The sequence below is a fragment of the Triticum urartu genome, chromosome 2A (assembly GCF_056163025.1).
Source record: "Triticum urartu cultivar PI428250 chromosome 2A, HENAU_Tu73, whole genome shotgun sequence".
In the NCBI taxonomy this organism is placed as follows: Eukaryota; Viridiplantae; Streptophyta; class Magnoliopsida; order Poales; family Poaceae; genus Triticum; species Triticum urartu.
In genome coordinates this window covers 457,044,285-457,188,463 of record NC_141874.1, presented here as the reverse complement: position 1 = coordinate 457,188,463, position 144,179 = coordinate 457,044,285, and the positions used below count along the sequence as shown (strand labels likewise).

Here is a 144,179-nt window from a genome sequence, read left to right as displayed (position 1 = left end):
ACATATCATACAAGACACTCCAAGCAAAACACATATAATGTGACGAATAAAAATATAGTCTCAATTAAAATACCGATAGTTGTTGGAAGAAAGCGGGGATGCCACTCGGGGGCATCCCCAAGCTTAGTTGGTTGCTCATTCTTGGATAATAGCTTGGGATGCTGGGGCATCTCCAAGCTTAGGCTCTTACATCCTTCCTTCATCCATCATAAGATAACCCAAAACTTGAAGACTTCAATCACACAAAACTCAGCAAAAACCTTCGTGAGATCCGTTAGTATAAGAATAATAAACTACTACTGTAAGTGTTGTATCAAACCAATTAATATTTTGTTTTTGTATTATATATACTATATTCCAACTTTTCTATGGCAAAAACTCATCAAAGAAAACCATAGAGCCATCAAAATAAGCACACAACACAAAGAAAACAAAATCTGTCAAAACCGAATAGTGTGTAGCAATCTAACTATTTTGAATACTTCTGTAACTCCAAAAACTCTAAAAATTAGGAAGACCTGAGAAATTTTTATATTGATCTACTGCAATTGGAATGCATACTTTATCGCTCTCTGGTAAAGAATGATAATTATTTTTGTGAGCGCAAACTTTCTGTTTTTTACAGCAAGATCAAACAACTATTGCCCAAGAAGATCCTAAAGGCTTTACTTGGAACAAACACTAATTAAAACATAAAATACACAATCATAACAGTAGCATAATTGTGTAAACACACAAGAACAGGAAGCAAAAAGCAAAAATAAATTTTATTCATTGGGTTGCCTCCCAACAAGCGCTATAGTTTTATGCCCTTAGCTAGGCATAGGATTTCAATGATGCTCACACAAAAGATAATAATTGAAACGAAGAGAGCATCATCAAGCATATGACAAACACATTTAAGTCTAACATACTTCCTATGCATGGGAATTTTATGAGCAAACAAATCATCAAGACAAGAAACATCTAACATATGTAAAGAAGAGGAATAAAGTATTGACGATCTCACCATAACGAGAGGTAATTTAGTAACATGAAAATTTCTATAACCATATTTTACCCTCTCATAATAATTATATATAGGATCATAATCAAAATCAAGAATATAACTATCACATAAAATATTCTCTTCTTGATCCACATGCATGCAAAGTTGACACTCTTCCAAAATAGTGGGATTATCATCAAATAAAGTCATGACCACTCCGAGCCCACTTTTATCAAAAAATTCATAAGATTCAACACTCTCCAAATATGTGGGATTATTTTTAGCTAAAGTTGACACTCTTCCAAACCCACTTTCAATATTATTGCAAACATATTCATCATGATGCTTAAATAAATTTTCAAGATCATAAGAAGAATCACCCCAATCATGATCATTGCAAAAAGTAGTAGACATAGCAAAATTAGCATCCCCAAGCTTGGGGTTTTGCATATTATTAGCACAATTGACATTAATAGAATTTATAGTAAAATCATTGCAATCATACTTTTCATTCAAGGATCTATCATGAATCACTTCATAAATTTCTTCATGACAATTTTCAGATTCACGAATATCAAGCAAAGCTTCATAAAGATAATCTAGTGCACTCAACTCACTAGCAATTGGTACAATATGATTGGATCTTTTAAAAAGATTAGCGATTTGATGGGGATCTATATCAATAGTTTTTTAGCAAGCGAAGATGCAAGCATATAGAAGGCACATGGCAACACAAGCAAACAAAAGATCTGCCGAGAAAAAGGCGAACGAAAAAGAGGGAAAATAAAACAGCAATTTTTTGTGAAGTGGGGGAGAGGAAAACGAGAGGCAAAAGGCAAATAATGTAAATTGCGAGGAGATGAGATTTGTGATTAGGAACCTGGTTATGTTGAAGATCCTCCCCGACAACGGCACCAGAAGGCACGTTGACGGGAGATTATCTTGACTTGGTGCTCCCCGGCAACGGCGCCAGAAATTCTCCTTGATGGTAGCTGGAACTACATCGGTATTTCCCCGGAGAGGGAGGGATGATGTAGCACAGCGACGGTAGAGTATTTCCCTCAGTTATGAAACCAAGGTATCGAGCCAGTAGGAGAACCAAGCAACACAATCTAAACAACACCTGCACACAAATAACAACACCTCGCAACCCGACGTGTTAAAGGGGTTGTCAATCCCTTTCGGGTAACGGCGCCAGAAATTGGCAAGCGGACGCGAGGTAAATTGTAGTAGATTGATAGATCAAACGCCAAATAAAATAAATAGAGATAAAACGCAGCAAGGTATTTTTGTATTTTTGGTTTAATAGATCTGAATAAAATGCAAAGGAAAAGTATATCGCAAGGCAAATATATGATAAAGAAGACCCGGGGGCCATAGGTTTCACTAGTGGCTTCTCTCTAGAAAAATAGCAAACGGTGGGTAAACAAATTACTGATGGGCAATTGATAGAACTTCAAATACTCATGACGATATCCAGGCAATGATCATTACATAGGCATCATGTCCAAGATTAGTAGACCGACTCCTGCCTGCATCTACTACTATTACTCCACACATTGACCGCTATCCAGCATGCATCTAGTGTATTATGTTCATGGAAAAATGGAGTAATGCAATAAGAACGATGACATGATGTAGACAAGATCCGTTTATCTATATGGCGGTAGATATAGATCTCGTCTTTTTATCCTTAGTAGCAACGATACATACGTGTCGGTTCCCCTTCTGTCACTTGGACCAAGCACCGTAAGATCGAACCCACTACCAGGCACCTCTTCCCATTGCAAGATAAATAGATCAAGTTGGCCAAATAAAACCCAAATATCGGAGAAGAAATACGAGGCTATAAGAGATCATGCATATAAGAGATCAAAGAACTAATAACTTTCATGGATATAAAAAGATATGACTGATCATAAACTCAAAGTTCATCAGATCCCAACAAACACACCGCAAAAGAGTTACATCATATGGATCTCCAAGAGACCATTGTATTGAGATTTAGCAAGAGAGAGAGAGAGAGAGAGAGAGAAAGCCATCTAGCTACTAACTACGGACCCGAAGGTCTATAAAGAACTACTCACGCATCATCGAAGAGGCACCAATGGAGGTGGTGAACCCCACCCGAGATGGTTTCTAGATTGGATCTGGTGGTTCTAGAGTCTGTGGCGGCTGGATGAATATTTCGATGACTCCCCTAGGGTTCTGGGATTTTTGGGGTATTTATAGAGTAAAGAGGCGGTCCAGGGGGCACCCGAGGTGGGCACAACCCACCAGGGCGCGCTAGGGCCTCCTGGCGCGCCCTGGTGGGTTGTTCCCTCCTTGGGACTCCCCCAGGTGCAACCAGGGCCCAACTTCTTCCTTTTGGCCCATAAAAAATCATCGTAAAGTTTCGTGGCATTTGGACTCCGTTTGATATTGATTTCCTGCAATGTAAAAAATATGGAAAAAACAGCAAGTTGCACTTGGCACTATGTCAATACGTTAGTACCAAAAAATGATATAAAATGACTATAAAATGATTATAAAACATCCAAGATTGATAATAAAACAGCATGGAACAATCGAAAATTATAGATACGTTGGTGATGTATCGAAGGTCTAAAGCCACTCAGGATGGCAACAGTCAGGCATTCACTCCGTAGTGTTAAAGATCATTTATAGCTCTTTATAGCTAGCGTTACGAGTAATGCCCTATCTTAACGTACATTGAACCCTGTGTAACTGAGGGCTGGAGGGGTACGACGCACTCTATATAAGCCACCCCCTCCTCAGGCACAAGGGTTCGCACCCCCTGAACTTTCACACATATCTAGTCGACCAAGCCTCCGGGTACCGATACGTAGGGCTATTACTTCCTCTGAGAAGGGCCTTGTCGGTGTCAAAACCGGTGGATCTCGGGTAGGGGGTCCCGAACTGTGCGTCTAAGGCGGATGGTAACAGGAGGCAGGAGACACGATGTTTACCCAGGTTCGGGCCCTCTTGATGGAGGTAATACCCTACGTCCTGCTTGATTGATCTTGATGATATGAGTATTACAAGAGTTGATCTACCATGAGATCATAGAGGCTAAACCCTAGAAGCTAGCCTATGGTATGATTGTTCTGTCTTACGGACTAAACCCTCCGGTTTATATAGACACGGAGGGGGCTAGGGTTACACAGAGTTGGTTACAAGGGAGGAGATCTACATATCCATATTGCCAAGCTTGCCTTCCACGCCAAGGAAAGTCCCATCCGGACACGGGACGAAGTCTTCAATCTTGTATCTTCATAGTCCAACAGTCCGGCCAAAGGATATAGTCCGGCTGTCTGGAGACCCCCTAATCCAGGACTCCCTCAATAGCCCATGAACCAAGCTTCAATGACGATGAGTCCGGCGTGCAGATTTATCTTCAGCATTGCAAGGCAGGTTCTTCTTCCGAATACTCCATAGAAGATTTTGAACAGAAGAATAGTGTCCGGCTCTGCAAAATAAGTTCCACATACCACCGTAGAGAGAATAATATTTCCACAAATCTAATCTGCTGGCACGTTTAACAACATGACATTATGCCATGGCTCGGTCTTTATTCGAACCGTTTTCCTCAACCAGCACTGCACATATCGCGAGGCGATCTTCTTGACATGTCTTGTCAAAGAAGAGATCGTGTCCCCCTTATTACGGGATTCTCATCAATACGGACGTGGGTAACCCAATCGTGCCCGTTGGTATGACTCCTTGATTTTAGGCAAGTCCCAAACGGCCACGAGGAGGACGCTTGATATTCACCCTCTTTATAAAGAGGCCATCAATACGGACGTGGGTAACCCAATCGTGCCCGTTGGTATGACTCCTTGATTTTAGGCAAGTCCCAAACGGCCACGAGGAGGACGCTTGATATTCACCCTCTTTATAAAGAGGCCAAGGCTTGTCCTTTTTCCCTCTCGTGCTCAATCGAATCCTTCCCCCACCTCGAGTTCCAACACCCAAGGCTCAAGTCAGGCGCTTCGGACCTTCAACCATGTCTGGATCCAACCTCCAAGGTCGGTGGATGCCTTCCTCTGTCACAGAGGAAGACATCAAGAAGCTAAGAGAGGCCAGGTATTTGACCCTCGAAATCTCACACAGGCTGCCTGCTCGAGGGTAGGTCATTCCCACTCCCGAACCCGGCGAGAGCGTTGTATTCATCTCTCACTTCCTCCGAGGGCTAGGCCTCGCTATGGATCCCTTTGTTAGGGGGCTCATGTTCTATTATGGGCTGGATTTCCATGACCTGGCCCCGGATTCCCTCCTTCACATCTCGTCGTTCATCGTCGTGTGTGAGGCCTTCCTCCGCATTACCCCACACTTCGGCCTGTGGCTCAAGAATTTCAATGTGAAGCCGAAGATGATCGAGGGGCGACACGCAGAGTGCGGAGGTGCCGTGATAAGCAAAAGTGCTGATGTTTCGTGGCCAGAGGGTTCCTTCCCGGAGGTGTCCAGTTTATGGCAACGTGAGTGGTTTTATATCACAGCTCCCCGAAGTGCCAAGAGGGTAGCCACCCCTGCCTTTCGCTCAGGCCCCCCACCACAACTGACGTCATGGATCAACAAGGGGCTGAAATGGGGGCCAGTAAATGATGTGCCGATATTGCAGAGTCGCATCCAAGATCTCCTCGAGAGAGATGTCGGCCTAGTCACGGTAATGCAAATCATGCTAGTTCGTCGAGTCCCGCCTTGCAAACGTCGACCCCTTCTCATGTGGGAATTCAACCCAGAAGGACAGCGAACTATTCAACACTTCCTCGGCATGACGCTCGAAGAGATGTACAAATTGTTCTTCGGACCACAAATAAAGTGTCTGGACACCACTGAGGATGCAGGTCTGAGCTGTAATCGCCCAGATACCCAGGTAAGTAATCCCGTGGCCGAACATGCTGTCTTTTTATTTATCATAAAATTATTCTGAAAAACTCGCTCCTTGACCAGGACTGGGTAACAAAGGCAAAAATGATCAGGTGTTCGGCCCCCCTTCCCGAAGGCTCAGCAAATCCAGTACTAGCCAGAATGCTCGAGCCGGCGCCTTATCAGGCACCCTCAGGGGAAGTTAAAGGGGGGGGAGTAAAGAGGCTGAGAGCCGGCCTCACTCATTATTCATCCAAACCGGGGGAATTAGCACCTCCGTGAAGGAGGATAACCAGGGCGAAGAATCTGAAATTCCCTCTCCCCAAGGAAGGAAGAGGACCACCTCTGAAGACCCGAAAACAAAGGTTTCCAAACGGGGGAAGAAATCTTTGCCAGAGGGTCCTGCCTCAGAGGGTACTCTTTCCGCATAGTGCCCGCAAGGGGATCAGCCCTCTACCGAGCTGTAAGTAAACAAAAAGTACTTAATAGTAAAAATATCCTACATTACTTCTGAAGACAATAACCGAAGCATATGTCTTGTAGTTCGGGTCGTAGCCCTTCTCGACAGAGTTCGTCTTCGGGGGATCTTCTTCCAGAGATGATGGAGAGCGAAACACCTCCCCTGCCACCCCGCCTCATGAGGCGGGCGACCCTGAAGTGTCGTTGCAGAGGGTTTCTCCTGATCCGCCAAGGCCAGGGGGTAATCCTTTGGCCACCCGAAGTCCTCAGTATTCGGCTCCTAAAGAGAGCAACATAAATAGTCCGGAACCGTCCGGTGTGGACGCACTTAAAGAATCTTCTGGAGCAAGCGGCCATCTCAGAAGCGCATCGTACACTAATGGGTACGGTGATTGAGAGGATTTCATCCGCCGAACGCGGGTTGCATGAAGCTTTTATGAGTCTGCTGAAAGGCTTTGAGGTACGTGGAATAGTGTATGTTTTTTACAATACCGCACACGTTAGGTGTTCCCTATGCAGATAGTATCCCCTGAGACTCTGGTTGCCGTCGAGAATGGCGGAAAACAGAGGATCATAGTCCTAGGTAATAACCAAGCCGCCTTTATGTGCAGGTGGTTGAAGGTCCGGTGGCTAGCCGGACTGATGAGTTTGCCGAGATGAAGCAGCAATTTGATGCAGCAGATGCCAACATCGTGCTTGTCAACAAGCGGCTCGACAAGGCACAGGGTATGTGATTTCTCCGGTGATACGTAGTAAGAGGAGCATGATGCCAGTATCTTAATATGTTGTGACTGCAGATGGAGCTGCCGCCGTGGAGACCCTTCGGGCGGAACTTGCTGAAGCCAAGGAACAAGCCAGGAATAGTGATGCGGCCGCTCTAAAGGCGGTCGAAGAGCTAAGAGCCGAACAGGCTGCGCATTGCCAAAGCAAGGAAAAATAGCCAAAATGGCTGTTGAGTTGAAAGATGCCGCCGACCGTTACCACCTTCTTGAAAAAGAAGTCGGGCAAAGGCAACGGACATGGAGAAGGCCATGGTAGCAGCCAAGGAAGCCCGCTCCAAAATCAGAGTGGCGAAGGAGGAGCTGCGTCAAGCTGGGGATATCGCGGCTGGGAAGCCCTTTTTGTTGCGGACTAAGTTCGAAGATCCGAAGTATGCCCCTTTTGATCAACTATGGAGTTCTGCAGATGCATACGTAGATTTGGCAGCAAGTGTTGCTGATGCGGCCGAGTACTTCAAGGATCAAAAAGATCGTGAAGTGGAAAAGCTGTTCTGGTCACAGTTCCATGCTCCATGCGTCCGCTGCTGTTGAATGAGCGAATGGCCGAGTGGGACGAGCTCCATAGGTTGTCCGGACTTGCCATGAGGTCTGTTGTGGATCATCTATGGCCGGAAGGGCCAAGGCCGAATAGTTACTTTAGTTTAGTGCAACAATTCCTTGGTGTTGTGCCGCACATCGACGCTATGAAGAGGTCGGCGTGCATAGAGGGTGCGCGGATGGCACTTGCCCATGTCAAGACATACTGGGCAGAGATGGAGGCCACCACTGTTGCAACACAGGGTTCGGCCGTGGGCCGAGTAGCTGCCGAGCACTACTTTGAAGAAGTCCTTGAAGGCACTCGTTCGATAGAGGCTCAGTGCTCGAAGAATATAATGTTCTAGTGACATCTATTCCCATTGTAAACAATGTTTTATTGAATTATGAAGGATGTGTTTATACTTTTGCCTGAAAGTATTATGATGCCTCCTGTGCGGCCGTTTATGTATATAACCTGAAAGTTTGCAGTCGTCGGCTTCATCCCCCACGCATATAATGTGGGGGTGTTCGCAAAAAATGCGTATTCACACTTAATCCAACGTCTTGGTCCATGAAGGAGGTGGTAGCGCAGCGAACGAGGCAAACGGACTATATTGCTTTAACACTTTCACTTAGCCATAGGAGTTTGACGGCGGGACTACTATATAGCCCCTGGTACTTCCGCGCTCGTCCGAATACGGGGCGCGTACGTACATGACTGGGAAACGGCCCTTCGTTAATGCAGAGGAATCCTGAAGATTCCGCTAAGTCATCGAGTGGTTGACCAGTCTTGCGCTTTATCATGACAGTCAGTTTTCGGCTTTCTCTACTGAGGTGCTCATCCAGATGAACCAGGGCACAATCGCAGTAGTTCTCCCGGTGCCGCCTTAGCCGATAGAGCGGAACGTATGGTAGCAAAACGCGGGAGCCGGGCAAACCCAACATTTGACCAAAGACATGATTTGGAGCTGATCCATATAAGGCCAAACTCGCGACGCCGAAAACTCCCTAAGGTATTCGGTCTTTATAACATATGCCGGGCTGAACAATGCCCTTAATAATAAACCCCGAGTGTCCAGGTACATGCAATATCCTGACGTGGCCACATGCCAATAATGCCAGCATCCTTCTCGGTTGTATTGAGTATCCGGAGGATGTGAATCAACAAGAGACAGTAAAAAAGGTTTACGCAGGGTCTTAATCTGAAAAGAAACCTTTGAGGGGGTCCCTGCTGCACGCCTGCGCCTGTATCTCCGTTGTGCCGTGTCTTGGACGGGTGTAGCACGATTGTTATCTGTAAAAGAGAAGAACTTAGGTGAAAGTTGTCGTGCCAAAAAAAAGTTGGTTATTCTAGATAAACCATTAAAATTCAAGATAAGTCAAGTTGAGCCCCTTGTACTGTCTATGAGGATTTAACTGTCAAACCAGTCTCAGGTATATCTAGTGACGCGCCGGACTCGTCTAACCGTGTCCGCGGTCTTGACGACGTGTCACTTATTCTGGTTGGTGAGGCCGTCTATGTAACGCCCCGGACACACCCGCCGGTGGTCGTTACTCCTGGCGGGATCTAGACTGGCCCCACAGATCAATACTAGTCTTTTCTGCGCACTTTGTCCTCACTCGTGCGCACCCGGGAGCAACTTCCCGGTCGGTCACCCATCCTGAAATTACTCCAAGCTGAGCACGCTTAACTTTGGAGTTTTGTCCGAATGGGCTTCCGAAAAAGAAGGAATTCCTTATTGATATGAGTAGTCTATCATCCCTATTAAGCCAGGCTATCACATACACCCCCACTCAGAGGAACCGACGTCCTCGTCGGGCCACATGAACGTTCCCTCTTGGCACATACGTCTATGCATCCAGACCGGTACATGTGCCATGTCGGGTGCCACGACGGGTCACAAACATCATGAACAACATAACCGCGCACCTGTCCGCAAACATCCGTGTAACCGCGAGGGTCGGCTCTGATACCAACTTGTAACGCTCCGGACACACCCGCCGGTGGTCATTACTCCTGGCGGGATCTAGACTGGCCCCACAGATCAATACTAGTCTTTTCTGCGCACTTTGTCCTCACTCGTGCGCACCCCACCCGCCGGTGGTCGTTACTCCTGGCAGGATCTAGACTGGCCCCACAGATCAATACTAGTCTTTTCTGCACACTTCGTCCTCACTCGTGCGCACCCGGGAGCAACTTCCCGGTCGGTCACCCATCCTGAAATTACTCCAAGCTGAGCACGCTTAACTTTGGAGTTTTGTCCGAATGGGCTTCCGGAAAAGAAGGAATTCCTTATTGATATGAGTAGTCTATCATCCATATTAAGCCAGGCTATCACATACACCCCCACTCAGAGGAACCGACGTCCTCGTCGGGCCACATGAACGTTCCCTCTTGGCACATACGTCTATGCATCCAGTCCGGTACATGTGCCATGTCGGGTGCCACGACGGGTCACAAACATCATGAACAACATAACCGCGCACCTGTCCGCAAACATCCGTGTAACCGCGAGGGTCGGCTCTGATACCAACTTGTAACGCTCCGGACACACCCGCCGGTGGTCATTACTCCTGGCGGGATCTAGACTGGCCCCACAGATCAATACTAGTCTTTTCTGCACACTTTGTCCTCACTCGTGCGCACCCCACCCGCCGGTGGTCGTTACTCCTGGCGGGATCTAGACTGGCCCCACAGATCAATACTAGTCTTTTCTGCGCACTTTGTCCTCACTCGTGCGCACCCGGGAGCAACTTCCCGGTCGGTCACCCATCCTGAAATTACTCCAAGCTGAGCACGCTTAACTTTGGAGTTTTGTCCGAATGGGCTTCCGGAAAAGAAGGAATTCCTTATTGATATGAGTAGTCTATCATCCCTATTAAGCCAGGCTATCACATACACCCCCACTCAGAGGAACCGATGTCCTCGTCGGGCCACATGAACGTTCCCTCTTGGCACATACGTCTATGCATCCAGTCCGGTACATGTGCCATGTCGGGTGCCACGACGGGTCACAAACATCATGAACAACATAACCGCGCACCTGTCCGCAAACATCCGTGTAACCGCGAGGGTTGGCTCTGATACCAACTTGTAACGCTCCGGACACACCCGCCGGTGGTCATTACTCCTGGCGGGATCTAGACTGGCCCCACAGATCAATACTAGTCTTTTCTGCGCACTTTGTCCTCACTCGTGCGCACCCGGGAGCAACTTCCCAGTCGGTCACCCATCCTGAAATTACTCCAAGCTAAGCACGCTTAACTTTGGAGTTCTGTCCGAATGGGCTTCCGGAAAAGAAGGAATTCCTTATTGATATGAGTAGTCTATCATCCCTATTAAGCCAAGCTATCACAGTCTAGTGCTCGGCTGTTAAAGCTGCCGCTGATACGTCTCTGTCGTATCTAGTTTTCCAAACACTTTTGCCCTTGTTTTGGACTCTAACTTGCATGATTTGAATGGAACTAACCAGGACTGACGATGTTTTTAACAGAATTACCATGGTGTTATTTATGTGCAGAAACAAAAGTTCTCGGAATAACCTGAAACTTCACGAAGCAACTTTTTGGAAAATATAAAAAATACCTGCAAAAGATGAAGGCCAGGGGGCCCACCACCTGTCCACGAGGGTGGGGGCACGCCTGCCCCCCTAGGGCGTGCCCCCTACCTTGTGGGCCCCCTGGAGCTCCTCCGACTCCAACTCCAACTCTATATATTGTGTTTCGGGGAGAAAAAAATCAGAGAGAAGAATTCATCGCGTTTTACGATATGGAGCCGCTGCCAAGCCCTAAAACCTCTCGGGAGGGCTGATCTGGAGTCCGTTCGGGGCTCTGGAGAGGGGAATCCGTCGCCATCGTCTTCATCAACCATCCTCCATCACCAATTTCATGATGCTCACTGCCGTGCGTGAGTAATTCCATCGTAGGCTTGCTAGATGGTGATGGGTTGGATGGGATCTATCATGTAATCGAGTTAGTTTTGTTAGGGTTTGATCCCTAGTACCCACTATGTTCTGAGATTGATGTTGCTATGACTTTGCTATGACTTCGTATGTGTATCGATTTCAAACACATCAATCGGGCATGCCCGAAAGATCACTTCCCTCTCTCCCACATCGACCAGATTGTCAACTCAACTGTGGGGTGTGAGTGTTTATCCTTTTTGGATGCGTATTCCGGGTACCATCAGATCCGACTATTTGGACCCGATGAAATAAAAACAGTTTTCATCACTCCATTCGGGTGTTTCTGCTATGTTACCATGCCCTTTGGCCTCAAGAATGTTGGCACCACGTTTATGCGTATGATTCAGAAGTGCCTGCTCACTCAAATCAATCGGAACGTGGAGGCATACATGGATGATATTGTGGTCAAGTCACGCAAAGGTTCTGACCTATTGACTGACCTTGCTGAAACCTTTGCCAATTTAAGAAGGTATGATATCAAGTTCAATCCGTCAAAGTGCACATTCGGAGTCCCAGGTGGAAAGTTACTCGGTTTTCTCATTTCCGAATGAGGGATCGACGCAAACCCAGAAAAGGTTGGAGCAATCCTCCGAATGAAACGCCTTGTGCGTGTGCATGATGTTCAGAAGCTTACTGGTTGTTTGGCTGCATTAAGTCGATTCATCTCACAACTCGGTGAAAAGACACTACCTCTTTACCGACTGATGAAGAAGTCTGACAAGTTCAAGTGGACCCCTGAAGCAGAAGCAGCATTTGTAGAGCTCAAAGCCCTGCTTTCCACCCAGCCGGTGCTTGCTGCCCCAGTCAGCAAAGAGCCTCTACTACTGTATATCGCGGCCACTGGACAAGTTGCCAGCATGGTGCTTACAGTCGAGCAGGAAGAAGAAGGCAAAGCCTACAAGGTTCAACACCCAGTGTACTATATTTCTGAAGTCTTGACTCCATCGAAGCAAAGATATCCGCATTATCAGAAGCTTGTCTATGGAATTTACTTGACCACGAAGAAAGCTGCACACTATTTCTCAAACCACTCAGTTTCAGTCGTCAGTGATGCTCGATTATCAGAAATTCTGAACAATCGGGATGCAACTAGTCGAGTGGCCAAATGGGCGATTGAACTCCTTCCTTTGGATATCAAGTTCGAGGCAAAGAAGGCAATCAAGTCTCAAGCAATAGCATATTTCCTCGCCGAGTGGATTGAACAGCAGCAACCGACTCAGATTCACTCGGAGCATTGGACTATGTTCTCTGATGGGTCCAAGATGTTGAATGGTTCTGGTGCTGGTGTGGTCCTGGTATCCCCAAGAGGTGATAAGCTCAGCTATGTCCTCCAGATTCACTTTGATTCTTCAAACAATGAAGCCGAGTAGAGGCACTTTTGTATGGGTTGCGTATGGCCATCTCACTCAGCGTCTGTCGCCTGATGGTCTACGGCGACCCAGACTTGGTGGTCAATCAAGTGATGAAGGAATGGGATATTAGGATGTGACGCCCCAAGACCGGAGCTTCAGATGCCTTCTAGGGTTTCCGAGATTCGTTGTGTGATTTGTTTTTGCTTGTTGCATTCATCATGGCATCATGTGCATTGCATCATGTTATCATGTCTTTAATCTTTCCAACTCAACTAAATAAACCGTATGGATCTTCGATCCATTTAAATTGAGGGAACTCACATGGTGGTTTCTATTTAAAACATACCCTCCCGAGATTTAGGGAGATATTATAAAATATTCCATTGTTTTGGAATCACCCATGAACCCACTTGCATATTAAATCCCTTGGCCTTTTCTTCTTCAAGTTTTGACTCTCTAGCCTTGCCAATAATTCTTTTACCATTTTCCGGAGCTCTACCAAAATTCTCAACATTTTTGGATACTCCTAAAACCTCGTCCTAGTTCAAACCGATTTGAATTAAATTCAAATGAGTTTGAATTCTTATCGTTCGATCTTGACCATTTCTATTTTCTTGGAACCAGCGCATTTTCGCGAGTCCTGGAAAATTATCCCCGTGCCCAAACTCTTTCTCTAACCTTTCTTTTCTTCCCTTTTTCTTTCTCTTTATTTTTTCTGTTTTGAAAAGAGTAAGAGAGAGAGAAGGAGCCCAACAGCTAGTAGGCCTCCTGGCCTTTTTCCTCTCCCCACCAAATTGGCCTAAGGCCTAGCCGCCGGCCTCCCTAGGCGCATCTCTCCCTCTCTACTGGGCCTCCCGCGCCGGCCCACCTTAACCCCACTAACCCTAGCGATCTCCCCTTCTCCCTTTGTCCTCCTTGTGCGCCACACCTACAGGGAGGGAGCTCCTCGCACCCGATCCCATCTCCCTCTCCCTTGTTCTCCCAGTGCCACCACACACATGCACACATGCGTCGCGCCTCGCCTAATCCCCATATCCCTCCGACGAGCACCGTCCCTTCGCCACTCCACCTCTAAGACCGCTGCCATCGAGCTCTGCCCTGACCCTGCCGCGGCCACCTCTCCTTCCCCTGCTCCGACCACCATGGCGCGTCTTGCTGCTTCCCCCAGCGCCCAAGCCTTCCCCTCTGCTCCCACAGCCATGGCGCTCCGCCGCCCCTTGTCTCGCCCGCGCCGGTGACCAGTAGCAGGTTGCTGCTCCACGCCGCCCGTCCTTCGTGCCGTTCCTTCCGTCTCCAGCATCGCCGCCGTTTGCGACCACCAGGAGGCCGCAACTCGCCTCGCACCTCTGCTGCCGGCGCCCGAGGCCGCTGAAGCATGACCACCGTCGAATTCCTCGACCAACCGGGTCGTGCCGTCCCTTCGTCGCGCCCTCCTCCTCTCCTGTCGTTCAGCCATGGCCCAAGCTCCTGCTATAGCCGCTGCTTCCCAGCTCCTCCCCTGCTCCTTTGCTTTGGGTCCCGATGTCCCCAGATCGCCAGCAGCGTCGGCCTGCAGCCCCGCACCACGCCTAGAACTGCCATGGGTGTTGACCACCCGCTGCGACTTCGTCTCCCTCCATTCCGCTGTTGTTCTGGAACCTGCCAAGACCCCGACGACCATGACGGAGTTCGACTACATGGCTATGACCTCGGAGTTGGACCGCAAGCGCCAAGTACCCCTCCGGCAAGACCACGGACGCTCGAACGACTACTGACCGAAGACGCAAGTACCACTCCAAACCATGTACGACTACCGAACAAGGAGTATCGCCAAGTTCCATTGTTGAAGATTTCATCAAGTTCCCCTGGTTTCGGCAAGCACCACCCCGCAAGCGCCAAGTACCACGACGTCCCTCGAAGAGTTCGGATTTGACAAGTCCGATGGCGCGCTTGTACAACTACATTGTCGAGACCGAGACCGGCAAGACCGACTACACAAAACTGCCAAGTGCCTCGACGCCGCATAAATTTCTTCTTGAATGTGTACGACTACGTGGATTTGTCAAGACCCTCATGAACGACTACCGATGACCCTCCAAACTCGTCCAAGATAAACATGTACCACTACCGTCGCCGAGATCGCGAGAACCTCTACCGTCGACCCTGGAGCATGCGAGTACAACTACCGTCGAGGACCGATAGTACCACTACTTCTACTACCATCGTGGAACGACTACTTCCTCTACTTCCCTCGACAAACCCGAACCACCCCGATTGCACGCTTCGAAGGTATAACCACCGAGACGACGCCCGTGAACGAATGTTGAGTGATGTATGAGATGCTCGTGGTTGCACCATGTCTGAGTTGTTCTTTGCGAGTTCCTCGTTGCCTTGTCATCGACATGTGGGAACCCGGTATCCGGGAGCACCCCATCATCTTGCATGTCACACTCACACCAACTTCCTTTTGCATCGGTATCCCCGAGAGGTACTGGATCATCGGAATGTTGCCGCGGCATCATTTTCCGTTTCGCCGCCGTTGCACCATTCCCGTCGTTGTTGCCGTGGCACCCTTTCGTTCCACCATGGTGACCAATTGCTTCATATCATGCTCTTATCAACATTTTCATAAAAATTGCATAACTTGCACATGTCATCCGCATCATGATAATAACTTCTAAAATGTTTAAAATTGTTGTTTGCTGTAGATTGCTAAATGCATCTGGGGATTTACCGGATTTGTTGTTTGTTATATCCGGCCCCATTTAAATTGTTTAGATAGTATAGTTTTGTTATGCTTCACCTCTTGCCATGTTAACCAACATTTAATATTGTTGAGTACCTAGCCGGGAGTGAACTAAATAATTGATGTGGTGTTCCATCAATATGCAACTCGTTACATATTGGGCTCCACTTAACTTGCAGTTTTGTTTATGCACTTTGCCATGCCATGCATATTTAAACCGGACATGCATCATACTTGATTTTGCATCATGCCATGTTTATGTCATGGTTGTTTACTATGTTGTTTGCTCCTTTCCGGTGTTGCTTCTTCTTGTTAGTTCTGGTAACGTCGCGTTTGTGAGGATCCGTTCGACTACGTCCGTTTGTCTTCTTCATGGACTCGTTCTTCTTCCTTGCGTGATCTCAGGCAAGATGACCATACCCTCGAAATCACTTCTATCTTTGCTTCCTAGTTGTTCGCTCTTTTGCTATGCCGCGATACCTACCACTTGCTATATCATGCCTCCCATATTGCCATGTCAAGCCTCTAACCCACCTTCCTAGCAAACCGTTGTTTGGCTATGTTACCGCTTTTGCTCAGCCCTTCTTATAGCGTTGCTAGTTGCATGTGAAGATGAAGTTTGTTCCATGTTGGAACATGATATGTTGGGATATCACAATTTCTATTATTTTAATTAATGCATCTATATACTTGGCAAAGGGTAGAAGGCTCGTCCTTATGCCTAGTATTTTGTTCCACTCTTGCCGCCCTAGTTTCCGTCATACCGGTTTTATGTTCCTTGATTTTGCGTTCCTTACGCGGTTGGGTGTTATGGGAACCCCTTGACAATTCGCTTTGAATAAAACTCCTCCAGCAAGGCCCAACCTTGGTTTTACATTTGCCTAACAACCTATCACCTTCCCTTGGGTTCTGCAGACTCAAGGGTCATCTTTATTTTAACCCCCTCGGGCCAGTGCTTCTCTAAGTGTTGGTCCGAACCAGAGCCACTTGCGGCGCCACCTCGGGGAAACTTGAGGGCTGGTTTTAGCTGTACGTAGTGTTCATCCGATGTTTCCCTGAGAACGAGATATGTGCAGCTCCTATCGGGATGTCGGCGCATCGGGCGGTCTTACTGGTCTTGTTTTACCATTGTCGAAATGTCTTGTAACTGGGATTCCGAGACTGATCCGGTCTTCCCGGGAGAAGGAATATCCTTCGTTGACCGTGAGAGCTTGTGATGGGCTAAGTTTGGACACCCCTGCAGGGTTTGAACTTTCGAAAGCCGTGCCCGCGATTATGGGCAGATGGGAATTTGTCAATATCTGGTTGTAGAGAACTTGACACTTAACTTAATTAAAATGCATCAACCGCGTGTGTAGCCGTGATGGTCTCTTCTCGGTGGAGTCTGGGAAGTGAACACGGTTCTTGTGTTATGCTTGAACGTAAGTAGTTTCAGGATCACTTCTTGATCACTTCTAGCTTCTCGACCGTTGTGTTGCTTCTCTTCTCACTCTCATTTGCGTAGTTTAGCCACCATATATGTTAGTGCTTGCTGCAGCTCCACCTCACTACCCCTTTCCTACCCATAAGCTTAAATAGTCTTGATCTCGCGGGTGTGAGATTGCTGAGTCCTCGTGACTCACAGATACTTCCAAACAGTTGCAGGTGCCGATGATACCAGTGCAGGTGGCGCAACCGAGCTCAAGTGGGAGCTCGATGAAGATCTTGTTCGTTGATTGTGTATTTTCCGGTTGATCAGTAGTGGAGCCCAATTGGGACGACCGGGGATATAGCATTTGGGGCCGTCTTTCTTTATTTTGGTTCCGTAGTCGGACCTTGATTGTATTCTGGTTGATGTATGCTTAACTTGTATTTGTGTGAAGTGGCGATTGTAAGCCAACTCTTTATCCCTTTCTTATTCAGTACATGGAATTATGTGAAGATTACCCCTCTTACGACAAACCTACCATGCGGCTATGCCTCTAAGTCGTGCCCCGACACATGGGAGATATAACCGCATTGTGGGTGTTACAAGTTGGTATCAGAGCCTTCCCCGACTTAGGAGCCCCCTGCTTGATCGAATCGCTGACATTGTTGAGTCTAGAACAAAATGTTTTGAGTCTTAGGATTATATATATCAGAGAGTAGGATTCTTTTTACTCCTCATTCCCTTCGTCGCTCTGTTGAGGCCTCCTGACATACAGTTTTGACTCTTCTCTCCTAAAATTTCACGAAAAAAATTAGGATCACGCGGGTATCTTGGAATCGTTCCGATGGTTTTGTGACGAGAACATTGTTCTTGGTGCTTCCTGACATTTAGGGGTTGTGGCAGTGTCCCAGGGAGTTGAGCTCCAAGGTGTTGTCGTCACAATTTTATTGTTGCAGTTCTGGAATACCTGAGTTCGCCGACATCGAGAATCTCTTTTATGCAGTTGTTGGTGAGATAACCTCGACGCCACCCAATACTGGGGCAGGAGTTCAGGAGTATTGTCATAACTCGTATAACGGATGCTTTTCGAAGGTTGAGGTAAATGATTTCCGAAGGTTTCTTGGTTATGTGTTGAAGGATGGATACAGCTGGATGTAGGATTTGCTAGTTTTGGGTGAGATATTATGCTTCCCCTGTATCCCCAACACCTGATTGCATAACCAGAAAGTTACGGGATTTATAAGTGGGAATTCAAGTATCATGTAGGATATCCTTCCAACAGACACATGATATGATATGGGATCTATCATATGTTTGTTCCGGCTTATTTTGCAAGCCAATCCTTTGTTTTGTTTTGAGTTGTGGTATTAGAGTTGCTTCAATGTCAAGTGTTGAGTCCATACCTTTCCCAAGCGGTGTTCTCATGCTCCTATGTGAATACCAATCCTTCATGATAATCGAGATTGTCATGTCAATCCTTTTCAACCGGCGTGTTTCTCTTCAAGTGGATCCGATCATTTCGACATCCGCAAGTTCAATTCTAAGTTCTCTCAACAATGTTCGTTTCATCCGCCCCAAGTTGTCTTTGTTTTCCCGCCCACACACCCCTTGTTTCTTCAAGGACTCGGATTTCTTAATCATGTATCCTTTAATTGATGGGGAGTCTCTCCATTCTTTTCCGTCAATGTTCTTACCCGGCGATTCTCATGAAGATGCTAAGGAAGCTCCAAGCTTATTATTCTTCGTTTTTTCTTCTCCGGTGGTTTCAGTTCAAGCTTTCTCGATCAAATCTTTTCCTCATTTCAAATGCTTCTCATGCCGGCGCACCTCTTAATCATTCACTTCTCAGTATTTATTTGTTCTGGAGTGCTGAAGATATCTCGAAGATTCGCGTTTACACTCTGCATTCGTTCAACCTATTCCGAGGTTGTTATCTCATTCAATCCATTTAATTCAACCGGTGCAATCTCTCTTTTCAAGCAACCTCTTCAACGGTGTGTCTTTTGAGTGGGCCCTAACCCACAGGTCTTTTCGCAGGATCTTATCTGACTCTTCTTATTTTTCCGGAGTTATTCTCAAATTCATTTCAAAGTTTGATGTAAGAATGAGTTATGATCATTCAAATGTCTTTCACCAAGATCTTTCAAATTCTTTTCATCGTTGGTTCAACCTTTCTAATTTTCATTCTGGAGTGCCTCAACAATTCATGGTGGTGTATATCATCATCATTCTCAACTTTTGAAGACCGAAGAAGAGTTTTTCCGCCAAATCTTATCCGTTTCTCTCAAATATTCATGGTTCTAGCTTCATGCCATCCTCTCATAATTGTTTTCGGTTGTGAGAATTCTTTTCACCCATCCAGAGCAATTCAAGAGTCTTTTCAGTTTGATTCTCCAGAGCCCATCATCTCAGAAGTATACATTCCAACTTTCAGCTCTCGTTCTCCAAATCTTACCGGCGCATCATACAAGTATTCTCTAATCAGCTCGTGTTCTATTCAGTCTCATGTATTTATATTCTCTCAAGCATCTTCGTTCCTTTTATAATTCTTCCCAGTGATTCGTTCTCTTCTCTTCATTCGTTTTCAATTCTTATGGTGGTTCGTTCAAGATTTCTCTTCCTTTGTTATCATATCAATTCATTCGTTGTTTCCAAATCCTACCGGTGGTTCATGGAAGAACTTCCCAAGTTTGCGCTATGTCTATCCTTTTTACGAGAATAAGTAGTATGCCAAATCCGTTGCTTGTCATCAATTTAAATTGGTGAAGGATACGCACAACATAATTCTTATTCTTGTTTCACCCAAATGATTAATTCCTTATTCCGGAGGTTCATCAAAATTCTTTATTTCATTTGTTCATCTTTCTTTCTGGAGTTCCAAGTTTTACTCGGTTATATCATCGCGAAGCTCCATGTAATCATTGCAAGGCTTCTCCCGGAGTTCTTTCCAACTTCTCTTTATTTTATCATCCTTATTACCGGAGTTCTTCATGGAGGCTACATGGTGGTTCGTCAAGGATTCTTTTCATTCTTCAATTATTCTTCAAGATATCTCTCGAAGCTATGATCCGCCAAGCTATACTTCAAGTATTCTTCATCTTGCATTCCGAAGTGCAATTCTTTCTATCTTATCTTTTTCAGGTGGTGTTATGTCATTTTGACAGCTTCCTTCATGTTTCATGATTCAGAAGTTGTCCGGAATGACATATTTTAAACCCATCATTTTCAATTCGTTCATGAGATCCTTTGCTATCCATCAATCTCTTCCTTGGAGTTATCTTGGGTTATATTTCACCTAAAGCCTTCCCTAAGGAATGTTGCTATTGTGGTGCATATAAATGACCCAAGTTCTTCATTTATCCTCCCGGTGAAATAAGTTTCTCGTCTCCTTATTGATTTCAATCCAATCTTTTGTTTCCGTAGTGGCAGAATTTTGCCTCAATTTTGAGAAGTTTTCCCTAAGCCCACTACAAGTTTATTCGTTTCGTTGTTGGTTTTCCAACAAATCCGTTATAAACTTCTCGGAACGGTGTTTCCCAAGCTCATTTGTGGCAGAAGTTGGCATTTTCTTCTCCATTCTTTCATTCCAATGATCTATCTTCTATTCTCTCTTCCAGAAGCATTGTGATGTTGCTCTCTTCACTCTTCATCTCGAATTGTGAGGATCATGTTCTTTCCTTTTGCTTATCCATTTAACCGGAGTGTCGTGTTTTCATTCAAGCTCTCTCATCTTATCAAGTTTTGCCTCCCTTCTCAACCGGAGTGCCGCCTGAAATCTTTCTTACACCTTGTGCCATTCTTTCAATAGTTCCAGAGGCAGTGTGTTGTTGATCTCTTCAAGTATCCTCTCATCTTGTCAAGATCATGTTCTATTCCTTCCATTTACAGTCGGAGTGCTGTCCAATTTATATCATTCTTATTCTTTCTCTATCTTGTTTTAACCGGAGTGTTGTGTCTATCATTCCTCTTCTAACCGGACTCTCATCCAAGTGCTTTCATTTTGCCAAGCTCATATTCTTTACCTTTCATTTTCCAACCGGAGTGTTGTCGTAATTGATCTTTATCGTTCCCTGTACATCTCGTTTCTACCGGAGCGCTTGCATGTACTTCTTGTCCATTGTAACACTTTTCTTATGTCTTTCAACCTACAAGGTTCTAGTAATGTTCCTTGTTCCTCTTTTCTAACGGAGTGTTTTCAACTTTGTAAATCTTCGTTGTTTTCTTTCTTTCAATTTGTTCAACCTCGCAAGGTTCTCTGGTTTCACTCATTTGTCAAAGAAGCAACTTAGTTTTACCTCTCCTCTTCCTCTTCCGTTTCTCTCCGGTGCCATCCTAGATCTCGGGACGAGATCCTCTCGTAGTGGTGGAGTGTTGTGACGCCCCAAGACCGGAGCTTCAGATGACTTCCAGGGTTTCTGAGATTCGTTGTGTGATTTGTTTTTGCTTGTTTTATACGTCCATTTTGCATCATGCTTTTATATCAATATTTATTGCATTATGGACTGTTATTTCACCTTATGTCACAATACTTATGGATATTCTCTCTTATTTTACAAGGTTTACATAAGGAGGGAGAATGCGGGTAGCTGGAATTCTGGGCTGGAAAAGGAGCAAATATTAGAGACCTATTTTGCGCAACTCCAAAAGTCCTGAAACTCCACGGAACATCTTAAAATAAATAAAGAAAAATCCTTGCCAAAGATGAAGGCCAGGGGGCCCATACCCTGCTCATGAGGGTGGGGGCGCGCCATCTACCTCGTGGGCCCCCTGGTGGCTCTCCGACGTCCATCTTCTCCTATATGAAGTCTTTCGATGAGAAAAAAAATCAAGAAGGAACTTTTTGGGACGAGACTCTGCCGCCACGAGGCGGAACCTTGGCGGAACCTTGGCGTAACCAATCTAGAGCTCCGGCAGAGCTGTTCTGCTGGGGATACTTCCCTCCGGGAGGGGGAAATCATCACCATCGTCATCACCAACGCTCCTCTCATCGGGAGAGGGCAATCTCCATCAACATCTTCACTAGCACCATCTCATCTCCAAACCCTAGTTCATCTCTTGTATCCAATTCTTGTCTCAAAGTCCGGGATTGGTGCTAGTAGGTTGCTAGTAGTGTTGATTACTCCTTGTAGTTGATGCTAGTTGGTTTATTTGGTGGAAGATCATATGTTCAGATCCTATATGCATATTATTACCCCTCTGATTATGAACATGAATATCCTTTGTGAGTAATTACGTTTGTTCCTGAGGAAAAGGGAGAAGTCTTGCTATTAGTAGTCATGTGAATTTGGTATTCGTTTGATATTTTGATAAGATGTATGTTGTCTAGCCTCTAGTGGTGTTATGTGAATGTCGACTACATAACACTTCACCATTATTTGGGCCTAGAGGATGGCATTGGGAAGTAATAAGTAGATGATGGGTTGCTAGAGTGACAGAAGCTTAAACCCTAGTTTATGCGTTGCTTCGTAAGGGGCTGATTTGGATCCACATGTTTCATGCTATGGTTAGGTTTACCTTAATACTTTTGTTGTAGTTGCAGATGCTTGCAATAGAGGTTAATCATAAGTGGGATGCCTGTTCAAGTGAGAACATCACCCAAGCACCGGTCCACCCACATATAAAATTATCAAAGTATCGAACGCGAATCATCTGAACGTGATGAAAACTAGCTTGACGATATTCTCATGTGTCCTCGGCAGCGCTTTTCCTTATATAAGAGTTTGTTCCGGCTTGTCCTTTGCTACAAAAAGGATTGGGCCACCTTGCTGCACTTTATTTACTTTTGTTACTTGTTGCTCGTTACAATTTATCTTATCACAAAACTATCTGTTACCACTTATTTCAGTACTTGCAAAGAATACCTTACTGAAAACCGCTTATCATTTCCTTCTGCTCCTCGTTGGGTTCGACACTCTTACTTATCGAAAGGACTATGATAGATCCCCTATACTTTTGGGTCATCAAGACTCTTTTCTGGCACCGTTGCCGGGGAGTGTAGCGCCTTTGGTAGGTGGAATTTGGTAAGGAAAAATTTATATAGTGTGCTGAAATTTACTGTCACTTGCTACTATGGAAAGTAATTATCCGAGGGGCTTGTTCGGGGTATCTTCACCCTGTCCAGTAGAGCAAAGAGTTGCTCCTCAACCTACTGAACCTATTGAAAAATGAAACTCCTTTTGAATTTCCTTCGGGTATGATGGAAAAACTGCTAGCTAACCCTTTTACAGGAGATGGAACAAAGCATCCTGATGAGCACTTAATATATGTGGATGAAGTTTGTGGATTATTTAAGCTTGCAGGTATACCCGATGATGTTGCTAAGAAGAAGGTCTTCCCTTTATCTTTGAAGGGAGACGCATTGATATGGTATAGGCTATGTGATGATATGAAATCATGGAACTATAAAAGATTGAAATTGGAATTTCATCAAAAGTATTACCCTATGCATCTTGTTCATCGTGATCGCAATTATATACATAATTTCTGGCCTCGCGAAGGAGAAAGCATCGCTCAAGCTTGGGGGAGGCTTAAATCAATGTTATATTCATGCCCCAATCATGAGCTCTCGAGAGAAATAATTATGCAAAGTTTTTATGCTTGGCTTTCTGAAAACAATCGCACCATGCTCGATACTTCTTGTGCTGGCTCTTTTATGATGAAGACTATTGAATTTAAATGGAATTTATTGGATAGAATTAAACGCAACTCTAAAGATTGGGACCTCGATGAAGGTAAGGAGTCAGGTATGACACCTAAGTTTGATTGTGTTAAATCTTTCATGGACACCAATATTTTCCGTAAGTTTAGCACTAAATATGGACTTGACTCTGAGATAGTAGCTTCTTTCTGTGAATCTTTTGCAGCTTATGTTGATCTCCCTAAGGAGAAGTGGTTTAAATATCATCCTCCCATAGAAGTAAAAGTAGCTGCACCTATTAAAGTTGAAGAAAAGACTGTCACTTATAATGATCCTATTGTTCCTACTTCTTATGTTGACAAACCACCTTTCCCTGTTAGAGTAAAGGATCATGCTAAAGCTTCAACTGTTGTTCATAGAAGCAATATTAGAACTTATACACCCCCTGAGCAAGTTAAAGTAGAACCTAATATTGCTATTGTTAAAGATCTCTTATCTGATAATATTGATGGGCATGTTATTTATTTCTGTGATGAAACTGCTAGAATTGCTAAACCTTGTGCTAAAGATAAACATAGACCTGTGGTAGGCGTGCCTGTTATTTCTGTTAAAATAGGAGATCATTTTTATCATGGCTTATGTGATATGGGTGCTAGTGCTAGTGTTATACCTTATGAATTGTATAAAGAAATCAAGCATGAAATTACACCTGCTGAGTTAGAAGATATTGATGTCACAATTAAACTTGCCAATAGAGATACTATTTCAGCGATGGGAATTGTTAGAGATGTTGAAGTCTTGTGTGGGAAAACTAAATATCCTGCTGATTTTATTGTTCTTACTTCTCCGCAAGATAGCTTTTGTCCCATTATATTTGGTAGACCCTTCTTGAACACTGTTAATGCTAGGATAGATTGCAAAAAGAATGTTGTTACTATTGGCTTGGATGATATGGTTCATGAGTTTAATTTCTCTAAATTTAGTAAACAACATCGTGAGGAAGAATTACCTAGTAAGGATGAAATTATTGGTCTTGCTTCTATTGCCATACCTCCTAGTGATCCTTTAGAACATTATTTGCTAGACCATGAAAATGATATGTTCATGAATGAAAGAAGGGAAATAGATGAAGTATTGTTTAAACAGGAACCTATTCTGCAACACAATTTGCCTGTTGAAATTTTAGGGGATCCTCCTCCACCCAAGTATGCTCATCTTGATGAAAAGAAGATATATCATGTTATTATTAGTGCTAACCTTTCAGAGCATGAAGAAGAAAGATTATTGAAAACTCTGAAGAAGCACTGTGCTGCTATTGGATATACTCTTGATGATCTTAAGGGCATTAGTCCCACTCTATGTCAACATAAAATAAATTTGTAAGCAGATGCCAAACCAGTTCGTGATCCTCAACGACGTCTGAATCCTAAAATGAAAGAAGTGGTAAGAAAATAAATACTCAAGCTTCTGGAGGCAGGTATAATTTATCCCGTTGCTGATAGTCAATGGGTAAGTCCTGTCCATTCTGTCCCTAAGAAGGGAGGTATTACTGTTGTTCCTAATGATAAAGATGAATTGATTCCACAAAGAATTATCATAGGTTATAGGATGGTAATTGATTTCCGCAAATTAAATAAAGCTACTAAGAAAGATCATTACCCCTTACCTTTTATTGATCAAATGCTACAAAGATTATGCAAACATACACACTATTGCTTTCTAGATGGTTATTCTGGTTTCTCTCAAATACCTGTGTCGGCTAGAGATCAATCAAAGACTACTTTTACATGCCCTTTTGGTACTTTTGATTATAGATTTATGCCTTTTGGTTTATGTAATGCACCTGCTACCTTTCAAAGATGCATGATGGCTATATTCTCTGACTTTTGTGAAAAGATTTGTGAGGTTTTCATGGACGATTTTTCCGTCTATGGTTCCTCTTTTGATGATTGCTTGAGCAATCTTGATCGAGTTTTGCAGAGATGTGAAGAAACTAATCTTGTCTTGAATTGGGAAAAGTGCCACTTTATGGTTAATGAAGGTATTGTCTTGGGGCATAAAGTTTCTGAAAGAGGTATTGAAGTTGATAAAGCCAAGGTTGATGCTATTGAAAAGATGCCATGTCCCAAGGACATCAAAGGTATAAGAAGTTTCCTTGGTCACGTCGGATTTTATAGGAGGTTCATTAAGGACTTCTCAAAAATTTCTTGGCTTCTGACTAATTTATTGCAAAAGATATACCATTTGTCTTTGATGATGATTGTGTGGAAGCATTTGAAACACTTAAGAAAGCATTAGTCTCTGCACCTGTTGTTCAGCCACCTGATTGGAATTTACCCTTTGAAATTATGTGTGATGCTAGTGATTATGCTGTAGGTGTTGTTCTAGGGCAAAGAGTTGATAAGAAATTAAATGTTATTCATTATGCTAGTAAGACTCTAAACAATGCTCAAAGAAATTATGCTACTACTGAAAAAGAGCTTTTAGCAGTTATATTTGCTTGTGATAAGTTCAGACCTTATATTGTTGATTCTAAAGTAACTATTCACACTGATGATGCTGCTATTAAATACCTTATGGAAAATAAAGATGCTAAACCTAGACTTATTAGATGGGTTCTCTTGCTACAAGAATTTGATTTGCATATTGTTGATAGGAAAGGGAGCTAAGAACCCTATTGCAGACAACTTGTCTAGGTTAGAGAACGTTCTTGATGACCCACTACCTACTAATGATAGCTTTCCTGATGAACAATTAAATGTTATAAGTACTTCTCGTAGTACTCCATGGTATGCTGATTATGCTAATTATATTGTTGCTAAGTTTATACCACCTAGCTTCACATACCAGCAAAAGCAAAAGTTTTTCTATGACTTGAGACATTACTTTTGGGATGACCCACATGTTTATAAAGAAGGAGTAGATGGTGTTATTAGACGTTGTGTACCTGAGCATGAAAAGGAACAGATCCTACGCAAGTGTCACTCCGAGTCTTATGGAGGACACCACGCTGGAGATAGAACCGCACATAAGGTATTGCAATCTGGTTTTTATTGGCCTAGTCTCTTCAAGGATGCCCGTAAGTTTGTCTTGTCTTGTGATGAATGTCAAAGAATTGGTAATATTAGTAGACATCAAGAAATGCCTATGAATTATTCTCTTGTTATTGAACTGTTTGATGTTTGGGGCTTTGATTATATGGGACCTTTTCCTGCCTCTAATGGATACACATATATTCTAGTTGCTGTTGATTACGTTACTAAGTGGGTAGAAGCTATTCCAACTAGTAGTGCTGATCACAACACTTCTATTAAAATGCTTAAAGAAGTTATTTTTCCGAGGTTTGGAGTCCCTAGATATTTAATGACTGATGGTGGTTCACACTTTATTCATGGTGCTTTCAATAAAATGCTTGCTAAATATGATGTTAATCATAGAATTGCATGTCCTTATCACCCACAGTCTAGTGGTCAAGTAGAGTTGAGCAATAGAGAGCTCAAATTAATTTTGCAAAAGACTGTTAATAGGTCTAGAAAGAATTGGTCCAAGAAACTTGATGATGCATTATGGGCTTATAGAACTGCATACAAAAATCCTATGGGTATGTCTCCGTATAAGATGGTTTATGGAAAAGCATGTCACTTACCTCTCGAACTAGAACATAAGGTGTATTGGGCTATTAAAGAGCTCAACTATGATTTTAAACTTGCCCGTGAGAAGAGGTTATTTGATATTAGCCCACTTGATGAATGGAGAACCCAAGCTTATGAAAATACCAAGTTGTTTAAAGAAAAAGTTAAAAGATGGCATGACAAAAGGATACAAAAGCGTGAGTTTAATGTAGGTGATTATGTATTGCTATACAACTCTCGTTTAAGATTTTTTGCAGGCAAACTTCTCTCTAAATGGAAAGGCCCCTATGTTATCGAAGAGGTCTATCGTTCCGGCGCCATAAAGATCAACAACTTTGAAGGCACAAATCCGAAGGTGGTAAACGGTCAAAGAGTTAAACACTATATCTCAGGTAATCCCATAAATGTTGAAACCAATATTATTGAAACCATAACCCCGGAGGAATACATAAGGGACACTTCCCGGAATGTTTCAGACTCCGAAAAGGAATAGGTATGTAGTACGGTAAGTAAACCGACTCCAAAACCATTTTAAGGCAATATTTCTCCGTTTTGGAATATTTAGAAAAATAGAAAAATAATTAGCAGTCTGGGAAGGACACGAGGGCCCCACGAGGGTGGTAGGCGCGCCCCCCTACCTAGTGAGCACCTCGTGTGCCTTCCGGACTCCGTTTTCTTGCACGTTACGCATTTTGGTCGGTAAAAATTCATTATATAACCTCCCGAAGGTTTTGACTCCCGTATCACGCAAACCTCCTTTGTTCTTGTTTCGAGCTGTTTTCTGTCAGGGTTTTCCAGGCTAGGCATCATGTCGTCTCCCTCCTCCAGCAATGGTGACAACGATGCCTGGCTAATGAAGATAGATCTGAAGAGGGAAGAACCCATGAGGGTCAACAAGGATGAAAGGATCAAGAAGGCCACAGAGGATCAAGCTCCAGCAGCAAAAGACATCCTTCAAATTGATCATAACCTTCTTACCCCAACCGAGATCGAAGCTTTCAAGATGATTGAGTTAGCTCGTATACAAAACAAGTATCTCACACAAGAAAATATTTTGTTGAAGGATCATATTGTCGCACTCAAGGGCATTATTCGCAAGCTGGAGGACCCCTTACGCTCGATGTGCGATTATCCGTCACCTCCACCTTCTTCACCGACAACAAAGAAGGAGATATAATCACATGGGTATGGGCACTCCCCTTGGCAACTGCCAAGCTTGGGGGAGGTGCCCCGGTATCGTATCACAATCACAACTCCTATCTTTATTGTTTTTCTTAGTTCGATCCTATTAGTAGTATCTTGATCTAGTAGAATAAAGTTTATGGCATGATCTAGTTTTGAGTTTTGCTTTTTGATCTCTCTATGTAATCGAGTCCGTGAGCTATATATAATAAAGATTAGTGTTGAGTCAAGGGCTTGATTATTTTGCCATGATCTTGGGTGAATAAAATAAAAGAGAAAACGAGTAAAAAGAAACAAAAAGTTCATATTGATCTTATTGAGAGTAATGACTTCACATAGAAAGAGTATGATGATTAAAAGTTGTTGGGAGTTGGCAGACATAACTTTGGTCATTGTTGCAATTAATAGGAAGTAATAAGGAAAGAGAGGTTTTCACATATAGATATATTATCATTGACATTTTTTATGATTGGGAGCACTCATTAAAATATGCTAAAGAGTTGATGTTGGACAAGGAAGACAATGTAATGAGTTATGTCTTTCTTATATCTGAGATAAAGTATGTTGTCATGGATCCTCTAACTTGTTGAGCTTGCCTTTCCCCCTCATGCTAGCCAAATTCTCAGCACCAAGTAGAAATACTACTTGTGCTTCCAAATACCCTTAAACCGGTTTTGCCATGAGAGTCCACCATATCTACCTATGGATTGAGTAAGATCCTTCAAGTAAGTTGTCATCGGTGCAAAGCAATAAAAAATGCTCTAAATATGTATGATTGATTGGTGTGCGAGAAATAAGCTTTATACGATCTTGTGATATGGAAGTAATAAAAGCGACGGACTGCATAATAAAGGTTCATATCACAAGGGGCAATATAAAGTGATGTTCTTTCGCATTGAGATTTTGTGCATCCAACCATAAAAGCGCATGGAAACCTCTGCTTCCCTCTGCGAAGGGCCTATCTTTTTTTATTATCTTCTACCTTATGCAAGAGTCATGGTGATATTCGCCTTTTCTTTTTCATTTTATCCTTTGGCAAGCTCAGCATGTTGGAAAGAACATGATATATATATCTAATTGGATGTAGGGGAGCATGAACCATTATTGTTGACATTACCCTTGAGGTAAAAGGTTGTGGGGCAAAACTATAAGCCCCTATCTTTCTCTGTGTCCGATAAAACTCCGTAACCACAAGTATTGCGTGAGTGTTAGCAATTATGGAGGACTAAATGATAGTTGAGTATGTGGACTTGCTTTTTAGCTCTGACATAGACTCTTTCCGACGTTATGATAAATTGCAATTGCTTCAATGACTGAGATTATAGTTTGTCGGAGCCCAATAAGGTTTATGATTTATACTTTTGCATTGTGAATAGATCATCACTTGAACATAAGTAATCATATGACAAAATCTATATATGTTGCTGTTATGAGAATAATCATGATGCCTTCATGTCCGTATTTTATTTTTATAGACGCCTCTACCTCTAAACATGAGGACATATTTATTGTTATCGGCTTTTTGCTTGAGGACAAGCGAGGTCTAAGCTTGGGGGAGTTGATACGTCCATTTTGCATCATGCTTTTATATCAATATTTATTGCATTATGGACTGTTATTTTACCTTATGTCACAATACTTATGGCTATTCTCTCTTATTTTACAAGGTTTACATAAGGAGGGAGAATGCGGGTAGCTGGAATTCTGGGCTGGAAAAGGAGCAAATATTAGACACCTATTCTGCGCAACTCCAAAAGTCCTGAAACTCCACAGAATATCTTAAAATAAATAAAGAAAAATCCTCGCCAAAGATGAAGGCCAGGGGGCCCACACCCTGCTCACGAGGGTGGGGGCGCCCCCCCCTCCTAGGGCGCGCCCCCTACCTCGTGGGCCCCTTGGTGGCTCTCCGACGTCCATCTTCTCCTATATGAAGTCTTTCAATGAGAAAAAAATCAAGAAGGAACTTTTCGGGCCGAGACTCCGCCGCCACGAGGCGGAACCAATCTAGAGCTCCGGCAGAGCTGTTCTGCCGGGGATACTTCCCTCCGGGAGGGGGAAATCATCACCAACGCTCCTCTCATCGGGAGAGGGCAATATCCATCAACATCTTCACCAGCACCATCTCATCTCCAAACCCTAGTTCATCTCTTGTATCCAATTCTTGTCTCAAAGTCCGGGATTGGTGCTAGTAGGTTGCTAGTAGTGTTGATTACTCCTTGTAGTTGATGCTAGTTGGTTTATTTGGTGGAAGATCATATGTTCAGATCCTATATGCATATTATTACCCCTCTGATTATGAACATGAATATCCTTTGTGAGTAATTACGTTTGTTCCTGAGGACAAGGGAGAAGTCTTGCTATTAGTAGTCATGTGAATTTGGTATTCGTTTGATATTTTGATAAGATGTATGTTGTCTAGCCTCTAGTGGTGTTATGTGAATGTCGACTACATAACACTTCACCATTATTTGGGCCTAGAGGAAGGCACTGGGAAGTAATAAGTAGATGATGGGTTGCTAGAGTGACAGAAGCTTAAACCCTAGTTTATGCGTTGCTTCGTAAGGGGCTGATTTGGATCCACATGTTTCATGCTATGGTTAGGTTTACCTTAATACTTTTGTTGTAGTTGCAGATGCTTGCAATAGAGGTTAATCATAAGTGGGATGCTTGTTCAAGTGAGAACATCACCCAAGCACCGGTCCACCCACATATAAAATTATCAAAGTATTGAACGCGAATCATCTGAACGTGATGAAAACTAGCTTGACGATATTCTCATGTGTCCTCGGCAGCGCTTTTCCTTATATAAGAGTTTGTTCCGGCTTGTCCTTTGCTACAAAAAGGATTGGGCCACCTTGCTGCACTTTATTTACTTTTGTTACTTGTTGCTCATTACAATTTATCTTATCACAAAACTATCTGTTACCACTTATTTCAGTACTTGCAGAGAATACCTTACTGAAAACCGCTTATCATTTCCTTCTGCTCCTCGTTGGGTTCGACACTCTTACTTATCGAAAGGACTACGATAGATCCCCTATACTTGTGGGTCATCATTGTTGCATTCATCATGGCATCATGTGCATTGCATCATGTCATCATGTCTTTAATCTTTCCAACTCAACTAAATAAACCGTATGGATCTTCGAACCATTTAAATTGAGGGAACTCACATGGTGGTTTCTCTTTAAAACATACCCTCCCGAGATTTAGGGAGATATTATAAAATATTCCATTGTTTTGGAATCACCCATGAACCCACTTGCATATTAAATCCCTTGGCCTTTTCTTCTTCAAGTTTCGACTCTCTAGCCTTGCCAATAATTCTTTTACCATTTTCCGGAGCTCTACCAAAATTCTCAACATTTTTGGATACTCCTAAAACCTCGTCCTAGTTCAAACCCATTTGAATTAAATTCAAATGAGTTTGAATTCTTATCGTTCGCTCTTGACCATTTCTATTTTCTTGGAACCAGCGCATTTTTGCAAGTCCTGGAAAATTATCCCCGTGCCCAAACTCTTTCTCTAACCTTTCTTTTCTTCCCTTTTTCTTTCTCTTTATTTTTTTCTGTTTTGAAAAGAGTAAGAGAGAGGGAAGGAGCCCAACAGCCAGTATGCCTCCTGGCCTTTTTCCTCTTCCCACCAAATTGGCCTAAGGCCCAGCCGCCGGCCTCCCTAGGCGCATCTCTCCCTCTCTACTGGGCCTCCTGCGCAGGCCCACCTTAACCCCACTAACCCTAGCGATCTCCCCTTGTCCCTTCGTCCTCCTCATGCGCCACACCTACAGGGAGAGAGCTCCTCGCACCCGATCCCATCTCCCTCTCCCTCGTTCTCCCTGTGTCGCCACACAGACGCACACATGCGCTGCGCCTCGCCCGATCCCCATCTCCCTTCGGCGAGCACCGTCCCTTTGCCACCCCGCCTCCAAGACCGCTGCCATCGAGCGCCGCCCTGACCCTGTCGCGGCCACCTCTCCTTCCCCTGCTCCGACCACCATGGCGCGTCTTGCTGCTTCCCCCAGCGCCCAAGCCTTCCCCTCTGCTCCCTCAGCCATGGCGCTCCACCGCCCCTTGTCTCGCCCGCACCGGCGACCAGTAGCAGGTTGCTGCTCCGCGCCGCCCGTCCTTCACGACGTTCCTTCCGTCTCCAGCATTGCCACCGTCCGCGACTACCAGGAGGTCACAGCTCGCCTCGCACCTCTGCTGTCGGCGACCGAGGCCGCTGAAGCATGACCGTCGTCGAACTCCTCGGCCAACCGGGTCGTGTTGTCCCTTCGTCGCGCCCTCCTCCTCTCCTGTCGTTCAGCCATGGCCCAAGCTCCTGCTGCAGATGCTGCTTCCTAGCTCCACCCTTGCTCCTTTGCTTCGGGTCCCGGTGTCCCCAGATCGCCAGCAGCGTCGGCCTGCAGCCCTGCACCATGCCCAGAACTGCCATGGGTGTTGACCACCGCTGCGGCTTTGTCTCCCTCCATTCCGCTGTTGTTCTGGAACCCGCCAAGACCCCGACGACCATGACGGAGTTCGACTACATGGCTATAACCTCGGAGTTGGACCGCAAGCGCCAAGTACCCCTCCGACAAGACCACGGACGCTCGAACGACTACTGACCGAAGACGCAAGTACCACTCTGAACCATGTACGACTACCGAACAAGGAGTATCGCCAAGTTCCATTGTTGAAGATTTCTTCAAGTTCCCCTGGTTTCGGCAAACACCACCCCACAAGAGCCAAGTACCACGACGGCCCTCGAAGAGTTCGGATTCGACAAGTCCGATGGCGCGCTTGTACAACTACATTATCGAGACCGAGACCGGCAAGACCGACTACACAAAACTGCCAAGTGCCTCGACGCCGCATAAATTTCTTCTCGAACCATGCACTTTGCCATGCCATGCATATTTAAACCGGACATGCATCATACTTGATTTTGCATCATGCCATGTTTATGTCATGGTTGTTTACTATGTTGTTTGCTCCTTTCCGGTGTTGCTTCTTCTTGTTAGTTCCGGTAATGTCGCGTTTGTGAGGATCCGTTCGACTACGTCCGTTTGTCTTCTTCATGGACTCGTTCTTCTTCCTTGCGGGATCTCAGGCAAGTTGACCATACCCTCAAAATCACTTCTATGTTTGCTTGCTAGTTGTTCGCTCTTTTGCTATGCCGCGATACCTACCACTTGCTATATCATGCCTCCCATATTGCCATGTCAAGCCTCTAACCCACCTTCCTAGCAAACCTTTGTTTGGCTATGTTACCGCTTTTGCTCAGCCCTTCTTATAGCGTTGCTAGTTGCATGTGAAGATGAAGTTTGTTCCATGTTGGAACATGGATATGTTGGGATATCACAATAACTATTATTTTAATTAATGCATCTATATACTTGGCAAAGGGTGGAAGGCTCGGCCTTATGCCTGGTGTTTTGTTCCACTCTTGCCGCCCTAGTTTCCGTCATACCGGTGTTATGTTCCTTGATTTTGCGTTCCTTATGCGGTTGGGTGTTATGGGAACCCCTTGACAATTAGCTTTGAATAGAACTCCTCCAGCAAGGCCTAACCTTGGTTTTAACCCCCCCGGGCCAGTGCTTCTCTAAGTGTTGGTCCGAACCAGAGCCACTTGCGGCGCCACCTCGGGGAAACTTGAGGGTTGGATTTAGCTGTACGTAGTGTTCATCCAGTTTTTCCCTGAGAATGAGATATGTGCAGCTCCTATTGGGATGTCGACGCATCGGGCGGTCTTGCTGGTCTTGTTTTACCATTGTTGAAATGTCTTGTAACTGGGATTCCGAGACTGATCGGGTCTTCCCGGGAGAAGGAATATCCTTCGTTGACCCTAAGAGCTTGTGATGGGCTAAGTTGGGACACCCCTGCAGGGTTTGAACTTTCTAAAGCCATGCCCGCGGTTATGGGCAGATGGGAATTTGTTAATATCCGGTTGTAGAGAACTTGACACTTAACTTAATTAAAATGCATCAACCGCGTGTGTAGCCGTGATGGTCTCTTCTCGGTGGATTCCGGGAAGTGAACACGGTTCTTGTGTTATGCTTGAACGTAAGTAGTTTCAGGATCACTTCTTGATCACTTCTAGCTTCTCGACCGTTGCGTTGCTTCTCTTCTCGCTCTCATTTGCGTAGTCTGGCCAGCATATATGCTAGTGCTTGATGCAGCTCCACCTCACTACCCCTTTCCTACCCATAAGCTTAAATAGTCTTGATCTCGCGGGTGTGAGATTGTTGCGTCCTCGTGACTCACAGATACTTCCAAACAGTTGCAGGTGCCGATGATACCAGTGCAGGTGGTGCAACCCAGCTCAAGTGGGAGCTTGATGAAGATCTTGTTTGTTGTTTGTGTCTTTTTCGGTTGATCAGTAGTGGAGCCCAGTTGGGACGACCGGGAATCTAGCATTTGGGGCCGTCTTTCTGCCGGGGTACTGATCCACGGGCACCTATGGGACCGGCGGGCCAGGTCCCTTTCGGTTCGGCGGGGGCGGAGATCGTGCAAAGAGCAAATCGAGGCGATGCACGCGAGCGATTTACCCAGGTTCGGGCCGCACGGATGCGTAAAACCCTACTCCTGCTTTGTGGTTTTGTATTGATTTCTAGCTCGGGAGCGCGGAGTGCTACAGTACCCACCAGCAGCTAGCAAGACCGAGCGTGAGTGTTCGAACTGGCTAACCTCTCTCTACGTTGCACACGGGCCTCCTTTTATATGCTCAAGGGGCTACTGACAGGTGGCAACGGAGGTAAAGGGCAAAAATGGAAAGGTGCTGTGGTAGGCATAGCTACCTGCTACAGTGTATCATACCTAACCCCGACGGCAGGGGACAAGGGTCTTAAATGCCCGTCTGTGTCACCTAAACAGTGCGAAAAGGGACCGCCAGGGACGCCACCATTTTCCATGATGGCGATCTTGTCAGTGCCGCTTGCCACCGCACGTCCCTAGCTGCATAGCCTTCCGCCACGTACGCCTGGAAGGGCCCCAGAGCGACACGTTTGTGGATGTGCTGGAGCGCGGGCGCGGAGAGGTGGCTTGCCGCGGCAAGCGCCTTGCCGCGGTCGTTGTCTTGTCGCGTCCGGGAGCTTGTCGCTCACCGGGTCTTGCCGGAACGCGTGGTGCGCCGCGGCAAGTTCCTTGAAATGCCTTGAGTGGCCTTACCGGCAAGCTCCTCTTGCCGGGGTCTTGGGATCTTTTTGTTAGCCTTCCCGGCAAGCTCCTCTTGCCGGGGTCTTGTCTTCTTGACTTGGACACTTTGTTCTTGAATGGCTCCAAAGGAACCACGAAGGATCTTGGCGGTCACCCGGCAAGCCTTGCCGCGGGATGCTGCGACTGCCCGTGCACAAGTTCGGGATACTAGGGTACCCCTACTCTAGTACACCGACAGGAGCCCCCGGGCCTGGGCCATACACGGTGCCGAGCGCTGTTGGGCCAGGCCCAAAACAGGGCACGGGCACGCGCGGCCTAGGTTACGCCGTATCTCACTCCGTATCCACCGCGCCCTCCCCGAACGGCACGCGTTGAATGCGGCATCGTGGGAGAGGTCGTGGGGGTTTCTTTATTCGGAAATGCGGAACGTCCGCCCTCTCCCCCTTTATAAGCAGGGGAAACAGGGGCAGTTGGCCCACTCGCCCGTTGCCGTTCCCAATCTCAGAAATCTCCGCCGCTCCCTTGCCTCTCCAAAGCTGAGAGAGAGAGAGAGAAGCGCTCCGCCCCCCATCGCCACTAGCACCACCAACGCCGTCGACCTCCTCCACTACTTCCGCCATGGCTCCAAAAGCCGACAAGGGGAAGACCGTGAAGACGACCGAGGCGCAGCGGCTCGTGGCGCTGCGGAAGGAGCGGTCCGTTTTCCCCCCAAGCTCGGCGCGAAGGAGCTGAGGGAGAACTACTATCTGTTCTGGTCGGCGGAGACGCGCGCGCATCCGCGCACAAAGGTTCTCCCCGCCGCCGCTTGGAAGAAGGCTCCGAATGGGTACCCCTTCTTCGCATTGTTCTTCTATTGCGGGCTCTGCCCGCCCTTTTCTGATTTCTTCTGCGACATCATGAACACTTATGGATTCCATCTCCTTGACTTCACCCCCAACGCCGTCCTGACAATGGCAGTTTTCGCACACCTCTGCGAAAACTTTGTCGGAGTCCTTCCCAACGTAGCCCTCTTCCGCCACTTTTTCATACCCCGAGTAGAGAGAGGAGAGCCTCTATCCGGCGGGATTGCCTGGATCTCAAGGCCCGGCAAGAAATAGACCTATCTGGAGGGAGAATTCCGCGGCAAGTGGGAGGAGTGGAGAGCTGATTGGTGCTGGATTGACGAGGAGAGCCCGCAGCCATTTACCATCCGATGCCGAACCCCAGTAGCACGCGGCAGCGATTGGAGTGACATGGCTCCGGAGGATGCCAGGCTGAAGATTGCCGTCACCAGGATCCTGCGCCTGAGGCTTGCCGGGCTTACTGTTGGCGCTGTTGGCGCAGACTTCCTTCGCCACCGCATCGCCCCCCTGCAGGAACGGGGGAGGCCCACTTGGGAGTTCAAGAACGCGGCAGACATCATGAGGCTGCGGCCAGGCCTCAATTACAACTTCACAGTCCTGGAGCTCAATGCGATGCTGCAGGAGCTGTTCAAATATGACCCCCAGCATCCCGAGGTGTTCAGGTTGCCGGGGGGCGTCGTGCCTTTGTGCAACAATTCCGCGCTCGACCGCATCCGTGCAATGATGCCGGAGTGCGACTCGCACGGGATTGTGCCAACTTGGCAGGAGCCTGCAGACGAGGTCGTGCAGCAATTCTTCGACGACTTGGTGGAAGTGCCAATCCGCCTTGACGAGAAGGACGGCCTCACCCGCGACACCACGGATGCGGAGATGGCGCTCATCGCCACTAGGCTGGAGGAGGCAGCGGCAGCCGCAGCCGCGGGCGAGTTCGGGTTCACTGTGGAGGAGGCCGATGCAGCAGAAGCGGCAAGCCATGCCGAGCGAGGGGAGCCTGCCGGCAAGAAGGGGCTTGCCGGGCAAGACACCGAGCCGAGCGAGCCCGCCAAGGACACGAGCGGCTCGTTGCAAATCGACTCTTCTTCCACCTCGTCTTCAGACAGCCCACCAGAAGCAGAGCCTCCATCCCCACCAAGAAGGCGTCTCCGCAAGGTTGGTGATGTGGCGGAGCGGCAAGCGGGCCAACAGTCGCCACGCCGCGTGACACGCTCGACCACGGCAAACACCGTTGCCGCGGGAGCGCCTCATGCTACGACGGCAACTGGAGCGGAGTCTAGCCGGACCACCGCTTCAGTCCCTGCCTCTACTCACGCCGCGCCGACAGCCGGAGCGGGGTCGTCTCAGACCGCCGCCACTGCTCCCGCCAAGCGGACAAGGGAAGCTTCTCCTCCGCCTCCTCGCGCCGGGCGCGCGCCGGGCTTCGACTTCTCCGCGTTAAGCTCCGACGAGGAAGAAGAAGAAGAGTAAGCTTCTCTTGTTGTACTTGCATTTCTTCAGTTCCTGCTGTTGGTCTTGTTTCTCACTTGCTTTTCCCTGAATCTGTTCCTCTTTAGGACTCTGGCCCAGAGAGCGGCAAAGAGAGCTAAGGCCCGGGTGATCATCATCGAGGACGAGCCCACTGCGACAACAGGTGGCGCGCCCGAGACAACCTTGCCGGAGCCGGCGACTTTCCTCCATGGCAGCCCCCAACGTAAGTGTGTGAATTATTTTCCGCGGCGAGGCGCGCATGGGTACTTGTCTTTGCTGATATCTGCTTGTTGACTTGTGTAGGAGCCGAGCAGCCCCACCAGGAGCCAAGGGAGAATCCCCCGACAAGGGAGAATTCTCCGGCAAGGGAAGGCTTCCCGGTGAGGGAGAAGTCTCCGGCAAGGGAGGGTTCTCCGGCGAGGGACAGCGCCAGCGGCCCCCCGACGACGGAGACCACGACTGCAGAGCCTGGTGCAGGTACTCCCCTTGCTTCAAAACTTCTCTTGGATCCTTCTTTTCTTGATCTTTATGGGTTTCTGCTAGATTCTGTTTGACTCTTCTCCCCTTTTCCGGCCGTCAGATCCATCCGCTGCGGAGCAAATGGAGATAGAGGTCGTCGCCGACGAAGCAGCCGGTGCTGGAGACGCCACCGGCACAGAGGCTGCCAAGGCTGACGCCGCAGGAACTGGCGAGGAATCTGGCGATCGTACTGACGGCCCAGAGGCCGCAGGAGCGCCAGGCGCTACGCCGACCGCCGACCCATCCGCCGAAGCCGCAGCGCCAAGTTCCAAGGAGCCCCAGCCGGGCGTTTATTTGAAGGCCGGCGACGACGTCTTCATCAATCTTCCTTGGGCATCAAGCTCCAGAGCGCCGGTCGAGGGGGAGGTCTTCGACGGAGAAGCGCTGGCCTCCGCGGGGCTGAAGCTGGTCGACGTGCCAAGCAGCAGCAGCAACGAGCCCGAAGAAGAGCGGCTGCTGCGTAGGTTGATGTCGCTCTACCGCGCGCGACAAGCCAAGCTGGAGTCCCGCGAGGCGCTTGTCGCGAAGGCGGGAGCAGACATTGAAAAGCGCGCGGAAGAGCTCGGGGGTTTCCACCGGGAAGCCCTCCGATCCCTGGCGGAGGAGCGGGAGCAGCTCGCTGAAGCACGGAAGGTCTTTCTCCTCGAGAAGGCTGAAGCCGAAGAGCGCCAGCGACTTGCCGCTGTGAAGCTAGCCGCGGAAGAGGGCGAGCTGGCGCAGCGGAAGGTCAATCTCGACGCCCACGAGGAGGAGCTTGCCTCGCGCGAGGAGAAGCTTGGCGGAGCCCTCAAGCAAGCGGAGGACGCTGCCGCCGCCGCCGAGGCCGCCAAGGAGGAGTTGAAGATGAAGGTGGCGCGGCTGGAGGCCGATCTCTCCGAGAAGGGCAAGAAGCTCAGCGCCGCCAAGGTCTCCAACGTGGATCTTGAGTTGAAGCTAACCACTTTGACCAAGACTCTGGACAGCGCCAAGAAGCGGGAGGCGGCCTTGAAGGAGGAAATCAAGGCCGACAAGGCGCTGTTGGAGAGCGCTGCCACCGCCTAGAACACCTTTAGGGAGACTGTGACGCACTGGACGGAGAGTCTGGTGAACGCCGCCACAGATATCGACAAGGAGCTGGCGCAGCTGGGGATGGAAGATCTTGGGTATCCCTCCGACGACAACCTCCAGCCCAACGCCAAGCTTGTCCTATTCTTCAAGGGCGTGGCGACGGCCCTTCAGCGACTCCGAGAGAGGATCCCCAAGCAACTAGCTGACGAGTCGCGCGAGATCTGCGCAGGAGCCCTCGAGAAAGTGTTGATGAAGGTGGCCTTCCGCAATCCGGGCCTCCGCCTCACCAACATCCTCAGGTCCTTGCCGCCAGAAGCTGATCTGGAGGAGCTCAAGGCCCTTGTCGCACCCATTGTGGACAAGGTGAGCGGGATCAAGCGGGTCGAAGGCGATCGCGTAGATTAGGCCGCCCATTTCTTCTTTTCTTGTCGCTGCCCATCATGTCATGAAAACAATCTGTTAGAGCTGCGACAAGCTATCTTTGTAATGTAACTTGATTCTGGGCAATGATTGCAACGTTACTCCCTTTACTTGATTCCTCCCTTTGTATGTTTTTGCCCTACGCTTTTAGGGAACTTGCCGGTGCAGGCACCTGAGCCACGAGCGCTGAGTGCGGAACGTCAGCAGCCTGCTGGCGGTGCCGCTACCGGCAAGAAACCTTGTCGCAACTAGTTGCAGCTCACTTAAGTTGCTGAGCAAACTCGAAACAAAGTAAGGGCGCTAGCGGCTCACTTAAGTTGCTGAGCGGACTCGAAGCAAAGTAAGGGCGCTAGCAGCTCACTTAAGTTGTTGAGCGGACTTGAAACAAAGTAGAGGCGCAACTAGCTACGAGTTGGTTCCTCCGCGCACAGGTTTCCCATACAAAGTGTGGTCGTTCAAGGGAGATAACTTAAAATTTAAAAAATTTGATTGCTCAAACTTTGGCAACTTAGCTTTTCTGTTGTTTGCTTCCCGGCAAGGCGAAACTTTCTTGAACGACGCCTGGCCCATACCATCCATCGTCTTCTCCTCCCCCCCCCCCCCCCGGCAAACTTGTGGGCGAGGGGAACCTTGCTTTCAAAAGGAAGAAGAGACAATACAGATATGGAGCTTTACGGCTCGTTATTGCTTACCGTGGAGTAGGTGCTGCACAAAGTGTCAGATCATATATGCCAGAAAATAGAAAGCATAAAATTGACAAAATGTGCGGAGCACATGAGCTTTACTTATGCACGGGACGACTTTGTACAAAGGATTACATGCAACAGTGGCAAGACTTGTACAAAAGGTGGTTGCCGGAACAGGTTCCGACAACCGCGCCTTACGGGTAAAACTTACGAAGATGCTCAATGCTCCAGGAGTTGCTCACCGGAATGCCATCTTCGGTCTCAAGGCGGACAGCGCCAGACCTAGTGACTCGTTTCACCCGGTAAGGGCCTTCCCACTTCGGCGTCAACTTGTTGGAATTCTTGGCGGACTGAACGCGCCGAAGAACAAGGTCGCCTTCCTCGAGACTTCTGGCGTTAACTTTGCGGCTATGGTAGCGGCGCAAAGCTTGCTGGTAGCGAGCAGCTCGCACAGCAGCCTGAAGACGGTCTTCCTCAAGGAGCAGCGCGTCATCTTGTCGCAGCCGCTCTTGCTCGAGCTCATCATAAGCGAGCACTCGAGGTGACCCGTATACGAGTTCCGTGGGGATAACTGCCTCTGCTCCATAGACTAGAGCAAAAGGTGTCTGTCCAGTGGCTCGATTTGGCGTCGTCCTGATCGACCAAAGAACCACCGGCAGCTCCTCGATCCAGTTTCTTCCGCACTTGTGCAGCCTGTCGAAAGTTCTGGTCTTGAGCCCGCACAGCACTTCAGCATTTGCCCTCTCCGCTTGACTGTTGCTTCTCGGGTGAGCAACAGAAGCGAAGCAGACCTTGGCGCCAAGATCTTGGACGTACTGCATGAAGGTGCGGCTCATGAATTGTGTACCGTTGTCGGTGATTATCCTGTTAGGGATCCCGAAGCGGCAAGCAATCGACCTGAAGAACTTGACTGCTGACTGTGCTATCACCTTCCTCACTGGTTCCACTTCCGGCCACTTTGTGAACTTGTCGATTGCAACGTACAAGTACTCAAAGCCCCCGACAGCTCGGGGAAAGGGGCCGAGGATGTCGAGCCCCCAGACCAAAAATGGCCAGGATAAAGGGATCGTCTGGAGAGCTTGAGCTGGTTGGTGTATCTGCTTGGAATGAAACTGACACGCTTCACACTTGGTTACTTGTGCGGTTGCATCCTGGAGGGCTGTTGGCCAGAAGAAACCTTGCCGGAAAGCTTTACCGACAAGTGCTCTTGCGCCAATGTGGTGACCACATATGCCTCCATGTATTTCTGCCAACAGCTTTTGTCCATCTTCCCGGGGAATACACTTCAATTTCACACCGTTGAGTCTTCTTCTGTACAGTGTCTTGTCGACAAACTGGTACATACTTGACTGCCGGGCTACTCTCTCCGCTTCTTCTTACTCTTCAGGAAGTCCTCCTGTCTGAAGGAAATGGACAATCTGCTGTGCCCATGCTGGAGCTTGTGGCTCGACAACAAGGACTAAAGGCAAATCTGCTGCTGCGGGAACATCCGCTTCCACGGCAAGAACCTGCGGCTCTGCCGGAGCTTGACGTTCCCCGACAAGCTTGCCGGGGCAAAACTTGTCGGGAGCTTCTGCTTCAACGGAACAAACCCTAGGGCTTGCCGGAGCATCTTGCTCCTCAGTGCTCTTGGTGTTGATCTTGGATATTGCTGCGGGAATATCCGCTTCTACGGCAAGAACCTGCGGCTCTGCCGGAGCGTGACGTTCCCCGGCAAGCTTGCCGGAGCAAAACTTGTCAGGAGCTCCTGCTTCAACGGAACAAACCCTAGGGTCTGCCGGAGCAGACTGCTCCTCAGCACTCTTGGCATTGATCTTGGGGACCTTCTTGGCGGCGGCTTCGGGAAGCTCTGCCGGCAAATAGTCACCAGAAACCAACTTCCTCTTCTTGCTCTGTCCAGTTGATGGCGTTACGGACGGCTGAGTCAGCTTTAGCACAAAGATCCCTGGTTCCACAGGTAAATTAAGTGCGGCACACTTTGACAGGCCATCTGCAATGGCGTTCTGAGCTCTTGGAACATGCTCCATTTGTAGGCCGTCAAAGTGTTCTTCTAGCTTTCTCACTTCGTCGACGTAAGCTTCCATCAACGGACTCTGATAACTCTTGTTTACTTGGCGGACGACAAGCTGTGAGTCACCCCTGACAATGAGCTTCTTGATCCCAAGGTCTGCCGCGATCCGGAGACCGGCAAGCAAGCCCTCATATTCTGCAGTATTGTTCGTTGCTTGCTCCTTGGGGAAGTGCATCTGGACTACGTACTTGAGGTGCTCACCGGTGGGTGCGACAAGCAGCACGCCAGCGCCGGCGCCTTGCAGCGAAAAGGCACCATCAAAGTACATCAGCCACTCTTTGCTTGCTTCCTTGTCGGGGATGCTCGTTTCTGGAATTTCTTCATCTGGTGTTGGCGTCCATTCTGCTATTGCCAATGCTCTGCTCTGGATAGTTGAAGTGCTTTCAAACTTGAGGCCAAAGCTTGACAGTTCCAGTGCCCACTCAACAATCCCGCCTGTCGCTTCTGGATTCTGCAGTATCCTCTTCAGCGGAAAGCGAGTGACAATTGTGATCTCATGTGCTTGGAAGTAATGGCGCAGCTTTCTCGAGGCCATGAGAAGGCCGAAAAGCAATTTCTGCACACCAGAGTACCTTGACCTAGCCCCCTGCAGAAGGGAACTGACAAAGTAAACTGGGCGCTGGACCATCTTCTTGTGTATCTCGTCGTGTATCTGCGCAGATCCATCTTTGTCGAGACCAGAGCTTGTCGGGGAAGCTCCCTGCTTATCGCTGGATGCGCTTGCCGCGGTTGCTGGCTCATCATCTGCCTCCCTCTCCGCTACTAACGCAGCACTAACCACTTGATTGGTTGCCGCTATGTACAGCAGCAACTTCTCTTGTGGCTTAGGTGCGACAAGTATTGGAGGGGAGGACAGGTATCTCTTCAGGTCTTGCAGCGCAGCCTCCGCTTCCGGAGTCCATTTCATTGGACCTGCCTTTTTCAATAATTTGAAAAATGGCAGGGCGCGCTCAGCAGACCGAGAGATAAACTTGCTAAGAGCAGCCACGCAACTGGCAAGTCTCTGTACATCCTTGACGCGCTTTGGTGCTTCAATCTGCTCAATGGCCTTGATCTTGTCGGGATTGGCTTCAATTCCTCGCTGAGACACAAAGAACCCGAGAAGCTTGCCGGAGGGAACTCCAAATGCACACTTCTCTGGGTTGAGCTTGAGGCTGATCTTGCGCAGATTTGCAAAGGTCTCGTCTAGATCTTGAATCAAGGTTGCTCTGTCTTTGCTCTTGACCACTATATCATCCATGTAGGCTTCCACATTTCTGTGTATTTGTGGCTCGAGAGCGACATGGACTACTCTTGCAAATGTTGAACCAGCATTTTTTAATCCGAAAGGCATTCGTACGAAGCAGTACGTGCCACATGGAGTAATAAATGCGGTCTTCTCCTCATCCTCTTCTGCCATGAAGATCTGATGGTATCCCGAGTATGCGTCAAGAAATGAAAGCAAATCACATCCGGCTGTGGAGTCAACAATCTGGTCAATGCGCGGCAAAGGAAATGGGTCTTTGGGACAAGCTTTGTTAACATCAGTAAAATCGATACAAAGTCTCCATTTCCCATTTGCCTTGCGCACGACTACAGGATTGGCCAACCACATGGGATGGAGCACTCCTCTGACAAGGCCTGCTGCTTCCAGCTTCTTGATCTCTTCTGTGATGAACTCTTGGCGCTCCACCGCCTGCTTCCTGACTTTCTGCTTGACGGGCCGCGCATGGGGACAAACGGCAAGGTGGTGCTCAATCACTTTCCTGGGAACACCGGGGATGTCAGACGGCTGCCATGCAAACACGTCGACATTCGCCCGCAGGAAAGCAACAAGCGCGCTTTCCTATTTAGGGTCGAGCGTGGCACTGATGGTGAAGGTACCACCAGTGCCGTCCTCCTTGGCGGACACCTTCTTCGTCTCTGGCGGAGCTGCCATCGTCTTCTTGCACTTGCCGGTGGAGCTCGATGGTGCGTCCTCGACGGCAGCGCAGCACTCCGAAGAGGTGCGCTTGCCGGAGTGGGCATCAGAACTCTTGCCGGACTTGGTCTTCTTCCCCCCGGGAGCTTCAGCGGCAAGTGGATTGCGATCTGCTGTGGCTGCTGCTTCCCGGTAGATCTTGTCGGCACAGATAAGAGAATCCTTCTTGTCGCCGGGGACAGAAATGACACTTATCGGGCCTGGCATCTTCAGCATGTTATATGCGTAGTGAGAGGCTGCCATGAACTTGGCGAGTGCTGGACGGCCAAGTATCCCATTGTAAGGCAATGGAATATCGGCAACGTCGAATGTGACCTTCTCAGTCCTGAAGTTTAGCTCGCTGCCAAACGTTACGGCAGCGTGACCTTCCCCTTCGGCTTGCTCCTTCCCGGATTGATTCCTTGGAATGTGCCGGTCTCTTCGAGCTCGCTGTCAGGGATTTGGAGTTTTTGGAGTACAGCGGAGGAGATCAGGTTTAAGCCGGCCCCGCCGTCAACTAGCATCTTGGTGACTTTGAGGTTGCGGATAGTTGGTGATACCAACATCGGCAAACACCCGACCGCAATTGTGCGATCAGGGTGATCCTCAATGTCGAAGATGATAGGCGTGCTGGACCACTTCAGAAGCTTGCGTGATTCGATAGGTGGTTCTGCTGCATTAACTTCCCGCACCCAGTGTTTGAGTCGGCGGTGCGAGGTATGCAGAGAAGCACCACCGTCAACGCACAAGACCTCTGTGGCTTTCTGAAACTCCTTCTCACTGGTCTCAACATCATCCATGTCTTCGTCGTCGTCATCGTCTTCATCGTTGTCGCGGCCGCGGGGAGGTCTGTCTCCTTGCCGCTGCTTGGCCTTACCGTGGCGTCCTCCTCGGCCGGCGCGCTTCTTGCCAGATTTTGCAGCGCCACCTTGGGCCCTCTCCTTGTCTCGCCGCTCGTACTCAGCCTTTTGCTGCTGGACAAGCTGCTCGACCTTTTTGCAGCTCTGGAGGTCATGGCCCTTGGTGCGGTGAATCTTGCAGTATTGCTTGTCGGAGCCATCCTGCTTGTCGGCGGCTGCCACAGCCTGGCAGTTGGCGCACGCGGCAATCTCCTTGCCGGAGCTACCAACTTTGGCCTTCTTGGCGCCACCTTCGTTGCCGGGCTGCTCAACGACTAGCACCTCTTTGCCTTTCTTCTTCCTGTTCCGCCGCCGGTTTTTCTTTGCCGGGGCAGCATCCTCACTGTCAGATCCTTCTGCTCCTGCATTCTCTCTGGGGAGTCTCCTCCCTTCCTCAGCGCGTGCACACTTGTCGGCCAGGGCATATAGCTCACTGACGTCTCTGATCCTGCACATCGCCATCTCCTCCCGCATCCTGCGGTTACGCACGTTCTGATGAAACGCGCTGATGACCGTGGCGGGGTGGACGTCTGGGATGTTGTACTATACACGGCTGAACCTCTGAATATACTTGCGCAGGGGCTCTCCTTCCTTCTGGACGAGCAGATGAAGATCACTCTCTTGGCCATGAGGTTTGTGGCCGCCTGTAAAGGCGCCGACAAACTGATGGCATAGATCAGCCCAGGAGGATATGGAGTTGTCCGGCAAGTACATGAGCCAGGACCTGACGTTGGGCTTGAGCACCAACGGGAAGTAGTTGGCAAGGATCTTGTCGTCCCGCCCCCCAGCAGCCTGCACCGCGATGGTGTAGATGCTGAGGAACTCCGACGGATGCGACTTTCCATCGTACTTCTCTGGTACATCTGGTTTGAAATTCTTCGTACTGGGCCACTGGACTTGCCGCAGCTCACGAGTGAACGCAGGGCAACCTCCGCGTACGGCAAGTCGCCTGGTTCCCCTGGCGCATGCACGTCAACAGAGGGCCCAGTGCGCTGGTCTGATTGACGTCGCGCTTCTCTTCGGCGCTCGATGCGAGTACGAGCGTCTTCTTGTTGTCGTTCTTGAAGAACTTGGTGTTGATCGCGACGAGCTCGCGGATCTGACGATGCGGTGGAGTCGCTGTCGAGGTGGACCCGGCGAGTCAGCGATCTTGGCCTTCGGGGTGGAGAGTGCACAGTAGTTGCACCCCCACCAGTCTTGTCGTCTCCGGCTCGTGCCTGGCTGGCTTGCCGCAGCTGAGACGTGCTCGGCTGCCGTGGAGAGTCGCCGTTGGCGAAGCCGATGAGACTCTGGATGGTGGCCCTCCAGTCGTCGATCTTGTCCACCGTTGGAGGGTAATCTAGGAGCAGCTGAGCTCGCGCCAAAGCTTCTGCTGCAGTGGCGGGCGGCGGTGGCGAGCGGTGCGAGGAGCGGGATATGCTCGGACTTCTAACTACGTTAGAAGGAGCAGTATCCCGTCCAGGCGGCCGTGTCTCGCTCGCGCCAGCGGGTTGACGTGCATGGTGGTCCTGAGCGCTCCGAGACCCACCAGCTCGATCTTGGTCTAGCGAACGCATGGTACCGTGAGTACCATGACGCTGCCGGTCCCGCGCCTCCTGAGACGGGCGCGGTGCATGCACGGACGCCGAGGTCTTGGAGTGCGCCCGGTCGTTGTGGGAGCCGGCTACGCCGCCGATGGGCGGCGCAACCTTGTCCTTGGACCTGGCAGTGCCGCGAGCTCCCTCGTCGACGCCCGTTCTTCCGCCGCCGTCTGCCCCACCAACCGTTTGCTCCGGCGGTGGTTGGCTCGGCGTGGACGGAGCAGCTGCCTCTGAAACCTTCTTCTTCGGCGGCATGTTGATGAAGATCTAGCTCGCGGGAACGCCGGATCTGGTTCACACAACTTCGACGCCCCCTACCTGGCGCGCCAAAGATGCCGGGGTACTGATCCACGGGCACCTATGGGACCGGCGGGCCGGGTCCCTTTCGGTTCGGCGGGGGCGGAGATCGTGCAAAGAGCAAATTGAGGCGATGCACGCGAGCGATTTACCCAGGTTCGGGCCGCACGGATGCGTAAAACCCTACTCCTGCTTTGTGGTTTTGTATTGATTTCTAGCTCGGGAGCGCGGAGTGCTACAGTACCCACCAGCAGCTAGCAAGACCGAGCGTGAGTGTTCGAACTGGCTAACCTCTCTCTACGTTGCACACGGGCCTCCTTTTATATGCTCAAGGGGCTACCGACAGGTGGCAATGGAGGTAAAGGGCAAAAATGGAAAGGTGCTGTGGTAGGCACAGCTACCTGCTACAGTGTATCATACCTAACCCTGACGGCAGGGGACAAGGGTCTTAAATGCCCGTCTGTGTCGCCTAAACAGTGCGAAAAGGGACCGCCAGGGACGCCACCGTTCGCCACGATGGCGATCTTGTCAGCGCCGCTTGCCACCGCACGTCCCTAGCTGCATAGCCTTCCGCCACGTACGCCTGGAAGGGCCCCAGAGTGACACGTTTGTGGATGTGCTGGAGCGCGGGCGCGGAGAGGTGGCTTGCCGTGGCAAGCGCCTTGCCGCGGTCGTTGTCTTGTCGCGTCCGGGAGCTTGTCGCTCACCGGGTCTTGCCGGAACGCGTGGTGCGCCGCGGCAAGTTCCTTCAAAGGCCTTGAGTGGACTTCCCGGCAAGCTCCTCTTGCCGGGGTCTTGGGATGTTTTTGTTAGCCTTCCCGGCAAGCTCCTCTTGCCGGGGTCTTGTCTTCTTGACTTGGACACTTTGTTCTTGAATGGCTCCAAAGGAACCACGAAGGATCTTGGCGGTCACCCGGCAAGCCTTGCGGCGGGATGCTGCGACTGCCCATGCACAAGTTCGGGATACTAGGGTACCCCTACTCTAGTACACCGACACTTTCTTTATTTTGGTTCCGTAGTCGGACCTTGATTGTATTCTGGTTGATGTATGCCTAACTTGTATTTGTGTGAAGTGGCGATTGTAAGCCAACTCTTTATCCCTTTCTTATTCAGTACATGGGATTGTGTGAAGATTACCCCTCTTGCGACAAACCTACCATGCGGCTATGCCTCTAAGTCGTGCCCCGACACGTGGGAGATATAGCCGCATTGTGGGTGTTACACAGGAGCCCAGCTATGACTGGTTATTACAACGCAGTAAGAAAGCTGGAGAAGAAGTTTGAGGGGTTAGAGCTCCACCACATACCTCGAATCAAGAATCAAGTTGCTGATGATCTGGCAAAGATAGGTTCCACTCGGAAACCTATCCCTAGTAATGTGTTCTTGGAGCATTGATACGTCTCCAACGTATCTATAATTTTTGATTGTTCCATGCTATTATATTATCAACCTTGGATGTTTTATATGCATTTATATGCTATTTTATATGATCTTTGGGACTAACCTATTAACCCAAAGCCCAGTGTCAGTTTCTGTTTTCCCTTGTTTCAGTGTTTCACAGAATAGGAATATCAAACGGAGTCCAAACGGAATGAAACCTTCGGAAAAGTTATTTTTGGAAAGAAAGCAATACGGGAGACTTGGAGTGCACGTCAGGGGATCAACGAGGAAGCCACGAGGCAGGGGGCGCGCCCACTCCCCCTGGGCGCGCCCTCCACCCTCGCGGGCCCCTCGTGGATCCCCTGATGTATTTCTTCCGCCTATATACATCCATATACCCTAAATCTATCGGGGAACACAATAGATCAGGAGTTCCGCCGCCAGAAGCCTCCATAGCCACCGAAAACCAAACTAGACCTGTTCCGGCACCCTGCCGGAGGGGGAACCCCTCTTCGGTGGCCATCTTCATCATCCCGGCGCTCTCCATGACGAGGAGGGAGTAGTTATCCCTCAGGGCTGAGGGTATGTACCAGTAGCTATGTGTTTGATCACTCTCTCTCTCTAGTGTTCTTGAGGTGATACGATCTTGATGTATCACGAGCTTTGCTATTATATTTGGATCCTATGATGTTTCTTCCCCCCTCTACTCTCTTGTAATGGATTGAGTTTCCCCTTTGAAGTTATCTTATCGGATTGAGTCTTTAAAGATTTGAGAACACTTGATGTATCTCTTGCCGTGCGTATCTGTCGTGACAATGGGATATCACGTGATTCACTTGATGTATGTTTTGGTGATCAACTTGCGGGTTCCGCCCATGAACCTATGCATAGGGGTTGGCACACGTTTTCGTCGTGACTCTCCGATAGAAACTTTGGGGCACTCTTTGAGGTTCTATGTGTTGGTTGAATAGATGAATTTGAGATTGTGTGATGCATATCGTATAATCATACCCACGTATACTTGAGGTGACATTGGAGTATCTAGGTGACATTAGGGTTCTGGTTGATTTGTGTCTTAAGGTGTTATTCTAGTACGAACTCTAGGGCTGTTTGTGACACTTATAGGAATAGCCCAACGGATTGATTGGAAAGAATAACTTTGAGGTGGTATCGTACCCTACCATAATCTCTTCGTTAATTCTCTGCTATTAGTGACTTTGGAGTGACTCTTTGTTGCATGTTGAGGGGTAGTTCTGTGATCCAATTATGTTATTATTGTTGAGAGAACTTGCACTAGTGAAAGTATTAACCCTAGGACTTGTTTCCTAGCATTGCAATACCATTTACGCTCATTTTTATCATTAGTTACCTTGCTGTTTTTATATTTTTAGATTACAAAAACCATTATCTACTATCCATATACCACTTGTATCACCATCTCTTCGCTGAACTAGTGCACCTATACAATTTACCATTGTATTGGGTGTGTTGGGGACACAAGAGACTCTTTGTTATTTGGTTGCCAGGTTGCTTGAGAGAGACCATCTTCATCCTACGCCTCCTACGGATTGATAAACCTTAGGTCATCCACTTGAGGGAAATTTTCTAGTGTCCTACAAACCTCTGCACTTGGAGGCCCAACAACGTCTACAAGAAGAAGGTTGTGTAGTAGACATCAAGCTCTTTTCTGGCGCCATTGCCGGGGAGGTTAGTGCTTGAAGGTATATCTTTAGATCTTGCAATCGAATCTTTTTGTTTCTTGTTTTAGCACTAGATTAGTTTAAAAAAGAAAATTACAAAAATATGGAATTGAGTTTGCCTCATACGCTTCATCTTTTTAATATCTTCCATGAGTATGATGGGAAGGAAAATTGTGCTCAAGTGCTAGAGGAAGAAGTCTATAAAATGTTTGGCACTAAATCTTTGAATAATGAGCATGATTGCAATGTTGTTAGTATGAACTCCTTGAATATCCATAGTACTAATGATGATTGCACTAGTTATGATGAAAATGTCTCCTATAAACATGTCAATTTTTGTGGAGTGCATTGGGTTTGCAGGTACACACCAAATAGGGAAGATAGATTTTGCAAGAGGCATAAGTACTTAGAAACTAAATTGTTGCAAGAAAGGCTAGATGTTTGTGCTGAAGATTTAAATTTTCTTGGCCATACTTGTGAGCTTTGCAATGAACGTGGTCATTTAACCATCTGATGCAAATTGTTTCATGATCTAATCGTTTCCAAAAATTGTGATGACTTGATTTCTCTTGCACATCATAATGAACTTAGTTTGCTTATGGGTTACGAAGAAATGAAACATATAACTATCTCCCAGTTTTTGCCCGTGATAAACTTCTTGGCTTTGATCTAGAGGAAATTTATATGTATTCTGCGGTGAATTGCATTGAAAATCCTTATATTGCCAATTACATAAAGAAAAGAAAACAAACAGAAGATGAAGAGGATACTAATAAAAGGGAAGAGACTTCCCAATACCCTCCTATTATTTCTTATGATGAATCAGGTAACAAGGAGGAGCCCCCTATTCAGCCAATCTCATTAATAAGGAGCTCCAAAAGGAGGATTGAACCCACACATGATGTGGTGAAGAAGAAGAAAAGAAAAAGGAAGAGAGGTAAAAAGATATCTCTCCCAAATAGTGCTGCTCCTATTACTATTGTGCCTCATGAAAATATAATTGTGGAAGATAATGATACTTCTTATGATCTTGAAAATCTTTTTGGCACTTGTTTGGAAGAATATGATAATTGCTATACTATTGGTGCTATCCATACTATTAATGATGAGAGTGATTATGCTTATGATATGAAAAGGCCCAAGCTTGGGGATGCTATGTTTGATGAAGATGATGTTTTTGAGAATATATTTGCTGCAATTAATGTTTGTCCGGGGATGCTACGTTTAATCAAGATGATATTTTTAGTCTCCCAAGTTTTGATATGCAAATTTACAATGATGATAGCATGCCTCCTACCTATACGACTCATGCTCGACCTTTCAGTCTCTGTGTTCCGAGGCCATGTCTTCACATGCTAGGCTCGTCAAGTTAACCCTAAGTGTTTTTGCATGTATAAAACTTCTTACACCCGTTGTATGTGAACGAAAGAATCTATCACACCCGATTAACACGTGATGCTTCGAAACGACGAACTGTAGCAACGGTGCACAGTTAGGGGAGAACACTTCTTGAAATTTTAATGAGGGATCATCTTATTTACTACCATCGTTCTAAGCAAATAAGATGTATAAACATGATAAACATCACATGCAATCAAATAGTGACATGATATGGCCAATGTCATGTAGCTCCTTTGATCTCCATCTTGGGGCTCCATGATCATCTATTACAAGAACATGATCAATCTCATACATTACATATATCATTCATCACATCCTTTTGGCCATATCACATCACATAGCATACCCTGCAAAAACAAGTTAGACGTCCTCTAATTGTTGTTTGCATGTTTTACGTGGCTGCTATGGGTTTCTAGCAAGAACGTTTCTTACCTATGCAAAACCACAACGTGATATGCCAATTGCTATTTACCCTTCATAAGGACCCTTTTCATCGAATCCGATCCGACTAAAGTAGGAGAGACAGACACCTGCTAGCCACCTTATGCAACTAGTGCATGTTTGTCGGTGGAACCGGTCTCACGTGAGAGTACGTGTAAGGTTGGTCCGGGCCGCTTCATCCCACGATGCCGCCGAATCAGGATAAGACTAGTAACGGCAAGCATATTGGACAAAATCAACGCCCACAACTACTTTGTGTTCTACTCGTGCATAGAATCTACGCATAGACCTAGCTCATGATGCCACTGTTGGGGAACGTAGCATAAATTCAAAATTTTCCTACGTGTCACCAAGATCTATCTATGGAGAGACTAGCAACGAGGGGAAGGAGAGTGCATCTACATACCTTTGTAGATCGCTAGCGGAAGCGTTCAAGTGAACGGGGTTGATGGAGTCGTACTCGTCGTGATTCAAATCACTGATGATCAAGTGCCGAACGCACGGCACCTCCGCGTTCAACACACGTACAGCCCGATGACGTCTCCCACGCCTTGATCCAGCAAGGAGAGAGGGAGAGGTTGATGGAGATCCAACAGCACGACGGCGTGGTGGAAGTAGCGGGATTCCAACAGGGCTTCGCTAAGCGCTGCGGGAGGAAGAAGATGTGTCACGGGAGGGAGAGGGAGGCGCCAGGCCTTAGATTGGTTTGCTCCTCCTTTTTCCCCACTATATATAGGGCCAAGGGAGAGGGGGAGGCGCAGCCTTGCCCCTTCCTCCAAGGAAGGGTGCGGCCAAGGGTGGGGAGGAGTCCATCCTCCCCAAGGCACCTCGGAGGTGCCTTCCCCCTTTAGGACTCTCCCCTTTTTCTCTTCTCTTGGCGCATGGGCCTCTTGGGGCTGGTGCCCTTGGCCCATGTAGGCCAAGGCACATCCCCTACAGCCCATGTGGCCCCCCGGGGCAGGTGGCCCCACCCGGTGGACCCCCGGGACCCTTCCGGTGGTCCCGGTACAATACCGATGACCCCGAAACTTGCCCCGATGGCCGAAATGGCACTTCCTATATATAATTCTTTACCTCCGGACCATTCCAGAACTCCTCGTGATGTCCGGGATCTCATCCGGGACTCCGAACAACATTCGGGTTACCGCATACTAATATCTTCATAACCCTAGCGTCACCGAACCTTAAGTGTGTAGACCCTACGGGTTCGGGAGACATGCAGACATGACCGAGACGTTCTCCGGTCAATAACCAACAGCGGGATCTGGATACCCATGATGGCTCCCACATGTTCCACGATGATCTCATCGGATGAGCCACGATGTCAAGGACTTAATCAATCCCGTATACAATTCCCTTTGTCTATCGGTATGTTACTTGCCCGAGATTCGATCGTCGGTATCCAATACCTTGTTCAATCTCGTTACCGGCAAGTCTCTTTACTCGTTCCATAACACATCATCCCGTGATCAACTCCTTGGTCACATTGCGCATATGATGATGTCCTACCGAGTGGGCCCAGAGATACCTCTCCGCTTACACGGAGTGACAAATCCCAGTCTCGATTCGTGCCAACCCAACAGACACTTTCAGAGATACCTGTAATGCACCTTTATAGTCACCCAGTTTTGTTGTGACGTTTGATACACCCAAAGCATTCCTACGGTATCCGGGAGTTGCACAATCTCATGGTCTAAGGAAATGATACTTGACATTAGAAAAGCTATAGCATATGAACTACACGATCTAGTGCTATGCTTAGGATTGGGTCTTGTCCATCACATGATTCTCCTAATGATGTGATCCCGTTATCAACGACATCCAATGTCCATGGTCAGGAAACCGTAACCATCTATTGATCAACGAGCTAGTCAACTAGAGGCTTACTAGGGACATGGTGTTGTCTATGTATCCACACATGTATCTGAGTTTCCTATCAATACAATTATAGCATGGATAATAAACGATTATCATGAACAAGGAAATATAATAATAACCAATTTATTATTGCCTCTAGGGCATATTTCCAATAGGCCTGCCCCCGGCGGAGGACCCGTGGTCGTCGGGGGAACCGCTGGCGACCGCTCTACCCCATTGGCGTCGTCCTTGGTTTCCGGTCGCCGTCAATGGTGGCAGAGTGAGGCGCAAGGCGGGGCCCTCGTCTGGCGATATGAAGCAAGGCCAGTACCTGTGAAGAAGGCCCAGTTCCTGTGAAGCTCACCGCCCCGTGACACTCTCATGTAATAATGAGTGGGGCTGTACATGCCCCGGAGTCTCAGGAGCACCGGCCTCAGGCCCTGGGGCTCCTGCCCACGCCCAGTGGCAGCACTTAGCTCCACGCTGGTGAGAAGATGTCGAAGACTAGACTAGGCGCCAGACGCGGCTTTTTTGTTTTTCTTCCGCCTTTTTGCTTTTTTGCTTCTTCCTTGTCAGCAAGTTTCTTTGGTTTGGATTTAAGTTGGATTTGAGTTCGAAGCTTGCGTGCATTCGGGGAGGGGGTGTTTAGTCTCGTTTGAACAATCTCTCGTGTTCTGGTTTCGGATTTATGCCCCAAGCTAGTGTCAGCTGCCCCCCCTCACGAGCCCCTCGTTAGATGGGTCGAGCCAGGCACACCTACAGCCAGGACCACTGTCTCTGCACCCTCTCCGGAGGTCGTCGTCACAGGATCAGCAGGTTAATCGAGGGATGCCGGAGGCATAGCATCCCCCTGTAGGCCCGCTCAGGGCACGCCAGGGCCGGAAGGTAAACGAATCAACCGAACCATCACCGGGCTAGCGACTAAACTCACGCATAATGTTGTGCTCACCAGAGTACGGATTACAAATCTTTACATGAGGGGCCTCCCCTCCCAAAATGCTCTTATATTCTTCAGGGCCAAGCCCGAGTCTTCTTCATGCAGGATAAACTACGGAGACATGCGGTCAGTCGGACATATCACTCACCACGTCTTCTGGGGCGCCCTCAGAAGCGTCACTGGCGTCGTTGACATTGTCACCACCGCCGCCAGCATCCCCATCATCGCCAGGATCGTCCACAACGTCGCCTTCATTGGCGCCCATGACCACGCCGTTGTCATCAGACGCGAAGGCCCTGACGAGGGCGTCCACGTTGTCCTCCACCCACCGCCCCAGGTCACCTCGGACGGCAATGGGCACGGGTGCAATGGCAGCGTCGAAGTCAAAGTGGGGATCCCTGTCCTGCAGATAGCTGAAGACACGGGAGAAGGCATGCCCGAGAAAGGCTCGGCTCCTCTCTTCGACAAGCCAGCGGGACCTCTCGGACCGGTTCTCCAGAAGCGTCACCACATCGGTGAAAAATTGGAGGTTGCCGGCGTAGTTGACCTCGTGTGGCTCCCTAGCAGCAGCCTCGCAGACATAGCCCAAAGCTGTGTTGGTCCTCTCTCGGAGCGTTTGAAGCATGGGGGCATGCACATGCTCCAGAACCCACCGCCGACGGAGCTCGTCCTCACTTTGCTGCGCGACGGCCTCGGCGTCATCGACCCTCTGTTGAAGAAGAAGCTGCTCGGCCCGGGAAGAGGATAGCTCCGCCTGCGCCACGCCGAGGGCGGCTGCGGAGGAGTCTGCACGCCACGTTGCTTCGGTCAGTTTGGCCCTGAGGGCTGCGGTCCTGCCCTCGGCCTCGGCCTTGATCAGCCCCAACCTCGTCCCGTGTTCGCGCTCGAGGGCCGAGCGAGCTTCTGCCACGCGGTCATTGACTTCTTCCTGGGCTCGGGCTTCGCGCGTGGCAACGTCATCCTTCGCCTGGGCCACCAGGCGCTCCCTCGTCTCCAACCGCTCAAGGTCAAGGTTGCGCTCGGCGGCCTCCAGCGTCAGCACCTCCTCGCACTTCAGAAGCTCCACCCGGTCGACAGAGGCCGCCCCCATTGACTCAAGGGCCGCCTGGCACAATTCCACTTGCTGCTCCAGGGAGTTGCTCCAGGCTTGGAGCTCCCGTGCGCGCTCCTCCGCATCCTTGCGCCGCCGGTCTGCCTCCCGAGCCTCCTCAACGGCCAGGGAGCAGGCCTCCCGCGAAGCTGCCAGCGACGCCTCGGCCTTCAAGTTGTCAAGATCACGTTGATGACGCGTGAGGGCTACGGCAACCTTTAGTTTGCACTTCTCCTCAACAAGGAGCAAACCTTCGGCCTCAAGGCGCGCATCCTCGTCAGCAAGCTCTGCCCCGATTCGGCTCACCGCATCCGCCGCCCCCTGGAGGAACTCTTCACGAAGGGCACGACGCTCCCGAGCACGCCTGAGCACCTCTTCCACATCACCTTCTTCCGCAGGAGCATGCAGAGGGCCCCGGGGAGGTAAGCCCCCTCCAGGCGTGGGGCAAGGGGCTGCCGCCCCAGCCGTCGCCAGATGGACCGCCCTGAGAGTCCGGCCCGGCGTCGATCCACCCACGGAGGAGGAGCCAAGGACAGACCTCAGCCATTCGCCTTCTATGACCAGAGAAGGGGCACGGGGCAAGCCTGACGCGCCCCAAGAAGACTCGCGAAGAAAGGGCATCGGGCGAGCAAGCTCGAGGCACCCTATGAAGTAGATCACTCCACCAACTGGTCCAGCAGCGAGGGCGCCACCTGAGCTTGGCGTACCCGGAGCTAGCAAAGGGGGCGAAGCTGCTGGGGCTGGTTCCTAGGTCAACTCGATGGACTCAGCAAGGCGGGACCTGAAGGGCCACGGTCATCCACAAGGATAACAGAGCAAGTGAGCAGGGAAAGAAGAAGGCTTACTCGTCCATGGCAAAGTACTTCCTGCGCTTCAACAAGCGGCAAGGGCGGTCGCTGCCGCCTGAGGCCTCCTTCCTCTTGCGAAGGGCCTCGAAGTCTACATGAAATCGACCCAAGCGCCTAGGGTGGGGGTCGGCCTGGGGCGCAGAAGAAGCCTCAGGATTGTCGGTGCCGAAGGAGTCAGCTTTGGGGGCACCGTCGGGCGTCGCCTCGCGAAGAACGGCTGGGGGCTTGGGAGCCCCGGCCTCAGGAGCCGTAGGCCAAAACCCTGCATCAACCGCCGCCCCAGGGCGGGCCTCGGGAGATGCCGCCTTTGAGGCTTCACGCGGCGCCACCACCTCGACATCAGCCACCTCGGCCCCCGCCGGCTCTCTTCCCGCTCTGTCGCCTGGGGAGGGACCGCTGTGGGCGGCGGGGGGAGCAACCACGACAACTGGGTTCTCGCATGGCCCCATGAGGCCAGCCGGGCGCAGCCCCCACTCGTCGAAGCTGGGCATCTGCTTCACGAAATCGGCCCTGCCGGAACAAAGGTACAGAAGGACGCCACCGCTCCGTAGGCTGCCTGGGGAAGGATCACCAGTCAAGACCCGAAGCACCGTCCGCAGCACTTCGGGCGCCAAATCCTCCTCCTGAAGCCGCATGCGGTCTCCGCGCCCCGCAAAGTCCCACATCCGGCGAGAGTGGCGCTGGAGAGGAGCAATGCGACACAGAAGGAACTCCCTCACCACCTTGGGCGTTGTCACATTGTGCGCCCTCAAACTTTCGAAGCGGCGCTAGACGAAAGCGAGCCGGGGGTTCACGAGCGGTTCATGACCCCAGCCTGGGTTGGGAACAACAGGCAAGGTCGGGTGCGAGAGCAAGGGGCTAGGCACCCCGACGTCCACGTACGGCCACCGCTCTCTGAACCTGGCCTGAGAAGGCGGAAGGCCGAAGTCAATCCCTGAAGCAGCCGTCTCGGGCACGGCGAAGAAGCTTACACACCCCGAGCATTGAGTGGGATCGCTCAGGCGCAAAGAGAAGAAGTGTCGCAGCAGAGCAACAGAAGGAGGGATGCCTATCATCGCCTCGCACACGAAAGCAAAGACGGCCAAGAGGGTAATGGACTTCGGCCTAAGGTGCATCATGTGGATCTGATAATGGGAGAGCACAGCATTAAAGAAAGCAGAAAAGGGGGGAACCAGACCCGCCCATAGGGCATCGGTGAAGAATCAGACCTCCATGACGGTCCTAGTAAGAAAGGCGCGGGATGCGGGCCAAACTGTGGTCCGTCCGCACTCGTTGAAGATGGAAGCGAGGGCGGAGTGGACCTTGTCCAAGGCTTCCGGGTTGAGTATGATTGACCGATCGACGGCGGGGGCCGCCGCTGGAGGTGCGCAGGACGAAGGCGTGGGCTTCTTCCCCCTTCCCTTCTTTGTCGGCGCCATGGTGTTGGGGAAGGGGAAGAGCTCAGGCTGGATTGGCGGCGGAGGTTGGAGCTCGGAGAAGAGGAAAGGTAGGAGGCGAGTGGTCAGCCAAAGGAGGAACAACTATGTGCAACTACGGGTCCGCTTAGCCGGGCGCGCAGCAAGGCATCGTGGGAAGTGCAGACGCCCACGCCTAATCAACCGCCACGCGCCGCCCAAGGCCACATGCTATTAGGGCCCGCGGCGCTTCATGCTTGCCCCTTCGCTTCTCTGATAAGCCAAGCCCGCGCGCGCCCTGGCCCGGGGGCTACTGTCGGTGTTCTGGGAACGGGGGTCCCCAGACTTGCCTGCCTGCGGCCTGCGGCATGGCTCAAGCAGGGCCCAATGCGGCCCATCTTCATCAGCTCAAGCTCAAAGACCCTCGTGAGGGGCCAAGCCTCGCGGGGCGGACGACAGGAAGCTTCCTTAGAGGAAGCCTCATTAGGCAGGCTCGCGAGGAGGTGGAGAGATCAAGGCAGGGATACCTCGCGAGGAACCCGTGACGCAAGCCATGACGATCGAGACCAGGCGGGCGCGGGCCTGCGCAGTGTCCTTGTTTCCCCTTTGGTGCAAAGGGGGCAAGCACAGGCCAAGGCATCAGGCAAAGGTTACCGTTTCGGTGCAACGAGACCAAGACCAGCCGGACGGCAGGACGGAGGTCACCGTGGAGCCCAAGACGGCGTCATCGCCAGTGCTTTTGGCAGCCGAAGACCACCTTTGGTCAGAATAACTTGTACTAGATGTTCCCCTTCGAAATGGCCAATTGTTGGCGCCCTTCCCTCTCATTAATTGGGGAGAGGCCCAGGGCCTCTATGAATAGAGATAGCCACCACAGAGTAGGGGGAGACCCCCGGAGAGATCTGGTAGAACCCCAGCAGAGAGAGAGAGGCGACTGGACTCACCCTAGCAGTTCATCGCACCAGCTCAAGAACACCTCTCGTGAGGCTGTTCTTCCCTTGTACTGTCCATCATCAGCCCCAGAGGCAATCCACCACACCACACACTGGAGTAGGGTATTACACCACAACGGTGGCCCGAACCAGTATAAACATCGTGTCTCTTGTGTTTTTCATCATTTTCATCTTAGTTCGCACGAGAGGATCGGACGTAGATCGATAGGGGAGAAGATCTCCGCGCGCACCCCAGTGTTCAAACCTCAAGGGTCTGCCGGAACCCGAAACCCGACATTTAGGTGCTGGTTATATTGTTGAATTCATTCATGATGCTACTGAAAATTATTATGAGGGAGGAATATATGCTAGTAGGAATTGCAATAATATCAAGTTTCCTCTCTATGTGCTTAAAGTTTTGAAGTTATGCTTGTTTTACCTTCCTATGCAAGTTGATTCTTGTTTCCATAAGTTGTTTGCTCACAAAATCCCTATGCATAGGAAGTGGGTTAGACTTAAATGTGCTAGTCATATTCTTCATGATGCTCTCTTTATGTTTCAATTCTTATCTTATATGTGAGCATCATTGAAATCATCATGCCTGGCTAGGGGCGTCAAACGATAGCGCTTGTTGGGAGGCAACCCAATTTTATTTTGTTCCTTGCTTTTTGTTCCTGTTTAGTAATAAATAATTTATCTAGCCTCTGTTTAGATGTGGTTTTATGTGTGTAATTAGTGTTTGTGCCAAGTAGAACCGTTGGGAAGACTTGGGAAAGTTTTGTTGATCTTGCTGTAAAAAACAGAAGTTTTAGCGCTCACGAGAATGGCTGCCATTTTTTATTTGAGAGTGATATTTAGTTAATTATTTTTGCAGATGATTAATAGATAAATTCCTCACGTCCAGCAATTTATTTTAGAATTTTTGAGGTTCCAGAAGTTTGCGTTAGTTACATATTACTACAGACTGTTCTGTTTTTGACAGATTCTGTTTTTCATGTGTTGTTTACTTATTTTGATGAATCTATGGCTAGTAAAAGAGTTTATAAACCATAGAGAAGTTGAAATACAGTAGGTTTAACACCAATATAAATAAATAATGAGTTCATTACAGTACCTTGAAGTGGTGTTTTGTTTTCTTTCGCTAACCGAGCTCACGAGATTTTCTACTTTAAGTTTTGTGCTGTGAAGTTTTCAAGTTTTGGGTTAAGTTTTGATGGATTATGGAACATGGAGTGGCAAGAGCCTAAGATTGGGGATGCCCAAGGCGCCCCGAGGTAATATTCAAGGACAACCAAAAGCCTATGCTTGGGGATGCCCCGGAAGGCATCCCCTCTTTCGTCTTCGTTCATTGGTAACTTTACTTGGAGCTATAATTTTATTCACCACATGATATGTGTTTTGCTTGGAGCGTCATTTTATTTTCTTTAGCTTTGCTTGCGGTTTGAATAAAATACCAAGATCTGAAATTATTAAGTGTTAGAGAGTCTTCATATAGTTGCATAATTGTTCGACTACTCATTGATCTTCACTTATATCTTTCAGAGTAGTTTGTCATTTGCTCTAGTGCTTCACTTATATCCTTTTAGAGCACACTGGTGGTTTTATTTTATAGAAATAGATGAACTCTCATGCTTCACTTATATTATTTTGAGAGTCCTAAACAATATTGTAATTTGCTTTGGTTATGAAACTAGTCCTAATATGATGGGCATCCAAGAGGGATATAATAAAAACTTTCATATAAGTGCATTGAATACTAAGAGAAGTTTGATACTTGATAATTGTTTTGAGACATGGAGATGGTGATATTAGAGTCGTGCTAGTTGAGTAGTTGTGAATTTGAGAAATGCTCATGCTGAAGTTTGTGATTCCCGTAGCATGCACGTATGGTGAACCATTATGTTAAGAAGTCGGAGAATGATGTATTTATTGATTGTCTTCCTTATGAGTGGCGGTCGGGGACGAGAGATGGTCTTTTCCTACCAATCTATCCCCCTAGGAGCATGCGCGTAGTACTTTGTTTCGATAACTAATAGATTTTTGCAATAAGTATGTGAGTTCTTTATGACTAATGTTAAGTCCATGGATTATACGCACTCTCACCCTTCCACCATTGCCAGCTTCTCTAGTACCGGGCAACTTTCGCCGGTACCATAAACCCATTTACCTTCCTCAAAACAGCCACCATACCTACCTATTATGGCATTTACATAGCCATTCCGAGATATATTGCCATGCAACTTTCCACCGTTCCGTTATTATGACACGCTTCATCATTGTCATATTGCTTTGCATGATCATGTAGTTGACATTGTATTTGTGGCAAGGCCACCGTTCATAATTCTTTCATACATGTCACTCTTGATTCATTGCATATCCCGGTAAACCGCCGGAGGCGTTCATATAGAGTCATATTTTTTTTCTAAGAATCGAGTTGTAATTCTTGAGTTGTAAGTAAATAAAAGTGTGATGATCATCATTATTAGAGCATTGTCCCAGTGAGGAAAGGATGATGGAGACTATGATTCCCCCACAAGTCGGGATGAGACTCTGGACGAAAATAAATAAATAAATAAAAGAGGCCAAAGAAGCCCAAATAAAAAAGAGAAAAGAGGCCATAAAAAAGAGAAGGCCCAAATAAAAAAAATAAAAAAATGAGAGAAAAAGAGAGAAGGTACAATGCTACTATCTTTTACCACACTTGTGCTTCAAAGTAGCACCATGATCTTCATGATAGAGAGTCTCCTATGTTGTCAGTTTCATATACTAGTGGGAATCTTTCATTATAGAACTTGGCTTGTATATTCCAATGATGGGCTTCCTCAAAATGCCCTAGGTCTTCGTGAGCAAGCGAGTTGGATGCACACCCACTTAGTTTCTTTTGTTGAGTTTTCATACATTTATAGCTCTAGTGCATCTATTGCATGGCAATTCCTACTCACTCACGTTGATATCTATTGATGGGCATCTCCATAGCCAGTTGATACGCCTAGTTGATGTGAGACTATCTTCTCCTTTTTGGTCTTCTCCACAACCACCATTTTATTCCACCTATAGTGCTATGTCCATGGCTCACGCTCATGTATTTGCGTGAAGATTGAAAAAGTTTGAGAACATCAAAACTATGAAACAATTGCTTGGCTTGCCATTGGGGTTGTGCATGATTTGAATACGTTGTGTGGTGAAGATGGAGCATAGCCAGACTATATGATTTTGTAGGGATAACTTTCTTTGGCCATGTTATTTTGAAGAGACATAATTGCTTTGTTAGTATGCTTGAAGTATTATTATTTTTATATCAATATTAAACTTTTGTCTTGAATCTTATGGATCTAAATATTCTTGCCACAATTAAGAGAACTACATGGATAAATATGTTAGGTAGCATTCCACATCAAAAATTCTGTTTTATCATTTACCTACTCGAGGACGAGCAGGAATTAAGCTTGGGGATGTTGATACGTCTCCAACGTATCTATAATTTTTGATTGTTCCATGCTATTATATTATCAACCTTGGATGTTTTATATGCATTTATATGCTATTTTATATGATTTTTGGGACTAACCTATTAACCCAGAGCCTAGTGCCAGTTTCTGTTTTTCCCTTGTTTCAGTGTTTCGCAGAAAAGGAATATCAAACGGAGTCCAAACGGAATGAAACCTTCGGAAAAGTTATTTTTGGAAAGAAAGCAATATGGGAGACTTGGAGTGCACGTAAGGGGATCAACGAGGAAGCCACGAGGCAGGGGAAGCGCCCTCCACCCTCGTTGGCCCCTCGTGGTTACCCTGATGTATTTCTTTTGCCTATATATATCCATATACCCTAAAACTATCGGGGAACACAATAGATCGGGAGTTCCGCCGCCAGAAGCCTCCGTAGCCATCGAAAACCAATCTAGACCCGTTCTGGCACCCTGCCGGAGGGGGAATCCCTCTCCGGTGGCCATCCTCATCATCCCGGCGCTCTCCATGACGAGGAGGGAGTAGTTATCCTCGGGGCTGAGGGTATGTACCAGTAGCTATGTGTTTGATCTCTCTCTCTCTCTCTCGTGTTCTTGAGGTGATACGATCTTGATGTATCACGAGCTTTGCTATTATAGTTGGATCCTATGATGTTTTCTCCCCCCTCTACTCTCTTGTAATGAATTGAGTTTCCCCTTGGAAGTTATCTTATCGGATTGAGTCTTTAAAGATTTGAGAACACTTGATGTATGTCTTGCCGTGTGTATCTGTGGTGACAATGGGATATCACGTGATTCACTTGATGTATGTTTTGGTGATCAACTTGCGGGTTCCGCCCATGAACCTATGCATAGGGGTTGGCACACGTTTTCGTCATGATTCTCCAGTAGAAACTTTGGGGCACTCTTTGAGGTTCTATGTGTTGGTTGAATAGATGAATTTGAGATTGTGTGATGCATATCGTATAATCATACCCACGGATACTTGAGGTGACATTGGAGTATCTAGGTGACATTAGGGTTTTGGTTGATTTGTGTCTTAAGGTGTTACTCTAGTACGAACTCTAGGGTTGTTTGTGACACTTATAGGAATAGCCCAACGGATTGATTGGAAAGAATAACTTGGAGGTGGTTTCGTACCTTACCATAATCTCTTCGTTCGTTCTCCGCTATTAGTGACTTTGGAGTGACTCTTTGTTGCATGTTGAGGGATAGTTATGTGATCCAATTATGTTATTATTGTTGAGAGAACTTGCACTAGTGAAAGTATTAACCCTAGGCCTTGTTTCCTAGCATTGCAATACCGTTTACGCTCATTTTTATCATTAGTTACCTTGCTGTTTTTATATTTTTATATTACAAAAACCATTATCTACTATCCATATACCACTTGTATCACCATCTCTTCGCCGAACTAGTGCACCTATACAATTTACCATTGTATTGGGTGTGTTGGGGACACAAGAGACTCTTTGTTATTTGGTTGCAGGGTTGCTTGAGAGAGACCATCTTCATCCTACGCCTCCTATGGATTGATAAACCTTAGGTCATCCACTTGGGGGAAATTTTCTACTGTCCTACAAACCTCTGCACTTGGAGGCCCAACAACATCTACAAGAAGAAGGTTGTGTAGTAGACATCAAGCTCTTTTCTGGTGCTGTTGCCGGGGAGGTTAGTGCTTGAAGGTATATCTTTAGATCTTGCAATCGACTCTTTTTGTTTCTTGTTTTAGCACTAGTTTAGTTTAAAAAATAAAATTACAAAAAATATGGAATTGTGTTTGCCTCATACGCTTCATCTTTTTAATATCTTTCGTGAGTATGATGGGAAGGAAAATTGTGCTCAAGTGCTAGAGGAAGAAGTCTATAAAATGTTTGGCACTAAATCTTTGAATGATGAGAATGATTGCAATGTTGTTAGTATGAACTCCTTGAATATCCATAGTACTAATGATGATTGCACTAGTTATGATGAAAATGTCTCCTATAAACATGTCAATTTTTGTGGAGTGCATTGGGTTTGCAAGTACACACCAAATAGGGAAGATAGATTTTGCAAGAGGCATAAGTACTTAGAAACTAAATTGTTGCAAGAAAGGCTAGATGTTTGTGCTGAAGATTTAAATTTTCTTGGCCATGCTTGTGAGCTTTGCAATGAACGTGGTCATTTAACCATCTGATGCAAATTGTTTCATGATCTAATCGTTTCCAAAAATTGTGATGACTTGATTTCTCTTGCACATCATAATGAACTTAGTTTGATTATGGGTTACGAAGAAATGAAACGTATAACCAACTATCTCCTAGTATTTGTCCGTGATAAACTTCTTGGCTTTGATCTAGAGGAAATTTAGATGTATTGTGCGGTGAATTGCATTGAAAATCCTTATATTGCCAATTACATAAAGAAAAATAAACAAACATAAGATGAAGAGGATACTAATAAAAGGGAAGAGACTTCCCAATACCCTCCTATTATTTCTTATGATGAATCAGGTAACAAGGGGGAGCCTCCTATTCAACCAATCTCATTAATAAGGAGCTCCAAAAGGAGGATTGAACCCACACATGATGTGGTGAATAAGAAGAAAAGAAAAAGGAAGAGAGGTAAACAGATATCTCTCCCAAATAGTGCTGCTCCTATTACTATTGTGCCTCATGAAAATATAATTTTGGAAGATAATGATACTTCTTATGATCTTGAAAATCTTTTTGGCACTTGCTTGGAAGAATATGATAATTGCTATACTATTGGTGCTATCCATACTATTAATGATGAGAGTGATTATGCTTATGATATGAAAAGGCCCAAGCTTGGGGATGCTATGTTTGATGAAGATGATGTTTTTGAGAATATATTTGCTGCAATTAATGTTTGTCCCAAGCTTGGCGATGCTACGTTTAATCAAGATGATAATTTAGTCTACCAAGTTTTGATATGCAAATTTACAATGATGATAGCATGGCTCCTACCTATGATGATTATTGTGATGATACTTATGCTATAAAAAGTAGTGATTATATTTATAAAACTTTTCATGATTATGATTACCCCTTTTCTTAACATTACTCTTTTAATGTGGAAACAATTTATAGTATTCGAGTCTCTTATGATACTCCCACTATTCCGAATGAGAAGAATTTTTCTTATGTGGAGAGTAATAAAAATTCTATGCTTGTAGATCATGAAAAGAATGCGTTAGGTTCTGGTTATATTGTTGAATTCACTCATGATGCTACTGAAAATTATTATGAGGGAGGAATATATGCTAGTAGGAATTGCAATAATATCAAGTTTCCTCTCTATGTGCTTAAAGTTTTGAAGTTATGCTTGTTTTACCTTCCTATGCAAGTTGATTCTTGTTTCCATAAGTTGTTTGCTCACAAAATCCCTATGCATAGGAAGTGGGTTAGACTTAAATGTGCTAGTCATATTCTTCATGATGCTCTCTTTATGTTTCAATTCTTATCTTATATGTGAGCATCATTGAAATCATCATGCCTGGCTAGGGGCGTCAAACGATAGCGCTTGTTGGGAGGCAACCCAATTTTATTTTGTTCCTTGCTTTTTGTTCCTGTTTAGTAATAAATAATTTATCTAGCCTCTGTTTAGATGTGGTTTTATGTGTGTAAATAGTGTTTGTGCCAAGTAGAACCGTTGGGAAGACTTGGGAAAGTTTTGTTGATCTTGCTGTAAAAAACAGAAATTTTAGCGCTCACGAGAATGGCTGCCATTTTTTATTTGAGAGTGATATTTAGTTAATTATTTTTGCAGATGATTAATAGATAAATTCCTCACGTCCAGCAATTTATTTTAGAATTTTTGAGGTTCCAGAAGTTTGCGTTAGTTACATATTACTACAGACTGTTCTGTTTTTGACAGATTCTGTTTTTCATGTGTTGTTTACTTATTTTGATGAATCTATGGCTAGTAAAAGAGTTTATAAACCATAGAGAAGTTGAAATACAGTAGGTTTAACACCAATATAAATAAATAATGAGTTCATTACAGTACCTTGAAGTGGTGTTTTGTTTTCTTTCGCTAACGGAGCTCACGAGATTTTCTACTTTAAGTTTTGTGTTGTGAAGTTTTCAAGTTTTGATTTAAGTTTTGATGGATTATGGAACAAGGAGTGACAAGAGCCTAAACTTGGGGATGCCCCGGAAGGCATCCCCTCTTTCGTTTTCGTTCATTGGTAACTTTACTTGGAGCTATATTTTTATTCACCACATGATATGTGTTTTGCTTGGAGCGTCATTTTATTTTATTTAGCTTTGCTTGATGTTTGAATAAAATACCAAGATCTGAAATAAATGTTAGAGAGTCTTCATATAGTTGCATAATTGTTCGAATACTCATTGATCTTCACTTATATCTTCCGAAGTAGTTTGTCATTTGTTTTAGTGCTTCACTTATATCCTTTTAGAGCACGCTGGTGGTTTTATTTTATAGAAATAGATGAACTCTCATGCTTCACTTATATTATTTTGAGAGTCCTAAACAACATTGTAATTTGCTTTGGTTATGAAACTAGTCCTAATATGATGGGCATCCAAGAGGGATATAATAAAAACTTTCATATAAGTGCATTGAATACTAAGAGAAGTTTGATACTTGATAATTGTTTTGAGATATGGAGATGGTGATATTAGAGTCGTGCTAGTTGAGTAGTTGTGAATTTGAGAAATTCTTGTGTTGAAGTTTGTGATTCCCGTAGCATGCACGTATGGTGAACCGTTATGTTAAGAAGTCGGAGCATGATGTATTTATTGATTGTCTTCCTTATGAGTGGCTGTCGGGGACGAGCGATGGTCTTTTCCTACCAATCTATCCCCCTAGGAGCATGCGCGTAGTACTTTGTTTCGATAACTAATAGATTTTTGCAATAAGTATGTGAGTTCTTTATGACTAATGTTGAGTCCATGGATTATACGCACTCTCACCCTTCCACCATTGCCAGCCTCTCTAGTACCGCGCAACTTTTGCCGGTACCATAAAACCACCATTTACCTTCCTCAAAACAGCCACCATACCTACCTATTATGGCATTTCCACATCCATTCCGAGATATATTGCCATGCAACTTTCCACCGTCCCGTTATTATGACACGCTTCATCATTGTCATATTGCTTTGCATGATCATGTAGTTGACATTGTATTTGTGGCAAAGCCACCGTTTATAATTCTTTCATACATGTCACTCTTGATTTATTGCATATCCCGGTACACCGCCGGAGGCATTCATATAGAGTGCTATTTTGTTCTAAGAATCGAGTTGTAAGTAAATAAAAGTGTGATGATCATCATTATTAGAGCATTGTCCCAGTGAGGAAAGGATAATGGAGACTATGATTCCCCCACAAGTCGGGATGAGACTCCGGAAGAAAATAAATAAATAAAAGAGGCCAATGAAGCCCAAATAAAAAAAAGAAAAGAGGCCATAAAAAAGAGAAGGCCCAATAAAAAAATAAAAAAAATGAGAGAAAAAGAGAGAAGGTACAATGCTACTATCTTTTACCACACTTGTGCTTCAAAGTAGCACCATGATCTTCATGATAGAGAGTCTCCTATGTTGTCAGTTTCATATACTAGTGGGAATCTTTCATTATAGAACTTGGCTTGTATATTCCAATGATGGGCTTCCTCAAAATGCCCTAGGTCTTCGTGAGCAAGCGAGTTGGATGCACACCCACTTAGTTTCTTTTGTTGAGCTTTCATACATTTATAGCTCTAGTGCATCCGTTGCATGGCAATCCCTACTCACTCACCTTGATATCTATTGATGGGCATCTCCATAACCCGTTGATACGCCTAGTTGATGTGAGACTATATTCTCCTTTTTGGTCTTCTCCACAACCACCATTTTATTCTACCTATAGTGCTATGTCCATGGCTCACGCTCATGTATTTGCGTGAAGATTGAAAAAGTTTGAGAACATCAAAGTATGAAACGATTGCTTGGCTTGTCATCAGGGTTGTGCATGATTTGAATACGTTGTGTGGTGAAGATGGAGCATAGCCAGACTGGATCAATATGTTAGTCCCAAAAAATAGTATAAAAAGTTGCCAAAAGTATATGAAAGTTGTATAATATTGGCATGGAACAATAAAAAATTATAGATACGACAGATACGTATCACGACCCCGTACTCGCCTAAGTTAAAAAACTACTCCGAGTGGAGAGCAATCCTTCCACTCGGGGGCCTAGCTGCGACCCTATACTCGCCTAAGTTACAAAACTACTCCGAGTGGAGAGCAATCCTCCCATTCGGGGGCTTAGCTGCGACTCCGTACTCGCCTAAGTTAAAAAAACCACTCCGAGTGGAGAGCAATCCTCCCACTCGGGGGCTTAATTGTGATCCTGACTCGCCTAAGTTACAAAAGCTACTCCGAGTGGAGAGCAATCCTCCCACTCGGAGACTTGGTCACATGCTCGGAGCTGCGTCACAAATACAACATACGGTTGCAACTCAGAGCTGCGCCACAAATGCAACGTATGGTTGCAACTCAGAGTTGTGCCACAACGGGGCATATCACCTCTACAACCTAGCCAAGAAAGAAGACAAGCCATGCTCGTGGAATGCGGAGCTGCTCTGCCGTTTTTATACTTAAACACTCGGATTGACGAGTTGTAATAAGAATCCTTCAGTTTGCTTATCAAAGACAAGATTTTTGCAGTATCTTAATGGTTGTTATCCCATAAACATATGTGTTCAAATCCCCCAGTGGGTGGCTTAGCCGCGAATCCGGTTCGCCTAAGTTTCAAAAACACTCCGAGTGAAGAGCAACCCTCTCACTCGGGGGCTTAGCCGCGAATCCGATTCGCCTAAGTTACAAAACCACTCTGAGTGAAGAGCAAACCTCTCACTCGGGGGCTTAGCCGCGAATCCGATTCGCCTAAGTTACAAAACTACTCCGAGTGGAGAGCAATCCTCCCACTCGGGGGCTCAGCTGCGAACCCGATTCGCCTAAGTTACAAATCTACCTTGAGTGGAGAGCGCTCCTCCCACTCGGGGGCTTAGTTGCGCCCCCGTACTACTCCGAGTAGAGAGCAATCCTCCCACTCGGGGGCTTAGCTGCGACCCCGTACTCGCCTAAGTTAAAAAACTACTCCAAGTAGAGAGCAATCCTCCCACTCGATGGCTTAGCTGCGACCCAGTACTCGCCTAAGTTAAAAAACTACTCCGAGTGGAGAGCAATCCTCCCACTCGGGGGCTTAGCTGCGACCCTGTACTCGCCTAAGTTAAAAAACTACTTCGAGTGGAGAGCAATCCTCCCACTCGGGGGCTTAGCTGCGACCCCATACTCGCCTAAGTTAAAAAACTACTCCGAATGGAGAGCAATCCTCCCACTCGGGGGATTAGCTGCAACCATGTACTTGCCTAAGTTAAAAAACTACTCCGAGTAGTGGAGAGCAATCCTCCCACTCGGGGGCTTAGCTACGACCCCGTACTCGCCTAAGTTAAAAAACTACTCCGAGTGGAGAGAAATCCTCCCACTCGGGTGCTTAGCTGCGACCCCGTACTTGCCTAAGTTACAAAACTACTCCGAGTGGAGAGCAATCCTTCCACCGGGGGCTTAGCTGCGACCCCGTACTCGCCTAAGTTAAAAAACCACTCAGAGTGGAGAACAATCCTCCCACTCGGGGGCTTAACTGCGATCCCGACTCGCCTAAGTTACAAAAGCTACTCTGAGTGGAGAGCAATCCTCCCACTCAGAGACTTGGTCACATGCTCGGAGTTTCACCACAAATACAACGTATGGTTGCAACTCAGAGCCGCGCCACAAATACAACATATGGTTGCAGCTCAGTGCTGCACCGCAAATACAACGTATGGTTGCACTCGGAGCTGCGCCACAAATACAACGTCTGGCTAGTCTCGGAGCTGCGCCACAAGTACAACATCTGGTTGCACTCGGAGCTATGCCACAAATACAATGTCAACTCCGAGTGGAGAATGATCCTTCCACTCGGAGTTTCAGTTATTATTCCCAATTCGTTCGAGTCAAGAAATTCGAAGGCGACAAAGACAAGGCAACTGCATTCAAAAGAAAGACCAAGTTCGAATAAATCCATGAAGGTTCAGAACCACTGGCAGAAGTACTCGAGCCTCAAGCCCGAAAGAGTTTTAGCGATTACAAAATCACTCGGCATCCCGAGGCAAATTAAATCAAGTGATCAAGTTTTTCATTCAGCAGGAGAAGGGCTAGCAGGCTCGACGAACTCATCTAGGTCGATTCCATCCGTGATGCGAGTGGCAGCCTCAATGAAGGTCTCCATAAAGGACTGGAATTGAAGCTTCTTGGTGTTGGCGACCTTGAGAGCCACTAGCTTCTCTTCTTTAACCTCCTTGCAATGAACACGGACCAGATACAGAGGCACGTCAACACCACAACGAGCAGATGACTTCTTTCACGCCTGCACTCGACCAGGGATTTCATTGAGTTGAGTCATCAGAGACTCGAGGTCATTCTGGAACATCACACCTGGCCAGAGCTCTGTGTCGATCCGCGACACCGCCACCTTCAGTCGAGCAAGGTAGTCCATAACACTGGCGAGGCGAGATTCCAGTCACAACATGTTCATCACAACCTCGTCCTTGATTGGGGAGTTGATGGGGTCCAGATTCGTCTCAATCCGCCCAGTTCTTCCTTGAAGTTTTGACAGAATTCTGCACGCTCAGAAAAATAATGAGTCGACCGTCGTATGATAAGTCGGCAGTTGCAAAACAATCGGATAAGGGAAAGTACCTTCGAGCATGAGGAACATCTTCTTGGCAAGGCCTCCCAGATAAGTCTCCAGCTCGTCCCTCCTCCGAGTGAGATCTCAAATTTTGTCGGTCAAGGCCACCTTGTCCTTCTTCAGCTACATGACTTCTTTGTTTGCTTCATCAATGACAGTCTTCAGCTTGGCATTTTCTTCTTCTAACTTGCTGACTGAAGCCAGCTTCTTGTCAGCAAGTTCAGTTTTCTCCCGCACCGTCTTCTGTGCTGCTGCGAGGTCAAGGTCCTTCTGCTCCAGAGTCTGCTTCATTTCGTCTAAAGAAATAACATTCTTCAGACGAGCTTGGAGTTGACGATTTTCACTATGCACATCTGTTCGAGTGGAGTCACTCGGTTTAAAGGTTGAAAGGGAAGGATGGCAAGACTAACAGTCGACATAATGGTTACCTCCCATGATGGTTGCTTCATCTTGGGCCTTCTTCAGATTCCCCTTGGACAGCTCCAGATCGAGACTGAGCTGAATTTGTTTCGTCTCCAGTTCAGCAAACTGGGCCCCAAGCTCATAGGATTTCTGTAATGAGCGAACAAGACATGTCAGTCAACAAAAACAAAGATCGATTGCTTCCAAGCGATAAGATTTAAGCCCAAGTTATTATGACAAAAAGAGTTCTAAGACTATTGCCGAATCAAACATACAACAGTAGTCTCGGGGACTACATCCAGTGGGTGCACTTGGCGTGCCCCCACTGATTCGATTACCCACTCGACATGGTCCGTCCAGCCCGAGTGGAAGGGATAAAACGACAACAACATTTGTGCTCAGACCACCGCCGACTGCCCGCAGTCGACCGCGGTCTCGGGGACTACACCTAGTGGGTGCACTTAGCATGCACCCACTGGATCGGAGCTCACTCGACGAGATCCGTTCAAAGCCAAGTGAATATACTACAACAAACTAGTTCTAAGATTCTCGTGGCGAAACAACACTTTGGAAAGACCCCTGCCGAATCAAACATTCGACGGTGGTCTCAGAGCCTACACCCAGTGGGTGCACTCGGCGTGCCCCCACTGGTTCAAGAGTTCACTCGACACAAGCTGGTCGATTCAACTGAAAAAGCGACAAAGCGAAAGAAGACACCCGGTGGGTGAACAGATGCAAGTTCATGATAGATACACATAAGGTTTGAAAATGCTCATCCACGGACATCTTACGAATAATCAAGCGGCAGCTTTCAAGTACCATATCCTAACAGAGCAAAGATCAAGCTAACGACCAGTCAGAAATCAACTCACCTGGACGTTGGTTTGAAGGGCAGAGCTGGCATCGTAGGCAGCCTTGCTAGCCTCGTGCACCACCTTCATTTGCTCCATCATAAGGCCTGCTTGGCGTATGGCTTCCTTAGCAACGCTTACTTGGTCCTCTGGTGTTGGGGAACGTTGCAGAAAACAAAAATTTTCCTACGGTTTCACCAAGATCCATCTATGAGTTCATCTAGCAACGAGTGATCGGATTGCATCTACATACCTTTGTAGATCACGCGTGGAAGCGTTCAAAGAACGGGGATGAGGAAGTCGTACTCGACGTGATCCAAATCACCGGAGATCCTAGCGCCGAACGGATGGCACCTCCGTGTTCAACACACGTACGGTCAGCGTGACGTCTCCTCCTTCTTGATCCAGCAAGGGGGAAGGAGAGGTTGATGAAGATCCAGCAGCACGACGGTGTGGTGGTGGATGCAGCAGTCACCGCAGCAGGGCTTCGCCGTTCTTCTGCGAGAGGGAGAGGTGTAGCAGGGGAGAGGGAGGCGCCAAGAGTCAAGGGGTGCGGCTGCCCCTCCCTCCCCCCTTTATATAGGCTCCCCAAGGGGGGGCGCCGGCCCTAGGAGATGGGATCTCCTAGGGGGGCGGCGGCCAAGGGTGGAGTGGCCCCCAAGGCAAGTGGGGCGCCTCCCCCCCCCACCCTAGGGTTTCCAACCCTAGGCGGAGGGGGTGGGCCAAGGGGGGCGCACCAGCCCACTATGGGCTGGTTCCCCTCCCCACTTCAGCCCATGGGGCCCTCCGGGATGGGTGGTCCCACCCGGTGGACCCCCAGGACCCATCCGGTGGTCCCGGGACAATACCGGTGACCCCCGAAACTCTCCCGATGGCCGAAACTGCACTTCCTATATATAATTCTTCACCTCCGGACCATTCCGGAACTCCTCGTGACGTCCGGGATCTCATCCGGGACTCCGAACAACTTTCAGGTTACTGCATATTCATATCTCTACAACCCTAGCGTCACCGAACCTTAAGTGTGTAGACCCTACGGGTTCGGGAGACATGTAGACATGACCGAGATGGCTCTCCGGTCAATAACCAAGAACGGGATCTGGATACCCATGTTGGCTCCCACATGCTCCTCGATGATCTCATCGGATGAACCACGATGTCGAGGATTCAAGCAACCCCGTATACAATTCCCTTTGTCAATCGGTACGTTACTTGCCCGAGATTCGATCGTCGGTATCCCAATACCTCGTTCAATCTCGTTACCGGCAAGTCACTTTACTCGTACCATAATGCATGATCCCGTGACCAGACACTTGGTCACTTTGAGCTCATTATGATGATGCATTACCGAGTGGGCCCAGAGATACCTCTCCGTCATACGGAGTGACAAATCCCAGTCTTGATCCGTGTCAACCCAACAGACACTTTCGGAGATACCCGTAGTATACCTTTATAGTCACCCAGTTACTTTGTGATGTTTGGTACACCCAAAGCACTCCTACGGTATCCGGGAGTTACACGATCTCATGGTCTAAGGAAAAGATACTTGACATTGGAAAAACTCTAGCAAACGAACTATACGATCTTGTGTTATGTTTAGGATTGGGTCTTGTCCATCACATCATTCTCCTAATGATGTGATCTCGTTATCAATGACATCCAATGTCCATAGTCAGGAAACCATGACTATCTGTTGATCAATGAGCTAGTCAACTAGAGGCTTACTAGGGACATGTTGGTGTCTATGTATTCACACATGTATTACGATTTCCGGATAACACAATTATAGCATGAATAAAAGACAATTATCATGAACAAGGAAATATAATAATAATCCTTTTATTATTGCCTCTAGGACATATTTCCAACAGTCTCCCACTTGCACTAGAGTCAATAATCTAGTTACATTGTGATGAATCGAACACCCATGGAATTCTGGTGTTGATCATGTTTTGCTCTAGGGAGAGGTTTAGTCAACGGATCTGCTACATTCAGGTCCGTATGTACTTTACAAATATCTATGTCTCCATCTTGAACATTTTCACGAATGGAGTTGAAGTGACGCTTGATGTGCCTGGTCTTCTTGTGAAACCTGGGCTCCTTGACAAGTGCAATAGCACTAGTGTTGTCACAAAAGAGTTTGATCGGCCCCGACGCATTGGGTATGACTCCTAGGTCGGTGATGAACTCCTTCACCCAAATTGCTTCATGCGCTGCCTCCGAGGCTGCCATGTACTCCGCTTCACATGTAGATCCCGCCACGACGCTCTGCTTGCAACTGCACCAGCTTGCTGCCCCACCATTCAAAATATACACGTATCCGGTTTGTGACTTAGAGTCATCCAGATCTGTGTCGAAGCTAGCGTCGACGTAACCCTTTACAACGAGCTCTTCGTCACCTCCATAAACGAGAAACATTTCCTTAGTCCTTTTCAGGTGCTTCAGGATATTCTTGACCGCTGTCCAGTGTTCCTTGCCGGGATTACTTTGGTATCTACCTACCAAACTTACGGCAAGGTTTACATCAGGTCTGGTACACAGCATGGCATACATAATAGAACCTATGGCTGAGGCATAGGGGATGACACTCATCTCTTCTATATCTTCTGCCGTGGTAGGACATTGAGCTGAGCTCAATTTCACACCTTGCAACACAGGCAAGAACCCCTTCTTAGACTGATCCATATTGAACTTCTTCAATATCTTATCAAGGTATGTGCTTTGTGAAAGACCTATGAGGCGTCTTGATCTATCTCTATAGATCTTGATGCCTAATATATAAGCAGCTTCTCCAAGGTCCTTTATTGAAAAACTCTTATTCATGTAGGCCTTAATGCTGTCCAAATGCTCTATATCATTTCCCATCAAAAGTATGTCATCTACATATAATATGAGAAATGCTACAGAGCTCCCACTCACTTTCTTGTAAACACAGGCTTCTCCATAAGTCTGCATAAACCCAAACGCTTTGATCATCTCATCAAAGCGAATGTTCCAACTCCGAGATGCTTGCACCAGCCCATAAATCGAGCGTTGGAGCTTGCACACCTTGTCAGCATTTTTAGGATCGACAAAACCTTCCGGCTGCATCATATACAATTCTTCCTTAAGGAAACCATTAAGGAATGCCATTTTGACGTCCATTTGCCATATCTCATAATCATAGAATGCGGCAATTGCTAACATGATTCGGACGGACTTCAGCTTCGCTACCGGTGAGAAAGTCTCATCGTAGTAAACCCCTTGAACTTGTCGATAACCCTTAGCGACAAGCCGAGCTTTATAGATGGTCACATTACCATCCGCGTCTGTCTTCTTCTTAAAGATCCATTTATTTTCTATGGCTCGCCGCTCAACGGGCAAGTCAGTCAAAGTCCATACTTCGTTTTCATACATGGATCCTATCTCGGATTTCATGGCTTCCAGCCATTTGTCGGAATCCGGGCCCGCCATCGCTTCTTCATAGTTCGAAGGTTCACCGTTGTCTAACAACATGATTTCCAAGACAGGGTTGCCGTACCATTCTGGTGTGGAACGTGTCCTTGTGGACCTTCGAATTTCAATAGGAGCTTGATCAGAAGTATCTTGATCATCATCATTAACTTCCTCTCTAATTGGTGCAGGCACCACAGGAACATTTCCTGAGTTGCGCCACTTTCCGGTTCAAGAGGTAATACTTCATCAAGTTCTACTTTCGTCCCACTTACTTCTTTCGAGAGAAACTCTTTCTCTAGAAAGGATCCATTATTGGCAACAAAGATCTTGCCTTCGGATCTGAGGTAGAAGGTATACCCAATAGTTTCTTTAGGGTATCCTATGAAGACGCATTTTTCCAACTTGGGTTCGAGCTTTTCAGGTTGAAGTTTCTTGACATAAGCATCGCATCCCCAAACTTTTAGAAACGACAGCTTAGGTTTCTTCCCAAACCATAATTCATACGGTGTCGTCTCAACGGATTTCGACGGAGCCCTATTTAAAGTGAATGTGGCAGTCTCTAAAGCATAGCCCCAAAAAGATAGTGGTAAATCGGTAAGAGACATCATAGATCGCACCATATCTAATAGAGTGCGATTACGACGTTCGGACACACCATTACGCTGAGGTGTTCCAGGCGGCGTGAGTTGTGAAACTATTCCACTTTTTCTTAAGTGTGTGCCAAATCCGTGACTCAAGTATTCTCCTCCACGATCTGATCGCAAGAACTTGATTTTCCTGTCACGTTGATTCTCAACCTCACTCTGAAATTCCTTGAACCTTTCAAAGGTCTCAGACTTGTGTTTCATTAAGTAGACATACCCATATCTACTCAAGTCATCAGTGAGGGTGAGAACATAACGATAACCACCGCGAGCCTCAACACTCATTGGACTGCACACATCCGTATGTATGATTTCCAATAAGTTGGTTGCTCGCTCCATTGTTCCTGAGAACGGAGTCTTGGTCATTTTACCCATGAGGCATGGTTCGCACGTGTCAAATGATTCGTAATCAAGAGACTCTAAAAGTCCATCTGCATGGAGCTTCTTCATGCGTTTGACACCTATGTGACCAAGGCGGCAGTGCCACAAGTATGTGGGACTATCATTATCAACCTTACATCTTTTGGTACTCACACTATGAATATGTGTAGCATTACGCTCGAGATTCATTAAGAATAAACCATTCACCATCGGAGCATGACCATAAAACATATCTCTCATATAAATAGAACAACCATTATTCTCGGATTTAAATGAGTAGTCATCTTGTATTAAACGAGATCCTGATACAATGTTCATGCTCAAACTTGGCACTAAATAACAATTATTGAGGTTCAAAACTAATCCCGTAGGTAAATGTAGAGGTAGCGTGCCAACGGCGATCACATCGACCTTGGAACCATTCCCGACGCGCATCGTCACCTCGTCCTTCGCCAGTCTCCGCTTATTCCGCAGCTCCTGCTTTGAGTTACAAATGTGAGCAACTGCACCGGTATCAAATACCCAGGAGCTACTACGAGTACTGGTAAGGTACACATCAATTACATGTATATCACATATACCTTTTGTTTTGCCGTCCTTCTTGTCCGCTAAGTATTTGGGGCAATTCCGCTTCCAGTGACCACTTTCCTTGCAATAAAAGTACTCAGTCTCGGGCTTGGGTCCATTCTTTGGCTTCTTCCCGGCAGCTTGCTTGCCGGGCGTGGCAACTCCCTTGCCGTCCTTCTTGAAGTTCTTCTTACCCTTGCCTTTCTTGAACTTAGTGGTTTTATTCACCATCAACACTTGATGTTCCTTTTTGACTTGTACCTCTGCTGATTTCAGCATTGCAAATACTTCAGGAATGGTCTTTTCCATCCCCTGCATATTGAAGTTCATCACAAAGCTCTTGTAGCTCGGTGGAAGCGACTGAAGGATTCTGTCAATGACCGCGTCATCCGGGAGATTAACTCCCAGCTGAGTCAAGTGGTTATGTAATCCAGACATAGTGAGTATGTGCTCACTGACAGAACTATTTTCCTCCATCCTACAGCTGAAGAACTTGTCGGAGACTTCATACCTCTCGACCCGGCATGAGCTTGAAAAACCATTTTCAGCTCTTCGAACATCTCATATGCTCTGTGTCTCTCAAAACGCTTTTGGAGCCCCGGCTCTAAGCTGTAAAGCATGCCGCACTGAACGAGGGAGTAATCATCGGTACGTGTCTGCCAAGCGTTCATAACGTCTTGTTCCGCAGGGAGAACAGGTGCATCACCTAGCGGTGCTTCTAGGACATAATCTTTCTTTGCAGCTATGAGGATGATCCTCAGGTTCTGGACCCAGTCCGTATAATTGCTGCCATCGTCTTTCAGCTTGGTTTTCTCTAGGAACGCGTTGAAGTTGAGGACAACGTTGGCCATTTGATCTACAAGACATATTGTAAATATTTTAGACTAAGTTCATAATAATTAATTTCATGCCCGGTTCCCCTCCCCACTTCAGCCCATGGGGCCCTCCGGGATGGGTGGTCCCACCCGGTGGACCCCCGGGACCCATCCGGTGGTCCCGGGACAATACCGGTGACCCCCGAAACTCTCCCGATGGCCGAAACTGCACTTCCTATATATAATTCTTCACCTCCGGACCATTCCGGAACTCCTCGTGACGTCCGGGATCTCATCCGGGACTCCGAACAACTTTCAGGTTACTGCATATTCATATCTCTACAACCCTAGCGTCACCGAACCTTAAGTGTGTAGACCCTACGGGTTCGGGAGACATGTAGACATGACCGAGATGGCTCTCCGGTCAATAACCAACAACGGGATCTGGATACCCATGTTGGCTCCCACATGCTCCTCGATGATCTCATTGGATGAACCACGATGTCGAGGATTCAAGCAACCCCGTATACAATTCCCTTTGTCAATCGGTACGTTACTTGCCCGAGATTCGATCGTCGGTATCCCAATACCTCGTTCAATCTCGTTACCGGCAAGTCACTTTACTCGTACCATAATGCATGATCCCGTGACCAGACACTTGGTCACTTTGAGCTCATTATGATGATGCATTACCGAGTGGGCCCAGAGATACCTCTCCGTCATACGGAGTGACAAATCCCAGTCTTGATCCGTGTCAACCCAACAGACACTTTCGGAGATACCCGTAGTATACCTTTATAGTCACCCAGTTACGTTGTGATGTTTGGTACACCCAAAGCACTCCTACGGTATCCGGGAGTTACATGATCTCATGGTCTAAGGAAAAGATACTTGACATTGGAAAAACTCTAGCAAACGAACTATACGATCTTGTGCTATGTTTAGGATTGGGTCTTGTCCATCACATCATTCTCCTAATGATGTGATCTCATTATCAATGACATCCAATGTCCATAGTCAGGAAACCATGACTGTCTGTTGATCAACGAGCTAGTCAACTAGAGGCTTACTACGGACATGTTGGTGTCTATGTATTCACACATGTATTACGATTTCCGGATAACACAATTATAGCATGAATAAAAGACAATTATCGTGAACAAGGAAATATAATAATAATCCTTTTATTATTGCCTTTAGGGCATATTTCCAACATCTGGGACATGATGGGTAACAAAGAGCAGAGCTGGTGGAACAGACGAGGCAGCCAGGGGATCCAAAGCATGAGTTGCACAGACGGAGCAAGGACTTGAGCGGTCGACGCCGAAGGACGATCAGTTGACACAGGATCGACAAAAGAAACAAAAGCCTGAATTGGATCTCCAGATTGCTAGACGACTGGTTCTGGCGCTAAAGTCGACTGAGACACCTTGCTGGCTGGCACCCTCCTGCTCGAAGTCTTGCCCTTTCTTCCTGTGTTCTTCTGTGGCACGTCTTCATGGTCGTCGTTGTCTGTAAGTTCAATAACATTCGGTGGTGCTACAAAACATTTGACCGTAAGAGTTCAGTCGACCGACAGAACGATTGGCAGAGTGAGGGCAAGGCTGTGGAGTTGTACCTGCTCGAGAAGTGGCCGCATCTGTAGTCTCCTCGTCATCTTGCTCCTTGGCAATATTCATGGACGTCCCAGAAGTAGCCACACTGAAAGTTCCAAAAATTCACTCGGTCAAAGCAAGCAGATGAATCGTCCAGAACATAGAAGACAAAGAGGGGAAGCAAAACACTTACGTAGAAGCGACAGGAACATCCACCTTGATCTTGGGCAAGGCATTCCAAGGCTTTGACGGGGCGACCTTGGGCTGCTTAGCCGCCTTCTCAGACGGTTCCGGAGACGAAGTCCGAGTGCGCTTTTGCACTTGTATGCTTGGAGGAGCTGCCATGCCGCGCCCACCTGCAGGGTCTTGGGACTGTTTGGATCGACATTCGGGGCGGTGAGTCGACCTCCTCACTACCGCCCGAGTCGTCTCTATCATCTTCATTGTCATCTGGATTGCTAGTCGCCACTTTCGTCTGTGCTCTCCTCTCCCTCCTGGAACTGTTCCCCGTTCGTCATCGAGTACATCTTGGTGTAGATCTGCAAGGCACAAGTCAACAAAAGTCAGGCGAACCCAAGAGCAATTGCAAGTCAAAGAGAGAAAGCACTCGGTGTTTTGAGCCTGACCTCTTCCAGCTCGTGCTCAGTGTCGAATGGCAGAACCCTCCTGGACCCTTTGGGGTTGTCCTTGTTCCCGGTTATGCTTCGCAGCCACTGAGCCATCGTCTCCTCGGTGACCTCCTCTGGGTGGATCCGAGCGGTGTCATCAGCGCTCGAGTACATCCACTTTGGGTGGTCACGGGCTTGGAGAGGCCGAATACGTCGACTGAGGAACACTTCCAGCAAGTCCATGCTAGTCACCCCCTCCCGGACTAATCTGACAACCTGATCGACTAAATCTGAGACCTCGCCTTTCTGCTCCGGAGTCACGGTCAATGAAGAAGGTTGGCGGGGTCGATCCATGGTGAAAGGAGGAAGACCAGTCGACTAACCCGGGGTCGGGACGTCCTTGCAATAGAACCAGGTCGACTGCCATCCACGGACTGACTCGGGAAGAGTTATGGAAGGGAAGGTGCTTCTGCCCCTAGTCTGAATCCCCAAACCCCCACACATTTGGATCACATGTGTCTTCTCATCAGTCGGATTCGCTTTCTTCACCATTTGAGAGCGGCAAGTGAAAATATGCTTGAAGAGACCCCAGTGCGGTTGGCAGCCCAAGAAGTTTTCGCACAAAGAAATGTACGCGGCAAGATAGGTGAAGGTGTTTGGGGGGAAATGGCGGATTTGCGCACCGAAAAAGTTCAAGAAACCCCGGAAAAAGGATGTGGAGGCAGAGAAAAACTACGGCTGGCATGGGTTGCGAGGAGGACGCACTCACCCTCTTGCGGCTGAGGTTCGGACTCGTTCCCCGGCAACCTCCAAGACCCGTCAGCAATCAAGCCCGCACTGGCCAGATCCTCCAAGTCTTCTTTTTGGATCGTGGACCGAATCCATTCCCCCGTGATCCAACCAGGCAGCAATCCGGACCTCGATGACGACCCTCGAGTCATCCTCTTGCCCTTCGCCATCGCCGTCGCCTTCTTCGCGTGCTCCAGGGCCACTGTCTTGTCCTTTCCCATTGTGGCGGCTGCGCATGGGTGGAGCAGCGGCGTCAAGAATGGAGGAGGACACGGTGGAGAAGCAGAGGAAGAAGAGAGAGAATGAGGCACACTGTGCAAACGCATCGGCCTCGACGCCTTTTATGGGCCTACTTCCGAGTGGCTGGCTCGTGGGCCCAAGCAATCTTGTCATATCCCGCAATAGTCGCTCGCCCGATACGTGGCCAAAAAGGTGGCGCGAGGATCGAGGAGCCCCTATCTATCCACTCCAATAACTGCGGCACACTCCGTCCCGCGCGCTTCTCCAAATTTTCGAATCCCATGAGATTCGGGCCGCAGAGCAACCAATCGCGCCAGGATTTCACACCATAACACACTCGAAGATTGTCAGTATAGTTCACTTGACGACCTCTGAATTGATCAAGGCGATTGAAATAAGGTTGAAGCCTCAACATGATTTCCCAACTCTAGTGAAATGCTTCCAAGGGCATAAAATCGAGTCGGAACCAACTTCAACCCTTCTTCACTCAGACCTCAATCCATTTAGGGGCTAATGACGATGATATGTACCTAGGGTAGGGTCATAGGCCTGTTCTAGACACCCTACCCAAGGACACTGCCCTAAAGTCAAGTGCATTCAAGAATCAACAAAAGATACCGACTGAAGTCACATTGGAGTGCAATCCACTCGACCAAATATACCACTCGGATACCCCAATTCCTCTCGACAAGTATACAGTCATTCGACCGCACGAAGAATCACTCGGACAATAGAAGGTCTAAAGCCACTCAGGATGGCAACGGTCAGGCATTCACTCAGTAGTGTTAAAGATCATTTATAGCTCTTTATACCTAGCGTTACCAGTAACGCCCTGTCTTAACGTACATTGAACCCTGTGTAACTGAGGGCTGGAGGGGTCCGACACACTCTATATAAGCCACCCCCCTCTTTAGGCACAAGGGTTCACACCCCTTGTAACTTTCACGCATATCCAGTCGACCAAGACTTCGGGCACCGAGACGTAGGGCTATTACTTCCTCCGAGAAGGGGCTGAACTCGTAAACCTTGCGTGCACAACCTCACCGTAGTTAGGATCTTGCCTCCTCCTACGTACCCCCTATTCTTATTGTCAGACTTACTCCCACGACAGGAGGGGCACAGCGGAGCCGGAGCCGCCAGCGGCCGGGGGGGGGGGGGGGGTTCCGAATCGCCTATGGAGTCGTGGGAGCTCAGTTTCCATAGGCCAATAAATTATTTTTGGGAGGGCTGAGATTGAAAAGAATAGAGTATTTTGTGCTCTAAAAAAATGGTGTTTTGTCTTTGGCTCCCATCATTATGGTCTAGCTCCGCCACTAGTTTAACTTCATATGATCTCGGTTGCTCCGCTGGTCTTCGGCCTAAGAGCAAATGTGCAACATAAGCTGGTGTTGAGAGACCTTTTGAACCAACATGCTCTATCTCCCCCTCATCACGACTGTTTGCATCTTCTCAATCCTACCTCCTACTTAGTTGCAAGTTGTTCCTTTCTGTTATTTGTCACTCTGGATTACTTACTTGTTAAGCGGTACATCACAATGCAATAGTAATTTAAATCTACTTGTTACAATCCAAATATAAAGTTTCCAAATTATGTAGTGCATATTTGAACTGGATAGTTGCTCTAATTGTTTGAATGAAACACCCATACATGTTCCACTAGATCATTTAGTAGTTGTGTATGAGTTTCTTGATTATGAATCCGATGATGCATTACTCATAAATTGTAGAATTACTCAATCCACTGGATTTCTCTGAAACCAAACAACAAAATTGTAAGAAATCACTACGACATTTCACTGAACACTTGCCATGCATCATGTTTGGCATAGACGACATCGATGGGGGAGGGGGGAGGATGTGTACTAGGGCGGTGTAGGGATCCGACGACGGTAGCATGGAGTCCTGACAGTGGTCCGATAAGGCCCGGGGGCGTAGGAGGTGGGTGCGGTCGTGGCATTCAGGGACCAGGAGTGAGAACCAAGGGCGGAGGAGGAAGTATGGAGTGTAGGAATGTGGACGAGGCATATAGTACTAGTTCGAACTCCCCCACTCTTCATCTTGATTTGAGACAAAACTGAAAAATTCAATTAGTCCAGACTACTGAAGCCAAGATTAAGTAGTTCAAACGGTCGAGTCAAGTAGGACGGCACTATAGAGGTAGAGGATAGGCTTGGAGTGTGCACTCCGCTATCCAGTTCCGCTCCACCGAAATGCCGCTCCTCCCACCCCCCTCCACGGCCACACTGCCCCACCTCCGCTTCCCGCTCCCGCTTCCCCTTCCCCAAAGCCTCCGCCTCCTTCACCGTGCCTCCCGCCATCCGCGCCTCCCCCCCGCGGTGTCGGCCGCCTCTCTCCCCCCGCCGCCCCCCGATGCGCTCCTCCCGAACCAGGCCACGGGCCTCGTCGCGGCTTCCCAGGCCAATTTCATGCGCGTCATCGTCAGCTCCACCGCCCCGGGGCTCGAGCAACACCAAGGGACAGACCTTCTCTGCGTCGTCCGCGCGCTGCTCAAGAAGATCCGCCGCCGCGTGCTCGTCGGGGACAGGGTGCTCGTCGGGGCCGTCGACTGGACCGACCGCCGCGGGATGATCGAGGACGTCTTTGAGCGCCGGAGCGAGGTGGTCGATCCGCCGGTCGCCAACGTCGACCGTCTCGTTGTGCTCTTCTCGCTGGACCAGCCGCAGCCTGAGCCCGCCACGCTCACCAGGTTCCTCGTCGAGGCCGAGTCCACAGGGATACCCTTCGTGCTTGCCTTCAACAAGGTCGAGCTCGTGGACGATCAGGTATACTCGGTCGGAGCCAGAATTGGGTCATTAGGTTACCAACAAGACATATTCTTATTTTTTATTTCAATCCTATCGTAGCATAATTGCTTTCATCTAGTCTAGATTGATAAAGAGTAGAAGTTCTGCTGATAAAGTATTCCTCTATACAACGGGGTAATTGGAGTTTAGATTATCTAATAGTGAGAAGCAGCATAGCACAAGTCATGATTATTGTGGCGGAGTTTGATGCGTAGTTGAGCTTCGCATAGTAGCCACTTCATTGATTCGATCAATGGCTCATTCGGCACAAACTTACACTTTACTGAGACAACCTTCATTGCAATTCGGTGCTCTTCGCATGAAAATAGTTCAGTTGCTGGCAAGACCAACATATTCTGTCAACAGTCAACAATATCTCTCTATCACCCTTTGAAACGCAAGAATTTGGAGGGAACAGAGCTAAGCTCCTTTGCGGCAGCCGAACTCCAAGACCTTAATCTGCAAGTACATCCCAGAAGAGATCATGGATGGATTTTGCTGCATTATTGAAGGTTAGTTGTCCAGAAGAGGAGTACAACCAGACTGTCGAATCCCTTCCTCTTGGCCTTAGGAAGTTTGTTTCTGGAGTTGGACCACCAAACGTCCAGGGACGCTTAAATGTGTGGCTGCAAACAAATAAAGCTGTGCCAGTTCAGGACAATACTCCACAGGATGCTGGTGATACTCCATAAGCCAATGATCTTTCAAGAAAAGGTTGTTCTTTGCATTGCCAATATGAATCTGGGCAGCAGCTTTGAAGATTGGAAGTTCAGTATTATTATGGGGAATTTCTAAACCATGCCAACCCCGGTTTTCAGTGGTGTGCTGCATCCAGAACCAGTGAGTCGTCAGCGCCAACCTGGTGACCTTAAGATCAGGAACACCAAGAACACTGGCACTTTTTGGCCGGCAGACCCGAGACCAATTGACAGGGCAGTTCCTGCCTGAGATGTTTTTTTTTTGAAAAGGAGGAAGATCCATCCTCTGCATTGATTGATGCACATAGCCATATTTATTGTGAAGCTCTCAATCCAACACAAAAAGTGATAAATAAGTTTGATAATGGGCTATGACAACAGCAAGAGATATTAAATGTAGTACTTGTGCATCACTATTCCTATTTCTAGACCGCCATCCATATTGGTTGAACATGGCCCGTGTGACCATCTCCAAGTGGCTTTACCCAGACACTCCTGCGCCTCCGCATGCTGAAGTAAGCACCATGTATGGACCCAATGAGCATCCTTGTGGATAACCTGCAAATAGTTGGAAACTCTATTTTTGTTGAAAACAATATCATCATGACAATTCCCAATAGTCCAACACAAGGCGCACACGCCCACCAGGTTCAAGCCTTTAGCTGCTACTCCGCTCCCGCCAACCTATTCCCAAACATATTCAAGATACTGGTTGGCGGAGGCAGGTTGAAAGCCACATAAACAGTTCCCCGTAACAAATGTGCAAAAGAACACGAGAGAATTAAGTGTTGAATCGTCTACCCTTATCACAAAAACAACACTTCTTGCTACCATTCCAATCGCTCTTAGGTCAGTTGTCATTAGTTAGCATTACACCTCTGTGATTCTCGTTTACCATGTCGGCATACATAGATTCTGAACCGAGAAGACCGAAAGCATGGAGTTTCCACCGGAAAACATCCTGGTCATGAGTCAGCTTGATATCCATCAAGCGCTGGACCAGATGTAACCAGACTATCCATTTATCACTGGTAAGTATCTGATGAAAATTAATATTCAGCGGATTCCTGGTCAAAACATTTGCCATGGAAGGATGTTTCCCATGTACTATATTGTAAAGATTTGGGCATTGCGGCTCAGAGGAGTATCTTTCGAGCCAGGAATCTTCCCAAAACTGGTGTGAGTACCGGCTTCGACAATGAACGCACCTTTGCTGAAGAAGTCCTCTTTGACTCTCAAAAGGCCCTCCCCGAAGGAAGAATCAGTGGGTTTGACTGTCATTTGTGATGAGTTTTAGAATGTAGATATTTATTTCAGCAACTCTTGCCACACTCCATCCTCATTTAACAACTTGAACAACCATTTGCTCAGCAAGCATTTATTTTTGATCTTAAGATCATCCACCCCAAGGCCTCCTGGATCTTTTGGTCCACAAATGATACTCCACTTGTTCACTAACCGGTTGTCAATCCTCTTTCATTCCTTATTCGGGAGCTTGCGATATTGAATAGGGATCCCGAGGTATCGGAACATAAAGGATCATGCCTCACAGCCAAAAAGTTGTTTGTATTGATCTTTGCCCTGCTTGGCCTAACCAGAGTAGAATATTTAACTCTTATGTAATTTGATTTTGAGGTTTGAAAGTTGCTCGAACAAAGAATGACCTTCATGGCTGCTTTCTTCATGTCATGTTCCTTGAAAATAATAGCGTCACCTGCATACTGAAGTGTGTACACACCTCCATCCACTAGCTACGGAGTAAGGGCATCTCCAACGCTGACCCCCAAAACAGACACGGTATCCGTCATACGACATCCTTCTTCAAGATGAAGTAGTCATCGTAGGACTGGACGCCATTGTAGAGGCGACTAAAGACATTTTTTTCAAATCTGAAAGCGCCAGCAAAAATTGTCCACGAATAGGGCATCAGGGGCAAAGTAGTCGTCCATCAGCGTCAAATGGCCTGTTCCGATTCAGCATTTGGTGACCCTTGACCGATCCCTTCAAATTAAGAACATGCTCTTCCGCACGCTCCGTGTCTGCAAGGACCGCATGCATCATCGGTGTTTCATCCGCATAGTCCTCGTCGAACAACTCAATGTAGTGCTCTTATATGCACTCTCCATGTCCGGATCCATTGCTTCAAAGAAGGGACAAAAAATTTCAGCACGGGAATTTCACCAAACACTTGCCGGGCATGGTGACCCCCCGTACGGGCGGATGGTACCTGCGCGGCGGGCAGATGAGAGGTGTGGATTGGTGGCGGAGGACAAGCGGCATGGCGACCGGGTGGAGCGGTGGAGGTCGCGGGCATCCGGGAAGGGCTTGGCAGGCGTCCGGGGTGGTAGAGCGGTGGCGTCGGCGAGGGAGGAAGCGGATGTAGAGAAAGAGGAAAGGATGGAGAGCGGGGTCCGGGCGGGGTTTTGTGTGGGCCGGGGGTATCAGAGTCCTACGTGGCGGTGATCCAAATTTAGAACGCCCGGATTGGTCCGCGAACCGATGCGGGATGGCGTTGGATGGCAAACTGCGTCTGGACAGCTTGGTCCGGACGCTTGCAAGAGGTTTGAGGGTTTGCTTTGGAGATGCCCTAAGGCCACCCACATGGCTATCCTCATTACTTGGCTATCCTCATTTGCCATTGCAATGAGAATGGCCAACATGCTGGCAACAATGTTGAGAAGGTTTGGAGTCACGGGATTCCCCCTGTCTAAGACCCCCTTTCGAGTTCTCTCTCATTCTACGAACTTTGCAATCTAGTAGCACCACTGTAGTGTGAACCCTTTCATGCGAAGGTTGTTGAAGAAAAGACCAATTAACCTTGTCATATGCCTTCTCAAAATCAACCTTAAAAGTCACTGAGCTTATTTGAATGTAGCACGTCAAAGTTTGTCAATCACCTTGATAAACCTACGCCGGGGGGTCTAGGATCATGAGTTGGTGATTGGGGGTGGCATAGCTCGTTTAAGTCTCCATTGTTCGCTTCCTAATTGAGAGGGGTAGTCCAAGGTATTTCACTGGGAGAGACTTCTCCGCAGTCAATCATGGCCTTAGTTAGAGCAGCATCACCATCGTCGCATTTGATAGGCAAGAACGCGCATCATGGATTTGATTGCGTGAAGCTCCTCACTCAGAGACTTTATGAACATGATGACATCATCTATGTAGATGGACATACTCTGAATGTTCTCTCTGCCTATAGGGGAAAATAAACTCCAGCACTCAGGCCTTCACATTGTGAAAAGCAAGATATCCATGAAAATGATGAAAAGAGCGGGGAAAGCGCGTTTCCTTGGCCAAGGCATCTAGTGAATTTAGGACCCGGAGAGCCGTTGAGCAAAATGCGTGTTGATGCAGTGGAAAGAGTGGTAGATAGCATGCCAGCCACAACATTGATCATCGAAACCCTTGCGCCTTAACACTTCAAACCGGAAGGGCCATGCAACCGGGTCAAAAGCTCGATCCATGTCAAGCTTCACAAGGTGGTATAATTTTTGTTGTTGATGAAATGATCAGGCGGTCTGCCATACCAGCATGAAATTGTCATGTATGGAACATTTCTTGATGAAGGTTCCTTGATTGATGGACAAATCCGAGGGAGGAGGTGCGAGTCTTATTGCCATGACTTTGGAGAGGATCTTCGTGAAACTGTGGACAGGGCTTATGGGTCTGTATAATCTTTGTCCTCCCCTGCATCAGGTTGCTTGCTTGCGAAGGTGGACCAAATGTGCCCAGTTTAGGATTTCAATACCTCTTCCACTTGGAGTGTAGAGATGCTAAAAAATGCCACCATGTCGTGCTTATTTAGTTATTTTGATGCCAGCAATTTTGGTAAACTGCCATATTTGTCTGGGAGGAGAATCAGCGTCTTGGCCAGCAAAATCTGCTCGCTAACGCATCCCAATTCCCACTTTACACGCGCTTCAGCAGCCTCAACTTGGTGTTGAGTCTCAGGATGGGATCAAGGGCCACTGGATCCCAGAGCTGTCAACGACCTCTCAGCCGAACCATCCGTTGTGAGCCAGAAGGACTCAAAGTGGAAGTGTTTACTTTTCTTAAACTTTGGTGCCATCGCGAGCAGTAGAGGATGACCTGAGAACAAGTTATGCCATTCGACCGAGACTAAAATTTGCCCAGCTTGCGAAGGATGGTGTTTTCTTGATCATTGACCATGCGTAGGCTCTCCCATTAAGGTGGATGTCGGGCATAAGATCCTCGGTGGGACAGAACTTTCCCGTCATTCTTCTGTTTAAAGTTTGAGTTGCTTGTTTTGGCCGTGTTTTGAGTTAATATCTCCCAGAACTACCGACGAACCTTGGGCTGTCGCACATGCCGCTCTCGGCTTATCTAAAAACAGATTTCTTTTCGCGTTCTTGTGGGCCATGCACGATGGTGATCTAGCACTACAGTCGAATCTCTTGTGGGCCGGATGTACACATTCATATGTTTTTACTCATAGGATGAAGCAAAGGCATTCCATTTGAGTTATATCAAAGGGATTTACCTCTCAACAAAGACCTAATTCAGCCTAAGAGGTAACCTGAGCAATAGCCAGATATATAAACAGTAATACGTGAGTTGGCATAGTTCCCTGGTACATACAGCACACAACGAATTTGATTGGTACATCCTTGGGATCACACTCCTTTTGATAAACACCAATTATATATGGCCACTAGTCTCCGTGCTGTCATTGGTCAAACATTCAAATTCAAGTTAGCTAATCTTTTAATTACTAGCAAAAGAGCCCGTGCGTTGCAACGGGTACAAAATGAATTTGACAATTCATATGGTATTTGACAGTTTACCTCCTGTGGTGCAGTATTGAACTATGCCTCGACTTATCTTTCCTTTGGTGTAAAATTGTTGGTCATTCGGCAGCCATGCTACTATTAAGATGCAACACTCATCCTTGAAAAACAAATAAAAAATGATACCCCCTCCTATCTAAAATAAAATAAGTGTCGCAATAAGTGTCGCAGTTCTAAACTGGGTTTAGTTCAAGACTGCGATATGGATCGGAGGTGGTATTACTCAGATATGTGTATGTGAAAGCTGACATATAAAGTTTTCACCATATATGAACCACAAAAATACATATGCAGGAGGAACATTAGTCTACTTAAGATCACTCGACAAGCTAATGCTGCTAGCCACACCCTTGCTTGTATGGGACGGGTGCAACAACGAACTGTGTGTTGGCTTTGAAACTTCCCCGAAGAGATACTAGCATAGTTAAGTCTAAATGTAATCATCTCGTTTGATTAATGAAAGTTCCTTCTCCCGCAAAAAAAGGAACTGCAAAAATACAAAAATACATTATTGATCAAGTTGATTAGTCATGGTATAAATACATGCCACTCATTGTAGATAACATTGAGAAATTATCCAAATTTTATTGTTGGATTTGGATCGAAATAAACTTAATTTAGGTCTGAAAACTAAACTTCCTTCAAAGTGTGAAATTATCTGCGCATACTCATACATGCTCAGTGGAAGCAAACCTTTTTGCAATAATGATATACTATCACATAGTATCTAGATCTAGATCTCTAAATAGTTGAAAAACACATGTACATGTATTATTGGCTCTAAGTAATGCAGCGACAAATATATTTACTTCGGATAGACCTTGAGTTTTTTATGGAGACGACGATAAGCGTGAGTAATTGTGGATATAAATTGTGACAGATGTGGCACTAATAGAAAATAAAAAATATCTTGAAGTCTAATTCAGTTCAGTTAATGCCAATACTGCATCTAGCTATTTGCTTCATGCACATAATGACATATGCATAGGGACGCACCTGAGGACGTGACGTGCTCGGAGTTGTTAGTATTTTATCTCGGTCCGCCTGCAGTAATCACCCGCACAAGCATCTAGCTGCTTGGCTTCAGTTGATAAGCATGCATCCAGCTAATCATCGGTGCCCTGATCACCCAGATATTACTTGTGGCGTTGGTTATAGCGGCAGCGGCCGCGGTGCTTCAATATGATAAAGCGATCTTTCCTGGAGTTTCCAGTCAAGGAAGACGACATGGTGATTTGTGAGTACAGTATGGGCGGAGGGCGGTGCGGGAACGGTGCAGGCGCTCGACGATGAACGGTAGCCAGAGCAGCGGATCAGTGGTGGATCATGATCTCGTATGGCCGTATTGTTGGCGGTCAGAAGGACCAATTGACGAACCAACTGAACGAGCAACTTCGGCCAATGGCGTTTGATCGATCTCAAAGTTTCAATTGTGTGCTGATCAGAGCGTATTATTCACGTACATGAGAAGATAATCAAATCGTTCCTTCTGAATCATGGTTGGCTCCTTGACACGAGCCACCACACCTCAAATTGGGGCTGCGCACCTGCGCCGCCGCCGTCTTAGCAGCTCCAATCGACCATGGCTGTCCGCTGGACCGGTGGGTTCTCAAAAGCAGCGATGGCAGCGCCCCCGCGTCCTCGCTTGATGAGATGGCTGATGTGCGTGACCGTATACTACCGCGGCCTCATGGTCGAGATGAAGTGCCCCGTCGGATCGGCCGTCAACCGGCTCCTTCCACCTCCACGGGATCCACCTCCCCTTCCCTCTTTCCTGAATCTTGAGCCGATATTTATGGGAGGGTCAAGGGAAAACTCCAAACTGATCGAGAGTCCGCCCTCGTCTTAGCTCTCTGATTTCTATTTTTTTGTTGGGCTTGGTGGACCAGAATAATGGGCTGCCTAGATTGAATTTGATATTTGAGGACGCGAGAGAAAAGCTGACGTACGAACAAGTCAAGACGGACGGACGGATGGAAATTATAAAATTTAGTACCACCTTGAATATGTTTTTAAAATTCAAACTGAAAGCGTAAAATCACGGGAAGAAGCGTATTGTGACGGTGAACCCGACAAAGTCAATCCGTGCTTTATTATTAGGGAAAGAAATGTATAAAATATGAAAGAACCGGCATTTGATACATACCCACCATATGGGCATCATTGTTTTGTAAAAGATAAGCATCATACATTCACACTTTTGGTTTCCCTCGCTGAGGTGCGAGTTTGAGCAATTTTCTTTCCATTCGATCCAAAGAACGGATCGGGTTCCACCATCAAGATATAACGGAACAAAAACAAAATACATCCTCAAGGTTCAAAACTAGAAAAATAAAAGACATGGTTCCAAGCATGAGTTTGAGCAATTAGAATGTGCAATTGCACACTGTTTATTATTTAGTGTATTTGTTTCACATTGTTTACCTGAGTTTATATTTGTGTGGTTGACCTGATAATTTATAACTCCGTTTTCTGCAGATCATCTCCTACTGGAGGGACAGGTTGAAGAGCTGGGGCTATGATCCACTCTTTCTAAGTGTTGATCAGAGATCTGGATTATCAGCTCTTGAAGAGATGCTGGAGGGACAGACAACTGTAGTTGTTGGTCCAAGCGGTGTTGGGAAGTCCAGTCTTATTAATGCCTTGAGATGCAACCAAAACATTTCAGAGGAAGATCCAATACATCAACTTCTTGAACAGGTGACTGTTATATAATTTCAAATTGCATTTAACCCCAGGCATATCGTCATCAGTTTCATACAACGAAAGGTTTAACCAATAATTTCACTTATCACACGTGTTTTTAGTTTTTGTTGCATTTTGCCCCAGCCGCATGGCCCCGCTCATGCCTGATCGGGTTGCCAATGGCACATCCTGTTCCACATGGCTTGTCTTCCTGAATTGTTCCATCTCATCAGGCAAACATACGGCGATATTATTTTCCTACTTCAAATTCTCGCCCATTCTGAACCTTTCAATGCCGTACATAATCCATTATGAGAATTTCATAATTTCTTGTTTTGTTAGTTTTCCTCTAAAATGTAGCCCTTTTTCTTGGCAGAATGTTTATTTACGGATATAAACGTACCACTGTTTACTAAGGTTGGGTCAATTTATCAGGAATAATGCTATCTTTATCTCAAAAAGAAACTCAATTTGTTAGCTATGCTTGATATTGAGATATTGCCGATTGGATTTACTGAACTGATGTGTTGCCTCTGATATGGTATTCAGGACTAATTCAAAATGTATTTTTTATGTGGTCCCAAGTTGGTTTGCCTTACACAATAGGAGACGATGGAGCAAGTATGCATTGTTGTCTGTTTCTTTATGTGGATGCAGTAGTCTTTTTTCCTTTTACCTCAGATATTGTATAGCTTGACATGCTTTTTTCATTTTTCCCATCGTCGTGAAGTTTCTCAATCTTTTTCCAGTAAACTTTAGCAAGTGTAGAAACCTTTTTCTATGTGGACACTGAAGTCCCTTGCTTGTGCACATTCTTTTCCAGAATAGTAAATGGTTTGGTGAACAACGCGTTGGTACCGTGTCCAAGAAAAGCGGCAAAGGAAAGCATACCACACGTCATGTTTCATTACTTCCGATAGTTGATGGAGGTTTTCTTGCTGATACTCCTGGATTTAACCAGCCTAGCCTGATGAAAGTGACCAAAAGGGGTCTTGCAGAAACTTTCCCTGAGGTTTGTTCACTTGATGCTCTATTTGGTTAGAGCTTCTGTGCATGAGCAAGTTGACTCTGTTATGGTTGTAGTTTAATTTGTTATGACATTTGCATAATTGTGTTATTGATTTTGTATCCAGATAAGAAAGATGCTAGAAGAAAATGAGTCCTCCGGGTGCTTATTTAATGACTGTGTTCACCTTGGTGAACATGGCTGTGTTGTCAAAGGTGACTGGGAAAGATATCCACACTATCTGCAGTTGCTTGATGAGATCAAAATTAGAGAATCCTTCCAGTTACGAACATTTGGAACTAAAAGAGAAGGTGATGTCAGGTAAGCCGTAAACGTTTCCTTTATGAGAATCACTAATGCACACCAACACCAGATACATATGCCTTTTCTTCTCTATTTCTAGTACTGTGGTTTCTGTTTTTTAAAAGATTTCTAGCAAATATTCTCTAAGCTATAAGCTATCAACAAAATAAAGCCAAATGTTTGGAAGACAGGTTAGTTTTTTCATAGTTTGGCAAGGTGAAATGCATTATGGTGAATGGAATCTACCTTATGGCAGTAGGCCCTAGGTTACCTATTTAGCACTGATCTGCTTAGCATATGCCGGTCTTTCCATGATTGTGGTGACAGCAGTTGCTTTTATTCATACATAAATGATCCTTATATTCGGAAATTTTCTGGTGCAGAATCATGTGGTTATTTAATTTTCTTAGGTTCCATACAAATTACTTTCTCCATTTCGCTACAACTGTCCCCAGCCTCGGTGCACTTTGTCTAAAAATATCTACCCATTTAGGGAATCAAGACTAGCTCATGCTATATTTCCACTGCCTGCCTTACTTTAATGCTTTGGGAAAGGTTAAGTAATTGTACCATGCCTATTCATAAGGGTTTTCTATTATAACTTTTTCTTGGGTTAGTGTTTCATTGGCCCATGCACATGGTGGCCTAGATATATAATAATCTACTCTATAGAGAGTCATATTTGACAGATTGGCATCCTTTCTTTAGATCAGTTCCTGCGTATCAAAGCACCTACTCTTTTTGATGGATGCTGAACTTTGTGTGTGTTAACAATGCAAGCATACCCATCTTGCTTCAGGTATAAAACAGGTACCATGGGTGTGAAGCAAGCGGAGCCTCGCCTTCAACTCAAAAAGCACAGGAGGGTGTCCAGGAAGAAGTTGAACCAATCGATTCTCGATGAAATGGATTCTGACATGGATGACCTCGATGATGACTACCAGTTCGGTGTAAGCCGACGTACTAGCAAACGGTGAAGCTGATTCTTACCTGATCTAACAAACTCTAAACATTACCAAGGAGGAACAATGGATGATGTACATAACTGGCTCTCTACTGTCGCCGCCATGTCTAATTCTACTGACCAAGTTCTGAAAATAGAGATGTGTAGACGAGGAAACTACAGAAATGTGCCCTAGATGGTGAAGATTGGCATTACTTGTTTCCCTGTGACAAGATCGAGAAGAAGAAAGTAATAAGATAACCAAAGAAGCAAATTTACACAATCTCATGCGGCGTTGTTCTGAACTTTCATAAGGTGGTGTTGATTGCTCTATAATCAATTTTATGAGGTACAGCTGCAGCCTTGAGGCGTCGATTTAGGTTTCTGATGAGGCTCACAGTAGACCTTGGACCAACATTGGTAATACATCATCAAGTCGTATTTTCAAATTCCAAGTGTTTGGTTAAACCACGAGGAAACTTCTTGGCAGCTTCGTAATCCAAGAAAACTAAACCCCGGGTGATGTGTCATAACAGCATTTAGATTGAGTGGAATGCCTGGTAAAGGATGGGCTATATGTGGTTGTGGACGCAGCCACGCAGAGCGGAATAGAAGAAGCTCTTGGACCAACATTTTTTTTATTTTTATTTTTTATCTGACGACATAAAGCATCATAGCTCCAATTTCAAATATGAAGCCCTTGGACCAACATTGATATATACATTATCAACTTTGCTAAGTTTTTTTAAGGTTGCTCTGTTAATTAGTCTTTTGTTCAGGATAACCATTCCTTTGAATAGGTGAATAAATTAGAATGGCATGAGGAGTACATAAGGAGGCTATATGCCTCACTTAACTGGTAGAGTTTACCACAAAAAGGATCTGCATGCAATGATAGAAAGGTCAGAGGGCAACGTCAGTTACCCCTTTTAACGATCAGTGATCTGGTTGGTAAGAAATCTGAGTCCTCTTTACTTTGACCATGTTGACGAATCGTCCATCGTATACAGAAGCATAGCATATACTACCTGGCTCCACTCCAGAACAGTGACGCAAGGCTGCAGTTGGCACATTGTATATATGTACTAGTATAATGTATAGTGTATGGTCCCTAATCTGACCATTTCTGTATCAGGAATCAGATGGAACGCATTATCTTGACAAGCAACCAGACGGGACAAAACTCCCCACTAAACTAAACGTACTGCATATTGATTATCGTCGTCACTAGTTTTGTCAGCAGTTTCTTTGTGCTTCTATTTATATATATAGTAAAAATAAACAAACAAATTCATGACAGCCACCAAGGGAATCTTGTGCTTTGTTTTTGTCAGCAGCGCAATAGCTAAGATAAGAAACATAATTATTTTTTATTGCACGACAATGCTTGCACTTGCAAGCATGAGCATAGGCTTTTTTCTTTCCCCTTTTTTGGCGAGGGGCATGAGTAGAAGCTGTGGTCTCCATGTTGCCGAGTCTTGAGTGTCTTGTTCATCAGTTGAGACCTATTGTTAGTGATTTCTGTGTGAAACTGATCTTTTTTAACCTTCAAAAAGGCCTAGGCGTGCTGTATGCATAGTTCTGTACTAGTGTCATGCACTAGCTTCATTTCTGTACAAGTGTCATGCACTATCGATTTATTGCCAAAATGAAGAGATCTGTTCCTTTCAAGAAGAAATGGAGAAATACTTTGCATCTTATCAAGTTCGGTAGGGCGCTACTATCAAACTATATGTATGATGTTTCTTAATCTAGGCAGGGGATATGTGAGATTATCAAAGTTTGTAGTGCTGAGTCACTGTTTATCTAGGGGTTATGATCAGTTTGTGTCGTCCAGTCGTCCTACTATATGCTTAGGTACTGCCCTATTGTGGTAGCATTCATGCTGCCCACAATTGACCCCTAATAACTTTCAAAGGTTTTAATGGCAAACGGAGCATTTTTCTATACGAGTCGATTGATCAAATACTCGGCTAGCATGGAATTTGGTTTCTATGCCAGAGCCTGTGCTCGGCTGCTAAGGGCCAGGTGTTACCCAAATGGATACATCATTAATACTGTATTTCCAACTATTTCCAAGGACTAGTTAACCAACTTGGTAGGACATCGAGCATGGTTCGGATCGGCTAAACAAGGCTTGAGTGGAGGACTCATCCGGAGAGAAAGTTTGTATATGGAGTGATAATTGTATATGAAGAGACTCAACTCACAATATCTCGGGTAAGTCAAGATGTTCTCGACTTAAGTGGGTGCAAATACTGATAAACACAACTACAATGGGATGAAGGGACAATGATCGGCTAAACAAGGCTTGAGCCCCCCTCCCCCCTCCCGCGAGCGCTCGGGGGAAAACCCTAGCGCCGCCTCCAGCCCCCCCCCCCCCTCCTCGAGCCTCCCTCCCCTCGTTGCCGCCTCGACGTACTGGCGGGTGAAGCCCGGCCAGTGCTGGCGACGGCGGGGCCCTCTCTTTCCCCCTCTTGGTCCGGCAGGCGCGGGACCCCGAGTCGGGCGGCGACAGCAGCTGGCGGCGGGCGACACGAGTTGTGGGCGGTGGCGTGAAGGGGCTGCAGCGGAGGTGGTGCACGGTGGGCTCCGGCGGTGCCGGTTGGCCATATCTGGGCCCAGCCAACGAGGACCGCGGACGACGCGGGCTGCGAGCGTCCACCCCTACTGTGGCCTCGGCTGGTGGTGGTGGTGGCGCAGCGGTGGTGGCAGGTGGGCGTGCTGGTCGGGATCCAGGCGCCCTGCCGGCTGGACGAAGGCGGTAGGGCAGATGGGCTCCCCGGTGAGTATTCTTGGCGTTCGGCGGCGGTACTTGGGGTTCCCCTTGCTAGTGGTCGGGTCTGCGTCGGTGGCCTTGCGCGGTTCTGCGTCGGCCGATGAGGAGGGGCAGCACAGGGGTGTGTTCGGTGGGGAGGCTGGCTGGAGGGATGGGTGGTGCCGACGTGCTCGGGCCCCCGTCACTGGTGCAGGGGTGTGCCGGTTCGGATGCGTCCGTTCCCCCACCTTCCCCTTTCCCTAGCCGCGTGCTGGCTGTCGCAGCTCCGACGATGTTCAAGGCAGGACGTATGCTGCGGTTCGTCGGTTGGTGGTGTTCATTTGGTGCAAAGTTGATCTCTTTGGATGGTCTTGGGGGTGTCTAGATGTTGGGCGGCGGCCCTGGCGGCGGGAGGCGTGGCGTTCGCGGGCGGAACCTATGTCTCAGGTGCGGGCGGGCAGCCATGGTTTCGCGGGGGACGTGGCTGCGGGTGGTTGGCGGAGTAGGGGTGTGTCGGTGAGGTGTGAGCACCAGGGTTCATCACTTGCTCAGTCCTTTTCGCCGTCGGTGGCGGTGTCCGTGGATGTCGTATTATTCTTGAAGGATCCATCGCGGTGCGCCAATCCTCCTGCATCGCTCTGGGTGAAAACTTGATCTGCGGTTCGGACGGTGGCGGCTATCCATGGTCGTACCCTTCTGGGAGGGACTGTCTTGGAGTCTTTGCTTCGTCATTGTTCATCTCACCCCCTCGGTGGCTCCAAGTGGTTCTTCGTAGCTCATATTTTATTTTCTTGGTTGTGTCCGAGTGGTGTGATGGTGCTCGTCACCTTTGTATCTAGCCTTGGGTATGTTCGTTGTGTGTCGTGGTGGCGTGTGTTTGTCGAGCTCGCTCAGATGTATGTGGTGATCGTTGCTTTATAATATAAAGCGGGGGGAACCCTTTCGGTAAACAAGGCTTGAGTGGAGGACTCATCAGGAGAGAAAGTTTGCATATGGAGTGATAAATGTATATGAAGAGACACAACTCACAATACCTCAGGTAAGTCGGGATGTTCTCGACTTATTTTGAAAACCCGGAAACTTTATTCATTTGAGATAAATAGAACATCGTTTGTGAGGATCATTACAATTTCATTTAAGGGTTCCTCAAACCAATCAGAAGTCAAAGAAAATCTAGCTAATCTAGCAAGCTCATGAGCTACTTTATTTGCTTCTCTATTACAGTGTTCAAAACTATTAGTAATGAAATCACATGCATAATGAAAACAATCATCGAAGATTGCTGCCGCGGCTCTTGCTGACTGCCCTCCATTATGCATAGTATCAATCACCTCTAGATTACCCGAGTTAATAATAAGGTGATTACATCCCTCCCTTTGCACCAGTGTTAGACCAAATTTGAGAGCTACAACTTCCGCCATCAGCACATCCGCACAATAGTCTATCTTCCCATTCCCTCCAACAATAAACCTACCTCTGCCATCTCTCAGGGCCGCCCCATCGTACCACTAAGAAGGTCATGGTCAAAAGAAGTTTCATGAAAACTCTAGGAGGACAAGACCAACCCCCTTTTTCATGGAATCCTGGGGGGATAATGCATTAACAATGTTTGTGGTAAGGGCAAGAACCCCCATTGAAATCTGAAGTGCATTTTGAGTTTTCTCCTTGTGCACCAACTTTCATATTTCCCACCATCGATACCATGCTGAGATAGCAATCATCTCATGCACATTGCGGTAACCCATTATTCACAAATCTTGATATGGCAGAAGTAGTACGTACTCCAGCACCACCTCTCCAGCATGGTCAACCTCGCAAGCTTTATCAATAATATCTTTCGTCCCCAACCTTTTCCAGACCTCCTTTGTTTTACTACAACATAAAAGCATATGATTTGTATCTTCTAAACACTTAGAGCAAGTGGGGCTGATGGGTGATACCTTCATATGTCTATTAGCCAGCGTAACCCGGAACAGGAGTGTTCCATGTAGCATACGCCATATAATTTTTTTTACTTTTGCCGGACATGCTAACTTCCATATCTTACTCCAAATAGGGTTAACCGTGGTTCACCCCATCCCCTTAGAGTGTTTTAATTTGCTTCCATACTGGTGGTCCCACTCCACAGAATAAGCTGACCGAACCGAGAATATACATTTTCGTATAATTCCAAGCAATGAAATCTGGCATATCATGTTGCGGGAGAGGAATTGAAAGAAACCTTTGTACATCGATTGGCCACATAGTTTGTCTAATCAGGTCTTCATCCCAACTATTGGAAGCAGGATCAATGTGACCACCTACCTTAGTTAACAGATGCCCCCCTTAGGCGTTACAATTTTCCTAGTGGCATAGTTTGGGATCCAGGCATCTTCCCAAATATTGATATAATGTCCATTCCCCACTTGCCAAATATAACCACGTTTCAGAGTATTTGTGCCTGCCATGATACTTTGCCATGTAAAGGAGGAGCATTTCCTTAGCTTAGCATTCAACAAATCACCATCGGGGTAATACTTTGCCCTTAGGATAGAAGCACACAATGAATCAAGATTGTCTAGAAGATGCCATGCCTGTTTAGCGTGCAACGCTAAGTTGAAACCGTGAATATCACAGTATCCCTTCCCTCCTTGATTTTTAGGTACACACATTTTCCACCAGGACATCCAGTGCACCCTCTTCTGGTTCTCCTCGTATCCCCACCAGAAATGCGCTATCACGTCAATGATTCCTTTACAAATATTTTTAGGAACTTTAAAGACCGACATTTCACAGGTGGGTATGTGTTGGATCACAACCTTGATCAGGATCTCCTTTCCCTCGGTAGACAGTAACTTTTCCTTTGAGCCACTAATTTTCTTAACAATTCGCTCAATCAGAAATAGGAAACAATCTGTTTTATCTATTCCCACATTTGCTGGCAAACCTAGATATTTATCACTGAGGGCCTCTGTCATTATATTCAATGTTGTACACAATTGTTCTCTAATCTCCACCTTCATGTTAGGACTAAAGAAAATACTGGATTTTTCAATGCTAACCAATTGTCCCGATGCCTCGCAGTATAGATCTAGCTATGCTTTCAGAGCTTCGGCACTTTGTTGGTTGGATTTCATAAGGATCAATGAATCATCCGCAAAGAGAAGATTTGTTATCGGTGGGGCGTCTCCACACACTCTTACACCTAAGATCTTTCCATTTTCCTCCTCATGTGTAAGTAGAGCATCCAAACCCTTAGTACACAACAATAAAAAGTATGGTGACAACGGGTCTCCCTGTCTCAAACCCCTTGTAGGCTTGAAACTCTCACTTTCCTCCGCATTAATACTAACTCTGTATTCAACCGTTGAGACGCATTGCATAATAAAATTCACCCATTCTTGAGGAAACCCAATCTCAACATAATCTCTTTCAAGAAAGGACACTCAACTCTGTCATATGCTTTGTGCACATCAAGTTTTATAGCGCACAAACCTTCTGTACCTTCTCTTTTATTCTTGATTGTGTGAAAACATTCATAAGCTACTAAAATAGGATGTTTTGGACTTAAGCGCGTGCAAAAGCTGACAAACCCAAACATAATGGAATGATGAAGGGACAATCTGGAGCACCTTCTTCCCGCATGAGACGGATGAAATTATGAAGCTACAACTATCAACTACTCCATCCGTTCCAAATTACTCGTCGCAGAAATGGATGTATCTAGATGTATTTTAGTTCTAGATACATCCATTTCTACGATGAGTAATTTGGAACGGAGGGAGTAGATTGGATAATGGTTTTATAGCCTCTCATAGGGCTCCTTTGATTCAAAGGAATTTTATGCCGCGTGTGTCAAGGTCGAATCCGGCAGATCTCGGGTTGGAGGTCCCGAACTAGTAGTCTTAACATGATGATAACAAGGACACAAACTTTTATCCATGTTCGGGCTCTCCTAAGAGATAAAAACCATACATCCTGTTTGTGTTGTATTAATTTGGGATGGAGTATAAAGTACATGTGATTGCTACTTCTTGAGCTTGCATTGCTTTTTCCCTTGAAGAGGAAAGGGTGATGCAGCAAAGTAGAGATAAATATTTCCCTCAGTTAAGAAGCAAGGTATCAATCCAGTAGAAGGAACACACAAGTCCCCAATATATGCACCTGCACAAGCTAACAAATACTTGCACACAACGCGAAAAAGGGGTTGTCAATCCCTTCACGGTCACTAGCAAGGGTGAGATCTGATAGAGATTGATATAAAAGATAAGTAAACGTGTAAAATAAAGTAAAGATAAATAAATTGCAACAAGGTATTTTTGGGTTTTTGGTTTTATAGATCTGAAAATAATATGATAAAAATAGACTCGGGGGCCATAGTTTTCATTAGAGGCTTCTCTCTTGAAGAAAGCATACATTGGGTAAAAAATTTACGGTTGAGCAATTAATAGAAAAGTGCATAGTTATGATGATATCCAAGGTAATGATCATGAATATAGGAATCACGTCCGTGATGAGTAGGCCGACTCCTGCTTGCATCTACTACTATTACTCCACACATCGACTGCTATCCAGCATGCATCTAGTGTATTAAGTTAACAAGAACGGAGTAACACCTTAAGCAAGATGACATGACGTAGAGGGATAGATCCAAACAATATGGTAAAAACCCCATCTTTTTATCCTTAATGGCAACAACACAAATACGTGCCTCGCTACCCCTACTGTCACTGGGTGAGGACACCGCAAGGCTAAACCCATCACAAAGCACCTCTCCCATTGCAAGATAGATCAATCTAGTTGGCCAAACCAAATCAATGGATCAGCGAGAAATACAAAGCTATCTTAATCATGCATAAAAGAGTTAAGAGAACACTAAAATAATATTCATAGATAATCTGATCATAAACCCACAATTCATCGGATCTCAACAAACACACCGCAAAGAAGTTTACATCGAATAGAACTCCAAGAACATCGAGGAGAACATTGTACCGAAGATCAAAGAGAGAGAGAGAAGAAGTCGTCGAGCTACTAGCTATGGACCCGTAGGTCTGTGGTAAACTACTCACACATCATCGGAAGGGCAACAAGCTTGGTGTAGAGGCCCTTCGTGATCGAATCCCCCTCCAGCAGAGTGCCAGAAAAGGCCCCAAGATGGGATCTCATGAGAATAGAAGCATGTAGCGGCGGAAAAGTATTTTTGGTGCGTTCTCTGGTATACGGGGAATATTTGGGTATTTATAGAGCTGGAATTAGGGTTAGGGGAGTCCCGAGGGGCCCACAAGCCCGAGGGCTCGCCCCCTAGGGTACGCATCTAGGGCTTGTGGCCCTCTTGTGGCCCCCGTGGCCTCCTCTCGAAGCTTCGTGGTTGTCTTCTGGTCCAAGAAAAATCCTCAAAAAGTTTTGTTCCGTGTGGAATCCGTTTGGTGTTGATTTTCTGTAAAAGACAAAAACAAGGAAAAACAACAACTGACACTAGGCACTAGGTTAATAGGTTAGTCCCAAAAAATGATATAAAATAGCATATTAATGCATATAAAACATCCAAGATGGATAATATAATAGCATGGAATAGTAAAAAATTATAGATACATTGGAGACGTATCAAGCATCCCCAAGCTTAATTCCTGCTCATCCTCGAGTAGGTAAATGATAAAAACAAAATTTTTTATGTGGAATGCTACCTAACATGTTTATCAAGTAATATTTCTTATCGTGTCATGAATAATCAGATCCATAAGATTCAAAACAAAAGTTTAACATTGACAAAAAAAATAATACTTCAATCATACTAATAAAGCAATCATGGCTAAAGAAAGTTACCCCTACAAAATCATATAGTCTTGTCATGCTCTATCTTCATCACACAAAGTATTTATTATGCACAACCCCGATGACAAGCCAAGCAATTGTTTCATACATTTAGTGTTCTCAATCTTTTTCAACTTTCACACAATACATGAGCGTGAGCCACAGATATAGCACTATGGGTGGAATAGAAGGTGGTAGTAGACAAAAGGGAGAAAGAAATTCTCACACCAACTAGGAAAATTAATAGGCTATGGAGATGCCCATTAATTGATATTGGCGCAAGTGAGTAGGGATTGCCATGCAACAGATGCACTAGAGCTATAAGTGTATGAAATCTCAAAAGAAAACTAAGTGGGTGTGCATCCAACTCACTTGCTCATGAAGACCTAGGGCAATTTGCGGAAGCACATCATTGGAATATACAAGCCAAGTCTTATAATGAAAAATTCCCACTAGTAATATATGAAAGTGACAACATAAGATGCTCTCTATCATGAAGAACATGGTGCTATTTTGAAGCACAAGTGTGGAAAAAGGATAGTAACATTGTCCCTTCTCTCTTTTTCTCACATTTTCCTTTTTTTCTTTTGGGCTCTTTGGCCTCTTATTTTTTTACATATTTGGCTCTTTGGCCTCTTTTCATTTTAAGTCTGGAGTCTCATCCCGACTTGTGGGGGAATCATAGTCTCCACCATCCTTTCCTCACATGGGATAATGCTCTAATAATGATTATCATCACACTTTTATTTACTTACAACTCAAGAATTACAACTCGATACTAGAACAAGGATATGACTCTATATGGATGCCTCCGGTGGTGTACCGGGATGTGCAATGATCTAGCGTGACATGTATAAAAAATATGAATGGTGGCGCCACAAATACTATGTCAACTATATGATCATGCAAAGCAATATGAGAATGATGGTATGTGTCATAATAAATGGAACGATGGAAGTTGCATGGCAATATATCTCGGAATGGCTATGGAAATGCCATAATAGGTAGGTATGGTGGCTGTTTTGAGGAAAGATATAAGGTGGTTTAATGCACCGACGAAAGTTGCACAGTACTAGAGTGGCTAACAAAGGTGGAAGGGTGAGAGTGCGTATAATCCATGGACTCATCATTAGTCAGAAAGAACTCACATACTTAGTGCAAAAATTTATTAGCCCTCTAAACAAAGCACTAACACGCATGCTCCTAGGGGGATAGATTGGTAGGAAAAGACCATCGCTCGTCCCCGACCGCCACTCATAAGGACAATCAATAATAAATCATGCTCCAACTTCATCACATAACGTAATACCATACGTGCATGCTCCGGGAATCACAAACCTTAACACAAGTATTTCTATTAACCCACAATTACCATCTAGCATGACTCTAATATCACCATCTTTATATCTCAAAACAATTGCAAGGAATCAAACTTCTCATATATTAAATGATCTACATGAAAGTTTCTGTTACATCCTTCTTGAATACCCATCATATTAGGACCAAATTCATAACCTAAGAAAATTGCCATACTATTTTTAGGACTCTAAAAATAATATAAGTGAAGCATGAGATTTCATCAATTTCTTCAAAATAAAACCATCGCCGTGCTCTAAAAAGATATAAGTGAAGCACTAGAGGAACTACCTAGCTCAAAAGATATAAATGAAGCACATAGAGTATTCTATTAAATTCACGATTAATGTGTGTCCCTCTCAAAAAGTGTTTACAGAAAGGATGATTGTGTAAAAATAAAAATCAAAGACTCATATAATACAAGATGCTCCAAGCAAAACACATATCATGTGGTGAACAAAAGTATAGCCTCAAGTAATTTTACCGATGGATTGAAGACAAAAGAGGGGATGCCATCCGGGGCATCCCCAAGCTTAGATGCTTGGTTGTCCTTGAATATTACCTTGGGATGCCTTGGGCATCCCCAAGCTTAGGCTCTTGCCACTCCTTATTCCGTAGTCCATCGAAACTTCACCCAAAACTTGAAAACTTCACAACACAAAACTCAACAGAAAACTCGTGAGATCCGCTAGTGAAACAAAGCAAATAACCACTTTTAGGTACTGTTGTAAACTCATTCCAATTTTATATTGGTGTTATATATACTGTATTCTAACTTATTCATGGTTCATACCCCCTGATACTACCCATAGATTCATCAAAATTAGCAAACAACACAATGAAAGCAGAATCTATCAAAAACAGAACAATCTGTAGTAATATGGACTTTAGCCAGACTTCTGTAACCTCAAAAATTCTAAAAAAAAATTAGGAAAACGTAGGCGATTTGTATATCAATCTCGTGTAGAAAATTCAGAATTTTATTACGCTTCTGTGAGTTTCTAAATTTCCATCACTGAGCGCAAAAGTTTCTATTTTTCAGCAAAATCAAAATCAAGTATCACCCAAGATCATCCCAAAGGTCTTACTTGGCTCAAACACTAATTAAAACACTAAAACAAAATTATTACAGAATTAATATTACATAGTTATTCAAGAACATAAGGAAAAACAAAAAAACACAAAATAAAATTGGGTTGCCTCCAAACAAGCGCCATTGTTTTACGCCCCTAGCTAGGCATAATGCATAGATCTAGGTGTTGTCATCTTTGGTATTCAATCCATAAGTAGCCCTCATAATAGATTCTTATGGTAACCTAATTTTATTTCTTGGAAAGTGTTCTGTGCCCTTCCTTAACAGAAATTGAAATCTAATGTTTCCTTCTTTCATATCAATAATTGCACCAATTGTTCTAAGGAAGGTCTATCAAGAATAATAGGGCATGAAGGATTGCAATCTATATCAAGGACAATAAAATCTATGGGCACATAATTCCTATTTGAAACAATAAGAACATCATTAATCCTTCTCATAGGTTTCTTAATAGTGGAATCCGCTAAGTGCAAATTTAAAGAACAATCATCAAGTTTATGGAAACTTGGCACATCACATAGAGTTTTTGGAATAGTTGAAATGCTAGCACCCAAATCCCATAAAGCATTGCACTCATAATCTTCAATATTAATTTTAATAGTAGGTTCCCATTCATCATAAAGCTTTCTACGGATTTAAACTTCCAACCCAAGTTTTATTCAAAAGATTTCATCATAGCATCAACAATATGTTTAGGAAAAGCCTTGTTTTGATTATAAGAATGAGGTGAATTAAGCATGGGTTGCAACAAGGAAATGCAATCAATCAAAGAACAATTATCACAATTAAAGTCCTTGAAGTCCAAAAGAGTAGGTTCATCACTACTTAAAGTTTTGACCTCGCCAATCCCACTTTTATCAATTTTTTCATTAAGATCTTCACCCTCCAAATTATTGGGACGCCTTCTAGCTAAAGTTGACTCATCTCCAGTCCCTTCTTTATCAAGTTTTATATTAGCAAACAAAGATTCAATAGGAGTCACACCAATCACTTTAAGATCTTCATCAAGATTCAAATTAAGATTCAGGTTTAGGAGCCATCTTATTCATTAATGTGGTTTGCTTATCGGAAATTTGGCCTACTAAATTTTCAATATGAGCAAGTTGAGATTTAAGACCAGAGACTTCCTTAGTAACATCATCAAGCTCCTTATTGATATATTCAATCATAGTTTATTTTTTCTTTAAGTTCGTTCCTAAATAAACTATTATGCTCAAATTGTAAAGACATGAAACTTTTTATATATTTTCATTTTCTTCCAACTTTTTGTAGTAAAGATCAAGACCTTTGGGTTGAGACATGGTGGCAAAGCAAGCAATCTAGCACACAAGCAAGCAAAAAGTAAATGAAAAGATGGACTGAAAAGAAGGCAAACATTTTTGTGTTTTTCTGAAAACATTTTAGAAGTGGGGGAGAGGAAAATGAGAGGCAAATGGCAAATAATGTAAGTGCAAGAGATGAGAGTTTACGATAGGTAGTTTGTAGGCTTGATGTAGATCCTCCCCGGCAACAGTGTCAGAAATTCTTCCTACTACTTCTTGAGATTGCGTTGATTTTTCCCCTGAAGAGGAAAGGGTGATGCAGCAAAGTAGAGATAAGTATTTCCCTTAGTTTAGAACCAAGGTATCAATCCAGTAGGAGGAACACACAAGTCCCCAATATATGCACCTGCACAAACTAACAAACACTTGCACACAACGTGAAAAAGGGGTTGTCAATCCCTTCACTGTCACTAGCAAGGGTGAGATCTGATAGAGATTGATATAAAAGATAAGTAAAAGTGTAAAATAAAGTAAAGATAAATAAATTGCAGCAAGGTATTTTTGTTGGGGAACGTAGCATGCAATTTCAAAAAAATTCCTATGATCACACAAGATCTATCTAGGAGATGCTTAGCAACGAGAGGGGGAGAGTGTGTCCACGTACCCTCGTAGACCGAAAGCGGAAGCGTTAGGTTAACGCGGTTGATGTAGTCGAACGTCTTCACGATCCAACCGATCTAGTACCAAATGCACGACACCTCCGAGTTCAGCACACGTTCAGCTCGATGACGTCCCTCAAACTCTTGATCCAGCAGAGGGTCGAGGGAGAGTTTCATCAGCACGACGGCGTGGTGATGGTGATGTGATCCACGCAGGGCTTCGCCTAAGCACTACGTGAATATGACCGAAGGAGTAAACTATGGAGGGAGATGCCGCACACGGCTTAGAACAATTGGTGTGTCTCCAAGGGGTGCCCTGCCCACGTATATAAAGGAGGAGGGGAGGAGGCTGGCCACTGATGTCGCTTGAAGCTACGTTGGTATTTCCCCAAAGAGGAAGGGATGATGCAGCACAGCGGCTGTAGGTATTTCCCTCAAATATGAAACCAAGGTTATCAAACCAGTAGGAGAACCACGCAACACAACGTAAACAACACCTGCACACAAATAACAAATCCTCGCAACCCGTCGTGTAAAAGGGGTTGTCAATCCCTTTCGGGTAGCGGCGCCTTAAGATAGGCAAACGAACATGAGAGAGTTGTAAATATTGATAGATCGAACGTCAAATAAAATAAATTGCAGCAAGGTATTTTTTTGTATTTTTGGTTTAATAGATCTGAAAATAAAAGGCAAATAAAATAGACCGCGAAGGCAAATAATATGAGAAAGAGACCTGGGGCCGTGGGTTTCACTAGTGGCTTCTCTCGAGAAAAATAACAAACGGTGGGTAAACGAATTACTGTTGGGCAATTGATATAACTTAAAATACTCATGATGATATCCAGGCAATGATCATTACATAGGAATCACGTCCAAGATTAGTAGACCGACTCCTGCCCGCATCTACTACTATTACTCCACACATCGACCGCTATCCAGCATGCATCTAGTGTATTACGTTCATGGGGAAACGGAGTAATGCAATAAGAATGATGACATGATGTAGACAAGATCTATCTATGTAGAGATAGACCCCATCGTTTTATCCTTAGTAGCAATGATACATACATGTCGGTTCCCCTTCTGTCACTTGGATCAAGCACCGTAAGATCGAACCCACTACAAAGCACCTCTTCCCATTGCAAGATAAATAGATCAAGTTGGCCAAACAAAACCCAAATATCGGAGAAGAAATACGAGGCTATAAGCAATCATGCATAAAAGAGATCGAAGAAACTCAAATACTTTCATGGATATAAAAAGAGATAGATCTGATCATAAACTCAAAGTTCATCGGATCCCAACAAACACACCGCAAAAGAGTTACATCATATGGATCTCCAAGAGACCATTGTATTGATAATCAAACGAGAGAGCGGAAGCCATCTAGCTACTAACTATGGACCCGAAGGTCTACAAAGAACTACTCACGCATCATCGGAGAGGCACCAATGGAGGCGGTGAACCCCATCCATGATGGTGTCTAGATTGGATCTGGTGGTTCTGGACTCTGCTACGGCTGGAATTGATTTTCGTCGACTCCCCTAGGGTTTCTGGAATATTGGGGTATTTATAAAGCAAAGAGGCGGTCCGAGGGGCGCCCGAGGTGGGCACAACCCACCATGGCGCGTCTGGGCCTCTTGGTGTGCCCTGGTGGGTTGTGCTCTCCTCGGAGCACCCCCTAGGCGTAGCCTTGGCCCATTAGGTGTCTTCTGGTCCAAAAAAATCTACGTAAAGTTTCGTTGCATTTGGACTCTATTTGGTATTGATTTCCTGCGATGTAAAAAACATGTAGAAAACAAAAACTAGCACTTGCCACTATGTTAATAGGTTAGTACCAAAAAATGATATAAAATGATTATAAAACATCCGAGATTAATAATAGAACTGCATGGAACAATGAAAAATTATAGATACGTTGGAGACGTACCAGCCACCAGGGGCGCGCTAAGGAGAGGGGAGTCCTACTAGGACTCCAAGTCCTAGTAGGATTCACCCCCTCTTTTTCCTTCTCATGGAGGGGGAAAGGGGGAAGGGAGAGGGAAGAGGAAAAGGAAAGGGGGGGGGGGCGCCCCCTCCCCTAGTCCAATTCGGACTCCCCGTGGGAGGGGCGCGACCACCCCTTGTGGACTGCCTCCCCTCTCCCCTTGGCCCATGTAGGCCCAATACTTCCCCGAGGGGTTCTGGTAACCCCTCAGTTCTCTGAAATATACCCGAACCATTTGGAAACCATTCCGATGTCCAAATATCATTGTCCATTATATCAATCTTTACCTCTCGACCATTTCGAGACTCCTCGTCATGTCTGTGATCTCATCCGAGACTCCAAACAAACTTCGGTCACCAAAACACATAACTCATAATACAAATCGTCATCGAACGTTAAGCGTGCGGACCCTACGGGTTCGAGAACTATGTAGACATGACCGAGACACATCTCGGGTCAATAACTAACAGCGGAAACTGGATGCTCATATTGGTTCCTACATATTCTACGAAGATATTTATCGGTCAAACCGCAATAACAACATACATTATTCCCTTTGTCATCGGTATGTTACTTGCTTGAGATTCAATCATCGGTATCCTCATACCTAGTTCAATCTCGTTACTGGCAAGTCTCTTTACTCATTCCATAATGCATCATCCCGTAACTAACTCATTAGTCACATTGCTTGCAAGGCTTATCGTGATGTGCATTACCGAGAGGGCCCAGAGATACCTCTCCGATACTCTGAGTGACAAATCCTAATCTCGATCTATGCCAACCCAACAAACACCTTCAGAGACACCTGTAGAGCATCTTTATAATCACCCATTTATGTTATGACGTTTGATAGCACACAAAGTGTTCCTTCGGTATTCGGGAGTTGCATAATCTCATAGTCAAAGGAATATGTATAAACCATGAAGAAAGCAATAACAATAAAACTTAACGATCATTATGCTAAGCTAACGGATGGGTCTTGTCCATCACATCATTCTCTAATGATGTGATCCCGTTCATCAAATGACAACACATGTCTATGGTTAGGAAACTTAACCATCTTTGATTAATGAGCTAGTCAAGTAGAGGCATACTAGGGACACTTTGTTCTGTCTATGTATCCACACATGTATCAAGTTTCCGGTTAATACAATTCTAGCATGAATAATAAACATTTATCATGATATAAGGAAATATAAATAACAACTTTATTATTGCCTCTAGGGCATATTTCCTTCAGTCTTCCACTTGCACTAGAGTCAATAATCTAGATTACATTGTAGTGATTCTAACACACATGGAGTCTTGGTGCTGATCATGTTTTGCTCGTGGAAGAGGCTTAGTCAATGGGTCTGCAACATTCAGATCCGTATGTATTTTGCAGATCTCTATGTCTCCCTCCTTGACTTGATCGCGTAATGAATTGAAGCGTCTCTTGATGTGTTTGGTTCTCTTGTGAAATCTGGATTCCATCGCTAAGGCAATTGCTCCAGTATTGTCACAAAAGATTTTCATTGGACCCGATGTCGATGTCAAAACCGCCAGACCTCGGGTAGGGGGTCCCGGACTGTGCGTCTAAGGATCGAGAGTAACATGAGGCAGGGGACACAATGTTTACTTCCTGCTTGATTGACTTTGATGAGTATAGGGGTTACAAGAGTTGATCTACCTCGAGATCATAATGGCTAAAGTCTAGTTGTCTAGCCTGTATGATTATGATTGGGCCTACGGACTAAACCCTCCAGTTTATATAGACACTGGAGGGGGCTAGGGTTGTACAGAGTCGGTTTACAGAGAAAGGAATATTCAGATCCGCACACCAAGCTTGCCTTCCACGCCAAGGAGAGTCCCATCCGGACACGGGGGGAAGCCTTCTATCTTGTATCTTCGCAGCCCATTAGTCCGGCCCATGTCACATGGCCCGGACGCCCGAGGACCCCATAATCCAGGACTCCCTCAGTAGCCCCTGAACCAGTCTTCAATGACGACGTGTCCGACGCGCAAATTGTATTCGGCATTGCAAGGCGGGTTCCTCCACCGAATACTTCAAAGCATCTGAACTGAAGGGCTATATTTGGCCCTTGCATCCTCGGTGGTGGCGAGGTGAATTCTTCAAACATACCGGTTTTACATTAAACGTCATACCCCTCGACTTCTGTGCTTCTGCCGCCTCGGCTTCCACGTGGCAAATGAATATGAAGGGTCCAAGCAATTTTACAGATAACCCCTTGACAGCGTACGGAAGTCGCCTATTTAAGGAGATTGGATCTCAGGTGCCATTCCATAGCAAGCGAAAATCCTTTGAACATGCCTCAAGAAACCATACAATCATGGCCAGTGCTCCTAGTTCTTCCTCCCGCCCCCACGGCCCTAAAAAAGGCGATTGGGAGAGCTGCTCTGTATCCCACGCCCAGCTGACCAAGCTCCAGGTGCAGGTCTATCTCCCCCCTGCGGATCTAGTCCCCGTTCGGGCAGGATTAACATCCTTTACTGGCAAGGCCCTGGCAGAAAATTTCCCGAATCCTTCAGAAGGGGAGTGGGTGTGCTTTGTGTCCTTTCTTTTGAGAGGCGTTGGGTTCCCAATCCATCCCTTCCTCCGGGGTATCCTGCAGTACTACGGCCTCCAACTGCACAATCTCACACCAGGCTCTATTCTACACATCACATGCTACGTTGCTCTTTGCGAGCTGTTCCTGGGCTGCGAGGCCCATTTCGAGGTATGGAGGAAGCTTTTCTGCCTCATCCCTTGCTCCCAAAAGGGATCCATATTCGAGGTGGGCGGTGCCGAAGTATGGAGCATAGCCGGCACAGGATATCTGTCCAGCACTCCGAAGAAGGCATCCGAGGAGTGGCCCTCAGAATGGTTTTATATTGAAGACATCGTCCTCTCGGACCCAATCCGACGTGGCCTACCCGAGTTTTCCCATGGCCCACTAAATAAGCGCCACAGCTGGTGTCCTTGGAGCCTCAAGGAGGAAGACAGTGTGGAAGTTAAGAACTTAATGGACAAGATAAAAATACTCGCCCAATCCGGACTGTCCATAATTGAAGTCATGGCGATTTCCATAACACGCGGTGTCCAACCACTCCAATACAGAGGACTCCCCATGTGGAACTATAACGGGGAGGATGGTACACCCAGCTACGGGCGCAAGGGTCCGGATAACTTCACCGCCCTGGCCGCCATGTTGGCTGATCTTTATAAAGGGGAGAAAGAAGAATTCACTCGCCTCAAGTGCCGAGATGGCTTTTCCATGTACAACCCCCCTAGATGGGTAAGCTTTCAATTCAGCACTTCACTCAATCTTCTTCCTGAGTCGCAATTAGTCAATCTTAACCCGACCATTTTTACCAGGAATGGAGGAAGGCCACCGCGGGGATCTACAGCCCCGCTCCGCAACTGGAGGACCATATTCGGGACCTGGATCCTGGATTCGAGGAGGATCCGGATATATTCGTGGAGCTCAAGGAGGGGGTCTTCTATCAGGAGAGCTACGACGACACTGAAGTGGCCATTGAAGCCGATTACCCCGGCCTTCTTCCATCTTCCCATGTAAGTGCCCAGGGAGCATCTCCTCAAAAAGAGCTTTCCCATTGTGCCTCACCCATTGCACTGTCTCGTGCTTCAAAGGGGCGGCGCTCATCTCGCCACGCTGCATCGGGATCGTCCCTTAAGAAGGGGCGCCGACAAAAGGCGAGTCTTCGAAAAGAAAGGCAAACGATGATACTTCCAAGCCCACACCTTCATAAAAAAGGGACGGTTTTCAATATGCCCTGTGGCAAGCATACCGGACTGTGATGTTTTCTGCTGCGCTGTATTTCAGGAAGAGCATTCATCGAACTATATCTGGAGACCCTGCCGGACATATGTGCGCCAATCCGACCCCGGACCTTGCCTTTAGGGCTAGAGTCGATACGAGTGCAATGCCGGATTGTTCTCTCTCTAGCGATTCAGATAATGTGTCCGTCACCAACTCTGAAGTGGAGAGTGCCATGAACCATCGGCGCCAGAGGACAGCTATGAGGGATCCCAATTTTACTGAAGAGGCATTCAATGCCTTCAGCTCGGCGGATGCCTATATCGAAGCTGCTCGGGATGGGCTTGCTGGAGCCACTTACCAGCTTTCAAAGGATATGCGGGTAAGATCATTTTTGTGAGGATTTAATAGTCCTATACTAGTAGCCCCCGAGACTTGAAAATAATTGAAGGAACTGATTTTAAGGATCGATGTATAATCAGATACTCACGGAAAAGAACGACATGCTATCTCGTGAGCTGGAACAGTGTCGGACCTAGCTAACTGTTGTTACCGCCGAACTGGAGAAGTCCAAGGAGGCACCGACTGGTAATGTCTCCTGCTGTCCAGAAAATATAATCATGTGCCAGTCATGCTTATGCAGATAAACACTGTTTGCATTTGACAATGGTTGGATCGTCGGATCAACTGGAAGAGAAACTAAAGGCCGCGCATGCGGACAAAGAACATGCCGAAAGGCAAGAGGCCGCTGGTCAACACATACTGACGCGGACCAGGGACGAAAAGAACAAGCTGTAGGATGCCAACACCCAGCTCGATGAAGAGCTGAAAGACGTGCGAGCCCAACTGGCGCCGTTTTGGGCTGTGGAAGATATCAGCATGCCGAGAAGGTGCTCGGGAGGCATGTGCCATGGTAAAAACACGGTACACCGGACTTGATCCAAATCATATGGCGCGGGTCGGACCTCGAGGATCCGATGGACAAGAAATCCCGGTCAGCCTGGTGTACGATCAAGTGAAGGAGGCCGCCAAGTTTTCCCAACAAGATTGTAGACTAGACAACCTGTTAGAGGGTCTAGAGGAAGAAGAAGTTTTTGAGTCCAAGTAGTAATGTACTTTTATCGACAGACTTTTTGCTTCGACCTCCGAAAACCCTAGGATTCGGAATGTTTCCAAATACTATACTGTAGGTAAAAACCAAGGTATGTTCGAAAACCAGGCAGACCGGTCATAGTTTCTTGAACAGGCATGTTGTATTCAGGGAGTTATGTTATATTACATTTGATTGTAAGAAACATCTTCCAGAGAGAATAGTTCCGTTAGGGGTTCCTTTCCCTGGGCTAGTATGTGGTTTTTCGTGCATACCACAGCTGTGATGCTAAAAAATCATAGTACGCGTTATAGTCTGGGGTTTTGTATTGCCACAAGGGCAGTGCATCCTTTGCTCACCGACCAATCATTCTCTTAAGAACGCTAGCTTTCGGCTTCACCCGTCTGAGGTACATGTCTGGATAACCCAGCTGTAACAATCGCAGAGGTGCTCCCTTTATCCCCTAGCCGAACAAGCGGGAACGTAGGGCATAAGCGCAGGAGCCAGGCAACCCAGCTTGGCAAAAACTTAAGTCATAAAGGTGCATATAATGGCGAAGAGAAGACACATATATACGGTGAGCTTGATGCTAGAGAAATAGTAATAATAAGCTTCTTGTGAAAAGAAGCCCCCAGGCATTGTGGGGTATGTACATTTAAGGATGTATACCCCTTAGGTGTGCAGTTTATCCGAACACGAGCTAGAATCCGTATAAAAGCAAGAAAAAAGGAAAACGGTAAAAGGGAGAAGAGAAGGAACAAGAAAAAAGGTATATGTTCGGACTTAGGCGTGGAATCTTCGGAGCCTTGCAACGTTCCGTGGGTGTGGCTCCAAGCGATTGTCCGAGGCATTGCGAATGCGATAGGCTCCTCCAGTGAGAACTTCATCTATAATTAAGGGACCCTCCCATTTGGGCTTGAGCTTGTCCTATTTCTTGTCCGGAGGCGTAAAACGAGTTCACCGACATTGTAAGTCTTTGCCCGTACCTCTCTGCTTTGGTATCGCCGAGCCTGTTGTTGATAGAATGCAGAACGGGACTTCGCGACATCATGCTCCTCCTCCAGGCTGTCCAAGTCATCCTGCCGATCGAGCTCGGCCTCTCTTTCTTCATATGTGCGCACTCGAGGTGAGTCATGAATAATGTCACAAGGCAAGACTGCCTCCGCACCGTACACCATGAAAAAAGGTGTATATCCAGTCGTGCGATTGGGCGTGGTCTGCAGCCCCCAGAGTATGGAATCGAGTTCCTCAACCCAGTGTTTGTCTAATTCTTGCAGAGATCGCACTAGTCTGGGTTTAATGTTGCTCATTATCATGCTGTTAGCCCGTTCGACCTGACCGTTTGTCTAAGGGTGGTATACGGAGGCGTAATCGAGCTTAATGCCCAAATTGGAGCACCAAGTTTTCACCTCATCGGCTGTAAATTTAGAGCCATTGTCAGTAATGATGTTGTGCGGGACACCGTAATGGTGTACTACGCCGGATATAAAGTCTATCACTGGTATGGCTTCAGCTGTTTTAACTGGCTTGGCTTCTATCCACTTAGTGAACTTATCGACCATAACCAATAAGTATTTCTTCTTATGGCTTCCCCCTTTAAGAGGTCTGACCATATCGAGCCCCCAGACCGCAAAGGGCCAAGTAATGGGGATTGTTCAGAGGACAGTGGGCGGCATATGGCTTTGGTTAGCGAAAAGATGGCATCCAACGCAACACTGTACGAGGTCTTGTGCATCTGCCCGGGCTGTGGGCCAAAAGAAACCCGTGCGGAAGGCTTTACTTACAAGGGCCCAGGCTGCGGCATGATGGCCGCCAAGACTAGCGTGTATTTCAGCCAAGAGCCGTCGTCCCTCGTCTTTGGAGATACATCGTTGAAGGACTCCGGTAGTGCTTTTCTTGTACAATTCTCCTTCATGAACTTTGTAGGCTATCGAACGTCGAACGATGCGACAAGCCTCAGTCTGATCCTCCGGGAGCTCGATTACAGCCATGATTTCATGGGCCGATGGTATTATTTCGGTGCCTAAGCCCCCCGATGATATCGGGATTGTGTTTGGAATCTGGGGGTATGATCGGCTCTGGGTCAGTGCTCCCGTTCTCGTCCGGCCACACCACGGATGGCTTGAAGAGCCTTTCCGCAAAGGTGTTAGGTGGGACGGGGTCGCGTTTAGCACCCATGCGAGTGAGGATGTCCGCGGCTTGATTACTCTCTCAAGCCACGTGATGAAACTCGAGACCCTCGAACCGAGCTGATATTTGGAGTACGGCATCGCGGTAAGCCGCCATCTTCGGATCTTTTGTGTCGAAGTCTCCGTTTATTTAGGATATTGCGAGGTTTGAATCCTCGCACACCTCAAGGCCTTGTATGCCCATGGAGACAACCATTCAGAGACCATGCAATAGGGCCTCGTATTCGGCTGCATTGTTTGAGTCTGTATATAGTATTTGGAGTACATAATGGACTGTGTCTCCTGTGGGGGATGTCAAGATGGCACCAGCCCCAAGTCTGGCTAGCATTTTAGAGCCGTCAAAGTGCATCACCCACTTGGAATACGTGTCATACTCTTTAGGGAGTTCGGCCTCTGTCCACTTGGCGACGAAGTCAGCCAACACCTGAGATTTAATGGCTCGACGTGGTTTGTACGTTATTTTGAATGGTAGGAGCTTGATGGCCCATTTGGCAATCCGGCCAGTGGCGTCCCGGTTGTTTATAATATCATTGAGTGGTATTTCTGAAGCCACCGCGATTGAGCACTCTTGGAAGTAGTGCCGCAGCTTGCGGGATGCCATAAAGACCGCATATGCTATCTTCTGATAATGCGGGTATCGGGATTTGCATGGTGTAAGGACCGTCGATACATAGTATACTGGTTTTTGGAGTGGGAATTTATGTCCCTCCTCTTCTCATTCGACGACGAGCACCGCACTCACCACCCGGTGAGTTGCCGATATGTAGAGCAACATTGGTCGCCGACGTTTGGTGCAGCCAGGATGGGGTTGTTTGCTAGGAAAGTTTTTATTTCCTCTAGTCTGGCTGTTGCAGCGTCCGTCCACGCAAAGTGGTCGGTGCGTCAGAGCAGGCGATATAATGGCAATGCCTTTTCTCCTAATCTAGAAATAAAGCGGCTCAAGGTTGCCACGCACCCGGCTAGTTTTTGGACCTGCTTGAGGTCAGTTGGTGTTGCCAATTGTGACAGGGCTCGAATTTTGGCTAGGTTTGCTTCGATTCCTCTATTGGAGACAATAAACCCAAGCAGTTTGCCGGCGGGAACGCCGAAAACGCACTTTTCTGGATTGAGTCTTATGTCATATGTTCGGAGGTTGTCGAATGTGAGGCGTAAGTCGTCCACCAATGATTCAAAATGCTTGGTTTTGATGACTACGTCATCTACATATGCCTCCACAGTCTTGCCGATTTGCTTTTCCAAGCACGTTTGAATCATGTGTTGGTAGGTGGCGCCGGCGTTTTTGAGCCCGAAAGGTATAGTGTTGAAGTAGAAAGGCCCATACAACGTGATGAATGCCATTACGGCCTGATCGAATTCCTTCATCTTAATTTGATGGTATCCGGAGTATGCGTCGAGGAAACACAGTGAATCATGTCCCGCGGTTGCATCGATAATCTAGTTGATGCGAGGTAGTGGGAAGGGGTCCTTAGGGCAGGCCTTGTTAAGGTCTTTGAAGTCGACACACAGGCGCCAGGATTTATCCTTCTTTGGTACCATGACCAGGTTTGCTAGCCAGTCCGGATGTTTGATCTCTCTGATAAACCCGACTTCGAGTAGCTTGGGTAGCTCCTCCCCCATAGCCTGTCGTTTGGGTTCGGAAAATCGCCGGAGCGTTTGCTTGACCGACTTGTATCTCTTCAGTATATTGAGACTATGTTCGGCTAGTGCGCATGGGATTCCTGGAATATCCTAGGGGTGCCAGGCGAAGATGTCCCAGTTCTCGCGCAAGAACGCGCGTAATGCGGCATCGACCGTCGGGTCCAGCTGTGCCCCAATTGAAGCTGTTTTCTTGGGATCCCCCCAGGTAGACTTGAAATATGACTATTTCGTCAGCTGGCTTGAAAGAGGTGGATTTGGGCCTTTTATCAAGAATTACGTCGTCCCTATTGTCGGTGTCAAAACCGGCGGATCTCGGGTAGGGGGTCCTGAATTGTGCGTTTGAGGTTGATGGTAATAGGAGACAGGGAACACAATGTTTACCAAGGTTCGGGCCCTCTCGATGGAGATAAAACTCTACATCCTGCTAGATTAATATTGATGAGTATGGGGGTTACAAGAGTTGATCTACCACGAGATCGTAATGGCTAAAACCCTAGAAGTCTAGCCTATCTGATTATGATCGTCTCTATGGACTAAACCCTCCGGTTTATATAGACACCGGAGGGACCTAGGGTTGTACAAAGTCGGTTACATAGAAAGGAAATAGTACATCCGGCCGCCTAGCTTGCCATCCACGCAAAGGAGAGTCCTATCCGGACACGGGAGAAAGTCTTCTATCTTGTATCTTCATGGCCCAATAGTCCGGCCCATGTCCAACAGGCCGGACGCCCGAGGACCCCTTAGTCCAGTACTCCCTCAGTAGCCCCCGAACCAGACTTCAATGACAAGGTGTTCGGCGCGCAGATTGTCTTCGGCATTGCAAGGCGGGTTCCCCCTCCGATTGCTTCAAAGTCCCTGACTTAAAGAGCAGTATTTGGCTTTTCCATTTAATGTCTCGGCCATCGGCTTCCACGCCTTCCTGACTTCAGCTTCCACGTGGCGAGCGAATACGAGAGGCCAGGATATTTTTGCACATACCACCCTAACAATACCAGAGAGGTGCCTATTTAAAGAGAATAGATCTCAAATCCATTCCACACCCTGCGGAATAAATCCTCAGAGCTCGCTAGGAGGAACCACTCGAACATGGCTAGCGCTCCCAGCTCTTCCTCTCGTCCCCACGGCTCTGAAAAAGGTGATTGGGAGAGATGTTCCATATCTCACGGTTAGCTGACGAAGCTGCAAAAACAGGGCTTTCTTCCCCCTCCGCGGATCTAGTCCCCGTCCAAGCAGGATTGATGTCCTTCAACAGCGGGGTTCAGACGGAGAATTTCCCCAATCCGTCGAGGGAGGAACGAGTATGCTTCATTCCCTTCTTACTAAGAGGCATCAGATTTCCAATCCATCCCTTCCTCCGAGGACTTCTGGAGTATTATGGCCTCCAACTGCACAGTTTCACTCCCGCCTCCATCCTGCACATTGCGGGTTACGTCGCTCTATGTGAGCTATTCCTGGGCTGTGAGGCCCATTTTGAATTATGGAGAAAATTGTTCTGCCTCATCCCTCGTAATCAAGGGGGATCAATATTTGAAGTGGGAGGAGCCGGGGTATGGCGCATCACCGGGACCGGATACCTGTCCGGCACGCCAAAGAAGGCTTCCGAAGAGTGGCCTTCCGAATGGTTCTATGTTGACGACGTCGCTCTTCCTGACCCAGTCCAAATGGGTCTCCCTGAATTTTCAAGTGCCCCGTTGAAGAAACGCCACAGCTGGCGCCCTCGGAGCCTCGAGGAGGAGGATATCGCAGAAGTCAGCCAGTTGATGGGGAATATTAAGATGCTTGCCCAATCTGAATTATCAATAATCGAGGTAATGGCGATCTCCATAGTGTGGGGCTCCAACCACTCCAATACAAAGGGCTTCCCATGTGGCACTATAATGGGGAAGATGACGCCTCATGCTGCGGTCGGAAGGGTCCGAAACCCCCCGCCGCTTTGGCCAAAATATTGGCCAAACTTTACAAAGGGGAGAAGGAGGAGTTCACTCGTCTCCAATGTCGAGATGGATTTTCCATGTATAATCCTCCTAGCTGGGTGAGCTGCAATGCCACCATTTTACTCCTCTCCCTGAATCATTTTTAATGGATAGTAACCTATCCACTCGCAACAGGAATGGCGGAAGGCTACCGAGGGGATCCATAGCCCTGCCCCCAGCCGGAGGGTCACAACCGGGACCTTGACCCCGGATTTGAAGAAGATCCGGACATATTTGTGGAGCTCGAGAATGGAGTATTCTATCAGGCGAGCTACGATGGTACGAAAGTACCCATCATCGACGATTATCCCGGCCTCCTCCCTGCTTCGCATGTAAGTAACTTAAGAGACACTTTCTTCAAAAGAGTTTCCTTATTATGCCTCACCCACCGCACTATTTCGTGTTCCAAAGGGGAGGCGCTCGATGTCACAACGTGCACTAGAAGCATCTCCGAGGAGAGCGGCGCCCACGCCGAGCACGTCTTCGAAGAGAAAGGCAAATGATAATACAGAAGAACCTTCATCAAAGAGGTAAGGCTTTCTTTTTGAAAATACATCTCCTGATCGCCACATCAAATCGTGATGCCATTCGCCGCATTATATCAGGAAAAGTGTCCGCCGGACTATGTCCGGGGATTCTGCCGGTCGTGCCTCCACTAGTCAGGTTTTAGACCCTTCCCTAAGGACGGGGGCTGACATGGGAGCGGCGCTGAACTGTCCTTCCGCAGAGGATTTGGACGATATGTCCATCATGAACTCTGAAGTGGAGAGCGCCATGAATCATCATCGTCGGAGGGCCGCTCTCCGTGACCCCAACTTTTCAAAGGAGGCATTCGATGCTTTCAGCTTGGCCGATGCGTACATCCGAGCTTCTCAGGATGGGCTTGCCAGAGCCACGGACCAGCATCTAAAAGATATGAAGGTAAGTGTAGATTTAATAATCATACACCAGTAGCCCCCGAGACTTAAAGCAGGTGATACAACTGATTTAAGGATCATTGTATAATTAGGCACTTATGGAGAAGAATAGCATGCTGTCGCAAGAGCTGGAAAAATGTCAGACTCAACTAACTGCGGCTACCACCGAATTGGAAAAATCCAAGGAGACACCACCTGGTAATGTTTCTCCCCAGCACAAAGAAGTATAATCATATGCCAGTTATATTAACACTGTTGTGTTTCTGCTGACAGAATCAGTAGAGCAACTAAGAGAGAAACTGAAGGACGCCCAGGCTGGTGAACAAGAGGCCAAAAGGCAACATGCGACAGGCAAACGTGTGCTGAGGCAGGTCAGGGATGAAAAGAACAAGCTGCAGGATTCCCATACCCAACTGGGCGAAGAACTAAAAGATGTTCGAGCCTAGCTAGCTGACGCCGTCAAGGAGAATAGGAGGCTACAAGGCGGCATATTCAGTATGCTTTTTAAACTTGCCTCCCTATAATTCGGCGAGGGCCGGAACTGACAGATTTATGTCTGTAGGTATGCTGACTGGCCGTCCCGAGGAAGAAATGTCCGGATCTCAAGGGGACCTGCTACAAGAGTTGTCCCAAATGCACGAGCGAGTTCGGCAGGCAATGTGTAGTGTTGCCAAGGCTTTATGGCCATCCGCCTCTCCTCCAGGAGGTATGATGGAGCTCGCGGAGCTGTTCAAAGGGGCACGACGGCGTATTCGATTATGGAAGATATCAGCCTTCCAGGAAGGTGCACGAGAGGCCTGGGCCATGGTAAAAACACAGTATACCAAGCTTGATCCGAATCATATGGCCCGGGTCGGACCGCTAGGGTCAGATGGGAATGAAATTCCCGTTAATTTGGTATATGACCAAGTAGAAGTAGCTGCCAAATATTCCCAACAGGATTGTAAGCTAGACAGCCTGTTAGACGGTATAGAGGAGGAAGTTTTTGAGTCCAAGTGACTATGTACTGTCCTTGATATATTTGTTCCTAGCCGGATTGTAAAACGATTGTCATGGCCGACCTTTCCGCTTCGACCTCTGGACCTGAAGGTGCGGAGTGTTTCCGAATACTTGAGCGGTAAAATAGACCGGGGTATGCATGGAAACCAGGCGTAGGGGTCATAGTTGCTGGAACAGACAAGTTGTATCCGGCTAGCTATGTTATATTACATTTTGATTGTAAGAAACATCTTCTAGAGAGAATAGTTCTGTTAAGGGTTACTTTCCCTGGGTGTGCATGCATTAATATGCATGTCTGAACTGTGATTGAAAACATCGCAGTATAGGTAACATCTGGGGGTTCATAGTGGAAAAAAATGTAAAACATCTTTAGTCCGCCAACCGAATATTCCCTTAAGAACGCTAGCTTTCGGCTTCACCCAGTTTGAGGTACACGTCCGGATGACCCGGCAGTAACAATCGCGGAGGTGCTCCCTTTATGCCCTAGCCGAACTAACGAGAACGTAGGGCATAAGCACAGGAGCCAGGCAACCCAGCTTGGCCAAAAATTAAGTCATATCGATGCATATAATTGCGAAGAAAAGGTACATATGATGAAAAACACATATGTGATGAGCTTGATGCTCGAAAATAACAATCATAAGCTTCTGTGCAAGAAGCCCCCAGGTATAATGGACGTACACATTTGAGAATGTGTATGTCATAGGTGTATGGTTTAGCCGCACGATTTTAAGGCTTATAAAAGAGGGCGAAAAGAGAGGATAAAAAATAATGTAAACAATAGGGAGGAGGAAACAAACGAAGGGTTCAGCGCTAGGCATAGAATCTTCGGAGTCTGGCCGCATTCCAGGGGTTTGGTTCTAGGCGGTTGTGTGATGCATCACGTAGGCGGTACACTCCTCCAGTGTGAACTTCGTCAATGATGAAGGGACCCTCCCACTTGGGCTTGAGTTTGTCCTACCGATCAAGCTCGACCTCTCTCGCTTCGTACATGCGCACTCGAGGTGAGTCATGAATAATGTCGCAGGGTAACACAGCCTCGGCGCCGTACACCATGAAGAAAGGTGTATATCCGGTAGTGCGATTGGGCATGGTCCGCAGCCCCCAGAGTACGGAGTCGAGCTCCTCAACCCAGTGCTTGTCTGATTCTTTCAAAGACCGCACTAGTCTGGGTTTGATGCCGCTCATAATAAGACCATTGGCTCGTTCGACTTGACCGTTTGTTTGCGGATGATAGACGAAGGCGTAATCAAGCTTAATGCCTAGATTAGCACACCAGGCTTTCACCTCATCGGCTGTAAAATTAGAGCCGTTATCGGTGATGATGCTATGTGGGACACCGTAACGGTGCACAACACCGGATATAAAGTCTATCACTGGTCCGGCTTCGGCCGTTTTGACTGGTTTGGCCTCTATCCACTTAGTGAACTTATCTACCATGACTAGCAGATATTTTTTTTCTTATGGACGCCTCCTTTAAGGGGTCCAACCATGTCAAGCCCCCAGACTGCGAAAGGCCAAGTGATGGGGATTGTTTGTAGAGTAGTGGGTGGCATATGGCTTTGGTTGGCGAAAAGCTGGCATCCGACGCGACGTTGGACAAGGTTCTGTGCATCTGCTCGGGCCGTCGGCCAGTAGAAACCTGTATGGAAGGCCTTGCTTAAAAGGGCCTGAGCTGCGGCATGGTGACCACCGAGACCGGCATGAATTTCAGCCAAGAGCTACCGCCCCTCTTCCTCGGAGATACATCTTTGAAGTACTCCGGTAGCACTTTTCTTGTAGAGTTCTCCTTCATGGACCTTATAGGCTTTCGAACGCCGAACAATGCAGCGAGCCTCATTCTGATCCTGGGGCAGCTCTCGCCTATTGAGGTAGGCTAAGAAGGGTTCGGTCCATGGGGCAATGACTGCCATGATAAGATGGGCCGATGGTGTTATTTCGGTGGCTGAGCCTCCGATGATATCGGTATGTTCGGAATCTGGGGTTATGGTCGGATCCGAACTGACGTTGCCGCTCTCCCCTTGCCACACCACAGATGGCTTGAAAAGCCTTTCCAAAAAGATGTATGGTGGGACGGGGTCGCGCTTGGCTCCGATGCGAGCAAGTACATCCTCCGCTTGATTACTTTCTCGAGCCACATGGTGAAACTCGAGCCCCTCAAACCGAGCCGACATTTTGAGAACGACGTTACGGTAAGCTGCCATCTTCGGATCCTTGGCATCAAAATCTCCATTTATTTGAGATATCGTGAGGTTCGAGTCCCCGCGCACTTCCAGGCGTTGTATGCCCATGGAGACAGCCATTCCAAGACCATGCAATAAGGCCTCGTATTCGGCTGCATTGTTCGAGTCTGTGTATAATATTTGGAGTACGTACTGAACTGTATCTCCAGTGGGGGATGTTAAGACAACGCCCGCCCCTAAGCCTGCCAACATTTTGGAACCATTGAAGTGCATGACCCAGTTGGAATATGTGTCGTACTCTTTAGGGAGTTCGGCTTCTGTCCGTTCGGCGACGAAGTCTGCCAGTACTTGGGATTTGATGGCCCGGCGTGGCTTATATGTTATATCGAATGGAAGGATCTCAATTGCCCACTTGGCAATCCGTCCCGTGGCGTCGCGATTGTTTATTATGTCATTCAGTGGAACTTCGAAAGCCACTATGATCGAGCACTCTTGGAAATAGTGTCATAGCTTCCGGGATGCCATGAAGACTGCGTATGCTATCTTTTGATAATGAGGGTACTGGGATTTGCATGGAGTTAGGACAGTGGATACGTAGTATACCGGCTTCTGGAGCGGGAATTTGTGTTCGTCCTCCTCTCGTTCGATGACGAGTACTGCGCTCACCACCTGGTGTGTTGCAGATATATATAATAACATTGGTTCGCTGACGCTTGGTGCGACTAGGATTGGGTTGCTTGCTAAAAGAGCCTTTGTTTCTTCCAATCCGGGCGTTGCTGCATCTGTCCACTCGAAGTGATCGGTGCATCGGAGAAGTCGATAAAGTGGCAATGCTTTTTCTCCTAATCTGGAGATAAAGCGGCTTAAAGCTGCCACCCATCCAGCTAGTTTTTGGACCTGTTTAAGGTCTGTTGGTGTAGCCAATTGTGATAAAGCTCAGATTTTGGCCGAATTTGCCTCGATTCCTCTACTGGAAACAATGAAGCCTAGTAGTTTTCTAGAGGGGACATCGAAAACACATTTTTCCAGATTGAGCTTAATGTCATATGTCCGGAGATTGTCGAATGTGAGATGTAAGTCATCTATTAATGACTCGACGCGCTTAGTCTTGATGACGACGTCGTCCACATATGCTTCAACTATCTTGCCGATTTGTTTCTCCAGACATGTTTGAATCATGCGTTGGTAGGTGGCGCCGGCGTTTTTGATCCCAAAGGGCATAGTGTTGAAGCAAAAATGCCCGTATGGGGTAATAAATGCCGTTGCGGCTTGGTCGGATTCCTTCATTTTAATTTGATGGTATCCAAAATACGCGTCGAGGAAACACAGTGAGTCGTGTCCTGCAGTGGCATCAATAATTTGATCGATGCGGGGGAGGGGGAATGGATCCTTAGGGTGAGCTTTGTTGAGGTCTTTGAAATCGATGCACAAGCGCCAGGATTTATCCTTCTTTGGCACCATCACCAGGTTTGCTAGCCAGTCCGGAAGTTTTATTTCTCTGATGAATCCAGCCTCAATTAGCTTGGCTAGCTCCTCCCCCATAGCTTTTCGTTTGGGTTTGGAAAAGCGCCGCAGTGTTTGCTTAATTGGCTTGTATTCCTTCAATATATTGAGGCTGTGCTTAGCCAACCTGCGTGGGATTCCTGGCATATCAGAAGGGTGCCAGGCGAATATGTCCCAGTTCTCGCGTAGGAACGCTCCTAGTGCGACTTCCACCATTGGGTCCAGCTGTGCACCGATGGAGGCTGTTTTCTTTGGGTCCGTCGGGTGGACTTGAAATTTGACTATTTCATCTGCTGGTTTGAAGGAGGTGGATTTAGAGCGCTTGTTGAGGATTACATCGTCCCTATCCACCGTTGAGCGCAACGCGGTTAACTCTTCGGCCGCAAGGGCCTCAGAGAGTGCCTCGAGGGCCAAGGAGGCTGTTTTGTTTTCGGCGCAGAGGGCTATATCCGGATCACTAGCAAGAGTGATAATACCGTTGGGCCCGGGCATTTTGAGCTTCATATACCCGTAACGAGGTATGGCTTGAAAGCGTGTGAATGCATCTCGCCCCAACAGGGCGTGGTATCCACTGTTGAAAGGGCCACTTGGAAGGTTATCTCTTCGGACCAATAGTTCTCGGCGTGCCAAATACCATGTCAAGTGTGATTTTTCCCGTGCATCATGCCTCCCGACTAGGAATAATTCCTCGGAAGGTCATGCTACTTTGCTCGATACGACTCCTATCTATTTCCATTTTACTAAGTGTATCCTCGTAGATGAGGTTTAACCCGCTGCCACCGTCCATCAGCACTTTGATGAGTCGAAAGCCGTCCACAATTGGATTGAGGACCAAGGCGGCTGCTGCCCGAACTGACCGGGTTTTTGGTTCATCACTGGCATTGAAAGATATGGCCATGTCATTCCAAGGATTTATTGTTGTGACTTGACAGACTTCGGCGAGGTCGCGGAGTGCCATTTTGCGCCGATTGTTTGAAGCGAAAGTCTTGAAGACTGTCAATACTCTGCAGTCGTTGTGTTCCGGGGGGAGTTGTTTCGAGGTATTTTTGTTGAGGATATCCTCGCCACTCTTGGCCACTTGCCGGAGTATCCAACATTCTTATGGCTGTGGGTAGGTATGGTATTCGGTGTTGTGTGTATTTTGCATGGCCTATCGAGCCATCCCTCCAGAACGGTTCAGCGCCCCATAATGGGTTTGGATTTCTTTACTGCTGCGTCGGGCACCCCGTGAGGGTGCATCCTTTTTGTTCGGACGAAAGGTTGAGTGGGGTTCCCAACGAGCTGCCTGAGTTTTCCAGGCGCTTTCCATTGCGTAGTACTTCTGTACTATGGTTGCCAAATCAGTGAAGTGTAATACATGACGGCGGTTGATAGCGTTGAGGATTCCTTCGTCCGTACAATTACTGTGGAATATTGAGATCGCGTCTTCGCCGCGGCAATCTTTGATCTTGTTCTTGACAAGGAGGAATCTGGCCCAAAAGTGATGGACTGTTTCCTCATACTGCTGCCGTAGGTATGTGATAACCCACAAGTATAGGGGATCGCAACAGTTTTCGAGGGTAGAGTATTCAACCCAATTTATTGATTCGACATAAGGGGAGCCAAAGAATACTCTCAAGTATTAGTAGCTGAGTTGTCAATTCAACCACACCTGGAAACTTAATATCTGTAGCAAAGTGTTTAGTAGCATAGTAATATGATAGTAGTGGAAATGGTGGTAAAAGGTAACGGTAGCAAAAGTAATATTTTTGGTGTTTTGTAGTGATGATAACAATATCAACGGAAAAGTAAATAAGCGAAGAACAATATATGGAAAGCTCGTAGGCATTGGATCGGTGATGGAGAATTATGCCGGATGCGGTTCATCATGTAACAGTCATAACATAGGGTGACACAGAACTAGCTCCAATTCATCAATGTAATGTAGGCATGTATTCCGAATATAGTCATACATGCTTATGGAAAAGAACTTGCATGACATCTTTTGTCCTACCCTCCTGTGGCAGTGGGGTCCTAGCGGAAACTAAGGGATATTAATGCCTCCTTTTAATAGAGTACCGAACCAAAGCATTAACACATAGTGAATACATGAACTCCTCAAACTACGGTCATCACCGGGAGTGGTCCCGATTATTGTCACTTTGAGGTTGCCGGATCATAACACATAGTAGGTGACTACAGACTTGCAAGATAGGATCAAGAACTCTCATATATTGATGAAAACATAATAGGTTCAGATCTGAAATCATGGCACTCGGGCCCTAGTGACAAGCATTAAGCATAGCAAAGTCATAGCAACATCAATCTCAGAACATAGTGGATACTAGGGATCAAACCCTAACAAAACTAACTCGATTACATGATAAATCTCATCCAACCCATCACCGTCCAGCAAGCCTACGATGGAATTACTCACGCATGGCGGTGAGCATCATGAAATTGGTGATGGAGGATGGTTGATGATGACGATGGCGACGGATTCCCCTCTCCGGAGCCCCGAACGGACTCCAGATCAGCCCTCCCGAGAGAGTTTAGGGCTTGGCGGTGGCTCCGTATCATAAAACGCGATGAATCCTTCTCCCTGGTTTTTTCTCTCCGAAAGTGAATATATGGAGTCAGAGTTGAGGTTGGTGGAGCGTCAGGGTGCCCACGAGGCAGGGGGGCGCGCCCAGGTGGGTAGGGCGCGCCCCCACCCTGGTGGACAGGTGGAGCCCCCCCTAACGTGGATCTTCCTTCCAGTATTTTTTATATATTCCAAAATAATTCTTCATTTATTTTCAGGTCATTCCGAGAACTTTTATTTCTGCACAAAAATAACACCATGGCAATTCTGCTGAAAACAGCGTCAGTCCGGGTTAGTTCCATTCAAATCATGCAAGTTAGAGTCCAAAACAAGGGCAAAAGTGTTTGGAAAAGTAGATACGATGGAGACGTATCAACTCCCCCAAGCTTAAACCCTTACTTGTGCTCAAGCAATTCAGTTGATAAACTGAAAGTGATAAAGAAAAACTTTTACAAACTCTGTTTGCTCTTGTTGTTGTAAATATGTAGAGCCAGCATTCAAGTTTTCAGCAAAGATTATGAACTAACCATATTCACAATAATATTTAGGTCTCATGTTTACTCATATCAATGGCATAATCAACTAGCGAGCAATAATAATAAATCTCGGATGACAACACTTTCTCAAAACAATCATAATATGATATAACAGGATGGTATCTCGCTAGCCCTTTCTGAGACCGCAAAACATAAATGCAGAGCACCTTTAAAGATCAAGGACTGACTAGACATTGTAATTCATGGTAAAAGAGATCCAGTCAAGTCATACTCAATGTAAACTAACAGTAATAATGCAAATGACAGTGGTGCTCTCCAACTGGTGCTTTTTAATAAGAGGATGATGACTCAGCATAAAAGTAAATATATATATGCCCTTAGCAGAGGGAAGTAGGGATTTGTAGAGGTGCCAGAGCTCGGTTTTGAAATAGATATGAATAATATTTTGAGCGGTATACTTTCATTGTCAACATAACAACCGAGAGATGGCGATATCTTCCATGCTACACACATTATAGGCTGTTCCCAAACAGAATGGTAAAGTATATACTCCCCCTCCACCAACAAGCATCAATCCATGGCTTGCTCGAAACAACGAGTGCCTCCAGCTAACAACAGTCCCGGGGTAGTTTTGTTTGCAATTATTTTGATTTGATTTGCATAAAGCATGGGACTGGGCATCCCGGTGGCCAACCATTTTCTCGTGAGTGAGGAGCGGAGTCCACTCCTATTGAGAATAACCCGCCTAACATGGAAGATACAGACAACCCTAGTTGATACATGAGCTATTCGAGCATACAAAACAGAATGTTTATTTGAAGGTTTAGAGTTTGGCACATACAAATTTACTTGGAACGGCAGGTAGATATTGTATATAGGTAGGTATGGTGGACTCATATGGAACAACTTTGGGGTTTATGGAATTGGATGCACAAGCAGTATTCCCGCTTAGTACAAGTGAAGGCTAGCAAAAGACTGGGAAGCGACCAGCTAGAGAGCGACAACAGTCATGAACATGCATTAAAATTGATCAACACTGAATGCAAGCAACACCATGAACATAAATATCATAGAGGCTATGTTGATTTTGTTTCAACTACATGCGTGAACATGTGCCAAGTCAAGCCACTCGAATCATTCAAAATAGGATACCACCCTATCATACCAAATCACAACCATTTTAATAGCATATGGGCATGCAAGGTAAACCATTATAAGCTCCTAGCTAATTAAGCATGGCATAAGCAACTATAATCTCTAATTGTCACTGCAAACATGTTTATTCATAATAGGCTTCATCAAGAACGATGAACTAATCATATTTACAAAAACAAGAGAGGTCGAGTTCATACCAGCTTTTCTCATCTCAATAAGTTCATCATATAATCATCATTATTGCCTTTCACTTGCACGACCGAATAGTGTGGATAATAATAATAGTGCACGTGCATTGGACTAAGCTGGAATCTGCAAGCATTCAATTCAAGAGAGAAGATAAGGTAATATGGGCTCTTTGTTAGATCAACAATAATGCATATAAGAGCCACTTTAATATTTTAATTATAGTCTTCTCCTCTCGACCCCCAAAGAACAAGAAAAGAAATAAAACTATTTACACGGGAAAGCTCCCAACAAGCAAAAAAAAGAATGAGAAATCTTTTTGGGTTTTCTTTTTAATTACTACTACTACAGGCATGGAAAGTAAACTAGCTAAAAGCTACAACAATTTTTTTTGTTTTTCTTAAGGTTTATCAAACACACAAGAAGAAAGCATAAAAAGGAAATTAAACTAGCATGGATGATACAATGAAAAAGTATGAGCATTGACAACTAGCAATGAGTGTGTGAACATGAATGTAATGTCGGTGAGAAATACGTACTCCCCCAAGCTTAGGCTTTTGGCCTAAGTTGGTCTATGGCCACGGCTGGCCTGGTGGATATCCAAAGTTATAGTTGGGTTCGTACTAAGATGCAGTAGCTATTTCCTCATGAGCTGCCGCTTGGAGAGGGGACGTCTCCGTCCTCCTCTTATACTCGTCCGCCTCCTCCCTGGTTATAACATATCTCCCTTTTGTCTGAGAGTCAAAGAAAGCAGGAGCAGGGAGAGCGACATGATAGGTGCATCGTCTGTCAAAGATTAGTCGGTACTGAAGGAACTGATCATTCCTATCAACAAACTGATGACGACCATGGCCTCATAATCTAAATAAACAGGAGGCAACTCAATATCATACCCACGTATGGGTATATCAAGAAAATTAGCTAGACGAGTTACATAAATTCCACCAAAGAAGTCTTCATTAAATCTATTATTATGCAACCTACGTGCAACAGTGGCTCCCAAATTATAATGTTTATCTCCTAATACAACACTCCTGAGAACACTGAGGTCAGGGACACACATGTGACATGCTTCATCCTTACCATTTATGCACCTACCTATGAAGAGAGCAAAATAATGTATAGCAGGAAAATGAATGCTCCCTATGGTAGCCTGTGTTATGTCTCTAGATTCCCCCACAGTTATACTAGCAAGAAAATCTCTAAATTCAGATTTGCGAGGTTCATTAGGACTACCCCATTGTGGAAGTTTGCAAGCAGTGTTAAAATCCTCTAAGTCCATAGTATAAGAATTTTCATAAAGATCAAACATGACAGTTTGAGAATTGTGTGATGATGAAAATTCAAACCTTCTCACAAAGGAATTAGTGAGATAGTGGTACTGGCGGCACTTATCTGCCTCGAAGCTCTCAAGATCAGCATTACGCACATATGCGTTAAATTCTTCCTTGATTCCTGCTCGATCCATAAAGTCCTTTGAAGGCCATTCACAAGCCCGCACTTGAGCTTCCCTCGGTGGTTCATCGTCGGCATCGCGTATTGCGATCCTGGGTCCTTGCTTCCTTGAAGGACCACCTTGGTACATTTTCCAAAACATATTTCTTCCTCTGAAGAATTTCTGAAATTTTAGTAACTTGAAAATAAAAGTGAACCAAACTCAACAAAATTGATAGCAACTACTCCCACAAGTGCCTAGAGGATATATCATGCATCAGAACTACTTTTGACCATATAAATTTGACATGCAAGCTCAAGAACAAGGTCACCTAAGCAGCAAAAATATGCAATGAAAAAAGCACTAGAACAAAAACTAATTGGACCTTTGGAGGAGTCACATACCAAGGAACAATCCCCCAAAGCAGTTTTGTGAGAGGTGCTTTGAGCAAGGAGATCGAAAATGGCAGCAAGATGAGCTTGGACTCGGGTTTGAGCTGGTTAGTGATGTTTGTGGGAGGAAGAAGGAGTGTGTGGTAGCTGGAATAAGTGGAGGGGAGCCACCGTGGGCCCATGAGGCAGGGGGTGCGCCCAGGGGGGTAGGGCGCGCCCTGGACCCTCGTGGCCAGGTGCTTGCTCCCCTGCTGTGTTCTTAGTGCCAGATATGCTCAAATATTCCAGAAAAAAATCATATTTAAATTTCAGGGCATTTGGAGAACTTTTATTTTCGGGGTATTTTTTATTGCACGGATAATTCAGAAAACAGACAAAATATACTATTTTTGCTTTATTTCAACTAAATAACAAAAAGTAAAAAGAGGGTATAGAGAGTTGTGTTTTCCAAATTCATCCATCTCATGCTCATCAAGAGGAATCCACTAACAAGGTTGATCAGGTCTTGTTAACAAACTCATTCCGAGTAACATGGAACCGGAGAATTTTCGAATAATGCTAGGTTACCTCAACGGGAATATGTATGTCCCCAACAATAAGGATATCATATTTCTTCTTGACAGTAGGAAGAGGAAATTCAAAACCTCCAATAGTAATAGTTGGAATTTTTCTAATAGAATTGATACTGTGGACTTGAGGTTGTTTCCTCGGAAAGTGTACCGTATGCTCATTACCATTAACATGAAAAGTGTCATTGCCTTTGGTGCAATCAATAATAGCCCCTGCAGTATTCAAAAAGGGTCTTCCAAGAATAATACCTCGGGAATATCAAGAATAACAAAGTCCGTTAAAATAGTAACATTTGCAACCACAACAGGCACATCCTCACAAATACCGATAGGTATAGCAGTTGATTTATCAGCCATTTGCAAAGATATTTCAGTAGGTGTCCACTTATTCAAATCAAGTCTACGATATAAAGAGAGAGGCATAACATTAACACCGGCTCCAAGATCACATAAAGTAGTTTTAACATAGTTTCTTTTAATGGAGCATGGTATAGTTGGTACTCCGGGATCTCCTAGTTTCTTAGGTATTCCACCCTTAAAAGGATAATTAGCAAGCATGGTGGAAATTTCAGCTTCCGGTATCTTTCTTTTATTAGTAACAATATCTTTCATGCACTTAGCATAAGGATTCGTTTTAAGCATATTAGTCAAACGCATACGCAAGAAGATAGGTCTAATCATTTCAGCAAAGCGCTCAAAATCCTCATCATCCTTTTTCCTAGATGGTTTAGGAGGAAAAGGCATGGGTTTCTGAACCCATGGTTCTCTTTCTTTACCGTGCTTCCTAGCAACAAAGTCTCTCTTATCATAACGTTGATTCTTTGATTGTGGGTTATCAAGATCAATAGCAGGTTCAATCTCTACATCATTATTATTGCTAGGTTGAGCATCAACATGAACATCATCATTAACATTATTTAGGTTCATGTTCATTACCAGATTGTGTTTCAGCATCAGAAATAGAAATATCATTGGGATTCTCAGGTGTGTCTACAGCAGGTTCACTAGAAGCATGCAAAGTCCTATCATTTTTCTTTTTCTTCTTCTAGAAGGACTAGGTGCATCTACATTATTTTTCTGAGAATCCTGCTCAATTCTCTTAGGATGGCCTTCAGGATACAAAGGTGCCTGAGTCATTTTACCACCTCTAGTCATAACTCTAACAACATTATCAATTTTTCTTACTATTTAATTCATCGAGCAAATCATTCTGAGCTTTAAGTACTTGTTCTACTTGAGTGGTAACCATAGAAGCATGATTACTAATAAGTTTAAGTTCACCTTTAGCATTAGCCATATAATCACCCAAGTGTTCAAGCATATCAGCATTGTGTTTCAATTGTCTACCAACATAAGCATTGAAGTTTTCTTGTTTAATCATAAAGTCATCAAACTCATCCAAGCATGGGCTAGCAAACTTAGTAAATGGGATTTCAGCTTTATCATATCTATAGAGAGAATTTACCTTTACTACCTGTGTCGGGTTATCAAGACCATGTATTTCTTCAATATGCAGCAAATTAAGACCATGTATTTCTTCAATAGGGGGTAAATTCTTAACATCTTCAACTTCAATACCTTTTTATTTCATAGATTTCTTTCCCTCTTGCATATCTTCAAGATTGAGAAATAGAATACCCCTTTTCTTCGGAGTTGGCTTAGGAGTTGGCTCAGGAAGTGTCTAATTATTTTCATTGGTCAACATATTATTCAATAAAATTTCAGCTTCATCTGGTGTTCTTTCCCTGAAAACACAACCAGCACAACTATAAAAGATATCAAGTATTTCATTTTTCTTAAGAGGATGATCAGGCAAAGCATTAAGTAATTGGAGAAGCCTCCCCCAAGCTTGTGGGAGACTCTCTTCTTCAATTTGCACAAAATTATATATTTCCCTTAAAGTAGCTTGTTTCTTATGAGCAGGGAAATATTTAGCAGAGAAGTAATAAATCATATCCTGGGGACTACGCACACAACCAGGATCAAGAGAATTAAACCATATCTTAGCATCACCCTTTAATGAGAACAGAAATAATTTAAGGATATAATAATAGCGAGTTTTCTCATCATTAGTGAACATGGTGGCTATATCATTTAATTTAGTAAGATGTGCCACAACAGTTTCAGATTCATAGCCATAGAAAGGATCAGATTCAACCAAAGTAATTATCTTAGTATCACCAGAGAAATCATAATCCTTATCAGTAACAAAGATAGCTGAAGTAGCATAAGCACGATCATACTTCATTCTAGCATTCAGAGTTTTTTGTTTCAGCTTAGCTAATAATTTCTTAAGATCACTCCTATCATTGCAAGCAAGAAAATCTCTAGCAGTTTCTTCATCCATAACATAGCCCTCAGGCACAACATGCAATTCATATTTAGGGGGAGAATCTTCACCATCACTTTCATCAATATTATCGGTTTCAATAATTCCATTCTCTCTAGCCCTAGCAAGTTGTTCATCAAGAAAATTCACCAAGTGGCATAGTAGTATCAAGCATAGAAGTAGTTTCATCATAAGTATCATGCATAGCAGAAGTGTCATCATCAATAACATGCGACATATCAGAATTAATAGCATAAGCGGGTATAGGTGTCGCAAGCTTACTCAAAACAGAAGGTGAATCAAGTGCAGAGCTAGATGGCAGTTCCTTACCTCCCCTCGTAGTTGAGGGATAAATCTTGGTTCTTGGATCTTCCAAGTTCTTCATAATGATAAGCAGATATAAATCCTAAGTGACTCAAAGAATAGAGCTATGCTCCCCGGAAACGGCACCAGAAAATAGTCTTGTTAACCCACAAGTATAGGGGATCGCAATAGTTTTCGAGGGTAGAGTATTCAACCAAAATTTATTGATTCAGCACAAGGGGAGCCAAAGAATATTCTCAAGTATTAGTAGCTGAGTCGTCAATTCAACCACACCTAGAAACTTAATATCTGCAGCAAAGTGTTTAGTAGCAAAGTAATATGATAGTAGTGGTAACGGTGGTAAAAGGTAACAGTAGCAGAAGTAATATTTTTGGTGTTTTGTAGTGATGATAACAATATCAACGGAAAAGTAAATAAGCGAAGAACAATATATGGAAAGCTCGTAGGCATTGGATCGGTGATGGAGAATTATGTTGGATGCGGTTCATCATGTAACAGTCATAACATAGGGCGACAAAGAACTAGCTCCAATTCATCAATGTAATGTAGGCATGTATTCCGGATATAGTCATATGGAAAAGAACTTGCATGACATCTTTTGTCCTACCCTCCCGTGGTAGTGGGGTCCTAGCGAAAACTAAGGGATATTAAGGCCTCCTTTTAATAGAGTACCGGACCAAAGCATTAACACATAGTGAATACATGAACTACTCAAACTACGGTCATCACCGGGAGTGGTCCCGATTATTATCACTTCGGGGTTGCCGGATCATAACACATAGTAGGTGACTATAGACTTGCAAGATAGGATCAAGAACACTCATATATTGATGAAAATATAATAGGTTCAGATCTGAAATCATGGCACTAGGGCCCTAGTGACAAGCATTAAGCATAGCAAAGTCATAGCAACATCAATCTCAGAACATAGTGGATACTAGGGATCAAACCCTAACAAAACTAACTCGATTACATGATAAATATCATCCAACCCATCACCGTCCAGCAAGCCTACGATGGAATTACTCACGCACGGCGGTGAGCATCATGAAATTCGTGATGGAGGATGGTTGATGATGACGATGGCGACGGATTCCCCTCTCCGGAGCCTCGAACAGACTCCAGATCAGCCCTCTTGAGAGAGTTTAGGGCTTGGCGGCGGCTCCGTATAATAAAACGTGATGAATCCTTCTCCTTGGTTTTTTCTCCCGAAAAGTGAATATATGGAGTCACGGTTGAGGCGGTGGAGCGTGAGGGGGCCCACGATGCAGGGGGGCGCGCCCAGGGGGTAGGGCGCCCACACCCTCATGGACAGGTGGAGCCCCCCCTGACGTGGATCTTCCTTCCAGTATTTTTTATATATTCCAAAATAATTCTCCATTGATTTTTAGGTCATTCCGAGAACTTTTATTTCTGCACAAAAATAACACCATGGCAATTCTGCTGAGAACAGCGTCAATCCGGGTTAGTTGCATTCAAATTATGCAAGTTAGAGTCCAAAACAAGGGCAAAAGTGTTTGGAAAAGTAGATACGACGGAGACATATCAGTATGTGAGATCGCGTAAATCTGGGTGGGTGGGTGGATTTAAATCCGAACCCTGACCCAATTTGGGATCCGGAGTTTGAGAATATTCCGAGCTTAATAGCTCGGGCTCCGGGAGATCGACCGATTTTTCAGGTCTACCGCCTGATTCCAAGTTCGGAGGACAAGGCATGTCGTTCCGTGGACAGGTATCCGGCTCTTCGAGCTCGGAGATCCGAACATAGTTCGTCCTCAGTATAGAGGGAGAGTTGTTGTTTTGCTCCTCCACTACCGCTATCTGATGGGTCATCGATGGAGATTTGATTTCTCTCTGATCGGGTTTAAGCCCAATCCGACCGTAGTCTGTAGCGACCCCCAAGGCGGCAATGCGATCCAGGAGTCTGTTCAAGGACGATAATTCCGTTGGATCCATCTGTTTGGAGTATTCAGAGTCAATTCGGAGGCGATTTTCGATGACCCGAGAAGTCATCGTCGGCTCACTGGCCGAACGAGCGGTCATGATATAGCCACCCAACCGGAGGGTTTGGCCTGAGGCCAATGTTCCATCGGCGGTGATGTTGTCCTTGATCACAAGGCGATTCATGAACCCTGACTTTGGCATCATAGTGGAACTCTCAATGAAAGCACTAATGTCGGTTGTCAAAACTGGCAGATCTCAGGTAGGGGGTCCCGAACTATGCATGTGAGGTTGATGGTAACAGGAGACAAGGAACACAATGTTTTCCCAGGTTCGGGCCCTCTCGATGGAGGTAAAACCCTACGTCCTGCTAGATTAATATTGATGAGTATGGGGGTTACAAGAGTTGATCTACCACGAGATCTTAATGGCTAAAACCCTAGAAGTCTAGCCTATCTGATTATGATCATCTCTATGGACTAAACCCTCCGGTTTATATGGACACCGGAGGGAACTAGGGTTGTACAAAGTCGGTTACATAGAAAGGAAATAGTACATCCGGCCACCTAGCTTGCCATCCATGCAAAGGAGAGTCCTATCCGGACACGGGAGAAAGTCTTCTATCTTGTATCTTCATGGCCCAATAGTCCGGCCCATGTCCAATAGGCTGGACGCCCGAGGACCCCTTAGTCCAAGACTCCCTCACCTATCCACTGTGGAACGCAGTGCGGTGAGTTCCTCGGCCGCTAGGGCTTCGGACAATGCCTCAAGGGCCAGGGATGCGGTTTTATTTTCGGCGCGGAGTGCTATGTCCGGATCACTGGAGATAGTGATAACACCGTTGGGCCCGGGCATTTTGTGCTTCATATATCCGTAATGAGGTATAGCTTGAAAGCGTGTGAATGCATCTCGCCCTAACAGGGCATGATATCCGTTGTTAAAAGGAGCCAGCTGGAAGATTATCTCTTCAGACCTATAGTTTTCTGGTGTGCCGAATACCACATCCAGTTTAATTTCCCCCGAGCATCTTGCTTCCCCGATGGGAATGATTCCCCTAAAGGATGTATTGCTTTGCTCAATGCGACTCCCGTCCATTTGCATTTTATTGAGCGTGTCCTCGTATATGAGGTTCAATACGCTACCACCGTCCATTAGCACCTTAGTGAGCCAAAAGCCGTCCACAATTGGGTTTAGGACCAGAGCGGCTGGTGCCCGGACTGAGCGGGATCTTGGTTCATCATCGCCATTGAAAGTAACTGTTGTATCGTTCCAAGGGTTTATTTCTGCTATGTGGCAGACTTCGGCAAGGTCATGAAGCACCCATTTGCGCCGATTATTTGATGAGAAGGTCTCAAAGACTGTGAGTACATCGGGATCGTTGCGCTCCGAAGAGTACTTTTCTAGGGTAGTGTTGGTGAGAATACCCTCGCCGCTCTTGGCCACCTGCTAGAGTATCCAACATGCCCGTAGGTTGTGCGTTGGTTCGGTATTCGGCCTCATGTGTATTTGACAGGGCCTATCGAGCCATCCTTCGAAGACTGATCTATGTCTCGTAAAGGGCTTGATTTTCTTGTCCACGGGATGATGATCGGGTGCCCCGCGAGGGTGCATCCTTTTTTCCCGCCTGGGAGATGGCATAAAGGTCTGCGGTTCCCAGCGGGCTGTCTGAGATTTCTAAGCGCTTTCCATTGCACAGTACTTCTGTACTATGTGTGCCAAATCTGTGAAGTGCAGAATGTGACGGCGACTAAGGGCATTAAGGATCCCCTCATCCGTACAATTGTTGCAAAATACTGAAATTGCGTTGTTGTCACGGCAGTCCTTTATCTTGTTTTTAACAAGGAGGAATCTAGCCCAAAAATGATGGACTGTCTCTTGAGGTTGTTGCTGCACGTATATTAAGTCGCATATGTCCGGAGGACCGGAGTTGCTTGGAGAATATTGCTTGTGGTGGGTGGGGGAGTCCTGGATTAAGGGGTCCTCGGGCGTCCGGCCTGTTATCTATGGGCCGGACTGATGGGCTGTGAAGATACAAAGACCGAAGACTACACCCATGTCCAGATAAGACTCTCCTTGGCGTGGAAGGCAAGCTTGGCAAACAACTATGAAGATTCCATCTTATGTAACCAACTCTATGTAACCCTAGATCCCACCGGTGTCTATATAAACCGGAGGGTGTAGTCCGGAAAGGATATACTCAATACCTTAGCCATACAGGCTAGACTTCTAGGGTTTAGACATTACGATCTCGTGGTAGACCAACTCTTGTAATACTCATATTCATCAATATCAATCAAGTAGGAAGTAGGGTATTACCTCCATAGAGAGGGCCCGAACCTGGGTAAACATCGTGTCCCCTGTCTCCTGTTACCATCAACCTTAGAGGCACAGTTCGGGACCCCCTACCCGAGATCCGCCGGTTTTGACACCGACATTGGTGCTTTCATTGAGAGTTCCACTGTGTCGTCATCGCAGAGGTTGATGGATCGACTTATCGTCAAGGAAAATATCACCTTAGGAGGAGCTCTGGCCTCGGGCCATACCCTCCAGCTGGGCGGTTTTACCATGATCGCCCGCTTGGCCTCTGAGCCGATGAGGATGACCTCCCGAGTCATCTAAAAACATATCTGCGTTGATTCTGGATACGCCAAATGGATGGATCTGACGGAGTTATCATCGTTGAACGAACTCTTAGATCGCATCGCCGCCTTGGGAGTCACTACAGACTACGATCGGATTGGGCTTAAACCTGACTAGAGAGGGATTAATTCTCCACCTATCACCCACCAGATAGTGGTAGTCGAGGAGCAAGATAACCCTTCCTCTATACTGAGGACGAATTACGTTCGGATCTCCGACCTCGAGAAGCCGGACACCTACCGGCAGAAAGACACGCCTCATCCTTCGAACTTAGAGTCGGACGGCGGGCTTCAAAAATCAAAAGATACTCCGGAGCCCGGACTGTTCAGTCCGGAAAAACCTCAGACTCCGGATCATCGATCGGGTCAGGGTTTAGATCCAACTCCACCCACCCACCCAGACATAAGCACTCTCACGAGCATCCAACAGCAGCCCCAGGAAACGGTCCACCACTTTTGGGCCAGATTCCTCCTTGTCAAAGACAAGGTCAAAGATTGCCGTGACGAGGACGCAATATCAGGATTCCGCAACAATTGCATGAACGAAGGACTCCTCAACGCCATTAATCGCCGCCGCATACTACTCTTCGCTGACTTGGCAACTATTGTACAAAAGTACAACGCAATGGAGAGTGCCTGGAGAGATAAAACAGTCTGGGGGCTATCGGTCCCAACTCAACCACCGGTCCAGGCAAAATGGACGCACCCCTGTAACGTGCCTAGACCAATAGCCAAAAAAATGCAAACCCATTACGTGGCACGGAACCGTTCTGGAGGGAGGGCTTGCTAGCCCATGCAAAATACACACCACACCGGATACCATACCAACCCACAGCCTTAGAGCATGTTGGATACTCCAGCAGGTTACCAAAAACGGTGAGGACATCCTCACCAAAGACACCCCAGAGCAACACCCTCCAGAAGACGACAAACCCAGAGTCCTGACAGTCTTTGAGACATTCACTTCAAACAATAGGAGGAAAAGAGCACTCCGTGAACTCGCCGAAGTCTGCCAGATCGCAACAATAAACCCTTGGAACGACACAATGATAACCTTTAACGCTAGCATAGGACAATCCAAACACCAGCCACCTTGGTCCTCAACCCAATTGTGGATGGCTTTCGGCTTACCAAGGTTCTCATGGACGGCGGCAACGGACTGAACCTCATCTATGAGGATACAATACAAAAAATGGAAATGGAAAGGAGCCACATCGAGCAAAGCAGCACGACCTTCCGAGGAATCATTCCCAGTCGGGAGGCACAGTGTGCGGGAAAAATCACGCTCGACGTGGTATTCGGCACGCCGGAGAACTATCGGTCCGAAGAGATAACCTTCCAGGTGGCCCCCTTCAACAGCGGATATCATGCCCTCCTAGGGCAAGATGCATTTACGCGCTTTCAAGCAATACCCCATTACGGGTACATGGAGCTTAAGATGCCCGGGCCCAACGGTATAATCACTCTAGTTAGTGATCCGGACATAGCACTCCGCGCCGAGAATAAAACCACCTGCCTGGCCCCTGAGGCATTATCTGAAGCCCTCACGGCGGAAGAGTTAACCACGCTGCGCTCCACGGTGGACAAAGATGGTGTGGTCCTAGACAAACGACCCAAATCCACCTCATTCAAACCGGCAGAAGAAATAGTCAAATTCCAAGTCCATCCAACGGACCCCAAGAAGACAGCATCCATCGGAGCACAACTAGACCCGACGGTTGACACCGCTCTACGAGAGTTCCTGCGCGAGAATTGGGACATATTCGCCTGGCACCCTTCCGATATGCCAGGAATCCCACGCGAGTTGGCCGAACACAGCCTCAATATATTGAAGGGACACAAGCCGGTCAAGCAAACACTGCGGCGCTTTTCCGAACCCAAACGCCAAGCTATGGGGGAAGAGCTAGCCAAGTTAATCGAGGCTGGATTCATTTGAGAAATAAAACATCCGGACTGGCTAGCAAATTTGGTGATGGTACCAAAGAAGGACTAATCCTGGCGCCTGTGCGTCGATTTCAAAGACCTCAACAAGGCATGCCCCAAGGATCCCTTCCCCCTCCCCTGCATCGATCAAATCATTGACGCCACCGCAGGACATGACTCACTATGTTTTCTTGACGCATATTCCGGATACCATCAAATCAAAATGAAGGAATCCGACCAAGCGGCAACAGCATTCATCACCCCATATGGGCCATTCTGCTTCAACACCATGCCCTTCGGGCTCAAGAACGCTGGTGCCACATACCGACGCATGATTCAAACATGCCTGGAGAAACAGATCAGAAAAACAATTGAAGCTTATGTGGATGACGTCGTCATCAAAACTAGGCACGCTGAAACACTAATAGATGATTTACGTCTCACATTCGACAACCTTCGCGTGTATGACATTAATCTCAATCCGAAAAATGCGTTTTCGACGTCCCTGCTCGAAAACTGCTGGGCTTCATCGTTTCCAATAGAGGAATTGAAGCAAACCCAGCCAAAATCCGAGCTTTGTCACAATTGGCTAAGCCAACAGACCTTAAACAAGTTCAAAAGCTCGCGGTTTGCATAGTACCTCTAAGCCGCTTTATCTCCAGATTGGGAGAAAAGGCACTGCCACTCTATCGCCTTCTACAGCGAACCGACCACTTCGAGTGGACGGACGCGGCAACAACCGGACTGGAGGAAATAAAAGCCCTTCTTGCGAGCTATCCAATCCTGGCCACACCAAACACTGGCGAACCGATGTTATTATACATATCGGCAACACATCAGGTGGTGAGCGCCGTACTTGTCATTGAACGGGAACAGGACGGGCATAAATTCCCGCTTCAGAAGCCAGTATACTACGTATCTACTGTCCTTACACCATGCAAATCCCGGTACCCTCATTATCAAAAGATAGCATACGCGGTCTTCATGGCACCGTGAAAGCTCCGTCACTACTTTGAGGAGTGTTCAATCACGGTGGCCTCCGAAGTACCACTCAATGACATTATAGACAACCGTGATGCTATGGGCCGGATTGCCAAATGGGCCATCGGGCTCCTCCCATTTGACATTACATATAAACCACATCGAGCTATCAAATCGCAAGTACTGGCTGACTTCGTCGCCGAATGGACAGAGGCCGAACTCCCTAAAGAGTACGACACATACTCCAATTGGCACATGTATTTCGACGGCTCCAAAATGCTGGCAAGGTTAGGAGCGGGCATCGTTTTAACGTCCCCTACTGAAGACGTCATTCAGTACGTCCTCCAAATACTACACAGACTCCAATAACACAGCCAAATATGAGGCCTTATTACATGGTCTCCGGATGGCTGTCTCCATGGGCATACAACGCCTAGAGGTGCGTGGGGACTCAAACCTGGCAATATCTCAAATAAATGGAGACTTCGACGCCAAAGATCCAAAGATGGCAGTGTATCGTAACGCAGTCATAAAAATGTCGGCCTGGTTCGAGGGGCTCGAGTTCCATCATGTGGCTCGAGAAAGTAATCAAGCGGCAGATGTTCTTGCTCGTATCGGTGCTAAGTGTGACCCCGTCCCACCTAACATCTTCCTGGAAAGGATTTTTAAGCCATCCGTGGTGTGGCAGGGGAAAACGACAATACTAGTTCGGATCCAAACATAACCCAAGATCCCGGAAACACCGACGTCGTTGGGGGCTCAGCCACCGAAATAACACCGTCGGCGCATCTTATCATGGCAGTCATTGCCCCATGGACCAAACCCTTACTGGCCTACCTTAACAGGAAGGAACTTCCTGAGGACCAGAATGAGGCCCACTGCATTGTCCGGCGTTCAAAGGCCTACAAGGTTCA

General features: G+C 46.5%; 2 protein-coding genes across 2 annotated transcripts; both read left to right on the top strand.

Moving 5' to 3' along the window:
- Positions 1 to 84,115: 84,115 nt before the first annotated feature.
- LOC125537761 (small ribosomal subunit biogenesis GTPase RsgA 1, mitochondrial) lies at positions 84,116 to 95,461 on the top strand. Its single transcript, XM_048701079.2, has 5 exons — positions 84,116 to 84,709; positions 92,715 to 92,936; positions 93,745 to 93,933; positions 94,055 to 94,248; positions 95,030 to 95,461. Exons 1-5 carry the CDS (start codon positions 84,137 to 84,139, stop codon positions 95,205 to 95,207), a joined length of 1,356 nt encoding a protein of 451 aa, XP_048557036.2. The 5' UTR covers positions 84,116 to 84,136; the 3' UTR covers positions 95,208 to 95,461.
- Positions 95,462 to 121,470: 26,009 nt separating this feature from the next.
- Positions 121,471 to 122,092, top strand: LOC147985446 (uncharacterized). The gene is made up of 3 exons (XM_087541578.1): positions 121,471 to 121,650; positions 121,739 to 121,844; positions 121,920 to 122,092. Exons 1-3 carry the CDS (start codon positions 121,471 to 121,473, stop codon positions 122,090 to 122,092), a joined length of 459 nt encoding a protein of 152 aa, XP_087397704.1.
- The last annotated feature ends 22,087 nt before the right edge of the window (positions 122,093 to 144,179 follow it).

Coding starts and splice junctions, on each gene's coding strand:
- LOC125537761 (XM_048701079.2), top strand. CDS start 84,137: ATGCCGCTCCTCCCACCCCCCTCCACGGCCACACTGCCCCACCTCCGC. Junction 84,710..92,714: donor TCGAGCTCGTGGACGATCAG/GTATACTCGGTC, acceptor CGTTTTCTGCAG/ATCATCTCCTACTGGAGGGA. Junction 94,249..95,029: donor AAAAGAGAAGGTGATGTCAG/GTAAGCCGTAAA, acceptor ATCTTGCTTCAG/GTATAAAACAGGTACCATGG.
- LOC147985446 (XM_087541578.1), top strand. CDS start 121,471: ATGTCCATCATGAACTCTGAAGTGGAGAGCGCCATGAATCATCATCGT. Junction 121,651..121,738: donor AGCATCTAAAAGATATGAAG/GTAAGTGTAGAT, acceptor TTGTATAATTAG/GCACTTATGGAGAAGAATAG. Junction 121,845..121,919: donor ATCCAAGGAGACACCACCTG/GTAATGTTTCTC, acceptor TTCTGCTGACAG/AATCAGTAGAGCAACTAAGA.